The sequence below is a fragment of the Lepidochelys kempii genome, chromosome 6 (assembly GCF_965140285.1).
Source record: "Lepidochelys kempii isolate rLepKem1 chromosome 6, rLepKem1.hap1, whole genome shotgun sequence".
Taxonomy (NCBI): domain Eukaryota; kingdom Metazoa; phylum Chordata; order Testudines; family Cheloniidae; genus Lepidochelys; species Lepidochelys kempii.
In genome coordinates this window covers 5,097,953-5,239,390 of record NC_136385.1, presented here as the reverse complement: position 1 = coordinate 5,239,390, position 141,438 = coordinate 5,097,953, and the positions used below count along the sequence as shown (strand labels likewise).

The window sequence follows — 141,438 nt, the reverse complement described above, 5'->3', positions numbered from 1 at the left end:
TTCCCCGGTTCGCCACGAGTTTTCAAAGATAATGGCCAGTGGCTCTGCAATCACAGCCGCCAATTCCTTCAGCACTCTCGGATGCAACTCGTCCGGCCCCATGGACTTGTGCATGTCCAGCTTTTCTAAATAGTCCCTAACCGCCTCTATCTCCACAGAGGGCTGGCCATCTCTTCCGCATTTTGTGATGCCCAGCGCAGCAGTCTGGGAGCTGACCTTGTTAGTGAAAACAGAGGCAAAAAAAGCATTGAGTACATTAGCTTTTTCCACATCCTCTGTCACTAGGTTGCCTCCCTCATTCAGTAAGGGGCCCACACATTCCTTGGCTTTCTTCTTGTTGCCAACATACCTGAAGAAACCCTTCTTGTTACTCTTGACATCTCTGGCTAGCTGCAGCTCCAGGTGCGATTTGGCCCTCCTGATAACATTCCTACATGCCCGAGCAATATTTTTATACTCTTCCCTGGTCATATGTCCAACCTTCCACTTCTTGTAAGCTTCTTTTTTATGTTTAAGATCCGCTAGGATTACATGGGGTGGATAGAAAGCTGGCTAGATCGCCGGTCTTAATGGGTAGTGATCAATGGCTCCATGTCTAGTTTGCAGCCAGTATCAAGCGAAGTGCCCGAAGGGTCAGTCCTGGGGTCGGTTTTGTTCAATATCTTCATTAATGATCTGGAGGATGGCGTGGACTGCACCCTCAGCAAGTTTGCAGATGACAGTAAACTGAGAGGAGTGGTAGATATGCTGGAGGGTAGGCATAGGATACAGAGGGACCTAGACAAATTAGAGGATTGAGCCAAAAGAAATCTGATGAGGTTCAACAAGGACAAGTGCAGAGTCCTGCACTTAGGACGGAAGAATCCCATGCACTGCTACAGACTAGGAACCGAGTGACTAGGCAGCAGTTCTGCAGAAAGGGACCTAGGGGTTACAGTGGACGAGAAGCTGGATATGAGTCAAGAGTGTGCCCTTGTTGCCAAGAAGGCCAATGACATTTTGGGATGTATAAGTAGGGGCATTGCCAGCAGATCAAGGGACGTTATCGTTCCGCTCTATTAGGCATAGGCATCTGGAGTACTGTGTCCAGTTTTGGGCCCCACACTACAAGAAGGATGTGGAAAAATTGGAAAACGTCCAGCGGAGGGCAACAAAAATGATTAGGGGGCTGGAGCACATGACATATGAGGAGAGGCTGAGGGAACTGGGATTGTTTAGTTTGCAGAAGAGAAGAATGAGGGGGGATTTGATAGCTGCTTTCAACTACCTGAGAGGTGGTTCCAGAGAGGATGGTTCTAGACTATTCTCAGTGGTAGAAGAGGACAGGACAAGGAGTAATGGTCTCAAGTTGCAGTGGGGGAGGTTTAGGTCGGATATTAGGAAAAACTTTTTCACTAGGAGGGTGGTGAAGCACTGGATTGCGTTACCTAGGGAGGTGGTGGAATCTCCTTCATCTAGCATTGGGGTGACGGTCTTATTGTATTGTTGGCATGTCTGAGCGGAAGTGTCTGAATCAGCCAGTGTGGCGACTTTAGGACTGGGCCTACATTGCATTAATTCTGATTGACATTAGGATGTTGTATCATGAAACTGCTGTACCATGGAAAGCCTCTGTGTGTGCATCCACCATGAGCTAGGAAGGTTGTGTCATGTCTTCCCCAGACCAGACACAATGGGCAATACTTAACAGTAGCAATGGTGATTTGTATGAAACATAGCTAAACACATGAGAGTGGCCATCCTGGGTCAGACCATCTTCATCTTGCCCAGTATCCTGTCTTCCTCCCTCTGGCCAGGAGGGATTTTAAAGGGGTTTACCCTTCCCTTTATATTTATGACACACCCGCTTGATGATGATTCCCCATTTACAATTACAGCTTGACACCTGTCAGTTAGCCCAACTTTTATCCATGTGCTGTGTGCTGTGTTAATGTTACCCCCTTGGGGTTTAGAGAGCATGGCCTCTTTAAATCCTTGTCCTGAGCCACAGGCAGTGTTGGTTGTTCCAGGGGCATGGAGCGAGGGAGGGCAACAGGGGTCATGTGTCTGGAGCTCCAGACAAGAGGCCCCCACAGCTGAGAATCTGCCTGAAGCTTGGAAGGGACAGAGCAGCTGACTGGGGATGCCCCAGAATGGGAGCCAGGAGCACTGTGCCAGAGGAAATCATCTGAGGACAAACCAGAGTTGGACCCAGTATCACCGCTGCCCAGAGCTCTATGGGGCCATGAGTACTGAGGCTTGTGATTTTGCATTGGGAATAAGGAGGGAGGCTGTAGCTAGCTAAGTGGGGAGGTTGTTGCTCTGTGTGGGTTTGCAGAAAGCGGTAGAAAGGGCACAGGAGGCGTTTGTTGTGGGAAGATTGCTGGCACCGAAGATGACCAGGAGCACCCAAGACTCATTGCCGGACTGGAACGCTGCCCAGGACTTCTGAGCTCTGAGCGCAGATGTATTGCTCAGTGTCTGTCCTTTCAGACTGTGGAACCGCTGGGCCTGGGGGGCCTTGAGTTGAATGCAACCCTATTTTACCATTTCCCCATCTTCCCCCCCTGTTGTTTTTCTCAATTCATCCCTGTCCTATATTCATTGTACTAGGCTGGGTGAATGTGTATGTGAGAGAGAGAGAGAGAGATCACTCCGGATTGGAACAGATGCCCCTGGCGTGGAAGGGACTTTCTCTGCTGCATTCCTGCACGTGCCTTTTCTTGGCTGCCTGCAGAGCAGACTCCATCTTCACCATGTGGGCACTATAGTTACAGTAATTTTATACCATTACATATTCTTTAATCAAAAGGTTGTGCAGTACCAGTCAAATGCCTTACAGAAGTCTATCGCAACAACACTATTACCTTTATGAACCAGACCTGTAATCTCATCAAAACAAAGACATTAAGCTAATTTGACAGTCTTTGGTTTCCATAAACCCATTTTATTTGCATTAATCACGTTACCCTCCTTTAATTCTTTATTAATCGAGTCCTGTATCAGCTGCTCCATTATCTTGCCCAGGATCGAAGTCTGGCTGATCAGCCTATATTTACTTGGTCATCCCATTTACCCTTTTAAAATACTGGCACAACATTCTCTTTCTTCAAGTCTTCTGGAACATCCCAAGAGTTCCTTAGCCAGCTCTTTTAAAATTCTTGGATGCAAGTTATCTGGACCTGCTGATTTAAAAATGTCTGACTTTAATAGTTGCTATTTAATTCTCTGTTCCCCCTTCCCCCAAACTCTTTTCAGCCCCCACTCCCATCTACAACCTGCAGTTTAATCAGTCATTGATTTTATTATCCCTCTCCCTACCTGAATACATTTTATCTCTATTTATCATTCCACTAGTAGCTCTGCAGGGTGTTAAAGTGAAACCTGAGCCTGAAGGGTCAGAAAAATGTGAACTCAGAAAGGAATTGGGTTTGTAGCCAGTTCCCAGGGGCTCCAATTTATGAAGAGAGAGGAATTTATCCTCTGATCCTGGCTGGGATTGTGTTTAGAATGGGGAGAGCAGGAATGTCAGGGTTCCCCCCCACACTCTGAACTCTGGGGTACAGATGTGGGGACCCACATGAAAGACACCCTAAGCTTATATTCTACCAGCTTAGGTTAAAACTTCTCCAAGGCACAAATTCCTTTCCTTGTCCTTGGACAGTATTGCTGCCACCACCAAGTGATTTACATAAAAATTCAGGGAATGGTCACTTGGAATCCCTATCCCCCCAACGCTCCTTCACCCCCTTTCCTGTGGAGGCTTGAGAATAATATACCAACCAATTGCCTTAACAATGTGAGCCCAGACCAGACCCTTTGTCTTCAGGACACTGAAATCAATCAGGTTTTTAAAAGAAGAACTTTATTTATAAAGAAAAAAATAAAAGAATCACACCTGCAAAATCAGGATGGAAGGTAACTTTACAGGGTAATAAAAAAATTTTAAACACAGAGGATTCCCCTCTAGGCTCAGCTTCACAGTTACAAAAACAGGAATAAAACTACCTCTTAGCATAGGAAAATTCACAAGCCAAAATAAAAGATAATCTAATGCATTTCCTTGCCCTACTTACAATTTCTGTGGTTTTAGATGGATTATTACAGGTATATTTTCAAGAGATGTTGTACTTGCTTGGCTTCTCCCTCCGTCCGGAGAGCGAACAACAAAAGAGACCAACAAACAAATCCTTTCCCCCCGGATTTGAAAGTATCTTCTTTCCTCACTGGTCCTTCTTGTCAGGTGCCAACTCGGTTATTTGAACTGTTTAACCCCTTACAGGTAAGGCAATTCAGTATAGCTGACAAGGAGGGATTTTATGCTTGTGCATACATAAAGGTTGCTACCCTTCCCCTATATTTATGACAAGGGAGGATGCAGAGATGGAGACACAGTGGGATCCCCTGTAGAGAGGAGGCTGATCTCCCCCCACTGGCTCATTCCTGACCAGCCCTTGTTGCCTTGTGAAGTCTCTCTGCCAGGTCTCTCTGGTTGATGGCGTTCAGCACCATCATGGTCACCTTCACCCCATAGTGCTCTTTATAGTGACTGATCAGTAGGTCGGTGATCTCCACAGGGTCTGCTTTCTCTAGGTCACATTGATGTATATGGTTGTATCCCTCCTCCAGCTCAATGTCAGTCAGTTTGCTCTTGAACTCCTTCAGCTCTCCCTTTCGGAGGTTTTTCAGGATGTCCAGGAGGTGATCTCTCATTGTCTTCCCTGTGCCACCTCCTAGAACATGGGCCAGCAAAGTATGGTCCAGCCACTCCCCACCCAGGTACCATTCCCCGCTCTCTTTCCTCCCCGGCTCTCTCCCTCCCATCCTGCATCTCCCTCTTCTACCAGTAATCCTTGGTATCTCCCCTCAATCCCAGTGCTTTCTGCTCTGCACTCGGTGTCTCACTGCCACCGGTCAAGTCTGTGTGGCTCCCCTTTGCTCACCCCTCCCCACGCCGCTGCTGTCCCCTCCCACAGATACCTCCCTAACTCAGTTACCTTGACCGTCTTCCCCTCCTCGCTGGAATACCTTCCAATGTCCAAGCCTCTCTTCTTTCCTGTCAGAATCCCCCCTCCCCACAACTGGATATCCACCCACTCCCTGCATCTGCTCTGAATTAGAATCCTGGATCAGAGCAGAACTACTGCCTAGTGGTTACAGTATGGGGGGCGGGTATGTCTTTTTTCTTCTGTAATTTCTGTCCTACTAAAATAAGGTCTCTGTATATCAGGGGAGATGAACTGACCTGTGTGGTGTTCTGTTAATGGTGAACGGTGCTCAATGTCACCTGGAAGGGAGGAGGGAAGAAGAGAGAAACAAACTTTTTATCATAATTTTCTGTTTACTCTGCTCGCCTCACACCACACAGGCCACTTGCAGATCTGATTGGCTAAGCCATGGCAGTGTGATTATCTTTAGAGTTGACAGAATGATATACCAGTTAATGAGTTATTCAGATTCCCCTGAAGGATCTGTTACCGGCCACTGTCAGAGACTGCACCCAGATATCAGACTCAATGGGCGTGGCAATGCCTGTGTTCTTAGACCGCTGCTCTGTGTCCCCCCCCCCCACAGAACATCAAATAGCAGAAATTTACACACTTAACACACACTCTCACACACACTGATCTGGCATCTGGTGAGTGCAAGTTGCCGTGTGCACCCAGTGACATGTCTCTGTACAACAGCACTTATGTCACCACTAACTGTGCCCAAGGTGTCTGCTAGGCTCGGGTTTTAAAAATCTTTTTCCTTACTACTTTTTCAAGAAATCTACGAACAAACCCACTGTAACAACGAATGTATTGTAATTAAAACAGCAATAAGTTATCTCAAGATGACAAGCACACACAGCTATTGCTTCAGGCGTTTAGCGTCTGGTTATTATTATTGATACGTCAAATGCCCAGTCCAGGATGATAAGCTCAGTGCATTGTAAATGTATGTAATACTGTTGCTCCTTTGGCTGAGCAGAAAGCTGTAATTTTGGGCCCTGCAGGGTAGTTTCAGTTTGGTTGAGTGATCAGTGATAGAAGTCCGGTTTATTTTTCCTGTCATCTCTTTATTCCCAGAAACAGACACCGCGTCCTGCTTCCCTGACCAGTAGGAGGAACGTACAATTCATGGGCTTTAGCAGACATCCCCAGCCAGACACTCAGCCTGGTGCCCAATAAGCAGCTGGCTCGTCTGCCTCTGCTTCTGTACAGGGTCACCCAGCAACTGCCTCTCCAATGGCTAACTCACTGCGACCCCTGAACATCCAGCACCAGGTCGGCTTCCAGCTCAGAGGGTCAGCACTTTGGGACAGGGACAACACCTAGCACAGTGCAGTCCTGGTCCCTGAATAGGGCTCCTCGGCACTTCCTTAATACACCTATAAATTAATGTACTGCACCTAGCACAATTGGGTTCTGGACCATGACTGTGGGTCTCAGGCAACACAACGAATAATAATGGGTTTGCCCTGCAAGCTCCTGTCTGCACTACAAAACATTCTCAATTGCTCCTGCTGTTAGGTAAGAAGGCAAATGCTTAGCTGCCCCCAGTGGTCTCTGGTGGTCCTGCACCCCTGATGGCAGCCATTAGCATCACTCAGCACCACAGTATGTTTTAGTAATGATGTGTGAAATCCATTGTACCACAAACATAGTAATGCCTTGCGGGGACACCCAATTTCAGTGTATTTCCCCCATTTTAGTATTTGTATGGTGTTAGCACGTAGGAGTCAGATGGATGAATATCTTCAATACCAAGCAAATTGGTTGAAACTACAGTAAAGAACAGAATTATCAGACACACAGATGAACACGATTTGTTGAGGAACAGTCAACATGGTTTTTGTAAAGAGATATCATGCCTCACCACTCTACTAAAATTCTTTGAGGGGGCAAAAAGCAAGTGGACAAGGGGGATCCAGTGGATATAGTGTACTTAGATTTTCAGAAAGCCTTTGACAAGTTCCCTCACCAAAGGCTCTTAAGCAGAGTAAGCTGTCATGGGATAACATGGATCAGTAAACTGGTTAAAGGATAGGAAACAAAGTGTAGGTATAAATGGTCAGTTTTCAGAATGGAGAGAGGTAAATAGTGGTGTCCCCCTGGGATCTGTACTGGGACCAATGCTATTCAACATATTCATAAATGATCTGGAAAAAGGGGTAAACAGTGAGGTGGCAAAGTTTGCAAATGATCCAAAATTATTCCTGGAGTCCAAAGGTCGCTGCAAAAAATTACAAAGGGATCTCATCAAACTGTGTGGAAGGCAGATGAAAACAACAAAATGGCAGATGAAATTCAGTGTTGATAAAAGCAAAGTAATGCACATTGGAAAACATAATTCCAATTACACAAACAAAGTGATGGGCTCTCAATTACTTCTTTTCACCCAAGAAAGAGATCAGGGATTCCTTGTGGAGAGTTCTCTGAAAACATCTGCTCAATGTGCAGAGGCAGTCAAAAAAGCAAACAGAATGTTAGGAACCATTAGAAGAGGGAGAGAAAAGAAGACAGAAAATATCATAATGCCACTATATAAATCCACATTATGCCAACACCTGGAACACTGCATGCAGTTCTGGTCACCCCATCTCAAAAAAGACATATTAGAATTGGAAAAAGTACAGAGAAGGGCAACAAAAATGATTAGGGGTATGGAACAGCTTCCATCTGAGGGGAGATTAAAAAGACTGGAATTACTCATCTTAGAAAAGAGACGACTAAGGGGGAATATGATAGAGGTCTATAAAATTATAAATATTGTGGAGAAAGTGAATAAGGAAGGTTTTTTTTACCCCTTCACATAACACAAGAACCAGGAGTCACCCAATGAAATTAATAGCAGGTTTAAAACAAACAAAAGGAAGTACTTCTTCATACAACGCACAGTCAACTCGTGGAACTTGTTTCCCTGTGATGTTGTGAAGGCCAAAACTATAACTGGGTTCAAAAAAGAATTTGATAAGTTCATAGAGGATAGGTTTATCAATGGTTATTAGCCAAGATGGTCAAGGATGTGACTGGGTGTCCCTAAGCCTCTGACTGCCAGATGCTGGGACTGGACAACAGGGGATGGATCACCTGATAATTGCTGTTCTGTTTATTCCCTCTGAAACATCTGGCACTAGCCATGGTCTGAAGACAGAATATTGGGCTAGATGGACCATTCTTAAGTTCTTACAAATTGAATTTGAGTCAACAATGTGGTGCAGTTGCAAAAAAGCATGCCGGGGCATATTAACCGGAATGCCATCTGTAAGATACAGGAGGTAATTGTCCCACTCTACTTGGCCTTGTGAGGCCTCCGCTGGAGCCCTGTGTCCAATTCTGGGTGCTGCACTTTAGAAAACATGTGAACAAATTGAAAAGAGTCCAAAGGAGAGCAACAAAAATGAGAAAAGGTTTAGAAAACCTGAGCTGTTAGGAAAGGTTAAAAAAAACTGGGCACGTCTAGTCTTGAGAAAAGGAGGTGAGGGGACTGATAGTCTTGAAATATGTTAGAGGCTGTTATTAAGCGGTCAGGGATCAATTGTTCTCCATGTCCACTGAAGGTAGGACAAGAAGTAATGGGCTTAATCTGCAGTAAGGCAGATTTAGGTTAGATATGAGGAAACAAATTCTAACTCTAAGGGTAGTTAAGCTCTAGGATAGGCTTCCGAGGGAGGTTGTGGAATCCCCGTCATTGGACGTTTTTAAGAACAGGTTGGATGAACCTGTCAGGGATGGTCTAGGATTCCTGGGCCCTGTTTCAGTGCAGGGGGGCTGGACGTTATCACTTCTCAAGGTTCCTTCCAGCCCTGCATTTTTATGATCATCCCCAGAAGCGGCAGTTGTCTTGTCAGTAGCAACGACTGGATGATTTTAAAGCTTTTCCAGAGCTTTTCAACAGGATGCCTGAGCTTCTCAAGATTTCTCTGGAAATGGTCCAGGACAAAATTTATAAACTTTGATATTGTGCAACTGGCTGCTCAAAACAGAGCACCTCTCTCACCTAAACGCTAGCTCCTGTTCCTTTAGGTTTGTAGAAGTCACAGTTTCAGGGCTAGCTGCACCTCTGTCCCCTTTCTGGCTGCTCAGTGCATCCTTCTTAGGGCTCGTGCCTTCACCTTTCTTGGGATGGAATCATGTGATCCTTCCACACTTAGGCCAGGCCCTGGGCTACAGCACCCTATGTCTCCACCATTATTGCCCTGTTGGGCTTCCCTTCAGGAGCCTATGACTCATGGTTTACAGCGACCAGAGAGTCTTCTTAAAACAAGTATTAGAGGGGTAGCTGTGTTCATCTGTATCCACAAAAACAATGCAGAGTCCGGTGGCACCTTAAAGACTAACAGATTTATTTGGGCATAAGCTTTCGTGAGTAAAAAAGTGTTTTTTTACCCACGAAAGCTTATGCCCAAATAAATCTGTTAGTCTTTAAGATGCTACCAGACTCCTTGTTGTTTTCTTAAAACAAAAGTACTGTTTGTTTATTTAGTAGGAACGAAAGCTTCACTGAAAAGGATTTTAAAACTACATGTAGCCTACCGGCATGTCTATTTTACCTCAGAAGCATGTCTCTTTCAACAAGACAAGTTGGTCCAACAGTAGATATTACCTCACCCACATTGTCTCTGTCTTTTACCTAGAGTCCTACTTACCCATAATGGTTACCTAGGCAGGCCTAACTTCTCCAGACAACCCCAGCAGACCCTGGGGTCTCTGTTTACCTCTCACTCTCCGCCTGAGAGAATGTCTCTCTTTGAACCTTCCAGGGTCTGTGTTCTCCTCTCTTTGCAGGGCAAAGGCTATTCTGTGTAATCTGGTCTGATAGGCTCAGCTCTTGACATAGCCAGTATTATCGAAGCTAACAGTTGTGCCTTTGAAGTCGTTAAGTGTTTGCTGAGAAGTAGTTTTCAGGAGCCATCCTCCTCTACCTGAGTGCCTTTCCTGGATAAACTAAGTCAATATATAAAAACAATGAGGAGGAGTCCGGTGGCACCTTAAAGACTAACAGATTTATTCGTGGTTAAAAAACCCACTTCTTCAGAAGCATGTGGGTTTTTAAAATAAATTTGTTAGTCTTAAAGGTGCCACCAGACTCCTCGTTGTTTTTATGGATACAGACTAACACGGCTACCCCTCTGATACTTTAAGTCAATATATGGTTTCAGCAAACACCACAATAACCAAGCCACCATACTGTATCAATACAATATTACAAGGCAGCTCCAAGTCCATCACAATAGGACACGGCTGGGATGCACCTCCCCTCCCCGCCCCCCGCCTTGGTCTGCACCTGAGTTTTGCACTGACCATCATCAGAAAGTGCCAAGAAGGGTTGTCTTATACAAACCTCTCACCCCTGCCAAGATCTTCTGCTGAGCTGAACCTACCTGGTCTCAAAAAGGCATTCCAGATCAGTTGCCTATCACTTTGCTTCACCAAGCTGAGGTCCAGTCTGTCCACAAAGCCCTGGGTGTAAATCTCCATGTATGGATGTTCATCCTGGGGATCTACATAACAGAACTCCAGCTCCTGCAGTGAAGACAAGGTGCTCCATTAGGGGTGACCCTGCCAGAGCCAGCAGAGCTGGGAATCAACAGTGCAAAGGATATCCCAGTTACCAGTAGAACCTAGCTCCAAGCTTCAGTCATCTCTTGCCTTGATTATCGAAACTTCCTCACCTCTCTCCTCCAGCGTGTCCAAATGTTGCTGCAAAATTCCTTGAGCACCATATCCAGCAGCCCTATACAGGGGCACTGGGGCCAGCACGGACTGTGAGGGGAGCGCGCCCCCTACTATACCTCCCACCCTGCTCCCTGCAGCACAGCACCCCCTAGTGCCATGACTAAGGTGCAATGATGACTTTAGGAGGGGGCCCTGATATTTTTAGGCCTTCATTGAAGCACAGAAGATAATTTTCCACTCACCTCAGGTGTTATCTCTACCCTTGATGTGCTGGATACAGTATAATAGGAGCCATAGGTCAATGGCTTGGTTTTAGGAGGTTTGCGCACACGTATTGATTTGTACCTCCTTTCATTATCATCAATTACCTGTAAAGAACAAGCAGGGTCATTTCTGAGATACAGGCAGACAGGGCCACAGAAGACACATTGTGTAGGGACTACCACAGAGGCAGGAGAGTGCAGGGTCCTGATTCCCATTTTCCTCTACACAGCAGTCCTCGGAAAGAGGAGCCTATTGTTATGACGACAAGGGAAAACAGTGCCATGAGAATGGCCACTGAGGAGCAATCTTGGTACAATGTTAATTGTTTATAATTAAGGCTAGAATTTTGGCACAGGTATTTTTATTAAAAGTCTCAGACAGGACGTGGGCAATAAACAATAAATCACGGAAATGGAGCTGATGCCCAATACCAAGGCCCAGCCCTGCTGCCTGGGGTTGAACCAAAGCAGACATCTCTTAAAATCATGACCAATTCATAGCCTTATTTCTAATTAGGCTTGGCAAAATTCATTTTTTAATTTTGACAAATAATATCAATATTTATTTTTAAGCATTTTTTTTCTATTTTTATCTACTTAAAGTTTCACGGTTGTGGGACATTATGGGGACATTGGGCAATGACGGGGCTGGCCAGACAATAATTATTTAATGACAGTAGAGGCTGATTTTCAAAAATGTAAAGCTTTGTAAGTGGTAAAACACAAAGTGTTCACCTCACATGTCCAAATATACGAAGTCAATAGCCTCAAATCAAACTCTGAAAAATTCAGAATCAGTATTTCTCTTACTTTGCCTATCTGTAATTTTTGATTATCCTCAATGGAAGCATTTTTGTCAGTTTGTGTTTATATGGTGAAATCAACGTTTACTGACATATATACTGATAAAAATCTAATCCTCCCAAGCCTAGTTATGTTTGCTCTCCCTGATACAAAGAGATGGATCTGTTCCCATCTGCCCAACTGCTTCTTTGTTCAGTTAATGTCTGCATCCATAGAAAATTTAAATGAGGGCAAACTTTTGACAAGCACCTAGGTGACCGAGGAGTCATTTTCAAGAGTGAGTTGGGCAGTTAGGGCCAAATTTACACAGGTGTTTAGGTGCCTAGACAAAAGTGCCAGGTGGGACTTTCAAAAGGGTCAAAGCAGGTTAGGCTCTTTACTGCTATGGAGTTAATCTTCAGTCTAGCAGACAAAGGTCTGATATGATCCACTGGCTGGAAGTTGAAACTAGACAAATTCAGACTGGAAATAAGGTGTACATTTTTACCAGTGAGAGATATTTAACCACTGGAACAATTTAGCAAGGGTTGTGATAGATTCTCCATCACAGGGCATTTTTCGTTCAAGATTGGGTGTTTGTTTGTTTGTTTGTTTGTTTGTTTTTTTAAAGATGTGCTCTGGTTCAACCAGGAATTATTCTGGGGAAGTTCTCTGGCCTGTGTTGTACTGGTGGTCAGACTAGATTATCACAATGGTACCTTCTGGCCTTGGAATCTATGAAAGTCAATGGGAGTTAGGCACTTTGATAAATCCCACAAGGCACCTAAGTGAGTTAGGCACCTATCTGCATCTTTAGGTGACTTTTGTAAATCTGGCCGTAAGCCTGGTCTTTTTGCAAGTGGGACGCAGGTTCCTGTCACAGGGGGACAAAGCTCCATTAAGGAGAGTCTCAGTTCTCCCATGACTGAACAGGAACGCCCTGGCTAGGCCTGATTAGTGGTTGGTAAGCACCTGGGGTCAGGTGATAGAGCAGGAGGCTTGGGAGCCAGGAAGGAGGGAGGCCGACCAGAAGTAGTGAGCTCTGAGTGGTGGAGACTCAAGCCAGAGGAAGGCCCAGGGTAGCTCCCACTTTTGCCACCATTCTGCATAAGGAGAAGTGACCTGGGAGAGAACCCAGGAGGAATGGGTACTTTCTATAGGCCCAGGGTGGGCAGGCATTGTTTGTGTTAGCCCTTTGTTTGGGCCCTTCAGACTCTAGCATGGGATTCCTGGGGTAAGAGTGAGAGCCCTCCAGTCTGAAGGAAGGTGTAGATTCATAAAGAGCCTGGAGTCGCAGAAGGTGGTAGAGCTGGAACCAATGGCATTGAACTTTATTTTGTGATTTGAGGCATCCATATTAATAAGTTGCCCCGTGCCGTGGGTGTTACTAGCCTCAGAGAATGCTTGAGAAGTATTCTGAGAAGGGGAAACTGAGGTGGGGTGCCTGCAGGACCAACCTATGCCATGAGGGGGTGCTCTGAGATGGGGACCCTACCACAATTCCTAAGCCTCTTGGGTGCTTCTGAAAACTTTACCCCCAGTCCTTACTCCTTTGGGGTTTACATCATCTTAATTTTTTCCCCTTTCCAGCTAAAATTCTGGTTAGAGAATGAACCCGCAAATCTCCAACAGATATGACGTCATCTGATTTTTCCCTAATTATTTTACAGCTGGATGTTACATTAAAGGTGTAAGACAGGTCTCAAGTTCCAGGAAAGAGTTGTCTCTGTCTGTTCTTCAGTTATGAACAGCACAATACCAGCTATAGGCTCCTGTCTTTCAATTTGTTATCCTCAACTTTCATTCCTTTGATTATGCTGTCTGGTCTTAATCTGAGGTGCCCTTAATATGCCCTCCTGAAGTAAGAAGACAGAAAAATTCTAAAGCATATGTGAATGTGTCAGATTGAAACATTACAGCTCTAAACGAGTGAAAAAAATTATTTCAAAATGGGACTGATGTTTAAGAATCAATATGTACAAAACAAGCCATTTTTGAAGTTCTAACTTTAAACATTTTAGTGTTATTGGAATACAAGGTCTGCAGGGATAATTCATTCATTCCATTTTTTTATTCAAGGTGACCTGCAAATGGAGGGGGGGGAAATAGCTCTATTTTTTGCCTTCCCCCCCTCCTTTATGATTGCTAACAAAGGCCTGAAGTGGTTTATTTAAAATTCTATTTGTTTGGGTTTTTTATTCTGTGATGACTGGACAGCAAGTGTAGGTGATGACATCAGCGTGAAAGTTGAGCTGTTGACAAAAAATTTACCCAGATACATTTTAAAAAAAAATAAATAAATAAAAAGGTTTACTTTGAACGACTAATTTTTTGAGTAACCCTGTGTTAACGGTTTCAGAGTAGCAGCCGTGTTAGTCTGTATCCGCAAAAAGAAAAGGAGTACTTGTGGCACCTTAGAGACTAACCAATTTATTTGAGCATAAGCTTTCGTGAGCTACAGCTCACTTCATCGGATGCATCCACTGAATGCATCCGATGAAGTGAGCTGTAGCTCACGAAAGCGTATGCTGAAATAAAATTGGTTAGTCTCTAAGGTGCCACAAGTCCTCCTTTTTTTCCTGTGTTAAAGATTCAACACACTCCTCTTTTCACTTAAGATCGTAGCAGCTAACCACAAGCACAGCTTAAACCTCCCAGTGATCCTCCAGCAAAACCAGTGAAGACCAGACTTGACATTTCTGAAATTTGTAAGTTTTAAAACAAACAGGAAAAAAATTGATAGTAAATGGTCTTATAAGAATTCTTTATATGTCATTAAACACCTCCCCCTGCCCCCCTAAATTTAAAAAAAAATCCCTCACAGGTCACCTTTAACAGTCCACCCATATCACTTCTTAGGTAGAATATCATATTTCAGAGAGTAAAAAGCGAATAGAATCACATGGAATTTAGAAACAACCTTGGCTACCCTTCTCTTTGTGCAGCTATCTCACAACCGTGCATGTTACAGGACGTTCTGAGTTATTCCAGGTTATGTGCTGTATGGTAAATGGTGAATCTGACTCACTCTTGTTGAGTCTCAGTTACCTTTTTCAATGCAAGGATGTCAGGTATCAAGTAGAGGTGGAGAGTTATATTTTCAGCCCTGAGTGCCCGGTAGAGCAGTGTGACACTGTGGATTGGACTAGATAACAGAGATATTCCTTTTTTGAAAATAGCTCCCCACCAGGAGAAGCTGGGGTTCTCCAGCACGGCGTGGGAAGGCATCACTCGCGTTGGCTCCTCCAGTATCATCCTCCCATCAACTAAATGGGCGATTCGCATCTGGGAGACGTCAGCCTCTCCTCCTGCAAATGGATGTCAAATTGAATGAGGTTCTGTTTGACCTGTTACATGACAGCACTGCCCAAGGCTTAGAGCAAGGGACGAAATCCTAGGCTCTCTTCTCAGTTATGTGGGGGAAGGGAGCCGGAGACTAGGAGTCAAGACTCTTGTCTGTTGTATAACTACTCATTGGTGCATAGTTACTACAATCAAACATATTGTAAAGGGCCTCCACTGCCTTTCCAGGAGGGGACTGAGCTGCTGATGGCCGGGTCAGCTGGCTTAAAGGAGTACACCAAGTACAGTACTTCCCCCCTTCTGCCCACCATGGAGCAAGGGGGGAGGAGAGGGACTGAACAGTGACTGAGACCCAGGCTGGTTCCTGATCTTGCCCTGGGGCAGCACAATGACACACTGCCCTTTTATTCAGGGCTGGTAACTCCATGATCTGGCCCTCAATAAGTCCATGCCCTGCATTTTTTTTTTAACAGGGGTAGTGAATAAGAATTGGGTAACATCTCTTTAAACCAGAGGTGGGCAAAGTACGGCCCTTGAGCTCCTGGCCGGGGAGGCTAGCCCCCAGCCCCTCCCCTGCTGTTTCCCCTGCCCTGCAGCCAGGCTGCCACGTGGGCGGCAGGGCTGCGAGCTCCTGCCGCTCTGAGCAGCATGGTAAGGGGGAGGGGGAACAGCAGGGGAGGGGCTGGAGGCTAGCCTCCCCGGCCAGGAGCTCAAGGGCCAGGCAGGATGGTCCCATGGGCCAGATGTGGTCCGTGGGCCATAGTTTGCCCACCTCTGGTTTAAAGAGATGCTACCCAATTCCTATTGGCGCAGCGGTGCAGGGGTTGGGTAGGGAGCCCTCCGGGGGGCAGTCAGGGAACAGGGAGCGGTTGGATAGGGCGGAGGTTCTGGGGCGGGGCGATCAGGAGTTGGGGAACTGGGGCGGTTGGATAGGGCATGGGAGTCCTGGGGGGCCTGTTGGGGGTGCGGGAGTCGATAGGGGCTGGGGGACAGTCAGGGGACAGGGAGAAGAAAGGACTGGATAGGGGATGGGGTCCCATGGGGCGGTTAGGGGTGGGGGTCCCAGGAGGGGGCAATCCGGGGACAAGGAGCAGGGGAGCAGGGTTGGATGGGTCGGGGGTTCTGAGAGGGGCAGTCAGGGGACCAGAAGAGGGAGGGGGCGGATGGGAGTGGGGGCCAGGCTCTTTCGGGGGCACAGATTTCCCTACCCGGCTCTCCATACAGTTTTGCAACCCCGATGTGGCCCTCGGGCCAAAAAGTTTGCCCACCCCTGCTTTAAACCATCCGCGAGCCGCACAGTTTGCCTCCTCTCTTCTTTTGCCGAAGCAACCAGAACCGGACACAGTAACAATGTGTGCAGTGCATACACACAGCTGGGCTTTGTATAGTTATTTATATAAACAGACAGAGCCTAGCTGCATACGCTCACTGGACACTCTGTTGCTGTGTTAGGTTCTGGTGACTTCTGCATTAGAAGAGTGGAGGCCAGGGGGTTGGCTCTCCAACTATTTAAAGGGATAAAACCCAGTTATAGCCAAGCTGTATCCAAACAAACCCAGCTGTGCCCATGTGGTTTCCTTATATTCTTAATGTTGTGTAAAGAGCAAAGACACAAACAGGAAATAAATGCCATTCGGGGATTCTGACTCCCACTTTTAAGAGAGAGATCAATGACTTTGAGAGCAGAAGATACAGCCTTTGGAACCCACGCGTTCACCTCCCTTAATTAACTATCCCCCTCCAACCCCAGCAGTCTAGCCCTCCGCACATCAGTTAGTTGGTTGCCCCCCTTAAATTTAAACATTTCCATTGTGCTCTCTAACTCTCAAGTTCTTAAAAGCAGAGGAGAGAGAACTGCTCCCACCAGACACCCAGCTGGCTACAGTTCTCTGAAGGATAATACAGTGAGGCTCTGCCTCTGCAAAGGTAGCCCCAGGCTTTTACACTGCAGATTGGGGGTGGGGGCGGGTGAAGTCCACAAACATGGGGAGCAGGAAGTAATTTGTGGGGCTTATCTGCATCTCTGCACACGTGCAGGTAGCAGGGCACAGGGTGCAGTGCAGTGTCTGGAAACACCCAGAAGAGGGGTGTGGTGGTTACCGAGCAGCCTCAGGACCTCTTCTTGGGGGTGGTACAGAAAGCCACCATTTATGGGGAGGCAGTTATGCATGTCTCACACACCCTCACTCTGAGAGCTGAGCCCATCAGAGTGATGGGGAACATCATCACCTCAGCTCCCCATGGCTGCAGTTCACCAATCCCGGCCAATCGGAGCGCGGGAAGCGGTTCCTGCAGGTGAAGGGGCCGCAGGGACCTGCTGGCTGCTGCTTCCCACAGCTCCCATTGGCCGGGATTGGTGAACCGCAGCCACTGGGAGCTGCGGGGGGTGGGGCCGTGCCTGTGGACGGTCAACGCCAGCAAAATGTCTCGCGGCCCACAATCAGATTACCCTGATGGGCCAAATGCGGCCCGCGGACCGCAGGTTGTCCACCACTGCCCTAGAGGCTCGGAATTGTGGCCATCGAGGGCGACGGTGCTGTGAAGAAAGCGGTATGTCTGATTATGAAGTGAAAATGTGAACCCTGAGTCGCACCCTGTGCACGGCAGCAGTGGGAGGCGAGAGTAGCTCTGGCTGCTCCATTGCCTGCTTCCCTGCCGGGCTGTGGCAGCCTCAGGCAGAGCCAGAGAAGAGCCAGGCTGGCACACTCTAAGCCGAGGGGAATGGCCCTTTGACAGTCTTCAGATAACGGATGCAGCCCTCAGGCTGAGTATGTTGGACACTGTGGTGCGATGTCCACCCCACACAAGGCCCACACAGGTCAAACAGGGCAATTAACCTTACAGGCTGCACCAGAAGGAGAGCCAGGGACTCTGAAGAGGCCTCATGGTTGATGAAGCCAAGCTGGGGAGGAACTGGGAGAGGCCTATGAAGACAGAGGAGGGCTGTAGGGAGGAGCTCTGCAGTCAGTCTGTAGGCAGGAGCAGATCTGGCCAGGTATGAGGAGTTCTCGGGGGAGAGTAGACCTGGGACTACAGACTCTGGCAATAAGCTGAGAGGGGAGACATGGGGAGCAGAGAAAGTTCCAGGGGAACACAGAGGACGGCCAGCACAGAAAGGTAGGAAACAGCCTAGGGAAACAGCAACAGGGTCAGAGCTTGGGCAGACCATGCCTGCTGAGCAATGGGGCAGATGTTGAGAGTTCAAGTCTTCTCAAGCCATGGTTTCTAGCAGCACTTAGTGCAGAGAAGTCTGGAGTAATCTGAAAACTCCCTGCTAGTTGGCATTATCCAGCTTTTTCTTTTTTTCAGTAGTGCTTTCTCACATCCAAGCAGCCACTTACTTACGCAGTATGGTCCATGTGATGTGAGTGGGAATTGCCTTTAATATTTTTATGAATGACATAGTGTGATAATCAAACTATTTGGCGTGGCATTGCTACCCAGTGGGTGCAGAGTGTTAAAACGTTCCTCTTGGGGCAGAGCAGGAGACATGAGGTGTTTGTGTCATGTAGCTGTCTGGGGTGGTATGAATGAGCCATCAGGACTGGCTGGAACAGTCACATATCAGGCAAGGATCTGGAAAGCCAAGGGGAACCACAGTGACTGAACGATTAACACTTAGGTTCAAGCAGGTGGAAGATGTGAACTTGGGGTTTTGTTGCAGCTGAGGACAGTGGACAGAGGAGTCACGTACCTGTGCAAGGAGCAGGGCTCAGGGACCCAGCAGCACTCACCTGGGCTGAGACAAAGGAACATAGACGGGGAAAGGAAGTGAAGATGGTTCCTGCAGCACCACAGCTCAAAGGGCAGCCCTGGCTTTGGCCAGTTTGGACTATGTCTTCACTTTTGCAACTCTGTACCCAAGGACTTCCCCATGCTGTGTTCCACTGGACTATTTCAACCTACTCTGTTGTGAACAGGCTGCCTAGTGTCACTGCAGATACTTGCTGACATGCACTGGTCCCTGAAGAGGGTAAAGGTCCCTGAACAGGTGTCTACCTCAGTGGGACTCGCCAGGCAGAGCTCACAGTGAGGAACAGGAGGGCTGGAGCCCAGAGGCCCAGTTTTGGAGGCACTGGGGCCCCATGGCCTACTCTTTTGGAAAAGTATGAGCCCTGGGGGTCTGGCACACTGACGGGGTTCCTCTAAGGGACAGTTTACAGGCCAAGGCATAGCACAGACCATATTGGTGACAGTCCATATACACTAACTCCTGGTAAATGGGAGCACAGTACAGTCCATAACAACAGAGCTAAATCGAACCACCTCATCCAATTCTTTGTGAAGTGTCAGACACGGCTTTAGTGCATGTGATCATGACTCCATGATCATGTTGGACCCAGCAACTACAGTAGCTTGTTATTTACCAAGAACCAAAGGACTCAGTCCTTCAGCTCTTTGACTCTTGCCCTAGGTTCTTTTTCCCTCAGGTGCTGGAAATCTTGGATTCAGTCTCTGCTGATACTTATGGTGTTTGTGAGCGTTTGCAGCCATGGTTTGTTACAAGATCACAGAGATCGATGGGTTTATAGAGCTTTTATAGTCATCATTTGTCTGCCATACCTGCGAGGCACATGAAGTGGGGGAGGTGCACAGCTGCCACAGCCCCGGCCGGTTCCGCCCGGATGTTGAACAAAGGGCCGGCGATCATCCACTGCTGCATTTCCAGTTCAGTCTGATGACAATGCCAGGATTCATATTTGTATTGGACAGTCACGGCTGCCCTCACCTCGAACCCCAGTTCAGTTTCAGAGCATCTGAAGGAGCCTGCCTGGAGGAAGTGAACCCTGCACATCAAAGGGAGAGGGAAGAAGAGGGTTAAACAACACTAAATGCAAAGTGCCCATCAGTTTTATCATTCCCATGGTGTGATGGGCTGGGAAACAGAGGCACAGAGACTACAGGCCCCGCAGAGTGAGTGGTTGTGAGGGGACAGGATAAAAGGGGCTATTTGCCCTATTTTTTTTTTAAAGAAATATTTATTTTGCTATCCAACTGAGGTGCCCCCAGTATGGGTACAGGGCTTATGCACTGTAATGCTCCACACACACTGAATTTTTATTTGAGAGAAAGGTGACTTACCAAAAAGTCACATTGCTGGGTATAGAACGCAGGAGTCCCAACTCCCAGCCCCCTGCTATAACCACTAGACCCTAAACCCCAGAGCCAGGGACAGAGCATAGGACTCCCCCTCCAGTCCTACCCACTAGACCCTCCTACACTGATTGTCTAAAACTTAACTTAGAAAAGACACTGATTTTAGCGTCTAACAAGTCCAATGGCAGAATCAGATCTAGACAATGTACAGCTAAACATAGTAATGCTTCCATGACCAATTTGACAGTCTTTAGTGTGTTATGGGTTTGAAACATCTCCTAAAGTTTCTATAAATCTAAACAGACCCTCCCCGCAGAGAGCATGTGCTTGTAACTTGGGCCAAATTTAGGTGGGTTTTCAAAGGAACAGCAAAAACCCCTTTCCAAATTTCAAGTCCCTGCTCTAAAGCATGGAGGTGCTAGAGCTTCTCAAGGAAACAGTTGTAAGAATTTTTCAGCATGGGCTAAACAACATTTCCCCCTACTTTTATTTTCAGAAACAACTGAACCATTTAGCTGAAATTTTCCCCCAAAATGTATCCTTCAGTTTAAACTTTGGCAAAATTCTAAGCAACTGAAAACAGGGTCTCATAATGGAGAGTGTCAGGCAACCTTAATTCTAGGTGTCACGATCAGCTCCACTTAAATAATGTCCCCAAGCTCTGACCTGTACGTTTTCTGATTCTCCTCTGGGCCTGGCAAAATCTCTGGTTGTACTTCTGCAAAACCCTAAAACAAAGACATTTGTATTAACTTGACTCCAATAAGGATTTTCAGCTGGATAGTTCTTGTGACAGGAAGAACTTGTTAGCTAGACATGGAGTCCTGTACAAAACCTTCAGCATGCGACCTGCCCATGCTACCAAAACTCTCTTCTAAGCTTGGATCATCTTGCATCTTGATTGCTGTAAGGTCATTCCCTCCAGTCCATTCAAAGTGCTGCTACCAAGTACTGCACCTTCCTGTCTATCAGGGTCAGCATTTGCTATGGAGCACTGGAGGCAGTTGGCCCCCTGACTTTTCATCGGACTATAGGCTTCATTCTTGTTTCCTCCCCTCCTCCCCCTGTTCTCAATGAGAGGCTGCCATAAATATAAAGGGAAGGGTACACACATTTAAAATCCCTCCTGGCCAGAGGAAAAATCCTTTCACCTGTAAAGGGTTAAGAAGCTAAAGGTAACCTCGCTGGCACCTGACCAAAATAACCAATGAGGAGACAAGATACTTTCAAAAGCTGGGAGGAGGGAGAACATCAAAGGGTCTGTGTCTGTCTGGGTGAGGCTTTTGCCAGGGACAGAACAGGAAGGGAGTCTTAGAACTTAGTAAGTAATCTAGCTAGGTATGTGTTAGATTCTGATTTCTTGAAATGGCTAAGATAATAAGTTGTGCTGAATAGAATGAATATTCCTGTCTGTGTGTCTTTTTGTAACCGAAGGTTTTGCCTAGAGGGATTCTCTATGTTTTGAATCTAATTACCCTGTAAGGTATTTACCATCCTGATCTTACAGGGGTGGTCCTGTTCTTTTTACTGTTTCTTCTATTAAAATGTTTCTTTTCAAGAACTGAATGCTTTTTTCATTGTTCTAAGATCCAAGGGTTTGGGTCTGTGGTCACCTATGCAAATTGGTGAGGATTTTTACCAAACCTTCCCCAGAAGTGGGGTGCAAGGGTTGGGAGGATTTTTGGGGGGAAAGATGTTTCCAAACAACATTTTCTCAGGAACCCAGAGAAATGTTTGGTGGTGGTACTGGAAAACCAAGGGCAAGGGGTAAAATAGTTTGTACCTTGGGGAAGTTTTAACCTAAGCTGGTAAAAGTAAGCTTAGGAGGTTTTCATGCAGGTCCCCACATTTGTATCCTAGAGTTCAAAGTGGGGAAGGAACCTTGACAGAGGCTATGGATTGTCCTTGAGCAAAGACACCCTCTTTTAAGATAGCCACCACCTTCCATTGTTCCCAGTGGGAATGGAGACAAGCTGTCCTTATAGAAGATGGTGGCAGCGATCTGCAGTAAGAAAATGTGTCTTTAAAATCAATTAGATTTAATCTAGAAATATAAACTCTGCTTAACTAATCTCAATTGTATTGGTATTGTGTGGCATCACTCCAGGGCACAGTTAAAATTATTTGGGTGCCTTAACTGTGCATTTCCAAATCTTAATATATTTGGCTTTCTTGTAGATATAACCTTAACTCTGAATGCCCTGGGTTTGCAGTGCTTGGCTTTGGAATAGTTACATGTCTGTTTGGGTTTTTTTACCCTTAAATTACTGACACATACTTAACATTAATTCCATCCTAATGCAGTTTTTGTCTGGGGAATTTTCTGTGGGGTTTCACTGATTGGCGATTTAATAACAATTTCATGTCAGTTCTCTTGAGGATAGACTCCTTCTTGCTCTCTTTTCACTGTATTGACTTTACAGGTTAACAAGAGCAAAAACTCGTTGCTACACGAGTCGGCAGTTCTGGTTTTGAGACACATGGGGACCTGCCCTTTCAAGGAAGAAAGGGCCATTTTTACATAGTCTTGAGGAGAAGCGCAGCTAAATCATTTGTAACCTCTCAGATTATTCTTCTATTTCCTCATCCCTTGTCCCCAGCATATAAACACAGGCAACGTAGTTTCCTCTGAGTTAAACAATGTCCCATCTGGGGGCATCCACATAGCATAGACACACTGAGAGTGTGAGATAGTGCCCACCACAATGATGGGGACAGAACACACAGAGAACAAACACAATCCCCTACCTTCTCTCTGCGACAGAAGTCACATTTGTCCTTTCCCCAGCAGTCTGAAGTGGCATCTTCACTCCTGCTTCTCACTCCTGCAGAAGGGAATGTATTAGGTCAAGGCAATACACCCTGAAGGCAAGACTGTCCCTAGCTCTGGAGAGATGTGTGGGGGCAGGCCAGGCACAACAGAATCCTTACACTCTTAGATGCCTAAAAACCGAGGTTAGCACCACAACAATGTTACCCATCACTCCATAGTTACCCCTCCTCTGGTCCTTCCCATTCCACAACTGATCCCTCGCCCTTCTACTTCCCCCTGTCTCCAATGCCAGTTTCTGCTCAGCAAGCTTGTCTCACGCTGTCTGATCCTGGGGAACATACACAGAGCATGGGGGATGCGCCGACATCACCAACTATAATAATGGTCCTGGGTCACTGGAATTGACTTCTGCAATTCAGTTCCCAATCTCCATGTCTGGAAGTCTTATGAGGCCATGAAAAGTATTTAAGAGGTGAGTTAAAGCCCATTTCACCAGCCCAGTCCGTGTAGTAGCATATTATACACACACACACATAGACAGACAGATGGGCAAGGGTGACTAGTGTTAAAATAATGGCTAAATCTGTGATGGCATGAGACACTTGAGACCTTTTTTATTTCAGCTCAGATGGAAGCTAATCCCATATTGATCACAACTATAATATTACTCGTGGAGGAATTCTGTGCCACTGTGCATGCACGGAATTCATGACTGCTGCAGAAGTTTTATCCACAGAAAATACATTCTGCTCAAGAAGTTCTGCCTTTTGCCCACCAGAGGTCGCTGTGCTGCCAGATCAGCTGGCTGCATTCCTTAGAGCAGCCTGCCCCTGCAGCCAGGTTGGGAAGCAAAGTGTGTGTGGGAGGGTGTCACATACTGGGGTTCAGAAGGGTTAGTGGGGGGAACAGACTGGGGCATGGACTCAGGAGCTAGGGGGGTGACAGCACCGAGACAGGGGCTGAATGGCAGGGGGTCTCCAGGCCACATGGGAACAGGAGGTAGAGAATCATAGAATAGAATCATAGAATATCAGGGTTGGAAGGGACCTCAGGAGGTCATCTAGTCCAACCCCCTGCTCAAAGCAGGGCCAATCCCCATTTTTTGCCCCAAATGGCCCTCTCAAGGATTGAACTCACAACCCTGGGTTTAGCAGGCCAATGCTCAAACCACTGAGCTATCCCTCCCCCCGCCAGGGCCCCAAGGGAATGGGGGGTGCAGGGATACAAAGGGACAATGGCAGATGTGCCTGACTGAATGGGAGAGGCTCGGGGTCAGCCAGGGTCTGCATGAGGGAGGCTCCCCAACTCCTTAACAGTCTCCCCCACCCCAAAATGAAACTGTTCCATACTTCTCCCATCCACACCCAACAACCCTCCAGATTCACTCCCAGGCTCCCTCCCTCTCCCTCAGCTCCTCCTTTACCCCTGACTCTCCCAAGCCTTTGCACTGCTTCTGAGGGGTGTGGGAAATATGTTTCTGTATTGTAGTTTAAATGAATTACTCAAAGTTCTGTATTAATATGCCTAGTAAGGAATCTATTTGTCAAAAAAAATTCTGAAAATTTTGATTCAGAACAGGTGAAATGTTTTATTTTGGAATTTTCAACTGAAACTAAACATTTGAATGTTCTCGAATCAAAATGTTTGATATTGTTTTGTTGAATTGACCCAAAACACTTTGTTTGGAGTCAGTTCAATGTCAAACTGCATTTCCCTGGAGTGGTGCACCGCTTCATTAAAGCTAGTTATCTAATGTCCTCATTTTCCCCTTTGGGTTGGGATCCCTAAGCAGGCTACATCTGGAATGATGCAGCAGCCATGTGACTCCCATAATGCAGCAAGCTGCAGGATAAGCAGGAAGATGGTGTGGCATCATGGTAGATGTAGTCTGGCCAGGGAGCCCAAACCATAGTATGAATGGGGGCCCGAGCTACCACTAAGGTAATGTGCTACAACCAGGAAATACAGCTTCATGTTGAACTGACTCAAAACATTTTGGGTCATTTCTACAAACCAAAATATATTGATTCAGGTCCAGCCAAACCAAAATATTTTGTTTCAATTTTCCCAATGGAAAAATCAAAACATATCAGGAAATTCAAAATGTTTCCCATGGAAACTTTTCAACAGAAAATGAAGTTTCTGCAAAATCATAAATAATTCTGATGGAAAATTTCCAGTCGGGTCCCATATATAAAGGTTTCTTACTCTTGTGGATTCTCTCATGTTTTGCAAGATTAGAGCTGTCGCTGAAGCTTTTCCCACATTTGGGGCAATCATAGGGCTTCTCTCCTGTGTGGATTCTTTGATGGCGGTTGAGGTTTGATTTCACACTGAAGCTCTTCCCACACTCAGGACACTTGTAAGGCTTCAGTCCCAGGTGGAATCCCTCATGTCGAGTGAGGTTGGAGCTGTCATTGAAGCTCTTCCCACATTTGGAGCATATATAGGGCTTTTCTCCTGTGTGGATTCTCTGATGGCGAGCAAGGTTGGATCTGTCACTGAAGCTCTTCTCACATTCACCACATTTGTAGGGTTTCTCTCTAGTGTGGATTCTCTGATGGCGAGTGAGGTTGGAGCTGACACTGAAGCTTTTCCCACATTTGGGGCAATTATAGGGCTTTTCTCCCGTGTGGATTCTCTGATGGCGAGCGAGGTTGGAGCTGTCATTGAAACTTTTCCCACATTTGGGGCAATCATAGGGCTTCTCTCCTGTGTGGATTCTTTGATGGCGGTTGAGGTTTGATTTCACACTGAAGCTCTTCCCACACTCAGGACAGTTGTAAGGCTTCAGTCCCAGGTGGAGTCCCTCATGTCGAGCGAGGTTGGAGCTGTCATTGAAGCTCTTCCCACATTCACCACATTTGTAGGGTTTCTCTCCTGTGTGGATTCTCTGATGCCGAATAAGGTTTAATTTCCGATTGAATCCTTTCCCACAGATGGGACATTTGTGAGGTCTCTCCTCGTAGGTAGAATTTTCCACTTTCCGTTCTCTGGAATGCCTTTTGTAGGGAGTGACTTCCCCATGTCTCTCACTCACCGTGTGGGCACCTGCTGGAATAAGAAGACAACAATCTGCAACTCATGCATTTCCTTCTCTCAACTCCCACCATAAAACACACTCTTTCAGTAAAGCTTATGAACTCTAGTCAGCATCTGCCCATTGCCTGTTTAGATGTAAAGTCTTTGGAGCAGGGGGCTTGTGTGTAAAACTTCACACACACCTATGGCAGAATCGAAATAACAGCAGGCCTGATTCTCCACTGCCCTGCATTTTGTGTTGTCATTTACACCTTTGCAATATGGCAGTAATGTACTGCCAAGCCAGAATTCCCCACTCACGGCTATGTTCTATGTCCAAATGATATCAAAGGCATCACAAGCCCCTGTCTTACAGGGAAGGTGTTTTTCTTTTCTTTTTTGGGGTGGGGGTGTTGCTTGGGGAAACACTGTATTTCCAGGGTCAGGATTAACTTCTGCTTTTGATCAGGTGATATCCAGCATCTGGGAAGTGGAGCCTGAAGGGTTAATGTCTAGCTATTCCACCTGGAAGCAGGCGGGGCACACCCTGACTGTTTCCTAGGAGCAATGCACACATTGCTCTATCCAAGGACAAGGGCTAGATATGAACCCTGAGAACTTGATTGTTTGGACAGCAACTGTGGGAGGTTTCTTTAGCCTGGGCTCAAGGCCTGAGAACCAGGATTGTAGTAGATAGAGGATGGTAACTAAGCATATGAATTAACGTCATACATTCCTTTGTGTAGCAGTGTGTAATGCTTAGGGGGAGAAATATAATAAAAGGAGAAGGTGGAAGGCGGGGGGGCAGAACAGCCCATCTCCGCTGACCAGCCTGTTTGCTTGCATAAAGCTGTGTTCTGTCTCATCACTGAACCGCAACAACTGGCGCCCAACGTGGGGCCCTCAGCACTCACCTCACCCGGCAAGGGTTTCAGACGCGTCACTCATCCGCTTCGTGGATCCCGGTGAGTATTTTTCATTGTGGTAAGTATGGGAAGCTCCCTCTCTGCTTTGCAAGTGCAACACCGCAATGAGCTGCAGTATTTGCTGCGTAAGGCTCAGCATGACTGCCCGGCTTGAGAACTCACTCTCCTGCTACAGGAGGTGCGTGCCAAGTGCCCGTGGTATCCTGAAGCTGGAAGCTTTAAGCTAGCGGACTGGGAGCGATTGGGCCAGACATTGCACAAAGAGCCTCGGGCACCCGTGCAGGCTTTACATGCCTGGCACCTCTGCCGCGACGTGGTACAGCGTGTCGCCTCGGACAGACCCTCCCTCGCGAGGCTGGTGCTCTCACCGCCCCCGTCCGCCCCTGCAGCCATCCCCCCTCCTGGCGATGCGACACAGCGTGTCGCCTCGGAAAGGCCCTCTCCAGCCCCAACAGAGGAGCTGCCGATCCTGCCACCCCCGTCCGCTCCTGCAGCCATCCCTCCCCCTGCTTCGCCCCCAGTGCCTCTATTACCACCGCCTCCCTGGCCTTCCCCACCGGAGCCGGTGTGTGATCACCCTCCCCCCATGGGGCCCCCCGGAGAGTCATCTGCATCTGCTCAGAAGCTTTCGCTGGTGCAAGAAATGGTTCACGCAGCGAAAGCTCGATCAGATCTTACAGCAGAGGAGCTGGCTGATCTGGTCTCCGTTTGCCCGGTGACCTGGCAGAATGATGACCAGGGCAACCCCGTGGGCACCTGGACCACTCTGCCATACTCGGTGGTTAGAGAGGTAAAGAAAGCAATTCGTGAATTTGGCCTGACTAGCACCTTTGTGCGTGGTCTCATTGAAGGGATGGGTGCTGGGTACTCCCTAATCCCTGAGGATTGGAAAACGCTGCTGCGCATGATGTTGTCACCCAGTCAGTATGTTATTTGGCTTAGTGAGTATCGGCAGATGGCAGAACGCCAAGCCCAGGTATATAGAGAGCAAGGTATCATTTATGAGCATTTGGCAGGGGAGGGCCAGTTTGCTACTATTGGGATGCAGTCTCAACTCCCTCAGGCCGTCTTCCCCATTATCTCCACCTGTGCCCAGCATGCTTTCAAGAAGGTCCCGGATTCAGGCAAGCCTACCAAAAGCTTTGTCAGTATCCGTCAGGGTGCCTTAGAGTCCTTTTTGGATTTTACCAACAGATTGCAGGAGGCTATCCTCCGACAGGTGGATAACACTGAGGCAGCTCACGAGCTCCTGTTAAAATTGGCAGTTGAAAATGCAAATGAGGATTGCCGCCGTGCTCTCCAGGCAGCACAAGTCTCTGGTATTTTAGAGCTCTCAGACATGCTGCGGGCGTGCCAGAACATTGGCACACAAGCCCACAAGGCTGGAGTTCTGGCTGCCGCCCTCAGAAAAACTGGGAAGGAGGGGAAGCGCTGTTACCGCTGTGGAAAGGAGGGTCATTTTCAGCGGGAGTGCCGCTCATCTAAGGCACCAGCCCGACCCTCAAAGAAGTGCCCCAAGTGTGGGAAAGGTTATCACTGGGCTAATCAGTGTCGTAGCGGGTCGGAAAACCGCGCGACGGGTCCCCCCCGAACCCAGGGCCAAACGGGGGTGTTTCCTACTCAGGCAATCGCTCCTCTGCCTTGGAATCCGTAGACTCTATGAGGGCAGCGACTGCTGGAAGTGCAGGGCTTGATTTGATCATGCAGAAGGACACTGACTTTCAGCTGCCAGGGGAGGTCTGTGCCATACCTACACAGGTGATGGGACCTCTCCCTGCCGGCTTTGTAGGTCTTGTTCTCCCTCGCTCACATGCTGGGAAACAGGGCTTTTTTGTCATTCCAGGGGTCATTGATGCTGATTACACTGGCATTATTAAGGTTCAGGTGTGGACTCATCTTCCACAGTCGCTCCCGCGTGGACGGTCAATTGCACAATTGATTTTAGTCCCCTATCAGGTGCCAGCTGCCGAGGATCGAACTCGGGGCGGAGGAGGCTTTGGATCGACGTTGTCTCACTCGCCGTCTCACAGCGCGTCTTCTCCACTTGTTGCTCTGACAATGTCAGTCCGCCCCTCGTTGGCATTCTCGTTTTACACTGCCTCAGCGTTCTGCACAGCGTTCAGAATTAGCTGCTGTTATTTTGGCCTTTCAACTTTTTGCTGATTGTCCCTTTAATTTAATTGTGGATACCCATTATGTTTATCAGGTAATTGATCATTTACCCCTTGCCCTCATTACCCCTCAGGTTGATGCAGACCTCCTTCGCCTGTTTTTGTCTTTACAGCACCTTCTTGCCACTCGTCATTTCCCTTACTTTGTTGCTCATATTCGCAGTCATACCCCTCTGCCTGGGCCACTCACTGAGGGCAATGCACGCGCCGATTGCGCGTTGCGTGGTCAGGTAAATTCCCTTTTTTCTGACCCCATTGAAAGCCATGCCTTTTTTCATCAGTCTGCCTCTGTTTTGGCCCGGCAGTTTCACATTCCTGCTGATCATGCACGTTCCATTGTTCGTTCCTGCCCCCACTGTGCTGCTGCTGCTGCTCCTACTTTTTTTTATGCCGTTAACCCCCGAGGTACCGCAGCAAATCAGCTGTGGCAAATGGATGTTACTCATGTACCACAATTCCGCCCCTATTCATTTTTACATGTTTCCGTTGATACTTATTCAGGCTTCCTTTGGGCAACCCCACAACGTGGGGAAGCCACTAACAAAGTTATTCACCATTTGCTGGCCTGCTTTTCTGTTATGGGTCGCCCTTGCCAAATTAAAACAGATAATGCCCCAGCCTACTGCTCTGCAGCCCTCTCCACCTTTTGTGCCCGCTGGGACGTCCGTCTTAAACACGGAATCCCTTATAATTCCACGGGACAAGCCATTGTTGAACGTGCCAATCGCACACTCAAAACCTTGCTAGATAAACAATTAAAACAAGGGGAGCTGCGTCTCCGAACCTTAGGAGACATTCAACAACAGATGTATATTCTCTTGTTTACTTTAAATAATTTAACACTGAATGCAGATCAGCAGACCCCTGCGGATCGGCATTTTCACAAATCTGAGGTACTGGAAAGACCGCGTGTCTTTTACCGTCAGCTGCCCGATCCACAGTGGCTGGGCCCAGCACCTCTAATCACTTGGGGTCGGGGATATGCTGCTGTGTCTCTCCCTGCAGGACCGTTGTCGGTTCCAGCCCGGTGCGTGCGACCAGCACTTAAACAACATGGCATGGCACCAGGGGCTGTCGAATCCCATACCAGAGTTTCAGCTGACCTTGGAGGAGACCGCGTTGCCCCCCGAGTCGACAACGGCGGGACGGAAACGGAGGAGGCGTAGCGTCCCAAGCCAGCCCGTGACAGGGGGAGCAGTAAAAGCATTGGTCGCCACGGCTCAACGAAAACTGGCAGCAGATCAGCAGCCAGAAACTCCTAAGACTTTGTTTGTGGCGATTCTCGCCCAAATCACTGCTAAATTCTGTGATGATTGTGTGCCTTTTGTGCCTGCTATTTCCTGTAGGGGTTGGCTCGGAAGCGCCTCCCCCGTTACAAGCCTGAAGGAGAATAAGACACTGTTCTCTGCTTATGCTAATCTTTCCTCCCAGTACTCTAGCATGGCTAATTGGGGCCCGGCCAACTATACTCTGCCTCGCACGGCTATATCCCTCCACACACCGTACCCGGCCGGGGCTCACAATGTCACCTGTGCGCGTGTAGTTAACTGCACTAGTACAAAGGTGCCCTTGGGCTGTCAAAAAATTTCTCAATCCCTTTTAAATTGTTCCCATGCTGTTAATGTTTTATATAATTATGGCCATATCATCCTACCATCAGGATGGGTTTTTACTTGTGGTTCATGCACCTTTAATTATATTCCTGCAAATTTAAGTGATGGCACCCTTTGCTGTCTTAGTAGAATGACACTTATATTGCCTTTTGCTGGTTACAATTGTAGTAAAAGAAGTGTACCCCTTTTAGATGATTATATTGCAGATGTTAAGCTTTGGGTTATTTTGTGTTTGTAATCATTGGGCTTATTTTTTGTTGTTGCTGTGTACAATGTATTCTTTTCTTGTTAAGACTTTGTAAAATTTTGCCCTGGAAAGCTCCCCAGGTTATGTCCTTGTCTGTCTGGGAGTTAAATAGCATGACAAAACAAATTGGCGGCTACCATGAGATGGCCAACTTCAATAAACAAAAAAAGGGGAGATGAAGGGTTAATGTCTAGCTATTCCACCTGGAAGCAGGCGGGGCACACCCTGACTGTTTCCTAGAAGCAATGCACACATTGCTCTATCCAAGGACAAGGGCTAGATATGAACCCTGAGAACTTGATTGTTTGGACAGCAACTGTGGGAGGTTTCTTTAGCCTGGGCTCAAGGCCTGAGAACCAGGATTGTAGTAGATAGAGGATGGTAACTAAGCATATGAATTAACGTCATACATTCCTTTGTGTAGCAGTGTGTAATGCTTAGGGGGAGAAATATAATAAAAGGAGAAGGTGGAAGGCGGGGGGGCAGAACAGCCCATCTCCACTGACCAGCCTGTTTCATAGATTCATAGATTCATAGATATTTAGGTCAGAAGGGACCATTATGATCATCTAGTCTGACCTCCTGCACAATGCAGGCCACAGAACTTCACCCACCACTCCTAAAAAAGACCTCACACCTATATCTGTGCTATTGAAGTCCTCAAATTATAGTTTGAAGACCTCAAGGAGCAGAGAATCCTCCAGCAAGTGACCCATGCCCCATGCTACAGAGGAAGGCGAAAAACCTCCAGGGCCTTCCAATCTGCCCTGGAGGAAAATTCCTTCCCGACCCCAAATATGGCGATCAGCTAAACCCTGAGCATATGGGCAAGATTCATCAGCCAGATACTACAGAAAATTCTTTCCCGGGTAACTTGGATCTTACCCCATCTAAAAACCCATCACAGGCCATTGGGCCTATTTACCATGAATATTTAATTACCAAAACCATGTTATCCCATCATACCATCTCCTCCATAAACTTATCGAGTTTAATCTTAAAGCAAGATAGATCTTTTGCCCCCACTACTTCCCTCGGAAGGCTATTCCAAAACTTCACTCCTCTGATGGTTAGAAACCTTCGTCTAATTTCTAATCTAAATTTCCTAGTGGCCAGTTTATATCCATTTGTTCTTGTGTCCACATTGGTACTGAGTTTAAATAATTCCTCTCCCTCTCTGGTATTTATCCCTCTGATATATTTATAGAGAGCAATCATATCTCCCCTCAACCTTCTTTTAGTTAGGCTAAACAAGCCAAGCTCCCTGAGTCTCCTTTCATAAGACAAGTTTTCCATTCCTCGGATCATCCTAGTAGCCCTTCTCTGTACCTGTTCCAGTTTGAATTCATCCTTCTTAAACATGGGAGACCAGAACTGCACACAGTATTCCAGGTGAGGTCTCACCAGTGCCTTATATAACGGTACTAAAACCTCCTTATCCCTACTGGAAATACCTCTCCTGATGCATCCCAAGACGACATTAGCTTTTTTCACAGCCATATCACATTGGCAGCTCATAGTCAACCTATGATCAACCAATACTCCAAGGTCCTTTTCCTCCTCCGTTACTTCTAGTTGATGCGTCCCTAGCTTATAACTAAAATTCTTGTTATTAATCCCTAAATGCATGACCTTACACTTCTCACTATTAAATTTCATCCTATTCCTATTACTCCAGTTTACAAGGTCATCCAGATCCTCCTGTAGGGTATCCCTGTCCTTCTCTAAATTAGCAATACCTCCCAGCTTTGTATCATCTGCAAACTTTATTAGCACACTCCCACTTATGTTTGCTTGCATAAAGCTGTGTTCTGTCTCATCACTGAACCGCAACAGGAGCCCATTTGATTTTTGGATCAAGAGGGTAGTGACGGGCAGTTTACAGCAGCTGGGAGGCAAGGTGAGTCAGAAAGACAACTGCAAGCAGCAGTAGATCACAGTGGGATGATTGCAGGAAAGGGGTGTAGAGAGATCATGAGGGAAAGGTGAAGAATCAAATTACTTGTTGAAGTACACCAGGAAGCGTGAGATGCTGAGTCCTCTGCAGGCAGGTATGCTTAGGTTTACTTGTACCGTTGACTGTGAGTTAATACCTGTGGGTAACTTATAACTCACAGCAGCTCTTGCCTTAGCAAATGCCTCTAGCTCCTGTTCCCAGCTACTGCCCTCTGTGGCAGAGACCAAGGAGACAGTACATGTGAGAGAGAGAAAGGGGGAACTAGAGGTCAGGGCAGAGCTCATGTCAGGGGTGTTGAAGCAGGTCGGGACTCTGCCTCCTGCATGGAACTCTCTCTGTGTGTTTCTACAGGACGATGTCACCCCCCAGACCCCTGAGGTCCCCACGTTATCTCTCTCTCTGGGTTCCTGAGTCTCTTCTTCCCCTCTTCTGCTCAGGGCCAGCCTTAGGGGTGGGCGACTGCCCAAGGGTGCTGCGCCATAGTCACGGGGCCACCGTGCAACAGCACAGAGTTGCACGCTGCTGATGTCGTGTCAGAAACTGCTCCCAGCTTGAGGGGGGCACCCAGATTTCTCCCTGCTTCTTCCCGGTGGAGGAACATGGGGGGAGCAAGTGGTGACACAGATACCACTTGATTTCCCACCCCCCATGTGCCTCAGCACCCCCCTAGAGGGCTGTGAGGGGGGGAGCAAGGGGTGATGTCAGGGGTCCCTGCATCCAGGTCACTTTCCCCACCTGGGCTGTGCTCTCCTGCCCTCCCCTTACGCAGCACAGATGGGAAAAGTGACCTGGATGCAGGGAGCCCTGATGTCGCTCTTTGCTCCCCCCCAACCCCTAGGAGCCGAGGATCAGCGTTGGGGGGTGGGGAAGTGAACAGCAATGCCAGCTGCTCCATGCATCTAGGTCACTTTCCCCACGTAGGTGCAGGAGGGGGCGGGGGGCAGGAGGAGGTGCAGGGGTCAGGGGCGCAATAGGGGGCAGGGGCAAAGGGGACAGAGTGCAGCGGTTAGGAGTGAAGGGGAGTGGGGAGCCCACAAGGGCCAGGGACAATGGGGTCGTGCCGTGCCCATGGGGGCCAGGGGCGCCAAAATGCAAGTTGGCCCAGAGCACCATTTCCCCTAAGGCTGGGCCTGCTTCTGCTTTGCCACTGGGCTGAATCCTGACTCTGGATAGCTGAGCTGAGCAGAGAGCAGTGGAAGGGGCCGGGGGGTGGTTCCCTGACTGGGGGTTAGGGAGTCGGTCAGTGCTGGGATCCTTGTCCCGCTGCGCTGTGCCCTGGGCTGGTCTCTGCTGGTGAAGGGGACGTTGCACCAAAAACATCGAACAGTCAGTCCGAGCAAACCAGCGCCGCAGGTCGCCGCGGGGTGCGGGTAGCAAAGGAAACCGGCTGCGGACCAGGGGCAGATCGGGCAGAAACGAAAGCGAAAGCGGGACCCGGGGCAATGGCGGAGAAATGTGGTTTAAAACCTCTGGGCCTGATCCCGGAGGAATTTCCCAGCTGTTCCCCACTGACCTCCATGGGAGTTTTGCCTGAGCAAGGACCGAGGAAGAACAGCGGGGGGGGGGGGGGAGGGGGTCAGGATTTAGCCCAATGAGAACACAAAGCTCCCAGCTTGTGGCATTTGTTATCACCATGAGTTGCTTCTCTCCCCCCCCCCGCCCCCCTTTTGTAGCCTGGTTCCATCCTGCAAACTCGCAGCACGTCCCATTAGAGGAGGCAAGTTCTTACTCTGGCTGGGATCAGGCACCAGCACTGACTGGGGGAGGGGGGGTGTGCAGGGCAGGGCACCAAATCAGGCCCCCTTGGAGTCTGATCCCTCCCGGGCTTGTTCCTTACCCGCGCTTGGTCCCCTGATGTCTCTCAGCAGCCGCTTGGTCAACTTCTTCCCATAGGGCTTCCCATAGCATCTGACCACCAGGTCACTGAGCTCAATGGAATCCGCAGGTCTTAGCCAGCCCCGGCGGATGGGTTCATAGCCCTCCTTCAGGGGAGTTTCTTCCAGTACATTTTTGAATTTTGTCAACTCCCGCTCCCCCAGGCCGTCCAGCAGACAAACTGGCGTTCCCCACCCCATGCTGCTCCCTCTGACAGCTGCTGGCCAAGACAACCTGGACTGGAGCCGCAGCGGAAGCAGCAGGAAACGATTTCACCTAGAGAGCCAGAAGGGAGAAGATTTACCACACCCTGCCCCTGCCACGTTCCCATTAGGGCTGTGGGTGATCAGGCAGGATGTTTGTTTAAGCTTTGCCTATTTGCATGAGCTGGCCCCTTGAGGTCAGGGTGCACTGACTTTGTAGGCAGGATTTCTCAGCCTTTTTCTCAGAGCATTCACCCTCCAACATGCTATAAAAACTCCCCGGCCACAGCAACTCTTTTTCCACATATTTAAGTCAGGGCTGGCATTAGAGGGCAGCAAGCAGGGCGATTGCCTGGGGCCCCACACCACAGGCGGCCCCATGAAACTAAATTGGTCAGGCTTCGGCTTCCGCCCTGGGTGAGAAGGCTTCAGCTCCCTGCCCTAGGCCCCAGTGACTTTAATGCCAGCCCTGTTTGGCGGACCCCCTGAAACCTGCTCGCAGCCCCCCAGGGGGCTCAGATCCCTGGCTGAGAACTGATGCACTAAGGCAGGGGTCCCAAACTGTGCACCGCAGCCCAAAGATGTGCCACGACACCAGCCAGCGTGGTCTGACAGTGCAACTACATTCTCCAGTCAAGCTCTTAGTAAAGCTTGAACTCCACGAGACTTGTGTAATCTATGTAAAAGTTATGTAAATGTGATGTTTTGAGCTATATATGTTGAACAGAGTGTAGAAAAAAGGTTTATTTTTATGTATTTATTTATATAAACCAAGCTGCAATATGTCATGTTTAATTCTCATGAGTACAATGGTGCATTTTACTGCAACATATACATGGAGTCCACCATTTATAACTGTAGAAAACAGCAAGCAGTATTTCAATCTGACAGTGCTTCCTCAGCTCTCGTCCCCTAATGCCCCTACTCTACTTGCGCTCTATTGATGACATCTTCATCATCTGGACCCATGGAAAAGAAGCCCTGGAGGAATTCCACCATGATTTCAATTATTTCCATCCCACCATCAACCTCAGCCTGGACCAGTCCACACAAGAGATCCACTTCCTGGACACTATGGTACTAATAAGCAATGGTCACATAAACACCACACTATACCGGAAACCTACTGACCGCTATTCCTACCTACATGCCTCCAGCTTTCATCCAGACCACACCACACGATCTATTGTCGACAGCCAAGCTCTACGATACAACCGCATTTGCTCCAACCCCTCAGACAGAGACAAACACCTACAAGATCTCTATCCAGCAGGTGGGTATTGAAGTTGTAAGAACACTTAAGTGAAGAAACAGATTGACAGAGCCAGAAGAGTACCCAGAAATTACCTACTACAGGACAGGCCCAACAAAGAAAATAACAGAACGCCACTAGCCATCACCTTCAGCCCCCAATTAAAACCTCTCCAACGCATCATCAAGGATCTACAACCTATCCTGAAGGACGACCCATCACTCTCACAAATCCTGGGAGACAGGCTAGTCCTTGCTTACAGACAGCCCCCCAACCTGAAGCAAATACTCACCAGCAACCACACACCACACAACGAAAACACTAACCCAGGAATCTATCCTTGCCAACTGTGTCCGCATATCTATTCAGGGGACACCATCACAGGGCCTAATAACATCAGCCACACCATCAGAGGCTTGTTCACCTGCACATCTACCAATGTGATATCTGTCATCATGTGCCAGCAATGCCCCTCTGCCATGTACATTGGCCAAACTGGACAGCCTCTACGTAAAAAAATAAATGGACACAAATCAGACGTCAAGAATTATAACATTCAAAAAACAGTTGGAGAACACTTCAATCTCTCTGGTCACTCGATTACAGACCTAAAAGTGGCAATTGTTCAACAAGAAAACTTCAAAAACAGACTCCAATGAGAGACTGCTGAATTGGAATTCATTTTCAAACTGGACACCATTAGTTTAGGCTTGAATAAAGCCTGGGAGTGGATGTGTCATTACACAAAGTAAAACTATTTCCCCATGTTTATTCCTCCCCCCCCCCCCCCCCCACTGTTCCTCATATGTTCTTGTCAATTGCTGGAAATGGCCCACCTTGATTATCACTACAAAAGGTTTTTTGTTTTTTGTTTTTTTCCCCCTCTCCTGCTGGTAATAGCTCACCTTACCTGATCACGCTTGTTACAGTGTGTATGGTAACACCCATTGTTTCATGTTCTCTGTGTATATGAAATCTCCCCACTGTATTTTCCACTGCATGCATCCAATGAAGTGAGCTGTAGCTCACGAACGCTTATGCTCAAATAAATTTGTTAGTCTCTAAGGTGTCACAAGTCCTCCATATAAACTTGTATTACTGATGTAAACATACTAAGTGGAAACCATTAAGGGTGCTTCAGAATCAATGAATTGTGAATGGGTTTATTTACCTGCAAGCCTTCCTGTGTACATGTGGGCCAGCCTGTGGGTAAATCTGCAACTTTGTTTTGTGTCCAACACAATTCTCTACTCTTTCACACACCAGGTGAACTGCTATAAAATATATATAAGAATTGGAGGAAATGGCACGCCTTGGATCATGGCGGCCTTCCCAGAACTGTCTCTTTGGAACAGAGGATGGAGCTCTCAGGACACCAGAGACAAAAGACTAATGACATCACAAAGTGGAGTTTCGCATATTTGCAATTTGGAATCTTTCAATAATCCTGAGCCCTGTTTGGCTATGGTGTGGTATTCGTGGACTCCCCACACTTTGTGACTGGACTGAACCCCAACTGACCATCTGGACTTCTGACGGAAGTGGACTGTGGCATAGTATGTTTGGGGTATGAATGTGAAGTGAATGAGGTTCATTTTGTAAGCAATAAAGAGTATTCGGAGTATTATATACCAACTCCGTGTCCGGTATCTGCCTGCTCTCCCATCCCGTAGGGAGGCCCCTGCTGTGGACCTAACAACAAATATCTGTGTATGGGGTATCTCTGTGTCTGTGTGTAGTGTTTCAGAGTAACAGCCGTGTTAGTCTGTATTCGCAAAAAGAAAAGGAGTACTTGTGGCACCTTAGAGACTAACCAATTTATTAGAGCATGAGCTTTCGTGAGCTACAGCTCACTTCCTCAGATGCATTTAGAGCATAAGCTTTCGTGAGCTACAGCTCACTTTTGTTTGTCAGTGTGTGTGCATGGGTCTGGATGTGTGTGTGTATGGTATATCTGTGGTGTAACTGAATGTGTGTGTGTCTCTGTGTTGTTCTGTGTGTGCAACTGTCTCTGTGGGTATATGTCTGTGTGTCCCTGGATCCATGTGTGTGGTGTGTCTTTGTGTAACTGTTTCTGTGTGATGTGCGTAACTGTGTGTGTGCATAACTCTTGCCACCCCTCCTTGCAGCCTCCTCTCCCTCTGCTGCCCCATCTGCTCTCACCTTCCCAGCCAGGGCACAGATGCTCTTTGCCCTTGTTACGAATTACACCTGGTAGGACACGCACACAAATGCTACAAATTACACCTGGTAGGTCACGCACAGTTCGAATCTAGGCTGAGGCACATAAACAAAGTCCACAACTGCAGAGTTCCCAAAAGACACTAAGTTTATTACGCTCGAGCGTGGTGCCCCCCTGCTAGCCAGGAGGGGACCCCAAATACAGATTATACAGAGGTTATATACTTCTTAGCAAAGCATGTTGCCCTCGTGCATTGGAAACCTTAGCCAATAAACAAACCCTTTTCTTATCTACCACCTATCCCTGCTTGGTGCATTCCTCGTGCTAAACCAGTATGTTAATTACACAGCATGGTCCGAAAGCCATGCATCAGTAACTTTTATTATCAGGATGGGAGAACTCACATCAAAGGCCAGGAGATAGGGAGTTAGAGACAGACAAAGAACAGATACTGGGAGTCAAGGCAGGCTGGAGACAAGGAGGAGGATTTTCACAGGGATGCAGTGTCTAAGAAACACTCCTCCTGGTGCATGATGTGCTTGCTTTTAGACAATGGTGGGCCCCAAACCAAAATGGAGTCACATGTGCTAACTTTTCCTTAACACCCTCCCAATCTCCATGCCCATGAGTGTTTGAATAACACAGGGCAACAGGAGTGAATCTAAGCCCCCTGCTGCCCCCCATAGCAGCAAAACCCCTGACCCCACAAAAGGACCACAAGAATCAGGAGCCAGAGCCGGAGCAAAAATGTTTATTTTCTAACTGAGCCCAACCCAGTGTTGCAAAAAGGAAGAGGGCGGGACTCAGCTGTATAACAGGCGCCGGTGGCTAGAGTTTGTTTTATTTTCCCTTTTGACATGCTTTTCCTTCCTCCTCCATTGTCTCAGAGCAAAAAGAGGCAGCGAACAAAGACACAGAGAAATCACTCCATGGCTGATTGAGTACTACACAGAGAAAGAGGCGATGCAAGTGGCCATGAAGGTCCTGAGGGCCAGGGACAAGAAGGACCTGGCAGACAAACTACTCCAGGCGGCAAGGACAGGTAAGTGGGGAGCTCTCAAGAGGCGATTGTCCGCTCCCTAAGGGGGATCTTGTCTTTGGGTCTCCTTGTACAGGAACTGCCTGGTTACCAGCCTGTCGAGCAGAGAAATCATAGTGTGAAGGGCAGAATTATGCAGTTCCTTCCCAAGCAAGACTGTCTCTGGGTGTCATGTATCCACAGGGGTTTAGACACCTAGTTCCCCAGCTGAGCTCCTCAAAGGGAGTTAGGGTCTTCCATTGTACCACCAAGGACCAGTACTTGACAGTTTGCTTCTCCCAGCCCAACCCCCATCTCTTACTTCTTCTTTCTCTTACTTCTCCTTTCCCAAATGGGAAATTAACCCCTTCACACCCAGTGGGGAATCACTGCATCCTGAGTGAGGAAACAGAGTCACGCCTTTTTTTTTTAAATATTACAGCAATTTCCCACATGTGCTACACAGGCAAATTCTGTATCAGAGAGAGGCATGCACCAGAGACAGACCTAACATCTGGGGGGACGGGGCGGAGGAGAGAGACACAGGACAGATCTATTCATACTGAGAAAGAGGGAAAGAGAAAAGGGGTGTTGGAAAGGGAGGATGAGGGAGAGAAGAAGGCCTGTGTGTGGGGCGAGATAGATGTGGGGCTACTCACACTCTGAGGAAGGAGTCCGACATCCAAGGAACGTTATTTCTTGCTCCGCCAATCCAACAAGGAAGCACACATTCTCCCTCTTATGGGAGAGGGTTTGTTTCTGTCTCTCCCCCACTCACCAATTCCTCATTGCAACATCCACTGCCTCAGCTATGGCTCACCCCAAACCTTCTCCTGATACCTCCCAAAGCCTGTCCATGTGGGGGATCCCGTCGATGGGGGAGGCAGGAGGCGTGGGGAGCGCAGGCTGCTGGAGTGGGGGGATTTCAGGAGGTGTCATAAACATACAGCTAAGGGTAGCATAAAATCCCTCCTTTACATGTAAGGGGTTAAGAAGCTCAAATAACCTGGTTGGCATCTGACCAAAAGGACCAATAAGGGAAGAAGATCCTTTAAAATCTGTGGGGGGAGGTTTCTTGTTTGTGTTTTCTTTGTTGTTCTCTCTGAGACAAAGAGAGAGACCAAGCAAATAATCCAGCTCCTACTGAAATGATACCTCTAAAATTACAGAAAGAGTAAGTAATAGCAAGGAAATGTTTTAGAGTATCTTTTGTTTTAGCTTGTGAATTTTCCCTATGCTAAGAGGGAGGTTTATTCCTGTTTTTTTGTAACTTTAAAGTTTCACCTAGAGGGGAATCCTCTGTATTTTAAATCTTATTACTCTGTAAAATTACCTTCCATCCTGATTTTACAGAGGTGCTTCTTTTACTTTTTTCTTTATAATAAAGTTCTGTTTTTAAGAATCTAATTGGGTTTTTAGTGTCCTAAAAACCCAGAGATCTGGTTGTGCTCACCTTGTTTACCTATTTGGTTGGTATATTATTCTCAAGCATCCCCAAGAAAGGGGGTGAAGGGGCTTGGGGGATATTTTGGGGAAACAGGAACTCCAAGTGGTCCTTTTCCTGAATCTTTGTCTAACTCATTTGGTGATGGCAGCGATACCGTCCAAGGACAAGGAAGAATTTGTGCCTTGGGGAAGTTTTTAACCTAAGCTGGTGGAATATAAGCTTAGGTGGTCTTCCATGCGGGTCCCCACATCTCTACCCCAGAGTTCAGAGTGGGGAGGGAACCCTGACAGGAGGGATCCCAGAAGGGGCAGAGACTGCTCCGGTCCCTTTCTGAGTGAGCTCCCTGTTGTCTCCCAGCAGGTGCAGCAGCCCCCATGCCCAGGGAACACAGGGCAGGCTCAGCCAGGGATGAAGGCTCAAGTCAGTCCTGGGACCAGACACTAGGGTTGCCAACTTTCTAATTGCACAAAACCAAACATCCTCGCCCCTTCCCTGAGGCCCCACCCCCACTCACTCCATCCTCCCTCCCTCTGTCACTCACTCTCCCCCACCCTCACTTTCACCGTGGACCCGCCGCTGGACTCATGGGCTGTGGTGGCCTTGCCTCTTCCCCTCCCTGCTCCGCCCCTTCCCTGAGGCCCCCACCATTGCCACATGTACTGTACCAGGACAATACTGACCAGCAAATTATATGTTTGTATAAGGCATACTTTGTACCAAGATTATTACAGTAGTGTGTAGGTTGTGAATACAGGGCTGTATTCTGTCATGTACATCTTGAACATTTCCTTTATAACCATAACAGCTAGAGACTAGCTTTGAAAAAATGGAAGCTATGACTCTGAAAAACAATTTGGAGGTCAGTCTGCACCTTCACCTCCACCTGCCATCCTCAGCAGGACACGCCCCACACTCCGGGAAACACTGGGTTGATAGCACTATGGGAGCAGAGTTAAGGATGAGTGTGGGCTGGTCACCGAGAATGTTTCTGTCCCGCGCTCTTTGCCAGTGCAAGGGATGTTCAGGTTGGTTTCAGATTCTTCAATCACCTTAGCTTGTGGCTTCCATCATTTTCAGTGTTTGTTACTGCTGTGTTCAATGGTAGCACCTTCCTTTGAAATGCACTTGGCAACCTCAACTGTAACGTAACGTTTTTCTCCATTTTCAGAGGAAAAAGCTGGTGCCTCCCAGATGCAAACTGTCCACATTGTTGATGAGGGCATGACCCCGGAGAAGCCAATGCGGGTGAGGCCATTCCAAGCTGTACTGGAGAATCCCAGCTTCTCCCTGACTGGACTTATTTTGATCTCTTCTACATTTACGTTTATTCCAATGTACTCACTGGTGCTGCTGTATTGGGCATTCAGGGCCACAGTCAGACCCCTCCACCTCTACCGGATCCCCAAGAACCGTTCAGTAGAAAAGGTAAATAAGAGGCGATAGCAATATGCAATACAGGGAGTCAGAGTCAGCAGCCCCAGCAGGGCAAGACATAAGGGCTATCTCCATGCCGGGCAGGCAGCTGGTGTGTGATAACTGAGCCTCTTTGTGTAACAAAAACATTTACATGAATTCACGAAACATTTCAGTGTTGCTGCATCGGCATTTTTCACCGAAAAATGGTTCAGTCGAAATTCACCCTGTTCTAACTGGAATTCACAGCATTCCCTAAACCTGCTGAATAGAAGCAAGGAGGAAAGAAATAACGTGTGTGTGTGTGTGTTTTTTTCACTGGATCTCCCATAAGTGACTGTGCTAGACCTTTCACAGACAGTTGAAGAACACGAGATGTGCCAGTCAATTTCTTTGGACAAGCCTCCCCAGACCCATAGGTCCCTGCACTTTGGAACTCGTCCTGGTGTGCCCAGTGTATCGGATGCCGTGGTAAATCCATGGATGTAGTGTGGTCCTTGAGAGAAGCCCCATTAAGTTTAAGTCTATGGGCTGCCTGCACTAGCTGCCAGTTGCAAATGGCCTTCAAGGGTAGCCACAAGTTGAGCACCTGGCAGGAAGCCAGTCTGGGGGTGATTTGGGGGTGAGATCCTGAATGTTAGAGGGAAAGTTGCCAAAAACAAATAAAAAATGCTGCGAGAGCATTGCTGTGAATCTGTTAGGCAGCTGCTGTACGCCGACCCAGAGGTGGCTGCATTTCTGTGGTGAGTGAAGTGATCCCTGCCTTTAACTGGCATTATGCAATAGTTGCAGCTGTGTCAGTCCCAGGATAGTAGAGAGACAAGATGGGTCAGGTAATAGCCACCTCCCCCGAGTGTCTGTTTAATTTGCAAAGCAGTTTTGACTCCTCCTAGGGGGAGAAGCACCATAGACAGTACATGTAAGCCTGGTATGATTAATTCATTACAGCTTGATCAATAAAGCTGCTGCTCTGCTGATGAGTTTGAGCCCCCATCCCGGCATCTCTGTTTCTCCCTCCATCCTGCCCGTCATTCCTTCCACCAGCCCTTCTGCCTGTTCTCCCCATTCCCCCACCTATCACATCCCACTTCTGTCTGCACTTTTGCCTTCTTCCCCTTGAACCTCGTGACAGCTTCCCCAACGCTCGCTCTTCACTTCATCCCCTTGCCCCCACCCACCTGTCCCTCATGATCCAGATGCTCCAGCCTGGTCCCTGTACCCACCCTTCCTCCGTGTCTTTCCCTTTCCCCTGCTCTCTCTGGAACATCTGCTCCTTCTCTAAAAATATCACCCCCATCCACAGCCTCTTCATCGCCCACTCCCTTCATCTCCCAGCACTCCTAGAAACCTGGATCCTGCTGACTGACACCAGCTGTGTGGCTGGGCTCTCTTTCTCACACACTGCACCCTGGATCACCCCCAAAGGTCCGTGGCAGGAGTGTTGGACTCCTCCCATCCCCCATCATTCCGGCCCACAAGCTGCGGTTATTTTGGATTCCTCCCTCTCCCTCGCCTCACACACTTGGGCTATTTATAAATCTCACCGCTTCTTCCTCCTCAGTCTTCAGCAATTTTACCTCTAACGCATCATCTCGCCTTTGTATTAGGATCTGAACTTTACCTACATAGGGCCTGAGAACCGGCAGACCTACACCAGGGACATGGAAGAGGGAATGCGGATCAGATTAACAAAGCAAAAATACTTCACAGGTGAAAGAGAAAGTGAACCTCTCTGGACTGCCTTTCTGAGAGCAGGTAAGCTCAATGGGATGCTGCTTTGTTCCATGGTTCAATGCTCCTCAGTGCTCCTGGGTAATAGCCGTGTCCTGTGATGTGTGCACTCAACCAGCAGTCACAGGTTTGCTGTGGACAATAATGTAATGCAGTTGACCATACCCCCTGTGGTGTGGGAGACTCTCTATACATGTATTTCCTGGTTTTCAGAGGTTAAAGTTTAGCCAGTTTCTGGATGGGCAACAGACAGCACTGGACAACCCTAATCCTGCCTTAACATTTGCACTAATCTGGAGTGAGTGTAAAAAAAAAAAAAAAAGTACAAATTTCAGTGTCTTGATATTCTAGAGGGGGGCAGTTTAGCCACCTCTCTGTTCTCAAGAGTGTATAAGGCATTTCTTGCTTGGTCACTCAGATTTTGGCTATGAACAATTGGACCAGCCCCAGTAGCAACAGACACATGTGGTGTGGGAATGGGAGACTGAGGCTTTTCCTTCAATCCATATTAATAACTGTAAGAGATGTCCTGCTTGAGCCAGGCTTTGCTTCAGCAACACTTCCAGGAAGCGAGAATCAGTGGATGGATGTTTTGGTCTTATTAGAGCAAAGAGAACAATGGGGAAAATAATCCACACGTCCGTTTGTATTTGAAATGTGTTATCGATCCAGCCATGTTTGTGGCCCTGTCCTGTTAGCTTTCCATCGACTACTGAGCACAGAGCTTTACTAACAGGAATATTCATGACAAATGAATGTTTAGATGACTCTGAATTGTAGGTTTGATTGCAATGTTTGAAAGTCATGCTATATGTTGGCTAGTTTCATAAGCCATCCAATCAGAGAATAGAAACAAGGCCACATGGCTTCAGTATCTTTCCATGCTGGCATTCATTTCAGAGTCCAAATATTGAACACTCAGGAGGAACTCTCTGTGAGCTGCTGAGAGAGAGAGAACTTCACAAATAATTTTAATCAATAAATAAACTCAGGAACGATACAGTAGGCTCCAGTCCATCATTGTCCATAACTTTTCACGCCCCCAGCCCCTCTTTCCTCACTTTTATACTTTGTTGGTCACTCCTCTGACTCCACAATCTGCTCCACCTTTGACTCCCATGCCCCACTTTCCCCATTGTAAATTTCATCCCACCAACCCACAGCCCTGGTCTCATGTGGGTGGACATGAGAGAGAGTGCCATGAGCATGCCAACTTCCTCCACTACAGGGTTGATCTCTCCTCCTTTAGATCTGCCATCTCCTTGTTCAAAGAACGACACCTTCCTTCCTCATCTCCTACCAACAATCTCCATCATTTATTTGCAACATTTAACTCCCTCATTAAACTCACCCAGTGACCTCTCTTCCCTCTCTGCACAGGATCTTACCAGCGTCTCCACAGAGAAACAAACTTGGCCAAAATATACCTCTTCTTCTTCCCTCTCCCTGCCCAACCACCACCTCCTTCCCCTATCATTGACCTTGAAGTCTCCCACCTTCTCTCCATGACTAACTCTCCATCACTTGCTCCAATGACCCTGTCCCTTCCCACCTTCTTACCTCAACTGTCCCAATACTAAACCCCCTCCATTTCCCCTTTTCTCAACCTTTCACTGGCCTCTGGCTCCTTCCCCTCACAATACAAGCTTTTCACGGTCTCTCCTATCATCAAACACCAGCCCTCGACCCTACCTGCCTCTCCAACTACTGCCCCATCTCTCTCCTCTCCTCCATCTTTAAACTCACCAAATGGAGCTTGAAAAGAGGAATTCGATCCATTAGTTGTTGACAGTCCATCTTGGACTGTTATTCTCTGGCTCCTAATGTTTCCACTCCACTGAAATAGCTCTCATTAGGATCTTTCATAGCCCCTTTCTCCTCAGATCTTGGGGTCTCTCTGCTCCAGCCTCATCCTTCAACCTCCCTGCTATTCCTGAAATTGTCAATTCTCCTTTCCTCCTTGACAGCTTATCCTCACTGGGCTTTTGAGACAGAGTCCTCTCCTAGGGCAGGATGGATTCAGGGAGCTGAGGTAGCACAAGGCAGTGGAGATATCAGTGAGAGAGGAATGGTCAAAGAGATGGGGAAACGGGAGAAGCCACAAAGAGGAGGGGCAGCTGCAGAGCTATTCCCCAGCTGTCTCTGAAAAGAGCTGAAGCATTTTAATAGCAATCTCAGCCCTTTGTCCACCCAGGAAGGAGACACTGATTGCAGGGCTGGGCTGTCCCTCAACATGTGTAGCTACTTGGATTAGCTGCTTTCCCCAGGAGGTGGGGACTTGGGGAAGAGTAGCCAATCACATGGGGATTTTGGGGATTTTTTCCATAAATGGTTTCAGAGTAACAGCTGTGTCAGTCTGTATTCGCAAAACGAAAAGGAGGACTTGTGGCACCTTAGAGGCTGACCAATTTATCTGAGCATGAGCTTTCATGAGCTACAGCTCACTTCATTGGATGCATACTGTGGAAACTGTTTTTTCCTACCCCCACCCCCCCAGACGTTCTGGTTAAACTTGGATTTATGCTGGAAATGGCCCACCTTGATTTTCATACACATTGTAAGGAGAGTGGTCACTTTGGATAAGCTATTACCAGCAGGAGAGTGAGTTTGTGTGTGTGGTTTTTTGAAAAAAAGGTGTGGGGGGGGGGTAAGAAAACCTGGATTTATGCTGGAAATGGCCCAACTTGATTATCATACACATTGTAAGGAGAGTGATCACTTTAGATAAGCTATTACCAGCAGGAGAGTGGGGTGGGAGGAGGTATTGTTTCATGGTCTCTGTGTATATAATGTCTTCTGCAGTTTCCACAGTATGCATCCGATGAAGTGAGCTGTAGCTCACGAAAGCTTATGCTCAAATAAATTGGTTAGTCTCTAAGGTGCCACAAGTACTCCTTTTCTTTTTCCATAAATGGGTGAGGAAAACCTCTAGTCTCTGGGAAGCCCATAGAGATGCATCTCTGGAGATGATTTATTAGAACGTCATGTGTCTGGTTCAGATCTGATTGGCTATGAGTGCCCGTTGTGGTGTGAGAGGAGCAGCATAAGCAGACAATTATTCAGCTAGAGGTTTGATTCACTTATTCTTTTTCCTCTTCCAGGGGATGTGGAATATCCTGCATCAGTGTCTGATCCTCCCACCGGTTAGTCCATCCTTCAGGGTGTGGGAGCACAGAAAGTAGAAGGAAAAGACGCATTACTGAGACAGTGGCAGAGCTAGAAAGGGAACCTAAGAGTCTGTGTCCTCCCTGGGACTAATCCCTAGAACTACCCCCTTTCCCCACTCTGCCCCCAACCTGCTCAGACATTGAAACAAAATCCCAAGCTCCCCAGACTCCCCAGCCCTAGACAGCAGAACCTCCCCGACCATGGGTGGATTCTAATCCAAAACAGACGTGAGGGGAGCGCAGAGGCACAGAAGTTTGTTCTACATAAGGGTGGGGGTGGGGAAGGGAGGGTACCCAGGCTTGGGTGGGGGCATGGCTGGACTGTATGGTTTGTTTCTCTTGTTATAGGCACAAGCACAGGGAAAACAACAAGAGATCTTCTGGTAAACACCTTGGATGACTTGGGAGAGAGTGAGTTGAAGAACTTCAAGAGCAAACTGACCGACATTGATCTGAAGGAGGGATATGACCACATACCTAAAGGGAAACTGGAGAATGCAAAGTCTATAGAGGTCACTGACCTCTTGATTGGACACTACACAATGGATTATGTGATGGAGGTGACCACAATAGTGCTGGAAGCCATCAATCGGAAAGACCTGGCAAGGAGATTAAGAAGTGTAACAAGGACTGGTGAGGAATCAGCCTGGGCCTGGCCATGCCTCCCTGTACTTCAAGGTGTTACCCAAAAATACCCATATTCACCACTGTTATATAATTATGATAAGTTTTGTACAATGCATGCCTTGCGAGATATTTTAAAAGTCTTGATCTCTTGAACATTAATATCCTGTTGGATTGTATATGTTCTCATGGTATGTGAAGTTAGTGAAGTTTTGCCATGTGCCTGTCACTGAAATATATTGTGAGGTTGGGAACACCCCAACCAGCCTTTCAGGTACAACAATGGAGAAGCCAGTCAGTGGATAACGATTCATCAACACCCATCAAGGAAAGAATCCACTACCCCAGAAACTGTAAACAATGGAGACTTCTCAAAGGGATCATGCATACAATGGAGACTGCTTGATGAATGAAGACTGTCTGTTCCCAATGTCATAGCAAAAGATCTTTCCAGCAAGCTGGAAGAAACGATAAAAGAGGGGAAGTGACAAGATCACTTGGCCTTTCCCCCCTTCCTCCCAACTCAACACCTGGAGGAACATCTGGAGGACAAAGACGTTGAACTGGGGAAGGGTGGTCTCAGGCCAGAAAAGAGTCCCAGCCTGTGTATTGGGGATCTGTGACCTGTTTGTACCATCCGTCAGGGTGAGACACTGCTTGATTCAAATCCTATTTAGCTTGTAGAACTCAGAGTGCAAATTTATTTTTATTTCTTAAGTAACCAACTTTGATCTCTACACTTGCTACTTATAATCACTTAAAATCTTTTGTAGTCAATAAACCTTTTTTATATTTTACCTAAAGCAGTGTGTTTTGGTTGAAGTGCTTGGGAAATCTCATCTAAGTTTACAAAGGCTAGTGTGTCTCCTCTCCACATTGAGGGACACGCAGAGTGAGTAATGAACTTGCACCGAGCAGGCTTCTGACCAGTGCAAGACAGTACAGTTCTGGGGTGCATGACTAGGGAGCTGGGGGGAATTGGTTGGAGCCTCCCTATTGATGGTTCATGAGAAGCTAGGAGATCATTCATGTAACTCAGCTGGGTGTGTCCCTGCCTGTGGATGTCTGCGTAAGTGCAGTGCCTGTTAGAGGTTTGACACAGCATCACAGAGTGAGAGGGACACTCCAGAGTGGTGGGACAGAGGGCTCAGTTGTCCCACAGTCCAGGTTGCACCTCAGGGACCCATCACAGAGGAGCTCAGCCTTGTTTCTATACAGGAAGCCCACTGCATTGTCTTCTTAGCAGAGCAGACCCAGAGGCCCGTGGAGCTCGGTATCCGGTCTCTGTCAGGGGCCAACACCGGTGCTCATTATCCACATAAATGTCTAATCCCTCTCGAATGCTGCTAGGTTCTGGGCCTCATGTGTACCTTGCGGTCGGGACTTAAAATTAATATTATTATTTTACACAAAGCCCAATTAGCTTTGATCCATTTTTAAATTTGCTGCCTTTCAGTTCAAGTGTCCTGCTGTTCTTGTAGTGAAAAAGTTTTTCCTAATATCTAACCTAAACCTCCCCCACTGCAACTTGAGACCATTACTCCTTGTTCTGTCATCTGCTACCACTGAGAACAGTCTAGATCCATCCTCTTTGGAACCCCCTTTCAGGTAGTTGAAAGCAGCTATCAAATCCCCCCTCATTCTTCTCTTCTGCAGACTAAACATCCCCAGTTCCCTCAGCCTCTCCTCATAACTTATGTGTTCCAGACCCCTAATCATTTTTGTTGCCCTTCGCTGGACTCTTTCCAATTTCTCCACATCCTTCTTGTAGTGTGGAGCCCAAAACTGGACACAGTACTCCAGATGAGGCCTCACCAATGCCGAATAGAGGGGAATAATCATGTCCCTCGATCTGCTGGCAGTGCTCCTACTTATACAGCCCAAAATGCCGTTAGTCTTCTTGGCAACAAGGGCACACTGCTGACTCATATCCAGCTTTTTGTCCACTGTAACCCCTAGATCCTTTTCTGCAGAACTGCTGCCTAGCCACTCAGTCCCTAGTCTGTAGCAGTGCATGGGATTCTTCCGTCCTAAGTGCAGGACTCTGCACTTATCCTTGTTGAACCTCATCAGATTTCTTTTGGCCCAATCCTCTAATTTGTCTAGGTCCCTCTGTATCCTATCCCTACCCTCCAGCGTATCTACCACTCCTCCCAGTTTAGTGTCATCTGCCAACTTGCTGAGGGTGCAATCCACACCATCCTCCAGATCATTAATGAAGATATTGAACAAAACTGGTCCCAGGATCAACTCTTGGGGCACTCCACTTGATACCGGCTGCCAACTAGACATGGAGCCATTGATCACTACCCATTGAGCCCGACTATTTAGCCAGCTTTCTATCCACCTTATATCCCATTCATCCAGCCCATACTTCTTGAACTTGCTGGCAAGAATACTGTGGGAGACTGTATCAAAAGCTTTGCTAAAGTCAAGGAATAACACGTCCACCGCTTTTCCTCTCATCATAGAAGGCAATTAGGTTAGTCAGACATGACTTGCCCTTGGTGAATCCATGCTGATTGTTCCTAATCACTTTCCTCTCCTCTAAGTGTTTCAAAATTGATTCCTTGGGGACTTGCTCCATGATTTTTCCAGGGACTGTGGTGAGGCTGACTGGCCTGTAGTTCCCAGGATCCTCCTTCTTCCCTTTTTTAAAGATGGGCACTACATTAGCCTTTTTCCAGTCACCCGGGACCTCCCCCGATAGCCATGAGCTTTCAAAGATAATAGCCAATGGCTCTGCAATCACATCTGCCAACTCCTTTAGCACTCTCGAATGCAGCGCATCCAGCCCTGTGGACTTGTGCTCGTTCAGCTTTTCTAAATAGTCCTGAACCACTTCTTTCTCCACAGAGGGCTGGTCACCTCCTCCCCATATTGTGCTGCCCAGTGCAGTAGTCTGGGAGTTGACCTTGTTCGTGAAGACAGAGCTGAAAAAAGCATTGAGTATGTTAGCTTTTTCCACATCCTCTGTCACTAGGTTGCCTCCCCCATTCAGTAAGGGGCCCGCACTTTCCTTGACCACCTTCTTGTTGCTCACATACCTGTGGAAATCCTTCTTGTTACTCTTAACATCCCTTGCTAGCGGCAACTACAAGTGTCATTTGGCCTTCCTGATTTCATTCCTGCATGCCTGAGCAATATTTTTATACTCCTCCCTGGTCGTTTGTCCAATTTTCCACTTCTTGTAAGCTGCTTTTTTGTATTTAAGACCAGCAAGGAGTTCACTGTTAAGCCAAGCTGGTCGCCTGCCATATTTACTATTCTTTCGACACATCGGGATGGTTTGTTCCTGCAACCTCAATAAGGATTCTTTAAAATACAGCCAGCTCTCCTGGACTCCTTTCCCCCTCTGATTTCTGATCCACCCCCCAACGCTAAACCACTGATCCCACCCTCCTGCCGGTGATTATCCATCTGTCCATACCACTGACCCAACTTTGGCTGCCTCTTGGCCTGTTGCAGTGCAGGCAAGAGTTGGAGGGATAGCTCAGTGGTTTGCGCATTGGCCTGCTAAACCCAGTGTTGTGAGTTCAATCCTTGAGGGGGCCATTTAGGGATCTGGGGCAAAAATTGGGGATTGGTCCTGCTTTGAACAGGGGGTTGGACTAGATGACCTCCTGAGGTCCCTTCCAACCCTGATATTCTATGATTCTATGAAGCAAAGAGGCAACCAGGTGGCCAGCAGTGTCCTGGGAGGGTCAGTGTTACACCTAGCTGTCCTGGGCCCTGCAGCGTTAGCCCTCGCACTGCCGGTCAGCACAGCTTCTCTTCCGTAGCCTCAGACACGCAGCCAGCCTGGCCATAGACTGTAGTGGAGAACATGGTGTCACAGTTTTGGAGAAACTGTACCTTTGACTCCTCCCTTCATGGTCTGGTCTAGAAGAGCCCTCTCAGGTTTCTAGACATCACCTCTCTTTGGGCAAAGTCCAGCCTGCATGTGTTGCTTGTTTCCCCAAGGACACTGTTTTGCCAGTGACCAACCGGCTCGCTCAAACCACAGGACATTTATTTAAAGACACAAAGAAACCATATAGAACGACACCAAAAGCTAAACACATATTAAAAGTGCCAGACATCGCCCATCAGCCCTGAGGACCGTGGCAGGCCTCAGTCCTGCCATCCTTTCCACAGGCTTGGGTCCCCCTTGGGTAAAAGATTACGTACCTTTGTTGAATCAAACAGAAGGCCCCTCTCTCAGGGCTTGTCTACACTTGAAACGGTACGGCGGCGTGGCTGCAACACGGCTGTACCCCGTCAGCGTAGCCACTACCTACACTGATGGGAGACTCCCTCCCGCCAACATAGGTAGCCCACCTCGCTGAGAGGCGGGAGCTTGGTCGACAGCACGTCTGGGAAGACACTCTGTGCTGAAGGCGGAGAGCTCTCCCACCGGCATAATAAAACTACCTGTGCCAGCAGCAGAAGCTATGTCAGTGGGAGAAGCTCCCCCGCCGACATGGCGCTGTGCACTCGAGCACGTATGCCGGCGTAACTTACGTCACTCAGGGCGGGTGGTTTATTCCCACCCCTGAACGACGTAAGTTTTGCCGACATAAGATGTAGTGTAGACATGGCCTACACCGGGGTTTAGGTCGGCTTAACGACATCACTCGCGGGGGGTGAATTTTTCACATCCCTGAGTGAGGTTGTTAACTGACCTGTTTTCTCATGTAGACCAGGGTTCAATTCAAGCTGGACTTTTTACACCAAAAGCCCTTCCTTTGTCTCTCTGGTACCTGTTTGAACAAGTCTGAGCAAACCACCCCGGGGCTGGTACTTCCGTGAGGCTGTTTACAATCCCCAGGATTGCAGAGATCACCCCTCACCCACATCAGTCGTTCCTGGTGGAGTTGCAGTAACCCTCCCCAAGGAGCAGACACAAGCCCTAGCCCAGGATGGTAGTTAGAACATTCATTCATTTAATACAAGATAGTCCCCAAAGATACAGCAGGCGGTTGCAATATCGGTCACTCATGGGAGATAACGACTTCTGAGCTTCCTGAGGAGGTGACTCTGGCTCCTACTCAGCTGAATCTTTAATCAACTGTCCGGCTCCCTAATCTGGATTGTTTACTTCTTCTCTTTGACTCCAGAGGTCCTGGCTGCATTGCCACAGCCCAGTCAGCACATCACTGGGGTCAGACGGGGAACTGGGGCAGCAGGGACCGAGGGTGGCTCCTGTCCCTGTGAGGGACCAGCTCTGCCCCTGGGCTGGTTCTGGTCTGTAGCCCATAGGGCTAGCTTGCCTTTATTATATTAATCAGTAATGCAAGGAGCCTACAGACCCGTATCCTGTGAGACATGAGCTTCAGCAACTTAGCATAAGGCTTGAGGCCTATGAACTTTGAACAGATAAACAGCCCAACGGAAACCCCAAGTATTGGGGAACTGAAAATAGAGGGCTTAAGGGGAATTTCTGACCACAGGAACATGAGTCTAACCACAAAAGTGTTATCGCAATGAATTGACATACATAATTGTTATGAATTGACGTAACATCTGCAGATACCTAACCACAAAAAGGCCATGGCAAAGAATTGACGTATATGATGATAAGTTGAGATCGTTAATATACTAACCTATAGGAGAATAATATTCCAACATTAGTAAGGTGAGGAAATAAAAATAAGAAATGGGGAAAACCCCCTACTGACTATGCATCAAACAATAATATGACACGCTGGTGCCACTATGTTTGATGCATTTTCAGTAGGGGTGCAGTTCATCCATCTTTCTGTTCTCAAGAATGTATAAGGCATTTCTCCCTTGATCACTCAGATTTTGGCTATGAATAATTGGACCAGCCCTAGTAGAGACAGACACGCATGGTCTGGGAATGGGAGACTGAGGCTTTTCCTTCAATCCATATTAATAACTGTAAGAGATGTCCTGCTTGAGCCAGGCTTTGCTTCAGCAACACTTCCAGGGAGCGAGAATCAGTGGATGGGTGTTTTGGTCTTATTAGAGTAAAGAGGATGGGGAATGGGGAAAATAATCCACACCTCCATTTGTATTTGAAATGTATTATCGATCCAGCCATGTTTGTGGCCCTATCCTTGTAAATTCTATCCCTCTTTCTCAACAGGTCTTGGGAATGAGGAATAAAAGACAGATATCAGTGGATTCCTGAAAGCAAAACTGCTTTCTTTTGGTTGTAGCCATGTAGATATCAAGAGACTTAAGCATCACTCTCAAATCCTTAAGGCTATGGAGCCTACTGTCCATTTTCTCTGAAGAGAGCAAAGGACCTTCAAAAGGGAGGTCTTGAATAGTTTGCTCCAACACTGGATGAAGACTGGAGGCCTGCAGCCAAAAACACCACAGCATGGTGATGGCAAAAGAAATGGCCCGAACTGCAAAGTCAGGCACATCTAGATTGATTGCTGAGCCTTTCTGGCAACTAATTTGCCCTCATCCACCACTGTAGTGAATTTTTGTTTCACCTTGTCAAGTAAAAAGAAAAGGAGTACTTGTGGCACCTTAGAGACTAACCAATTTATTTGAGCATGAGCTTTCGTGAGCTACAACTCACTTCATCGGATGCATAAAAGTGGAAAATGCAGTGAGGATGTATTCACCATGGTCTGTGTGTATAAAAACATCCTCACTGCATTTTCCACTTTTATGCATCCGATAAAGTGAGCTGTAGCTCACGAAAGCTTATGCTCAAATAAATTGGTTAGTCTCTAAGGTGCCACAAGTACTCCTTTTCTTTTTGTGAATACAGACTAACACGGCTGCTACTCTGAAACCTTGTCAAGTAGTCTCTCTTTGAAATATTATCGACCAGGCTAAAATCCTAATGACCCAGCAGAGCCGGCTGGTTCACAATTCTGAGCTGCAAACCTCCTGTGGAATAAAGCTTCCTTCCAAATAGGCCCAGCTTATTTGCCTCTTTTCCTTTTGACATTGACACCTAGTGTCTCTGTCTCTCTCTCTCTCCCTCTCTCTCATTAGCAGCTATGACTATCAAGGAGCCTGGAGGGAGATGGTTATCAAAATGGTCAAAACCATGCAAGGGTATATAGTATCTCCTCTCCACCTTTTTCACTGTATGAGGAAGGGAAGAGGGGGTCTACCAAAGCACGCTAATAGGTAGAGCCTCCTCTGTTTCCAGCTGGGGCAGATCCTGAGAGGGAATTTCCTCTTGTACAATACCAGGCTGGTACTGAGGATGGGCAGAGTGTCCTTAGTGCAGATGCCCCCAAAACCTAGTCAAAGGCACGGTATGAAGGGTGTAGGAATGATCTAGATTGCAGAAGGAAACCCAAAGGGCTCCAGAAAGGCCACTAGGACCCAATTATGCCTGAGCCATTGGTGCTTGTGAATCAGGCAATGTTGAGGCTCCATCCAGGACCATGGTGGGTAGGCAGCCACCGTGGGCTGCTATACATGCCTCAGCTGGACAAAGCCAACCTGAGATGCTGATAAAGGACCAGCTTCCTCTGTCCAAGGAGGGGCAGATCCCGTCTGAGGAGCTACAGTCAGAGCTTTGAGATGGAGGTACAGGTGATATCCTGGTTGGTTTCCCTCTACCGTTCTGAGAGGCACATTAGCTGAAGACTCCGATGGTATTGCATGGCGAGTCGGAGCGGGAGCAATCAACATTGACACCTTACACACAGGAAATGGATGGGAGACCAGGACAGCCGGGGAAAGGGCACTGACAGGTTTAACAACTCCCAAGCTACAACAGGCACCTTGGGAGTTGACTGCACCAGGAAAAAAACTCTTGCTCCTGCAGTACCGGAAGTTGGGCTGATGAGGATGAGGAAAACACTTCAGACGACAGTCTTGACAGGCCCATCTTAGGCTCTGGAGACAATGACACCCCTTCAATCAAGGATTGTCCCAAGGAGTGCCTCTTCTTCAAGCAAAAAACCATGCCCTTGTTTCGGCCGAGGATCTTGACCTCTGGGCCGAGGATCTTGAGCTCTCCGGTACTGAGTCCTTAGTAATCCTTAGTCCCACCCACATGCAACCTGCAGGGACAGGACACAATCTAATTCTTTATAACAAAACATCCCCCTGGTGCCTTTTATCCAGATCAATGCCCAAGTGCTTTACCAGCTGTAGAGATGAGGATCACGTGGCCTGCATCCAGGTAAGGCACAGCTCTTGTATAAGTAGGGGCATAGCGAGCAGATCGAGGGACGTGATCGTTCCCCTCTATTCGACATTGGTGAGGCCTCATCTGGAGTACTGTGTCCAGTTTTGGGCCCCACACTTCAAGAAGGATGTGGATAAATTGGAGAGAGTCCAGCGAAGGGCAACAAAAATGATTAGGGGACTGGAACACATGAGTTATGAGGAGAGGCTGAGGGAGCTGGGATTGTTTAGCCTGCAGAAGAGAAGAATGAGGGGGGATTTTATAGCTGCTTTCAACTACCTGAAAGGGGGTTCCAAAGAGGATGGCTCTAGACTGTTCTCAATGGTAGCAGATGACAGAACGAGGAGTAATGGTCTCAAGTTGCAGTGGGGGAGGTTTAGATTGGATATTAGGAAAAACTTTTTCACTAAGAGGGTGGTGAAACACTGGAATGCGTTACCTAGGGAGGTGGTAGAATCTCCTTCCTTAGAGGTTTTTAAGGTCAGGCTTGACAAAGCCCTGGCTGGGATGATTTAACTGGGAATTGGTCCTGCTTTGAGCAGGGGGTTGGACTAGATGACCTTCTGGGGTCCCTTCCAACCCTGATATTCTATGATTCTATGATTCTCTCAGGGTGGGAGGGGGAATTTGTGCCCTACATGGGGATCCCCAGAGCCCACATGCCTTGTGGGATCAGATGTTCTAGGAGTGAGGCTGCCCATGGGGAAGCATCGTCTGTCCCAGGACCTCCTGCTGGCTCTCCCCAGGCCCACATTGCTGCTGTTGGTTAAACTCAGACAAAGCCTCTGGCATTTCCCAAGGCCTGGCTAGAGACATGGGAGCTCAGCACCATGGGGCCATGATGCTGTTGCCCCCACATAGCTCCCCAATACAGAGGACAATGTGGAGGAAGAGAGAGGAGGGGATAAGACAGTGGCATCTGTGATGTGGTGTCCTGTCCTCCAGTTCGCCCAGTGCCTTGGCTGCCCTTCCTCAGGAATGTAACTTGGGCCTTGGAAGGATGAAACACGGGGTCCTGGTGCTTCATGGGGCCTAGCTAGAGCAAGCGAAAGAGAGCACAACCCTGAGGGCCTAGATCCCCCAATTCTATAGGCCAGTGCGAGTGACTCCTGCTAGGCTCTGTGCGGGACAGTGGGGAACAAGACCTTGCTGTGGAAGGGGGGACACTAGAGGGCACTGTCCCATGGGCCCTACCCTCGGATCCCGACACCTTTGTCATGGATTAACTCAGAGACACTGTTACAAGATACTCTTCCCTGGGGAACTGGGACCAGAACTGGGTAAGACCAACTAGCCTGGGATACCACCCGCTGCCTGCCACCCCAGATTGGACTCATGGGCCCAACTAGCCCAGTATCTGCTCTCCCCACACAACAACCCAGACCAGAACAATCGGCCACTGGTCAATCAGCGAAAAGGAATGCTATGCCATTGTGTACGCTCTGGAAAAGCTACGCCCATATGTTTGGGGACAACGTTTCCACCTGCAAACCGACCATGCTGCGCTGAGGTGGCTTCATGCCATCAAGGACAATAACAAAAAACTTCTTCAGTGGAGTTTAGCTCTCCAAGATTTTGATTTTGAAATACAACACATTTCAGGAGCTTCTAACAAAGTGGCTGATGCACTCTCCCGTGAAAGTTTCCCAGAATCAACTGGTTAAAATCGTCCTTGAAATGTGGAAAATATTGTTAGTCTTTATACGGTTAGTAGTATATTTAGAGGTGCATGTGTCCTATTAACTCTGTTTTCTCCTAGAGCTCCAGGATGAAATCACAGCCAGTGTGGAGCAGGCTGTCCAGCGCCGTCTGTGATTTGGGGGGGCGTGTCATAAACATACAGCTAAGGGTAGCATAAAATCCCTCCTTTACGTGTAACGGGTTAAGAAGCTCAAATAATCTGGTTGGCACCTGATCAAAAGGACCAATAAGGAAAGAAGATAGTTTCAACTCTGTGGGGGAAGGTTTTTGTTTGTGCTCTCTTTGTTGTTCTCTCCGGGACTGTCAAGCTTCCTTCCCCACTCTGAACTCTAGGGTACAGATGTGGGGACCTGCACCGAAACCTCCTAAGCTTTACTTTACTTTTTAGGTTAAAACTTCCCCAAGGTACAAATTAATTTTATCCTTTGTCCTTGGAATATCCACTGCCACCACCAAACTCTAACTGGGTTTACTGGGAAACGTAGTTTGGACACATCCTTCCCCCCAAAATCCTCCCAACCCTTGCACCCCACTTCCTGGGAAAGGTTTGGTAAAAATCCTCACCAATTTGCATAGGTGACCACAGACCCAAACCCTTGGATCTGAGAACAATGAAAAAGCATTCAGTTTTCTTACAAGAAGACTTTTAATAGAAGTAAAAAGGAATCACCTCTGTAAAATCAGGATGGTAGATACTTTACAGTGTAATTAGATTCAAACATAGAGAATCCCTCTAGGCAAAACCTTAAGTTACAAAAAAGACACACAGACAGGAATAGTCATTCTATTCAGCACAGCTATTTTCTCAGCCGTTTAAAGAAATCATAATCTAACACATACCTAGCTAGATTACTTACTAAATTCTAAGACTCCATTCCTGCCTGTTCTGTCTCCGGCAAAAGCATCACGCAGACCCTTTGTTTTTCTCCCTCCTCCCAGCTTTTGAAAGTATCTTGTCTCCTCATTGGTCATTTTGGTCAGGTGCCAGCGAGGTTACCTTTAGCTTCTTAACCCTTTACAGGTGAGAGGATTTTTCCTCTGGCTAGGAGGGATTTTAAAGGGGTTTACCCTTCCCTTTATATTTATGACAGGGACAGAGAGGGACCAGGGCAGGAAAAATACATCTCCTAAAGCCATATCTGAAATAAGCAGCTAAGATTACAAATTGTAAGTAATAGCAAGGAAATGCGTTGTTATCTTTTATTTTAGCTTGTGAGTTTTCCCTATGCTAAGAGGGAGGTTTATTCCTGTTTTTTGTAACTTTAAAGTTTTGCCGAGAGGGGAATCCTCTGTGTTTTAAATCTTATTAGCCTGTAAAATTACCTTCCATCCTGATTTTACAGAGGAGCTGCTTATACTTTTTCTTTATAATAAAGTTCTGTTTTTAAGAACCTGACTGGTTTTTAGTGTCCTACAAACCCCAAGGTCTGGTCTGTGCTCACCTTGTTTACCTATTTGGTTGGTATATTATTCTCAAGCCTCCCCAGGAAAGGGGGTGAAGGGGCTTGGGGGGATATTTTGGGGAAACAGGAACTCCAAGGGGTCCTTTTCCTGAATCTTTGTCTAACTCACTTGGTTGTGGCAGCGATACCGTCCAAGGACAAGGAAGAATTTGTGCCTTGGGGAAGTTTTTAACCTAAGCTGGTAGAAATAAGCTCAGGGAGTCTTTCATGTGGGACCCCACATCTGTACCCTAGAGTTCAGAGTGGGGAGGGAACCCTGACACATGCACTTGCTTTAAACCTAGTGCTGAAATGCAGCCACTTCTGGGATGGGACGTGGCAGCTGGCAAACAGCCTCACCGAGACACTGCAGAACAAGGAATTGGGGACAGAGAGTGAAAGCCAATCATGAAGTGACTGGACTTTCAGGCCGAGCTCAACCCTCATTAATTCTGTGGAACTGCGGTTTCGAATAAAGAGCAAATACAGTGGCCCCATCGGTATAGTGAGGACAGAAGCTGCTGAACAGAGTTCCCTGCTGTCCCTGGACCTTGAGCGCAGCCCCATCTGCTTGCCCTGCGCAGGCTCTTTCCAGCAGAGGACAGGGCTCTGTGCCCTGGAGCTGTGGTGAAGGGCTTGATGGAGTCTCGGGCTCTTTTCAGAGTCACTATGGCCAGTGAAGAGTTAAAGCTACTGGGCGATTTATAGCCCACCTGCAGCTACCCAGCTGCTTTAAAAGCTGTGTGCAGGCCCCTGTACCGCAGTGATGGCTGAGGTATAAAAACCCAGAGAGCAGACCTAGTGATCCTGTCGGGAGGGGCTTGGGGTGCAGCCCCCTGGAAGTGCAGGAGGACGTTATGGCCCGTATTTGATTTTACCCTCTAACTCTTCGCTGAGGCTTTTGTTTGCTGCCTTCAGCACCGGGTAGGGTCGGTTCTGGTGCCACGTACCACAGCTCCTCATCAGCTCACCTTGCTTCTGCATTTCATGTTGCAGCTTGACCCCCTGAAGCACGTCTAGGACTGCGTCAACGGAGGAGGCGCGTTGAATCAGCTGCTCCCGGTGCCGATCCACAAAACGTTCCCCTGAGCAGAGGGACATAAAAACACCCCACTGAAACCCGGGGTTTGGGTGCCAGGCTCTTTCAGCTTGTTCCCAGTGTTGTTGAGACAGAGCCCTGAGCTGGGGTTGGGGCAAAGCTGCCCTGCCCCAGGGGGAGCTCCTGGACAGTCTGTGCCTCGAGGTGGAGGGGGGGCTGAATTCCTGCTCAGCCGGGGGCCAGGCTGCACTTCCCCAGTCCAACCTCTGCAGGGAAATAAATGGGGGGTGGGGCGGAAGGGAGGGATCATGGAATATCAGGCTACGTGACTGTCTAGCATTCATAGAATCATAGAATATCAGGGTTGGAAGGGACCCCAGAAGGTCATCTAGTCCAACCCCCTGCTCGAAGCAGGACCAATTCCCAGTTAAATCACCCCCTACCCATCCCTTCCCACACTACACGCCCCCTGCACCACCCACCTACACACACATGCAGAATACCCCTGCACAACCCCCTCACACAGACTGTACCTTCCCAATTTTCCCCTGCCTTAAGGGTGAGCAATGAGGGGAGGAGAGAGCAGACAGGAGCAAGCAGGGGCACAGCTTGGGGGAAGAGGCAGAGGAGGGGCAGGAAGAGGCAAAGTGGGAGCAGGGCCTTGCAGCAGAGCAAGGGCCAGGGTCAGGAGGGGAGCAGACAGCTGCCCCCACTGAGTACTGACCCCTTGTGGAACAGAGTTCCCTTCTGTCCCCGGCCCTTGAGCGCAGCCCCATCTGCTTGCCCTGCGCAGGCTCTTTCCAGCAGAGGACAGGGCTCTGTGCTCTGGATCTCCAGTGAAGGGCCGGGGTCGGCAAGGGGCTCTGGTGGTAGGACAGTGGTGGTCTGCTGAGGTGAGTCAATGTGGGGCTGGCATCAGCCACCTGGTGTGGCCACTCACCCCCTGAATGTTCCTTCACGCCCTCCCAAGGCGGGGGGGGGAATGTGCCCTACAGTTTGAAAACTCTGCCCTGAGGAAAGAGATTATAGTTATCTACCTTCAAGCTCAGCAACAAGAGCTCTGTTTGTTATCCACAGCACCAGGTGGAGCTGGTCCTTGTGCTCCCTCCCCCAGCTCGGCACCAGCTCGTACAGCTTCTGCATTTTCTCCACATTGGATCTCCCGGTGCTGATGCTCTGGTATTGCTCAGGGGTTAGCGCGTGCCCCCGAAGTAGCTTCAGGACTGTGTCTACTTCTGGGACTCGCTGGATCAGCTGCTCTCGGTGCCAGTCAATAAAGTGTCCCCCTGGAGAGAGATATTTTGTTAAAATAAATGACAATTGCTGATTTTAGTGCTCCACAGAGAAGTGGGGGGCATGCAGGGCCATGGCTCCACCTCCTCCCTGCCCCTGAAAACCTCTCCCAGGGTAAATTGTCCCCCAGAGTCACACAGAGAGTGATTCTGTGATTCCCTATCCCTGGGCATCAGGGTTCATGATGGGGAGCATGGGAAGCGGATTTCCCTGGTGTCATTTATTTACCTTCCAGCTGTTCAACCAGGTCTCTGTTTGTTTCCTTCAGTGCCTGGTAGAGCTTGTCCTTCTGCCATTTGCGCCAACTCGGCACCAGCTCGTACAGCTTCTGCATCTTCTCCTGGCTGGTTTTCTCAGCTCTGATTGTCTGGTATTGCTGATCATACATGAAACCTTTTCTCACGTAAAGACGGTCCTTCAGCCACTTTTGGTGCCCCTCGAAAAAATGTTTCTCTGAGGAGTCATTAAAAATAAATCCTGAATTAATGATTTTAGGGAACATGTGTTACATGGCAGAGGGCAATGCGTGGGGTAGTCACATCCTCCCAACTTATCACCCCTTCCCCCCAACTCTGCCTCCTCTGTGGCTGGGGAGGAAACAATTAAAAGAATTTTTCCTCTAAAGCATCCTCCTCCTGTTGTGAATCCCACTTAATGCTCACCTGGACCAAACCATTGTCTGTTTCTTTCCCCCCACTGCATGTGCTGGCTCTTGGGATGCGGCAGGCATCAGATCCTGCAGGGGAGGAGGAAGACCAGAGGCTGCAGCCCTGCCTCCTCCTGGTGGGTAGGCACAAGGCAGAGAGGAGACACATATACACACACACAGAATTAGGCAGACATGCCCACTTTTAAGGGGGTCTTTCAGGAGTGAGGGAAGTCCCCTGTGGATCCTTGTTTCTCTTTGTGCCCCAATCTAGCTTCCAGTGCAAACATGACTCCTCTGGTTCCCGACCATCCCCACCCTCTCCGTTTTTTGGTTGATTTTGCTGCTGTTTAGCTAGAGACCTGAGCAGAGTTTGGGGATGGCTCATGCATTGAGGAGTCACCGTAACTCCCCCAGCTCCTGAGCACATAGAGGGACATGCTGGGAACACTGTGTTGAGGGTGAGATATGTGTGGCATTTGGTTGAGGAGGGCGGTAGGAATGTGGGGGGATTGAGGAAGTGGTGTGTAGGTATTTGGTAGGGTGAATAGATGGGGATAGACGGGTGAGTGGAGAGAGAGGGAAAGATCAAGGTTGGATGGGAACAAAGGGCTGGGAATGAGGGATTCATTACTGGGGATGGGGAGAGAGAATCTGATAGTGCCAAGATACTAAGTGATTTGTGCTCTGCCAACACCTAAAAGAGACAGAAAAGATGGGGCAGGAGGGAGAGAACATAGCACAGGGAAAGAGAATAAGGAGAATGAAGGGAGAGAGGCAGAAAGATGGAAGGTTACTAACCTTCTCATAACTGTTGTTCTTGGAGGTGTGTTGCACACGTCCATTCCACTGTAGGTTTATGTGCACCCAGCTGCCAAAGATTCTTTCCCTCAGCGGTACCTGTCAGGATAGCACGAGCACCCTCTGCGGCCTCACACCACTATGTGCAGGTACAAAGGGTGGAGCCACCCCTGACTCCCTCAGTTACTTCTTCCCAGAGAGATGAGTGTAGAGAGAGGAAGGAGAGCAGGTTGTGGAATGGCCATGGGCAACACACCTCAAAGAGCAACAGGTATGAGTAGGTTAGAAACCATTTCTTCTTCTTCTGCTCATGCCCATTCCACTACATGTGACTCACAAGCAGTTCAAACTGGAGGTGGGCTCGGACTCTACTTGAACAGGGATTGGAGAACCACACAACTAATTCTGGCATCGTCCCTGGACTGCTGAGAGATGGTATAATGAGAGAGAATGTATGGACGAATGACCAAGCTGCCACCTTACAGATGTCCAAGCATGAGCGAGAAAGACTGCAGAAGATGCATGAGTCCTGGTTGCCTGAGCTAATACCCTACTCAGGGGAGTCACATTAGCCACGTGATAGCATGAACAAATGCAAGCTGAAATCGAAAAAGAGATTCTTTGCGAGGACACTGGACTGCCCTTCATTTTATCTGCAACCACAGTGTACAGTTGCAAGGTAGATCTTAATGCCTTAGTTAGATCAAGATAAAACGAAAAAGCTCTTCCAATATCCAAATGTGGAAGTTTTCCTCATTTTTATGTTTATGAGCTTTAGAAAGGAAGTAGGTAAGTAAATTGCTTGATGAAAATTGGAACCACCTTAGTAAGGAATTTTGGGTGAGGGTGAAGGTAAACTTTGTCTTTATGGAAAACCATGTAGACAGCACTCTGTGTAGGTCTTTTCAGGAGACAATCGTTGAAAAGTTTCCCTGACCAAACTCCCTCCTCTTCTAACTCTCTCCAGGCAGAACTCCACCAGCCACAATCAAAACTTACTTTACGAGGGATCTGTCAATACTTTAATTCAACCTGTTAAGATTGCAAATGTTCACAAAAAGGAGAAATTTGCATTTGGCACTTCACCCACCAGTTTTTGAGAGGGTGGTAGGTAAACCAGGAAGGTTTGGGAGCCGTTACTCTAGCTCAGTGGTGCACAAACTTTTCCAGTCACACTCCCCCCCTTAACATTCACAGAATTTGCCATACCCCCACCCCGCATTACTTGTAAACTGAAATAATCCCTTATTCTGTGTCGCTGCTGGCAGCCCCACCTAGGTCTGAAGGCAGTTCCCAGACAGCAGCAGCTGCTGGTTGGGGCGTCCATCTCGTTTGCAGCCCTATTGGGATATTCTTTTAGTCCCGCCCCACAATACCCACTCCAGTTTTATCCCACTCCCGCTATTATGGCAGTAGGTCCTGTGGGACCCATGGGATCCCAGTTTCTTTGTGCCCTCCCTCCCACAGAACCTCCTTTGCTGAGAGGGCATCCCCCCCACACTCACAGTTTGTGCACCATTGCTCTAGCTAATGAGAGAGACAAGGTGGGTGAGTTAATATCTTTTATTGGACCAAATTCTGCTGCCAACTAAGTGAGACAAGCTTTCAAGCTCCGCAGAGCTGTGGGCTGAAGAAGAGCTCCAGGTAGCTCAAAAGCTGGTCTCTGTCATCAAAAGAAGTTGGTCCAGTAAAAGATATTACCTCACCCCCACCCTTGTGTCTCTAATACCCTGGCACCAACAGCGTGATAATAGCACTGCAAACCGCTCTAGCTAATATCCCACCTGTGACAGGGAGGCTGCAGGGAAAGAGACAGATGGGGGGGCCAGTCTCCCTGGCTCATTCCTTACCATGTCTCATTTCATCAATGAGTCTCTCGATTCTCTTTGCTAGGGTGTTAGGATATAGATATTCAGGCCTGTCGGTAAAGGCCTGTACTCTAAGAATTTAGGTGTATTCTTATCACTTGGCTAGTGATAGAGGTATAAAAGAAAGAATCAAAACCACTGTCTGCCAGTGTAAGGGCCTTCTCTTACTGCGACAGTCTGAGGCCCTGTTCTTAGGCTCAGGCCTTTGGCTAAGCAGCAGAGGCAGCCATAAGCTGGGAAGCGAACGGTCACCTCCTCACATTCCAAACTAGTCACATTGAAATAAGGTGCTATTGGGCTGTTAGGCACTATCAGGACAGGATTGTATTCCTATCACCTCCAGAGAAAGGGAAGTGCCTAGAAAATGTAAAAGGAAACTTAGTTTGATAGCATCCTGTCTGGCAAGAACTCACTTATCAATAGCTGGGATGTGAAATCCTCACTTCTGCATTGTTTTGTCATTATAGTTCCCACTTTGCTGTTGTTTGTCTGTATAATCTCTGTCTGGTTCTGTGATTGTTCCTGTCTGCTGTATAATTAATTTTGCTGGGTGTAAACTAATTGAGGTGGTGGGATATAATTGGTTACATAATCATGTTACAATATGTTAGGATTGGTTAGTTAAATTTCAGGAGAATGATTGGTTAAGGTATAGCTAAGCAGAACTCAAGTTTTACTATATAATCTGTAGTCAATGAGGAAGTGACGGGGTGTGGGTGTGGGTGTGGGTGGGCATGGGCATGGGCATGTGGGTGTGTGAGATGGGAACAGGGAATGGGGGTAAGAAAATTGGAATCATGTTTTGCTAAAGGGGGAGATGGGAACAGGAAATGGGGATAAGAAAATTGGAATCATGTTTTGCTAAAGGGGGAAATGGGAACAGGGAATGGGAGTAAGGAAGTTGGAATCATGTTTGGCTAAGGGTAGGAATGGGAACAGGGACACAGGTGTAAGGCTTTGTGGTGTCAGAGCTGGGAAGGAGGATACTAAGGAAGAAAACTGGAATCATGCTTGCTGGAAGTTCACCCCAATAAACATCGAATTGTTTGCACCTTTGGACTTCGGGTATTGTTGCTCTCTGTTCATGCGAGAAGGACCAGGGAAGTAAGTGGGTGAAGGAATAAGCCCCCTAACATAGGGCTCCTTGGTCAATGGCTCTCACCGCCTCTGCAGCCACCTCCGCCCCATAGTCCGTCCCATAGAAGAGGAGGAGCAGGTCCGTGAGGGCTGGGGGATCCGCATTTCGTAGGCTCCCAGAGGAGAGATGTTGGTATCCCTCCTTTGGCTGGATTTCACTCAGTTTGTCCTTGAATCTCTGCAGCTCCCCCTCTCCCAGCTTTTCCAGGGTCTCCAGCAGTCCTCTCCCGGCACTCTCCATGCTGCCAGCGCCACTTGAGGTGGCTCATCAAAGAGACAGGAACTGCAGAGACAGAGAAGGGCTGTTTTCAGAGTAACAGCCGTGTTAGTCTGTATTCGCAAAAAGAAAAGGAGGACTCGTGGCACCTTAGAGACTAACCAATTTATTTGAGCAGAAGCTTTCGTGAGCTACAGCTCACTTCATCTGATGCATACTGTGTGTAAGCAGTGTCAGGATGAGCTCCACCCTGACATCTGGTGGTGAGGTGTGGCAAGTTGTGGAAAAGAACTTCAGGGGCCGATCTCATTTTCATAGGCACACCCACCACGCCTAGAATGAGACCATAGCTGCCCAAATGGTCACTTTGGCTGCTGTGGGATCCCCAGTGTCTCTGTCATTGGGGCGGGAAGAATAAATTGTTATTACCCTGATTATGGGAACTGTGCTTGGAACTGTACGTGGCCTTTTGTTATGATGGAGGGACTCACCATCAACTAAGTGGCACTCGCTAGGCAAGGGTCATGGGTTCCAAAACTGTGTGAATGGAGAGAGGCTGGGGACAAGTAGTAGTACTTGGTGGCATGGGCCCCTTGGTGAGGACCTTACAGGCTGATTGCACTTCCTCCTCTCTCCACTGTGGAATATCAGAGCTAATTTTGATTTCATTAGAAGTCTAGTTATAGGCTGCTGAGCTCACTTTGGGCTGACAGTGCACCAGCACTGGGGCTCCCCTACTATAAGCTGAATTCACCTAAGAGCTGAAATCACTGAGTGTTGTGTTAAGTAGTGGGGGAGCCTGAAGATATATTGTGGAGCAGTTTGCGGGACGGCTGGGGAAGCAGTTCGACGCGGAGCAGTGTGTGGATGGCAGGAGCTGCTTGTGGGCCGTGGAGCTGAGTGAAGGAGTTCGTGGGGCAGCTGGCGGAGCGGAGCGCAGCTGAGTGAAGGAGTTCGTGGGGCAGCTGGCGGAGCGGAGCTGAGCGAAGGAGTTTGTGGGGCGGCTGGCGGAGCGGAACGCCGCTATGGAGCTATGGGGCGGTCAGCTTCAGATCACGTAAGGTGCCTCTTACCCCCGTCCCATTTCCACCCAGGTTGGGAGGTAAAGCTCCGCCGATAAACTTTCGAACTCTGGGGCTGCCCTGACCAGGGACAGAGACTTTTGGGGCATTGGACTTTTGGGACTTTGGGTGATTTGGGGTTGCTGGACTCAAGAACCAAAGGGAAAAGGGCATGCCCCAATTTGCCTGGGGTGGGGTTGTTTTTGCTCATGGGTTGTGTTATGAATCCTGTTGGTGGTGTTTCCCCAACATAATGCCACATTGTTTCTCTCTGTTATTAAAAGGCTTTTGCTACACTCAGACTCTGTGCTTGCGAGAGGGGAAGTATTGCCTCTTGGAGGCGCCCAGCGGGGGTGGTATAGATTTGTCCCAGGTCACTGGGTGGGGGCTCGAGCCGGTTTGCATTGTGTTATTGGAATGGATCCCCTAGATATTGAACCCGGCCCTTGTTGCTGCCAACTCTGACGGGCAGAAGGGTTACATTTTTGGGGGCTCGTCCGGGATCGCCTGGGTCAGTACCCCTCGCAAGCACCTGTTGAGTGATCCACTATATTGGGAAACAATTTATATTTTTTTTTGTTTGTGCTTATATTTTGAGGAAATTACTGTTTGTATAATGGCTAATATGTCAGGTTTGTTGGGCCCTGGGTCAGCAGCTTCTAGCTCGGAGGCTGCAGCCTCGGCTGATGATTGGACAAAAGCTCTGGGGCAAATATTGGAAAAGGTTGTGCTGCCCCATGCTGAGTCAGACTCTTGTCGTAAGTTAAGATTATTTGCTGGGGAGGAGGAGTTTGAACCCTGGTTAGAGCATACCACTGAAATGCTGCAAGAGTGGGCCGTACCAGATGCAGAAAAGCGAAGATGCCTTATAGAGAGCCTTGGCGGCCCAGCATTAGATGTGATTCGCACCCTGAAGCTCATTGACCCTGGGGTCAGTGTGAAGGACTGCCTAGAGGCCCTTGAACACAACTTTGGGAGCGTAGAGGGCCCTGAAGACAGCTACTGTAGGTTCCTTAATTCCCGACAACAAAAGGGCGAGAAGGCTTCAGCCTACATACAGAGACTGGAGAGACTGCTTCAGAGAGCTGTCATGAGGGGAGCAGTGACTGCTGAGCAGATGGATCAGACCAGACTGGCTCAAATTGTAAGAGGAACTCGGTATCAGAACCCGATTCTACTTCATCTCCGGCTAAGAGAACGACGGGAACATCCCCCAAGTTACTCCCAGCTGATAAAAGAGGTCCGAGAGGAGGAAGAAAGGCAGGCTGCCAGTGAGTTTTGGGAAGCCCAAACATCGGAGCCAGCCAGCACAACACCACTGCAAATGGCCAGTGTACTGATGGTGAGCACCAGAGAGGAACTTGCCCAACAAATGCAGGTCCTGACGGAACGGATAGCTGAGCTGCAAAGTACCGTTGACCGAGTTAAGACTTCTAGGAATAAGAAGCCTCAAACTGTGGCGATTGAGAAGCCCGCACTTAGAGCCACCATCCCCCCCAGGCGAAGGGGGAAAGGTCAATTCTTCTGCTACCGATGTGGTCAGGATGGACACAGTGCTGCCAAGTGCCGTAATGAAGAAAACCCCTCCTTAGTGTATGGAAAGCTGAGGATCAGTTGGGAGAGATCCGGTAGCTGCCAGAGGGTCTGGGGACGGGGACCCCCCAGGTCTGCAGGATTTGAAGATTCCCCCAGAAAAGACTGTCCAGCTGGGATCCCTGCAGGACTGATAGGGCCTCGAGCAGAGGTCATGGTGAGGATCGAAGGGGTGGAGTGTAAAGCAGTGCTTGACACTGGATCTCAAGTGACTATTATATTTCAGTCATTCTACCAACAGATGCTTAGGCACCTGCCTATACAGCCACTGACTGGCCTTGGCCTATGTGGCCTCAGCATGGATGAATACCCCTATCAAGGGTATGTCATAGTGCACCTGGAATTCCCAGAGGAGGTTGCTGGGGTAAGAGAAGAGGTAGACACAGCTGCCTTAATATGCCCTGACCCTAAAGGGACTTCTGATGTGTCTGTGCTGATAGGGACCAACTCCAGTCTCTTCAAGGTACTCGCGGATTACTGCAGAAGGCGGGCTGGGGACCAGTACCTGAATACCCTGATGATCCATACGCTTTGTGCTGAAGCCTATAGGAAAATTGAGAGCGCTAAAAGGGACACATCTGAGCTACCGCTTGGGGCACTGAAGTACGTGGGCACAACCCCCTTAGTAGTGCCTGCAAGGACGGAGCAAGAAGTGCTTGTCATGAGTACCTGTCTGAAAGGCAGTAAAGGGACGTTAGCAATGATAGAGCAGCCGATGGGAGGAGAGCTCCCTGAAGGAGTGCTGGTCCCCAGTGGAGTCATAACCCTACCTGCTGAAGCCCAGGAAAGGGTGACTATACTGATTGCTAATGAAACGAGTCGTGATATTTTTGTGAAGCAAGGACAAAAGATAGCAGACCTCTTTGAGCCTGAGTCGATTGTAAAACCCCAGTATGAAACTCCAGTTCCGGCAATAGACCCAGCAAAGTTTGACTTTGGAGATTCACCAGTGTCCGAGGACTGGAAAGATCGCCTGAGGAAGAAACTTTGTGAAAGATCCAAGGTGTTCTCACTGCATGAGTGGGATGTGGGATGTGCAAAAGGAGTAGAGCACAATATCAGACTACATGACTCTCGACCTTTCAGGGAGAGATCTAGGAAGATTGCTCTCTCTGAGATGGAAGATGTGCGACATCATCTTCAGGAGCTGGCTGCGAATGGCACCATTACAGAGTCCCGCAGCCCATACGCCTCACCCATTGTGGTAGTCCGCAAAAAGAATGGGAAAATCCGGATGTGTATTGACTACCGCACCCTAAACAGCCGTACTGTGGTCGACCAGTACACTATGCCTCGAGTGCAAGACGCCTTAGACTGTTTGCTGGGAAGCCAGTGGTTCTCTGTGTTGGATCTTCGAAGTGGATACTACCAGATCCCTCTGGGAGAAGAAGATAAGGAGAAGACAGCCTTCATCTGCCCATTAGGGTTTTATCAGTTCGAACGCATGCCCCAAGGGATTTCTGGAGCACCTGCCACCTTTCAATGTCTCATGGAGAAAGTTGTGGGAGACATGAATTTACTGCAAGTGTTAGTTTATTTGGATGACCTGATTGTGTTTGGAAGAACCTTAGAGGAGCATGAAGAAAGACTTCTTAAAGTGCTTGATAGGTTGGAGGATTATGGTCTGAAGCTTTCAATTGACAAATGCCAGTTCTGCAGAACCTCAGTGAAGTATGTGGGTCACATTGTGTCCCAAGAAGGTGTGAGTACTGATCCTGATAAAATAGAAGCACTCACTACATGGCCACGTCCAAGTAACTACAGAGAACTCAAGACCTTCCTTGGATTTAGTGGCTACTACCGCAGATTTGTGAAAAACTATGCTACGATTGTAAAGCCTCTGAATGATCTTACCAGGGGACATCAGTCCAGCAAGAACAAATCTAAGTCCAAGAATAAGGGGAGGTCCCCAAAGCCTCCTGTGCAGAGACACAATGGCCCCTTTGCACCATTTGGGCCACGGTGGGATGAGAGATGTGAAAGGGCTTTTCGAGAAATCATTACTTGCCTAACTCATGCTCCAGTCCTAGTTTTTGCTGACCCAAGCAAACCATTTATCCTGCATACTGATGCCAGTTTGGAGGGTCTGGGAGCAGTCCTGTACCAGGAAGTGGAAGGCAAATGTAAACCGGTAGCCTTTGCCAGCCGAGGATTGTCTGATAGTGAAACTCGCTATCCCACCCACAAGCTGGAGTTTTTGGCCTTGAAATGGGCCATCACTGAGAAATTTCGAGACTACTTGTATGGTGCTCAGTTCCAGGTGTGGACAGACGACAATCCACTGACTTATGTGTTAACAAGTGCTAAGCTGGATGCTACAGGGCAGAGATGGGTGGCCGCCTTGGCTAGCTATGAGTTCAGCATTCAGTACCGATCAGGGAGAAGCAATGTAGATGCAGATGCATTGTCCAGGCGTCCGCAGGCTCCAGAAGTTGCTGTGATACCCACAGATGGAGTGAGAGCTATTTGCAGTGTGAGTCGCCGAGAGCCAGAGGCCCGTGAAGACTTTCAGGGATGTGTTGCAGAAGCTTTGGGCCTGCCCCCTGAATGCATGCCTTCTGCTTCGGTGAACTATATTGCATTAGACCAATCTCCTTTGCCCATGCTCAATGCGGCTGACTGGCAAGAAGCCCAGCGGCAAGATATTGACATTCGTGATACACTACTTGCCAAAAGGGAGGGGCGAAGCCCAGCTGCGGTTGTCCCACCTAACCCGGAGGGTAAACTACTATTGAGAGAATGGACCAAACTAAAACTGATTCAGGGAGTGCTACACCGAATGACCACTGACCCTTTACAAAAACAACGAGCACAACTAGTACTGCCAAAAAAGTACAGAGCCCTGGCCATGAGGGCCCTGCATGATGACTTTGGGCATTTAGGGATGGAGAGGACCCTGGAACTTATTCGTAGTAGGTTCTATTGGCCCCGAATGGCTGAAGATGTTCGCAGGAAATGTGAGACTTGCGCTCGATGTGTTCAAAGGAAAACTCTGCCCACGAGGGCTGCATATCTCAAGAACATCACCAGCAACAAACCTTTGGAGTTGGTATGCATTGATTTCTTGTCTTGTAGACAAGAGGAATGTTGGAAACATTCTAGTAGTGACTGACCATTTTACACGGTATGCACAAGCATATCCCACACGTGATCAGAGGGCCACCACCGTTGCTCGAGTATTGTGGGACAAATATTTCTCAGTCTATGGATTCCCGGCTCGGATACACTCTGATCAGGGGCGGGATTTTGAGAGTCACCTTCTGAAGGAGGTGCTGAAGATAGCAGGAATTAAAAAGTCTAGGACAACGCCTTATCACCCCCAAGGTGATCCTCAGCCCGAGAGGTTCAATCGAACCCTATTAGATATGTTGGGAACTTTGCGACCAGAGCAGAAGGCAACCTGGAGCCAGCATGTCGCATTTCTGGTGCATGCCTACAATGCCACAAAGAACGATGCTACGGGAGTCACCCCATATCTCTTGATGTTTGGGCGAGAACCAAGATTACCCATAGACTTGTGCTTTGGTGTATCAGAGGGTGGAGATAGCTATGAAACTCATCAGCAGTATGTATCCCGACTAAGAGAAAAGCTGCGGGATGCTTATCGCTTAGCTACCGCTGCGGCTCGGAAGAACGCAGACCGCAACAAACATCGATATGATGCTAGAGTGCGTTCGCAGGAGCTCCAGCCAGGGGACAGAGTCCTGCTGCGAAATTTGGGTATTGCTGGCAAACACAAAATAGCTGACAGATGGAAGGCAATACCTTACCTGGTGATGGAAAAGCTGGGAGATCTGCCGGTCTACAAGATCAAACCTGAAGACGGTCCAGGGCAAATAAAGACGGTGCATAGAAACCTTTTGCTCCCTGTGGGGGAATTGGTAAGCACCCCTTGTGAGATGGGCCACGGCAGGGCCGCCGGGCAGAACAGAGGTGCTAGACCAAAGCCGCCATCCAACACAGACAGTGGGCCCCCTGCAGCTAACTTACCCCTATTCTGCACATCTGAGAGTGAGTCTGATGAGGAAGACACAACCCTGGTGTATCCTGGGATGGAGACAAGATTTCAGTCTCGATCAGCTGAACCAAACGAGAGTTTTCCCTCTTCCGCCCTAAACCCAATGGCGGAACTATTTAGGCCCCTTTCTGATACCCCGGTGCTGCTGATGAGACCCCCCTGTGATGACAAACACAGGTTATTGGACAATGGGGAAAGACAGGTAGAGGATGTCCTGGGCACCTTGGACCCTCCAGCGTTAGAACTAGGAGTGCAGGGGCCTACACCAGTAGCCAAGGGACCCTCCAGGGAAGCCTCTCCATCCGTCACTCAAGAGGATGTTCCCCTTACTTCGGCAACAGAGATTCTCAATAGACGAGACAGGGTGATAAGACCAGTGAAACGGTTAACTTATGATGCACCTGGGGTGACTAGTGAGGAGCCAATACATTTAGCACACAGGCTTGTGGAAGCTAAAGTGGGCTTCCTGAGGCCCTTTGGAGGAAACCAATGAGTTGGTATAAAGGGAGTGTGATTTGTCGGGACGACAAAGTCTCGGCTGGGGGGAGGATGTAAGCAGTGTCAGGATGAGCTCCACCCTGACATCTGGTGGTGAGGTGTGGCAAGTTGTGGAAAAGAACTTCAGGGGCCGATCTCATTTGCATAGGCACACCCACCACGCCTAGAATGAGACCATAGCTGCCCAAATGGTCACTTTGGCTGCTGTGGGATCCCCAGTGTCTCTGTTATTGGGGCAGGAAGAATAAATTGTTTTTACCCTGATTATGGGAACTGTGCTTGGAACTGTACGTGGCCTTTTGTTATGATGGAGGGATTCACCATCAACTAAGTGGCACTCGCTAGGCAAGGGTCATGGGTTCCAAAACTGCGTGAATGGAGAGAGGCTGGGGACAAGTAGTAGTACTTGGTGGCATGGGCCCCTTGGTGAGGGCCTTACATGCTGATTGCACTTCCTCCTCTCTCCACTGTGGAATATCAGAGCTAATTTTGATTTCATTAGAAGTCTAGTTATAGGCTGCTGAGCTCACTTTGGGCTGACAGTGCACCAGCACTGGGGCTCCCCTACTATAAGCTGAATTCACCTAAGAGCTGAAATCACTGAGTGTTGTGTTAAGTAGTGGGGGAGCCTGAAGATATATTGTGGAGCAGTTTGCGGGACGGCTGGGGAAGCAGTTCGACGCGGAGCAGTGTGTGGATGGCAGGAGCTGCTTGTGGGCCGTGGAGCTGAGTGAAGGAGTTCGTGGGGCAGCTGGCGGAGCGGAGCGCAGCTGAGTGAAGGAGTTCGTGGGGCAGCTGGCGGAGCGGAGCTGAGCGAAGGAGTTTGTGGGGCGGCTGGCGGAGCGGAACGCCGCTATGGAGCTATGGGGCGGTCAGCTTCAGATCACGTAAGGTGCCTCTTACCCCCGTCCCATTTCCACCCAGGTTGGGAGGTAAAGCTCCGCCGATAAACTTTCGAACTCTGGGGCTGCCCTGACCAGGGACAGAGACTTTTGGGGCATTGGACTTTTGGGACTTTGGGTGATTTGGGGTTGCTGGACTCAAGAACCAAAGGGAAAAGGGCATGCCCCAATTTGCCTGGGGTGGGGTTGTTTTTGCTCATGGGTTGTGTTATGAATCCTGTTGGTGGTGTTTCCCCAACATAATGCCACATTGTTTCTCTCTGACAGGTTTCAGAGTAACAGCCGTGTTAGTCTGTATTCGCAAAAAGAAAAGGAGGACTTGTGGCACCTTAGAGACTGCTATTTAACTTTATGCTCTAATAAATTGGTTAGTCTCTAAGGTGCCACAAGTCCTCCTTTTCTTTTTGTTTCTCTCTGTTATTAAAAGACTTTTGCTACACTCAGACTATGTGCTTGCAAGAGGGGAAGTATTGCCTCTTGGAGGCGCCCAGCGGGGGTGGTATATATTTGTCCCAGGTCACTGGGTGGGGGCTCGAGCCGGTTTGCATTGTGTTATTGGAATGGATCCCCTAGATATTGAACCCGGCCCTTGTTGCTGCCAACTCTGACGGGCAGAAGGGTTACATTTGCAATATGTAAATATCCTGTTTCCTTGAACAGAAGAGCAAGCAGGTAACGACCTTTTGCAGATTGCCTTAACGAGGCCCCTCAGCTCTGTCCCAAAACCAAGCCCTCTGCCTTCTGGGCACATCTATGCTGCAAAGTGAACTCAGGTGACTGGCACCTGGGTCTGAACACCGGGTTAACCTAGCCCGGATGTGAGCAGCCACACTGCAATGCCCTGCCCAGCTCCGACTCCTGGCTTCTGACTCTGGCTCTGACCTTGGTCTATGATTTTTGGCCACCAACTCCTGCTCTGACCACTCAGCCTGACTCCTGCCCCAACCACTGGGCATGGCCACCCTCTGGCACCAAGTCATTGTGTCCTCTCTTGTGCTCACCTGTGTGTGGGTCTCAGAGAGCTGGTGGCATATCCCATGAACGGGCACTGGCTTCCTCCTTTCCCTGGGTTGCTCAACCTCCACTCAGCCCCAGGCCCTGCCTCCACTCCACCAGTACCCCCAGACCCCATCCCCACCCCCACCCCGCCTCTTCCCACCTCTGCTCTGCCCCAGCCTCCTTTTGGAAGTGCGGCTGCTAGATCTGGACACAGTCTCCAGGAATGGTCTCACTGACGCCGTATACTGAAACAATATCACCTCCCAACGCCCACTGGACGCGCCTTGCTCAGATCTCCAAGGGTCACGTTTGCCCTGTCGGCTACATCGTCGCACTGGGAACTCACATTCAACCGGTGAGCCCTATGGGTCGGTCTAGGCAGCAGTCACAGGGTGTGATCGCAGTGTGAGCAGGCCTACCCCACGCTAGCTTTCATCCGGCTCGCTTGCAGTCCAGAGCAGCGAAGCTGCAGCAGGTGGACAAGCCCTGCGAGTAACTACCCAGGGTTCAGGGCAGGTTTCTGCAGCCTGTCCTGAGCCGCATGCTGCTGCATCTTCACTGCTCCAGCCCCTGGGCTGGCTGGATTAAAGCTAGCTCGGGTGTGTCTGCACAAGCTGCAATCACGCCCCATGACTGCAGTGTAGACATAGCCAGAGGGCTTTTCAGTGCGGTTCAGACACGGCTGCATTACAGGCAGCCTCTCTCCTCTGAGCTGTTGTCCTGGAAAGGGCGCCCATGTGGGATGTAGCAGGCAGAGCTCTGCAGGAACCAGAATTTCCCTGTAGTTGGAAATGCTGCGATTTTGAAATGTGCTGAATCGGCAAGAAATGTTGACATTCAGATTTTCCCATGCAATGAAATGTTTAGAAAAAATTCATTCCAGGTCAGTTGAAAAGCTTCATTTTGGTTTTGACTTTTTAAACTATATTTTAATGTAATCTAGTTTAATATTACATCATTTGATTTAATTTCATTCATGATAATTAGTGGAGAAAGCAAAGTCTGGGTGGACTATATTTTGGTAAGTGAACATACGAAAATGGTGAAAGACATAAAGATTATACCGAGCACATATGTGGCAGAACAACATGAGGTATTAAGAGCTAAAATCCAACTGCACCCTGAGGAAACAGGAGAGAAGATGAAATTGAGGGAGAAATTAAGTTGGTGGTTATGTAAGGGGGCGAAGAAAGGAAGAGTTCTGCCAAAAAGTAAAGGAAGTTTTCATGCTTTGCCAGTGACAATAAAGAAGAATGGAGGAAGTTTAATAAATTACTCCTGGGGGAATTCTGCACCACTACGAGTGTGCAGAATTCATGTCCCCCACAGATTTCATTGCTTCTCTGCAAAAAAAAAAGACTTTTTGGCTAGGAAACAAAGGGAAGCCACAAGACCGGTCACGTGCCCCCTCTCTAGCAGTGTGGGCATGTCATTTCAGGTGCCCAGAGCAGCCGGCGGAGGTGGGGCGGGGCTGAGGATGCCCCAACTGGTAGTTCCACCCTGTGCTGGGCTCAACTGGTAGCTTCTTCTTCCCCTGTAAGGAATGGCTGGGGCTGGGGCTGGGTCAGATGCATCCCCAGAAACCTCCCCCGGCTACGGGAAGCTACACACTCACTCTTCCTGCCCCCATTGCTCCTCAGCGACAGGGGGAGGGGTCGGATGGGGAGCTACTCCTCCATCCATCCAACCCCCGTGCATCTGGACCCCTCATACTCAGACCCTCACGCCAAGCCTCCCTCTCATGCCCAGAACCTCCCCCCACCGAAACTCCTGTACCCAAACCCCGACCCCACTGAGTCCCAACCCCCCTGCAACCAGACTTGCACCAAGACCACCCTCTACTGAGCCTGCTGTACTCCAACCCCACCCCAACAACACCCCCATGCACCTGGACACCCCAACAAGCCTGTTGCACCCAGACCCCCATCCCAGTGAGCCCCAACCAGCTGCACCTGGACCCCCAACCCATGAAGCCCCACTCCCCCAGCACCTGGAGCCACCCACTGAGCCCCAACCACCTTCTCCTGGACCTCCCTGCAGAGTCCCATTCCTCCTGAACCCCCAGGCAAGCCCCTGTGCATCCAGATCTCCCACTGAGCCTGCACCTAGATTGCCCCTCACAGAACCCTCTCACCCCACACCTGGATCCCCCCACACTAAGCCCCTCCACACTTGGATCCTGCTGGGCTGAGTCTGCTTGCCCCATATCTGGATTGGGGCCAGGCCTGGGCATCCATGACTGTTCCTCTCACTTGCTATCTTGGTGCCCCTGGTGTGGAGTGGCAGGGCCCTGGGATTTTTCTGGGGCAGGCCCAGCCCTTGTGCTGTGTCAGGGTTGGGTGCAGCCTCACCGCTTAATCTGTATCCGGGGGGGGGGGGGGCAGAGGGAACTGCATGGTGATCTCCCACCTCTGTACAGTCAGTGGCCTGTGCTCCCCACTGCCAAGCTAGAGACTCCACATTTAATTATTGACAAATGAAATATGCAGAATTTTAAAATATTATGTGCAGAATTTTTATTTTTTTGGTGCAGGAGTTTTTCAATTTTTGGTGCAGAATTCCCTCACGACTAACAAATGTTTCATTCAGGTGGTAGAGGTAACAAAGCAGAACGAGTGGTTGAATGGGGTGTTTTTGGAGAACAAGCCAGTGGTGGAAATCTGATGTACAAGGGAAGTTAAAAAGAAATAATTGTTCCAAGAGTTTGAGGAAGCAGCTTGTGATAATGAGACAATCAAAACTGCAAACTCAAAAAAAGGAGGCTAAAAGGGCAGTTGCTAAATCAAGAATGGATGCTGAAGAAAAATTTTACAGAAAACTGGAGGAAGATGATGCCAGGAAATTGGGTTTGGGCTTGGTAAAAAAAGAGGAACAATGTAACACAAGATGTGAAGAAATCTTTCTGTGTGAAGGATGGGATCTGTGAGGTGATGACCCCTAAAGAAGTACTAGGGATATTTCCAAAGGCTGTTAAATGAGAAGAGGTTGCTGGGAGGGCAAGCACTGCCGGCAGCTATGGACAAGCCTCAGAGGGTATCAATCTCTGTAGAGGAGGTAGAAGCAGCACTGGATAAGATGGACAATGGTAAAGCAGCTGGTGAAGAGGAGAAACTGTTGATATGATCAAGGTAGCTGGAGGTACTGGAATAAAGTGGCTTCTGTGATTGCTGGGAACAAGCTAGGATACCAGATGACTAGAGAATGGGATTGATTGTGCCTCTGTGTAATGATCCAAGGGTGCGGGTCTAAAACCCAAGTGCTGCACAGACTCCCTGCTGCTGCCATGTTGAAACCAGCTCTTGTCTGTCTTCTACAATCAGCATACAGCCCTCTTCCTGACTCTTGCTCCGATCCTGCCTCACCCCTACCCTTGCTCCTAGCTACCATCTTGTTCCTGCTCCATAGAATCATAGAAGATCAGGGTTGGAACTCAGGAGGTCATCTCGTCCAACCTCCTGCTCAAAGCAGGACCAATACCAACTAAATCTTCCCAGCCAGGGCTTTGTCAAGCCTGGCCTTAAAGACAAATAAGGATGGCGATTCCACCACCTCCCTAGGTAACCCATTCCAGTGTTTCACCACCCTCCTAGTGAAATAGCGTTTCCTAATATCCAACCTAGACCTCCCCCACTGCAACTTGAGACCATTGCTTCTTGTTCCAGGCCTGACCCTTGCCTCTCCTTTGGTTCCTGCCCTTACACCTCGCTCCTGGCCATGACCTACCATTCCTGGCTCTGATCCCCAGTTCTGACTTCTGACTCCGACCCTAGATTGACCCTTGGCTCTGACCCCCACTTCTGTTCCCTCCTCTGGATGCCTCATCCGGCCACTAAACCTGACTTCTGTGCTGACCAGTAGGCCAGACTGCTGGTCCCAATTCCCAACACTTCGGAAGGGTAAGGGTGATATAAATAATCCAAAATCTACTAGAGCATCACCCTGCTAAGTCAACTTCTCAAAGTCCTTGAGAGAGATTTGGAGGCAAGATTGAAGTGGAAGGTGGAGGAAAATATAGAAGAGGAGCCGCGTGGCTTTAGAAGGGGAAGGAGATGCAATGTTTGCAATGAGACAGAAGTCTGAAAGAACAGTAACTAGAGGTCATAATTGCTATGTAAAATGGATTGGTCTTGACAAGCATGATGTAGTTCCATGGGAGATGACGTTTGGAGTATTGAGCTGGATGGGAGAGGGACCTCAAAAAGCAGAGATGTGAGAGGAGCTGTAGTGAAGGTCAGGAGCCAAGGTGGTAACTCTGAGAGTTTTGATGTGAGATTGAGACAAGGCAGGGCGCTTGGTCCACTTCTCTCCATCCTAGTTGTGGAGTTAATCAGTAGGAGAACCAAGCTTGTGTAGCCACAGAGAAAACAAATGTACGCTGACAACCTGGTCCTTCTGGCTGAAATCGGAATTGGTAAATATGGTATCAGGGTGGGCATTGGTGTTTGAAGACCTTAGTTTGAAGTTAAACGCAAAGAAAACTGAAATTATGCGGGGAAAGTGGAAGCAAGAGCTGGTGATTGAAGTTTCAGGAGAGAAGCTGAATCAGAAGAGTTTGTGTAGATGGGAAGTACACTTAGTGCCATCAGAGAGAGATCTCAAGAATTGAAAAACAGAAGCCAGCGTGCATGGGCAGCAGTGAAGAAAGTGGCAGGAACTCTGTGGGACCAGCAGAGATGTAACAAACGCAGAGGAAAAGTGTATTCTGTGTGTGTTTGTCCCTACCTGCTCTATGGTTTGGAAACGGTGGGTCTTATGGAGATGGAGGAAGAGAAGATAGAGGTAGGAGAAAATAATACACTGAGGACGATGGGAGACAAGTGGAGGGTAGACAGGGTGTGCATGTAAGAAATAAGGAGGAACATGAATTTGGGACTCTCAGTGATAGGCTGCAGAGTGCACGTTTCAGGTAGGTTGGAAATGTGATAAGAATGGGAGAAGAACAACTAGCAAAGAAAGCATGTTAGGAAGAGGACAGCAAGAAAGGACAAGGGAGGCTGAGGATAGGCTGGAAAAACTCTGTCTAGAGACATCTGAAGAGAAAAAGGAGTGGAACTCCATGACCTGCAGGCCCATGCCATGCAAGGAGTGCTGAAGAATTTCCCTGTGTAAACGGGAAAAGAAGTCAGGAAGGGAAGGGAAGTGTTAATTTACTATAAAAATATAATATAAATTGTTAAATGAAAAACATTTCAAAATGAAAAATCAAAATCAAATGTTCTGACCTTATAGAAAAGAATCATTTCAATGACATGTCATTGATATGGACATATTCCCAATTTTGTCCAGCCAGCATCCGCCGACGGAAAACTCAACCAGAACATTTTCAACCAGCTGTAGTAAGGAGGGATCTGGGGTGAGATCTAACAACATACTCTTGTTAAGTCTATTAATCCTGCAGCCGGTGGTTTTCATTCTTTAGACTTATAGCTAAATGTCACTCACCTCGAGGGTTACCTCTAAGTCCAACGAACTGGACACAGTGTAACAAGAGCCGAAGTAGAGGGGCTTCGTCTGAGGGGGCTTGAGCACCTGTATGGACTGGTGCTTTTTCTCCTCTTCATCCGCCGCCTATAAGAGTTCAAACACAGGTGTTTCCAGGAGATACTGGCCAACAGAAAAAATATAGGGAAAGGCCTAATTCTTTCCTCCATGCTCCCACTGGACTGGGAAGTCCTGGATCGCCTCACACAGCAGAAAGGTGCTTGTCACCAAGCCAGGGAAGATGGTATCCAGATGCCAGCACTCAAGGTCCCTGCATATGCTGGGCAAGGATTGTGGTTCTTTAGAGCAGGATTTCACGAACACAAAGGGATCTAACAGGACCCATGAGGCAACCAAGTCACAGACTCTCCTTCACCCTCAAAGATGGAAGGGTGAGAGAGAATCTCGTGATGGAATTGCAGCGGGTCCTGGAAATGGCTGTAGAGAACATCGAGCAAATTAGGAGTTGGGTATTGTTCACCCTCAAAGATCAGAGGGATCCTGGAGGACTGAATACAGGAAGGGGTTTTCCTGAGCTCCTAAGGGATTTAAGAGGCTACATCATATGGGAGTGAGACGCCTAACAGAGAAAGGCTAAAATGTTGGGGGATCCGTTTGCGAAAAGTTTCGGTATTTCGGAATTTGGTTTCATTCCAAATCAGATCAAAACCAAATTCACTGAAAAGCTTTGTGAAGGGACAACCCCCCCCCCCGAAACATTTCACCCGACTGAACTGGTATCTTCTGACAAAACTAAGCTGTGCTGGAAAATTTCCAACCAGTTCTAGTGCCTAATCCACTTACGCCGTTCTGAAAATCCCAGGTGCTGTTGAAAGTCAATGACGTGTGCTCCTAAGTCACTTGGGCACCTTGAAATCCCCACCCACAATGTTCAGGCTCACAGAGTCTCAGGAATTCTCACAGGCTCACAGAGTCTCAGCCTGCAGCAGATCCGGTCTGCAGGCAACCTAAGGAGCCCAGCTGGCCTGAGCAGGCTGCTGGATTGGCGACGCTCCCTGATTGGTGGGAAGAGTCCCCAAACCGGCACTTAAGCCCAGCAGCTGCAGCAGGTCAATGGCTGCTCAAAGCATTTGCTGAAGGCTGCCGTAGCTCCTGAGCCTGCTTGTTCCCAGCCCTGCTCTGGCAATGCCTCCAGCTTTACCTTATTCCAGGTAACTCAGTCCTGACCTTCAGCTGCGATTTCTGAATTCAGCTCTGGCCCAGGCTCTGGCATTGGCCTCTGGCTCCAGTTCGGACCTGGGCTCCGACTCCTGGTTTCTGACCCTTGGTTCTGATTCCTGGCTACCACTAACCACTAGGCCTGACTCCTGCTCTAACCACTAGGCATGACCGCTCACAACCCAGTCACTGACACGGTGAACAGCTAACAGGCAGGAAAAACATGTTCAGGAAGCTGGACTCCCTCTGGGTTTGAATCGCGGAGAGCTCCAGGTGTCGGTTTAGCTGTCCCACAAGAGCAGCCTGCCCCGCTGGGAGTTCTCGCTCCCTCTGTGCCCTGCCGTGGCTGGTGGCTCTGGCTCACCCCTGCCGTGTGGTCGGTTCCCAGTTACCTGTATGAGCGAGCGGTCGTTGGGGATCAGGTAGAGGTGGCTGCTGGCTATTTCCGGGGCACAGCGCGGTGTCGGAACACGTAGGGACTAGCCTGCCTCAGCCAGGCAGCACCGCTGACGGGATTTTTAATGGCCCGGTCAGCAGTGCTGACCAGAGCCGCCACGACCCAACGAGTTACCTTCCGCGACCCACTGCTGGGTCGCGACCTGCAGTTTGGAAACCACTGGTCTAGTGGGCTAGAGCAGGGAGGGCTGGGAGTCAGGACTCCTGGGTTCCACCCCTGGCTCTGGGAGGGTTATAACTGAACGTATTTAGATATACAAAGAGATCACAGTGTCCTGTGTCTGCACTGAGCTCTGTCCTCAGCCCCTTCGAGTCTGTGTCTGCCATGGGGATCACAGCCGTCAGTCAAAGCTTAGACCCCACTTATTGCTCTTGTCCGCTGTACCTCTGAGGCACAGGAAGTGAGGGAAAGTGAACGGCTGCCACGGCCCCAGCCGGTTCCACCCGGATGTTGAACAAAGGGCCGGACACCATCCATTGCTGCTTCTCAGATGCGCTCAGATGCCCATCCCAGGAGTTGTATCCGTACTGGATGGTCACGGCTGCCCTCACCTCAAACCCCAGTTCGGTTTCAGAGCAACAGAAGGAGCCTGCCCCGGGAGGTGAACCCTGCACGGCACAGGGAGAAAGGGAGAGGGGGAATTAATCAGTGCGAGAGGAACTAGCCAACCTCCTGCTCCCACTGACACCAGCTGGAGTCAGGTCTGTTAATCCCCATTGTTTGTGTGGGCATTACTGTAGTGCATATAGGCTCAGATCAGAACTGGGTCCCCATTGTGCCGGGCACCGCACAGACCCCAGCCGAGATCAGGGGCCCCTTGTGCCAGGCGCTGCACAGACCCCAGCGGAGATCAGGGGCCCCTTGTGCCAGGCGCTGTACAGACCCCAACCAAGATCTGGGCCCACCTTGTGCCGGGCACCACACAGACCCTGGCTGAGATCAGGACCCCCTTGTGCTGGGCACCACACAGACTCCGGCTGAGATCAGGGCTCCCTTGTGCCGGGCAGTCCTTGCCCCAGAGAGCAAATAGTTCTCCTCATTTTACAGATGGGGACCCGAGGCCCAGGGTGGATTAAATCAGTGGTTCTCAACCTGGGGCCCCCTGGGGGGCTGTGATCAGGTTCAGGAGCTCCGCCAAAATAAAGCAGAGAACAGGGCTGGCGTTAGACTCGCCGGGAACTGGGGCTGAAGCTGAAGTCTGAGCAACTTAGCTCTGCGGGCCGCCCTGTGGTGTGAGACCCCGGGGCGATTGCCCTGCTGGCTACCCCCTAACACCGGCCCTCGCTTTCAACGACTGGATATGCAGAAAAACAACTGTTGTGGTCCAGGGGGACCATGGAGTTTTTAAAGCACATTGTGGGGGGGCCTCAGAAAGAAAAAGGTGGAGAACCCCTGGATTCAATGATTGGCCTGAGGGGTCAGGGAATTGGTAACAGGGGCAAGAATTAAACTCCAGTCTCCTACATCCCAGTCTAGTGTCTTACCGAGAAGACACCAGGTTCACCCCTTCAGGCTCTCTCACGTGTAGGATCTGGGCTTCTCCTCGGACTCTAGCACGAGCTCTGGCTTCACTTCTGAGAGGTCCTAAGACACAGGAACAGGCGTTAAGGTGGCGCCATTGGGAGCAGAGCTCTTGGAGGAGGGAACCCGGGCGGCTGTGGGTAAGTGTTCAGCTGGGAGCTGTTTCCATGGCCTGAGACCCTGGCAGAGCAGACTCCTGACCAGCTGGATTCCAGCCCCACAATCAGTCATTGCCCTGGGGGGTGGGGCGGGGGGGTTCCCAGGTAACAGACACACACACACACCCCCGCCCGCCCTGGTCTCGGAGCCAGGAGCTTGTGGGGAGAGTTTTGCAAACCATTGCTCCTGTTCAGTTGGCTGAAGAAGCTACTTAATTTCAGCTGGGAATAGAACCCAGGAGTCCTGACTCCCAGATCCCACCCTCATTCCCTACACCCCACTCCCCTCCCAGAGCCAGAGTCCTGACTCCCAGTCCCCTGATCCCACTGATTGGTCTTGTTTCCTTTTCCAGACTGCACCGCACCAACCCAGCAGGGTAACTTCCTCTGAATGGCCAGCTGGAGGTGCTAGAATACCCCAGCAGGGAGTGTGAGGTCCCCATCCCTACCACCTCTGTCACACACCACATGCATTTCTCCTGCTTCCCGGAGGGTTCCATGGTGAGGTCCTCCCCGCTGGATCCATCCCCTGCAGAGAGGAAACACCATTCCAGCTCGGCATAGCCCCGGGCCCAGCTCAGTGGGATCATCGTCCGGGCTGCCGTGGGGCTGCTCTGCAAGCTGACGCCATAGGAAAGGATCAGCTATGGTACAGCTTGACGCACAGTGCCTCCATGGGGCAGGGTTTCCAGTTTATACAATGGGACAGGCTGGGACTGGAGTAGCCAGGAGCACAGCACTCCTGCCCTGGTCCCTACAGTGCCCCCTGCTGGCAGAGGCCGGACTTGGAGCCAACATAGCCAGGAGCTTCCCCCAAACCAGAGTGCTCCCTTAGCCAGAGCGCCTGTCCTGGTCCCTATAGTGCCCCCTGCTGGCAGAGGCCAGGGCTGGATTGGCCAGGAGCTATCCTCAGCCAGTGCTCCTGCCCTACTCCCGACTGTGCCCCTGCTGGGAGAGCCAGGAGTTAAAAACACAGGCAATCTCTCAGGGCCTGATCCAAAGTCAATGGCACAAATCCCCCATTAATCTGATTTCTAGCCAATTCGCCGTCTCCGTGACTGGGATTCTTCTGTGCTGCACAGGAAAGCCCCAGCAAACGACCATCTGCCTGGCAACAGAGACTTTGCAGGAAATATAAAAAGGGGAAGCAGACAGCAGTGAATCTGGCTCCGGACTACGGGGGAATTTCCACTTTCGGAGGGGAAGCAACAGCAAAATCTGCATCTCATGGGTCAGAAAAGCCAAGCGCAGGGAAAGGGGTTAAAGCAAAACAGGGTGGGATTGGCACCAGCCTCTCAGCTGCAAACAGATGGCATCTCCATCACTCCCAGTTAGCGAGGGGGAAAAGGACTTTCCAGAGCTGGGATGTGGGGGCAGATCTCCCTTACTGATCCTGGTGGCCTCAGCCAGTCGCTCGGCCAAAGGTCCCTGGCTCATGGCTCTGAGCATCTCCTGGGTCATCCACACAGTATGGCCTTCTCCGTAGGTGCTCACCAGCTCCTCAATCATCTCCATGACCTGTGCTCTCTCCTGCCCTCCCCAGGGTTCAGCCGTAGGGCCCCTGATGATGGGTCTTGGCCGCTCTCTCCCAGATCCTCCTGAGACCCTCCTCGCCCAAGCTGCCCAAGGTTCATGCCTGTGTCTCTCGCACTCTGCAGAGAGCCAGTCTCTGCTCACTGCATCGCTCTTCATAAGTCTCCAGTGCCTCGTAAAGTCCCCCTGCCGGCTCCCTCCCATCTGATGGCCCTGAGCACTTCCCCAGCAGTCTCCAAGCCACAGTCCACCCTGTAGTGGTTGATCAGCTCGGCGGTGACCTCTGCAGGCTTCGCTCTCCCCAGCCGGCACCAGGGGATGGGGTTGTAGCCCCCTTTCTGCCCCATGTCAGCCAGCTTGACCTTGAACCTCCAAAGCTCATCCTCCCCCAGCTCATTCAAGGTGCAGAGCAGGTGGCCCCTAGCTCTGGAGGTGGCTGATCGTTGCTCCCGGCGCTGCTCCTCATAAGCATCCAGCAACGCAGCCAATTCCTCAGCCAGATCTCCCCGGTTCACAGCTCTCAGCCCCTCCACAGTCACCTCCAGCTCGACATCCACCATCAGCCATAGAGAGGGGTGGAAGGGCTTTGCTCCCCTCAGCAGCCCCGAGCCCTCCAGCCCCCTCTTCAGCCAGACCTGACTGATCTTGGCCCTTAACTCCTTCAGGGCTCCCAGCAGGTGCTGCCTGCCTGTCTTCTCCATTGGATCTGGGACAGCAGAGAGACAAGAGCAGGAAGCTGAGTCACTGGTGCTCAGAAAGCAAGGGGAGGAGCTACAAGGCCAAACCCCCTCAACATGGTCCCTTAGCCCCGCCCTCTCTTGAAGAAAAAATAAAGTTGCTCTCATCTGTCAGTGGTGGCTTCCTGCCCTCCAAGCGGCACAGGGATGAGTCCCTGGGGCTGTTGTATTTATTCGTGAATGGGCAACGTGTACCAAATTCGCGGCCGTGAAAAACGCATCGTGGACCGTGAAATCTGGTCTCGCCACGAAAACTGGTCTCGTGTCTACTTTTACCCTCTACCATATCCAGCTTTCACAGGGGAGACCAGCATTTTCAAACGGGGGGGGGGTCACGACGCAATAAAGGGTCGCGGGAGGGGGGGTCACAAGGTTATTGCAGGGCAGTTGCAGTGTTGCCGTCTTTACTTCTGCGCTGCCTTCAGAGCTGGGCGGCCGGAGAGCGGCGACGGCTGGCGGGGCGCCCGGCTCCGAAGGCAGCAGCGCAGACGGAAGGGGGGCAAGACCAGACCGTGCCACGCTCACCTCGCCGCGGCTGCTGGCCGCGGTGCTGCCTTCGGAGCCGGGATCCCGGCCGGCAGCCGCCGCCGTCCCGCCGCCCAGCTCTGAAGGCAGCGCCGCCGCCAGCAGCCGCGCAGAAGTAAGGGTGGCGATACCATGACCCCCATTACAATAACCTTGCAACCCCCCCACCCCCCGACCACAACCTCCTCTTGGGTCAGGACCCCTGCAATTACAACACCGAGAAACCTCAGATTTAAAGAGCTGAAATAATGAATTTTACTATTTTTAAAATCCTATGAGTGTGAAACTGACCAAAATGGACCGGGAATTTGGTAGGGCCCTAATGATGTGAAATTGTCAGTGAAGACCGCAGGAGTTCGTTCCCTGCGCACTCGGGCTGTAGGGCAGGGAGGGGGAGAGGGGAGGTGCTAGCAATTCGTTCCAGGGGCAGTGAGTTCCACAGTCTGGGGCCTGAGAAGGCCCCTCCCCGGGCACAGACGATCTTCACCCTTGCAGTAGCTAAATCCAAGGATGGTGGAAATCCCAGAACTGGGGGTCATCTTGGTATCCCAGAACCAGCCCACTTAGCACCTGGGAATTTCCAGATGCCTCAGTTTCCCCATCTGTACACTGGAGACGATAATCCTTTGTCTATTGCTGTCCAGGGTAAGAATTTGTCCTTCTTCTGTAACTGTGCAGCCTCCAATGTAAATCTGGAGTGACCCCACTGATGTCAATGGAGTCACAGCAGGATTCGGAGCTTATTGAACCCGGCGTAACTGAATCCTGTCCGAAATCTGCTTTCCCTTTAGGCTCGGTTCCTCGTGCTGGTTCAAGCTGCTATCGCCGCTGGCAGGCAGCGTGGGCAAGGGAGAGCCCTAATTTCTGGACAGACCACATCAGGCGTGCGCACAGGGGGCTGCGGCCTCCCTCCCCGGCTGGCGGGAGCGGAGCGGAGCCGCCAGGCTGCGCTGTGGGGAAGCAGAGAGCGGAACAGGCCGGAGGAGGGAGGCGTGTGGCAACGGGGTTGGTTAAGGTGGAGCAATCACTTCCAGCCCTGCCTGATGCAGCTTCCTGATTCTTTCTCTGCTCGGGTCCGCTGCCCTCCGAGGGAGCATGGAGGGGACGGGGAGACAGCACCTGCTGCAGACCCTGGCAGGGCTGGGGAAGGACGAGCTCCGGAGATGGAAAGAGAAGCTGAGCAAAGTACCACTGAAGGAGGGATACCAGCGCATCCCCCAGGCCCTCCTGGAGGGAGCCGATCCGGGGGCCCTGGCCGAGCTGCTGATCAGCTACTATGGGGAGGAGTATGGGCTGCAGCTGGCTTTGCTTGCCCAGACTTTATGCAGTGCAGAACAAGCTGCAATGGAAGTCTCAAGGGCAGCTGGTGAGTTACCAGGCAGGAGGAGACCGGGCCCAGTGGATCCCCCAGTGCCTCTTGCGTCTTCCCCCAGCTATCCGCGCTAGCGACTGGGAACAGAGTCACGGGACAATCCCATCCCTGATCCAGTCCCCGCTCCCTGCCCGGCCTTCCCATTGCATCACCCCAAACTGGCACATCCTGCTGCCCAACTACCGTGCCCCGCCCTCCCCAATCCACTGTCCCAAGGATAGCTGGCAGCAGAGGCTAGGGCTGCCCCTGGAAATGAACCGCTGTCCCCAACAACCTTGTCTCTGTCCCATCCCCCATGCCATTGTCCTGGACCACGCCCCTCTCTGCCCCATACCTCCCATCACCACAGAGAATCACAGAAGTTTCAGGGTGGAAGGGACTATGAGAGGTCATCATGTCCAGCTCCCTGCACCGAGGTGGGACCAAGTAAACCTGGACCATCCCTGACAGGTGTTTGTCCAACCTGTTCTTAAAACCCTTCAGTGATGGGGACTCCACAACCCCCCTTGGAAGCCTGGTCCAAAGCTTAGCTACCTTGAGAGTTAGACAGATTTTCCTAATATCTAACCTACATCTCACTGGCAGCAGATTAAGCCAGTTACTTCTTGTCCTGCCTTTGGTGGACATGGAGAACCATTGATCCCTGTCCTCTTTATAAAAGCCCTGAACATCTTTTGAAGACTGTAATCTGGTCCCCCCTCTGCCTTCTTTTCTCAAGACTAAACATGCCTGGTTTTCTAAACTTTCTTTGTAGGTCAAGTTTCCTAAACCTTTGATCATTTTTGTTGCTCTCTCATGCACTCTCTCCAAATTATCTTAATCTTTCCTAAAGTATGGCATCCAGAATTGAACACAGTGCTCCAGCTGAGACCCCATCAGGGCTGAGTAGAGCAGGACAATTATCTTCCATGTTTTATATACAACACTCCAGTTAATACACCCCAGAATATTCGCCTTTTTCACAGCTGCATCACAGTGTTGACTCATATTCAATTTGTGACCCACTATAACTTGCCCGATCCTTTTCAGCAGTACGACACCTCAGCCAGTTATTCCCCATTTTGAAGTTGTGCATTTGGCTTTTCCCTCCAAAGTGTACTTCTTTGCACTTGTCTTCATTGAGTTTCATCTTATTGCTTTCAGACCAATTTGTCAAGACCCTTCTTAATTCTAATCCTGTGCTCCAAAGTGCTTGCAACCCCTCACAGCTTGAGGTCATCTGCAAATTTTATAAGCATCTCCCCACTCCATCATCCAAGTCATTAATGAAAATTGTGAACAGGACCCAGGACAGACCCCAGCAGGACCCCGCTAGATACATTCTCCCAGTTTGACAGTGAACCACTCATAGCTACTCTTTGAGTACGGGCTTTCAACCAGTTGTGCATTCACTTTATATTTGTTTCCTCTAGCCCTAGTTCGTTTATGAGGATGTCATGTGGACCTTATCAAAGGATGTACTAAAAACAAGATATATCATGGCTGCCTGTTTCCCCCACAGCCATTAGGCCAGTAATATTGTCAAAGAAGGAAGTTTGGCTGGTTTGGCATGATTTGTTTTTGAAAAATCCCTGCTGGCTAGTCCTTATAACCCTGTTGTCCTCCAGGGCTTATAAACCAACTGTTTAATCATTTGTTCCCGTCTCTTTCTAGGTAGCAGAGTTCTATAATTTCCCAGGTCCCCTTTGCTCCTCTTTTTAAAGGCAGGTATTACGTTTGGCCTTTTTCGGTCCTCTGGAACCTTACCTGTCATCTGCGTATCTCAAAGATAATTGCTGATGGTCCCAAGATTGCTTCAGCTGGTTCCTTAAGCACCCTAGGATGAATTTCATCAGGCCTTGCTGACTTGAAAACCTCTAACTTATCTAGCTATTCTTTAAGTGCTTCCTTCCCTATTTGGGCTTGTGGTCATTTCCCCTTGCTGTTAATATTAATTGCGTTAAGTATCTGGTCACCATTAACCTCTTTTAGTGAAAACTGAAGCAAAAGAGACATTAAACATCTCACTCTTTTTTATGCCATCCATTATTAGCTCTCCTTCCCCACTGATGGGAGGACCTACACTTTCCTTCGTCTTTCTTAAGAACCTCTTCTTTCTGCCTTTTATGTCCCTTGCCAGGTGTGACTTATTTTGTGCCTTAGCCTTTCTGATTGTTTCCCTGCATGCTTGTGCTCCTCTGTAGCAATTCGTCCACATGTCTCCTTTCTGTGGGATTCCTTTTTGATTTTCAGGTCATTCAAGTCCTCCTGCTGAAGCCATAATGGTCTGTTATTATTCTTCATCTCTCTTCTTTTCATTGTGATAGTTGTACCTTTAATACGTTCTCCTTGGGAAGCTGCCAGCTCTTCTGAACTCCTTTTTCTCTTAGATTCTCTTCCCAGGGGACCTCAACTACCAGTTCTCTGAGTTTGTTGGTCAGCTTTTTTGAAGTCCATTGCCCTCATTCTGCTGCTCTCGCTCCTTCCTTTCCTTAGGATCGTGACATCTATCCTTTCACGACTGCTTTTACCCAAATTGCCTTCCACCTTCAGATTCGCAACCAATTCCTCCTGGTTGGACAGAATCAAGTCTCAAACGGTTGTCCCCTTGGTTTCTTCCTCTACTTTCTGAATCAGAAAGTTTCCCCAATACATGCCAAGAATTTATTGGACAGCTTGTGTTTTGCCGCATTACTTTTCCAACAGCTGGCCGGGGAGTTCAAAGTCTCCCATTACTACCAGGTCCTGTATTTTGGGTATTTCTGTTATTTGTTCTGGAAATGCCTCATCCGCAAATTTGGGGGTCTATAGAAGACCCCCTACATCACCCCTACTCTATACCCCTTTTATCTTGACCAGAGACTTTCAGCTGCTCTGCCTCTCATTTCCTTCGGGACTTCAGAACAAGTGTATACACTCTTGATATACAATGGAACCCTGTCTTCCTGTTTTCTCTGCCTGGCCTTCCTGAACAAGCTAGACCCCACTATTACAGTATTCCAGTCATGACACGTATCCCACCAGAGCTGTGTAATGCCGTACAATGTCCACTCTGCCCCGCACCACCCATCACCCCATGTGACCTGCACTCTGCCCACCACAACCCACCCCATCACCTGCACTCTGCCCACCACAACCCACCCACCTGCCCAATGCAACCTCGTCCCTATCCCCACCATCACCCCCTGCAACCTCCACTCGGCACATTTACACAGTGGTGACTGAGATCAGAATCCAGGCCAGTCTTGTCTCCATTGGCATCAGGAGGCTCACTCCAGATTCACACCGGGGGTCACTGAGATCAGAAGTTGGCTCACATTTTTCAGAATGTCAGTCCCATTTTGTTTTTCTTTCCAGGATTAACCAGTGGAGAAGCTGAATCCACCCCTAGTTCTGCTGCACACACAGCGGCCGCAGGGGAGTGCTGCTTCTCTCTGTCTAACATACGCACTGGCCCACTGCAGCAAAAATGTGTCCCCCTTCCCAGTGCTATTCCTGGCCACCACAATCTGTACAAGTAACTAGGCCTGTGTACAGCCTGAAATCTACTTGATTGCAGATTCTCACTCACATCCTCTCCCAAACTCCAATCTGTGCATTGTCACCGTGCGGCTGTTAGCCAGCTGTTGTGCCCCACCCCAGAGGTGGCTGCATTTCAACAGCAGACGAGTGATTCATGTGCACCGTCGCTGTGTGGCTGTTAACCAGCAGCCTCGCCTCAGCGATAGCTAATTTCTAATGCTGTTTAGCATCGCTGTGTGTCTTCTAAGCAGCTGTCATATCCCACCAAAGCAAGACAGCAGGAAGTATGTGGGGGAGGGAGGGACGGGGTTGGATACTACACTAGATGGGCCTGTAGCTCTGACCTGGAGCAGCAGGGAGGGAGCAGAAACCCAGGCTAGATGGGCCCATTAGTTAAGGGGCCAGTAAGGCCTCAGGGTGCATAGGGGGACAAGTACTGGGCCTAGGGTGACCAGACAGCAAGTGTGAAAAATCAGGACGGGGGCGGGGGGTAATAGGAGCCTATATAAGGAAAAGACCCAAAAACCGGGACTGTCCCGATAAAAGCGGGACATCTGGTCACCCGAACTGGGCCCTGTGTATGACACGCATCCTCTTGGACTCTTTGTAGGCTCTGTGTCACACCTCTCCGAGGTCACGGATGAGCAGCTGGGGAGCAGTCTTTCAGTGCTTCAGAGGAAAAAACAAAAATCCTTGCCCAGCCGGCCTCTGCCTCGGGAGTGGCTCAGCAAGCTGACGGGCAAGAAGGGGAAGCAGCATCAAGCCTCCCCAGGCGGTGAGTGCAGCTGGCCAGTGCACGGTTTTCCCACCCCGTGGAAATTTTCAAGCCTTCAAGTAAGCTTTCCCATCCCTGATCGGGATGAGACAGCAAAATCTCAAATATTTCGGCAAAGTGAAAAACTAAACACTTTTCAGTTCAGGTCCCTCAGGACATTTCAGGTTGGTTTCGACTTCTCTTGCTGTTCGGGTGGGTGGTTCCCACCTCCTTTTTTCGAAAGTCTAATTAGCTAAGATTTGGAAATGGAACAATGGTTTGAACCGGAAAACCTGGCAGTTCTCATAACAAACAAGACTATATTGTCACTGGGAAAAAAGGGTCTCATGGAAAAATTCCTGACCAGCTGTAAAGTGATGTCTGTAGGCAACCGCATCAGCGCCTAGACGACCGAGCCGATGGTGCCAATCAGTTAGCTGCGGGGAACCAGGTGGAGGCGCTGGTGGGGGGGCGGGTGCGCCCCCATGGGCCAGGGAGAGAGACACAGACTGCCCTGCAGTAGCGACTGGGAAAGGGGGTGAGGACCCGGCAATGCCCACCTAGCCCTGCCTGCTTGGGACCAGATCCTTCCAGAGTTACCCGAGGCCATCAAGATCAGAATCTAACCCTGACTCAATTGCTGAAAGTGGAGTCACTCCAGATTCACATCAGGGTCACTGCTATCACAATTTGGCTCACATTTTTCAGTAGATGTTCAGTTACGTTTGGTTTTTCTTCTCAGGATCCTTTAGTGAAGAGACTCAATCCACCTCTGGGTCTAGTACAGGGACAGAGGCGGCAGGAGGTGGGTAGCACTGACAACAGCTCAGCTTCTGTCTGCCTAACATACACACTGACCCAAAAAGTGTGTTTGCCTTCAGGTACTATTGGGGCCACCTTACTCCTGGCAACCACAACTCTATACAAGTAACCAGGCCTATGTATGGCCTGAAATCTCCTTGATGCAGGATTCTCGTTCACATCCTGTCCCAAACTCCAAGCTGTGCCCTGTCACTGTGCAGCAGTTTGCCAGCTGCTGCGCCCCACCCCAGAGGTGGCTGCATTTCAGCAGCAGGTGAGCGATCCCTGCGCACCATGGCTGTGCGGCTGTTAACCAGCTGCCCCACCTTGGAGGCAGCTGCTTTTCAATGCTGGGTGGCTTTGCTGCGTGTCTTCTCAACAGCCATCACACCCCGCCGAATCGAGACAGCGGGGGGGGGGAGGAGATATGAGGCTAGATGGGCCAAGGGGTCTGATCCGGGGCAGCAGGGAGGGGGTGGGAACCCAGGCTAGGTGGGCCATTAGTCAGGGGTGGGGGGCAGGTATTGGGCTGTGTGTGTGACGCGCTCCCTCTATGTCTCCCTCCAGGCCCCATGAGGGAACAGGGCCCTGTCTCACAGCCCTCTGAGGACGTCAACGTGCTGCGGGATATGGGGTTGATGCCGCCTGAGGGGAGCAGGTTTTCAGGGAGAACAGTGATGATGAAGGTCGTCTTCCCTGGCCTGAGTTTACCTAAACCTTCGCGGTGGATAAGGAAGTTGCAGGGCAAGAAGGCGAAGCCGCATCAGGCCTTCACAGGCAGTGAGTGCAGCTGGCCAGGACACTGTTTTCCTGGCTCAGGATTCTCATTCACTTCCTGTCCCAAACTCCTATCGGTGCCCTGTCACTGGGCGGCTGTTAGCCAGCTGCTGTGCCGCACCCCAGAGAAGGCCGCTTTTCAGTACTGTGTGGCATCGCTGTGTGCCTTCTCAGCAGCCGTCATGCGCCCGCCCCCCCCCCCCCCCCAAGCCAGGACAGCAGGAAGTTTGCGGGGGCAGGAGATGGCATACTGAGCTAGATGGGCCCGCTGGTCTAATCCAGGAGGGCAGGGGGAGGGATAGCAGTCTAGAAGGGGTTATTTGCTTGAGGCTCTCATTCTCTCTCAGCCCAGCTACAGACCTGGACCCCTTGTACAACCAGAGAGGTGGGTCCAGTCCCCAGGCGGAGGAGAATGGGGAGCTGGGGGAGGAGACTGAGAGGGAGAATGAGGGGGAGGAGGGAATGACCCATTATAAAAGCTCATGGGGATGTCCCCGCCGGCTGCGGCTGGTGGCCTGGAAATCGACACGCAGGGCTGGACATCGTGGAAAGAGCTCTAGGGCTGGTTGGAGGCTGTGCTGGAAAAGCAGCATCTGGGCAGCGAGCATCCCAGGGTGGGACTCGCTGGATCTTGGCAGGGGTAACCAGGAGACATGGGCCCATTGCTCTGATGCAGAGGGCTGGATGGGCCCATGGGTCTGACCCAGGGCAGCAGGGAGGAGTCGGGATGCTGGGCTAGATGGGCCCATTCTTTGATGCTTTTCTAACTCTGAGAGGAAAGTGATCAGGAACAGTCAGCATGGATTCACCAAGGGAAGGTCATGCCTGACTAATCTAATCGCCTTCTATGATGAGATTACTGGTTCTGTGGATGAAGGGAAAGCAGTGGATGTATTGTATCTTGACTTTAGCAAAGTTTTTGACACGGTCTCCCACAGTATTCTTGTCAGCAAGTTAAAGAAGTATGGGCTGGATGAATGCACTATAAGGTGGGTAGAAAGTTGGCTAGATTGTCGGGCTCAACGGGTAGTGATCAATGGCTCCATGTCTAGTTGGCAGCCGGTGTCAGGTGGAGTGCCCCAGGGGTTGGTCCTGGGGCCGGTTTTGTTCAATATCTTCATAAATGATCTGGAGGATGGTGTGGATTGCACTCTCAGCAAATTTGCGGATGATACTAAACTGGGAGGAGTGGTAGACATGCTGGAGGGCACGGATAGAATACAGAGGGACCTAGACAAATTGGAGGATTGGGCCAAAAGAAATCTGATGAGGTTCAATAAGGATAAGTGCAGGGTCCTGCACTTAGGACAGAAGAACCCAATGCACAGCTACAGACTAGGGACCGAATGGCTAGGCAGCAGTTCTGCGGAAAAGGACCTAGGGGTGACAGTGGACGAGAAGCTGGATATGAGTCAGCAGTGTGCCCTTGTTGCCAAGAAGGCCAATGGCATTTTGGGATGTATAAGTAGGGGCATAGCGAGCAGATCGAGGGACATGATCGTCCCCCTCTATTCGACACTGGTGAGGCCTCATCTGGAGTACTGGGTCCAGTTTTGGGCCCCACACTACAAGAAGGATGTGGATAAATTGGAAAGAGTCCAGCGAAGGGCAACAAAAATGATTAGGGGTCTGGAACACATGATTTATGAGGAGAGGCTGAGGGAACTGGGATTGTTTAGTCTGCAGAAGAGAAGAATGAGGGGGGATTTGATAGCTGCTTTCAAGTACCTGAAAGGGGGTTCCAAAGAGGATGGATCTAGACTGTTCTCAGTGGTAGCTGATGACAGAACAAGGAGTAATGGTCTCAAGTTGCAGTGGGGGAGGGTTAGGTTGGTTATTAGGAAAAACTTTTTCACTAGGAGGGTGGTGAAACACTGGAATGCGTTACCTAGGGAGGTGGTGGAATCTCCTTCCTTAGAAGTTTTTAAGGTCAGGCTTGACAAAGCCCTGGCTGGGATGATTTAATTGGGGATGGGTCCTGCTTTTGAGCAGCGGGTTGGACTAGATGACCTCCTGAGGTCCCTTCCAACTCTGTTATTCTATGATTCTATGATTCTATGATTCTCTCTCTTTCTCTGCCTGGACCCTGCTATGGAAGCAGCCTTCCCACAACGCTCCCAGAGCACTGTGCATCATCCCCAGGAGGAGTCTGTTTATGGCAGTGTCCCTCAGGAACCTCCTGCCCTGCCGGCTGGGGCCATGGGAGAAGTCACACTGATGTCGGGGAAGAAAAAGACCGGGGGTCCCGTTCCCCCTGTGCTGGAGGCACTCGGTGGGGGGCCAGGTGTGTTGGGAAAGAAGTTACTGGGAGGGAGCTCCCCGGGGTGGGATACCAGACTAGCTGGGCCCCTGGGTCTGCTCCATTCTAGTCCCAGCTCCCTAGGGGCATGCGCTGGGTGTCTTGTGACTGCATCTGCAGGTGAAGCGGTGACAAAGGGGGTGGGATCCCCGAGGGCTGGACACCACCTCACAGACAGCTAAGCCAACTCCTCTTCTCCCTCTGCCTCCAGAGTGACCCAGCTGGGCACAGGGCCTCCAGATCAGTGAACTCCCCATCTCTCCAGCCACCACCCCATGACAAGCAGCGGGGATTTCCTCTGGTCCAGCTGATCAGCAGCGGACAGGAGGCGCTGGGAGGGAGAGGAAGAGCTGATTGGTGGGATAGTGGGCGCATTTTTTTCCATGGGGGCGCCAACCCCGGAGCACCCACGGAGTCAGCGCGTATGTCTGGGGCACAAGGTCCCTCCAGCCAAATGGGCTTTGGAGGGCTCCCCTTTAAAGGCATAGATTCCCCCTCCCATCCTGGGAGCAGATGAAGGGGCCGGGCTCAGCTCTGAAGACAGAAATGGCCCCCGGTAAACAGATGTGCTCTAGTGGGACATTACTGAGAGTATCCAATTCAGGACGAACTGCCAAGAAACAGGGCAGTCACAGCCCAAGCCTGGTGGTCCTCCACTTATAAGATACACCAGACCAGCCCACAAAAAGAACTTCTGTCTCACCACACTGGCTATCAAGAAGTTAGAGGAGCAATTCCCTCAGATACTCCAGTTCCCTGCGTCACCACCAGCCGCACTCCTTATAGGGATAAGTGTTCTTAAAACCAGTGTCCCCAGTTCGTACTTCAATCAGATAACATCATATCCCCTCACATGTAGCCACCGTTACTCCCAAGCCTGGTCACCACCAGTCCTGTTGTCAGTGGAATCTGACTGATACATGTTCGACCCTGGCTGGATTCCCCCAATTGATGTATTTTATAATCATATGGTAAAAATGAGAAAGTCCGTAATTTTTCAGTAACAGTGGCTGACACCTTTGTATTGTTATGTCTGATTTTGTAAGGAAGTCGTTTTTAAGTGAGGTGAGACTTGGGGGTACCCAAGACAAATCAGACGCCTGAAAGGGGTACCGTCGTCTGGAAATGTTGAGAGCCACTGCTTTAATCACCCAGCTAAAGCTTGATCGGAATTTTTCAGATTTCAGATTTAAAAATTGAGTTGGCATTTTGGCCAGAAAAATTTTTTTTAAGCCATCATGAGAACCGGCTGAAAATTTGGAATTTCCATTTTGTGAACTTCTGCATGAGGCTGACCCTTGATTTTCGTTCCAAATTGAAACCAAATCCAAAATCTTGTGCCAAACCTCCCTTGATGGAAATTTTGCTTGAAACTCAGACCTCAGCCTCTTCCTCTTCCTCCACGTCCTCCTTCTAAAAAGATGCCAAAATCTGCACAATTTCAGTTCCAATGAAAGGGCATCGCTCGACAGAAAAATGTTGCATCAGAAAAGCTCTTCTCATTATAGCTTTTTTCTGGTTTTCAACCAAACTGGGGTCAGGATCATCGTGAGTGCTAGAAGCCCTGCTGGATAAAACGTGTCAAAGTTCATAAGATGAACATAAGATCATAAGAACGGCCAGACTGGGTCAGACCAAAGGTCCATTTAGCCCAGTATCCTGTCTGCCGACATTGGCCAATGCCAGGTGCCCCAGAGGGAATGAACAGAACAGGGAATCATCAAGTGATCCATGCCGTCACCCATTCCCAGCCTCTGGCTAACAGGCTAGGGCCACGCTCCCTGCCCAATAGCCATTGATGGAGCTATCCTCCATGAACTTATCTAGTTCTTTTTTGAACCCTGTTATGGTCTTGGCCTTCACACCATCCTCTGGCAAGGAGTTCCACAGGTTGACTGTGCACTGTGTGAAAAAATACTTCCCTTTCTTTGTTTTAAACCTGCTGCCTATTAATTTCATGAAGAAAAGTGTGTGGGGCGGGGAATTGATCTATTTCTGTCATTCCCCCTCCCGAGCTCTACCGATGTTGTTTGTTATTGGTATTATCCTGGCTCCTTGGAGCCGTACTCCTGGCTCAGGATCCCATTGTGTATGGACACAGAACAAAAAGACAAGTCCCACACCCAGAGTGCTGGCAATCTAAGCAGTGAAATCATTGAGCTCTGCTGATGAACAGCTGGTACTAATCCTGGTCTCTCTCACCCATAGGACGTGCAAGTCACACGCCAGCTCTTCATGATTTAATTTCCTTTGGTGAAAACCCAGCAGTGGCATCAGCAGGTGAGCCCGGAATTGCCCAGAGGGATGGAATGGGCCCGATGGGAACTCGCTGCAGGGTGGACAGTGACAGCGCCGGGGCTGTGTCTCACTGCAGTCCTGCTGGATTTTTCCCTAAGGGAAGCTGGGGTCAGCGAGATCAGAATCTGGCCCAGACTCCATTGACACCAGTGGGGTCACTCCAGATTTACACCACGGTCACTGAGGTCAGAATGTGGCTTAATTTTTTCAGCGTTTTGGCCCTTTCCCTCTGTTTTGCCCTGCAGGATCTTTGGATAGCGAGACTGAGCCCAGCCCTAGTTCGGAGGCAGGGACAGCTGAGGTTGAAGGTGGGTGGCACCGATCACAGCTCTGCTCCTCCGCTTCTACCATACACACTGGCCCATCACTTCCAGAGGTTCTTCGGCCCTCCCAGTGCCAATGGGGCCACCTTATTCCTGGCAACCATAATTCTGTACAAGCAAGTAGGCCCTGTGCACAGCCTCCGAGTCCAGTAGGTTCAGGATTCTCCTTCACCACCTGTCCCTAACTCCCAGTGTCACTGTGTGGCTGCTAGCAAGCTGTTGCGCCCCACCCCAGAAGCAGCTGCATTTCACTGCTCAGTGAACGATCCCTGTGTGACGATGCTGTGCATCTCTCACCCAGCTGTCCCACCCCAGAGGTGGCTGTGTTTCAGCATTGGATATGCTATCGCTGTGCAGTGTTGCTGTGAGGCAGTTACACAGCTGCTGTGTCCCACCCCAGAGGTGGCTGCACTTGTATCCTGGAAAGCAGTTTGGGATGGAAGAGGCCTGGGAAATAGATGCTAATGACGTTATTGACATTATTAACAATTCATCCCTCCCCAGAGATCATCTGCCAACAGACTCTGCTTCTCTCCGCTGGGGCTGGGGCTGCCGGTGAGTGAGGTTGAAATGGACCCAGTGGCGGGTGGTCTGATGGGCCTCGCTCATGACTGAGCAGAGAGAAACCAAATGTCCACTTTTGGCTCTGACCGTCCCCTGATCAGACCTTGTCTCTGCCCCCAGCACCTGCATCAGGTTTAATCTCCACTGTCTGCAGGATCCCTCTGGGGTCTCCTCTCCCTCCATTCCACCCGCTCCACATCCTTCCCGGTCCTCTCCCCTTTACACCCTGATCCCCCTCCCTGACCCCGCCTTTCCCACCCCACCCTCTGACCCAGCATAGAGCCCTTCCCACAGGCCTTGCCAGCCCAGCACACTACACAGCGGCAGCGGCAGGGCTGGGCAGACACAAAGAACAGACCCATCTGCAGGGAAGTTTGCTGATGGAAATGCCCAGGTCCCATTGCTCTGCACAGGGGAAGGGGGCTCCTTATTCAACGTTGTGAGAATGTGAGATGTGAAAGGGTCTTTCCCCCTCGCAGCCACAGGAGAGACCAGCCTGAGTGAGGATCCCAGCAGGGACCCCTGGGGACAGGACAAATGTGACTTGTGTCCCAGAGAGGAGGTAAAGAATTGTGGGATCACTCGGATCCTTTTCTGTCTGTCCATCTATCACCACTTCCCTTCTCTCTTTCTCTCCCTCGCCTCAGCCATACCTCTGAGAATTTCACCAATGCTCAGGGCTGGGGCATTTTGGGCACTTGGGAAACACCCCTGGGGAATGACTGACTGTGGGGCTGGAATCCAGCTGATCACAGAGTCCCCCCCTGCCAGCCACTTTGCCAGGGTCCCAGGCCACAGAAACAGCCCCCAGCTGACCACTTGGCCACAGCTGTCCAGGTTCCCTCTGCAAAGAGCTCTGCAGTGGGAAATCCCAAATGGGGCTGAGTTAACGCCTGTTCCTGTGTTCTAGGATCCTCCAGAAGAAATACACCCTGAGACTGTTCGGGGCCCAGATAGGAAGCAGGAGACGTACAGGTGAGAGCTGGTCCTGGGAGTTCGGTGTCTGGGAGCGCAGGCCAGCTCCTATCACACTGAGTGTGCAGCATCCCATGGGGTGGGCTCCATGTAAAGAGACGCTTGCGTGGGTGGGTAGAGCAGAGCAGGGGGTGAATGAACCAGGAGTCTTGAGAGCTCTAGGAAGGGAGTGGGGTTTAGTGGGTCAGAGCAGCGGAGCTGGGACTGAGGACATCTGGGTTCTACTCTCAACTTTGCCACTTCCTCACTGAGTGACCTAGGACGAGTTATTTCTCCTCCCATGGCTCAGTTTCTCCAAATGGGGAGACAGTGTTCCCATATGTGATGCGGAGGAACATAATGAATCCACTCATTTAGCCTGACTCTCCTTTGCTCCTCGGAGGAGGACAGGTCTGAGAAGGGCCAACTGTTCTCATTGTCACCCAACTTCAGTTGTTGGTTACAGAGTAACCCTGATAGCGAAGCACAGGGCTGAGCTGAAGGCAGAGTTAAGGGGATAAATGTGAGGGCACCCGGGGTCAGTTGGAAAAGGACGTGAGATGGTTCCAGCCAGTGCTGTTTAACCCTTTTCTCCCCATGCTGTGCAGGGTTCACATCCCAGAGGCAGGCTCCTTCCGTTGCTCTGAAACCGAACTGGGGTTCGAGGTAAGAGCAGCCGTGACCATCCAGTACGGATACGACTCCTGGAATCAGCATCTGAGTGCATCTGAGAAGCAGCAATGGATGGTGTCCGGCCCTTTGTTCAACATCCAGGTGGAACCAGCTAGGGCCGTGGCAGCCGTTCACCTCCCGCACTTCCTGTGCCTTGCGGGTACGGCCGGAAATAATCAAAGTAGCAATAACTGTACATGGTAATGCCAAGCCCAGTCGCCAGTGTGCTTGCAATCACCATGGGAATGGTCACTCTAGAAACCCAGCCATGAGACCCAGACTCATATTGAGCCATAACCACCATCTCCTGAGTCAGACCCACGGTGACACTGTGAGTTGTAATCCTTAGACCAATCAGGGTTTTAGCTACATCACAGCCTGAAACAGAGCCCTAATCATAGAGCTTCTCCTCATCTTCATAATCCTGGCCTCCAGCCCCTGCTCTCACCCACCAGCCTGTGCTCCTCTCCCAGGGACAGAACCCAGGAGTCCTGGCTCCTAGCCCTCCCTTCTCTAACCCATCAGAGACCCCACTCCCCTCCCCTCCCCAGAGCCAGGGTAGAAACCAGGAGTCCTGGCTCCCACCTGGCCACTCTACTCACCTACCCACGCTTCCCCTTTGTTTGCTTTATAATCCACCCCCAGGGGGAGAGGTCGATGCCTCCCGGATGCGAATTGCCCATTTCGTTGACGGGCGGATGACCCTGGAAGAGCCAACAGGGGTGAGGCCGTTCCATGCCGTGCTGGAGAACCCCAGTTTCTCCCCTCTGGGCGTGCTCTGGAGGAAGATACAGTCTAAATGCCAGGCAAAAGTCCACACCCTGGCACTGCTCTACCGGGCACTCAGGTCTGCGAACACAACCCTGCACCTCTACCTGATCCCCAATGACCACTCCCTGAGACAGGTAACCGGGAACCGACCGCACACACCGGGGCCACCAGTCAGCCTAGAGTGTGGGATAGCAGATAGCAGGGCATGCGGGCACTGCCCACCGAGCGGCAGAGGAGATCCATTGTGCTGGACGCTGCCCAGAGCCCGGCTGAGATCGGGGCCTCCCTCGGGCCGGGCACTGCCCTGACACATCAAGTGAGACAGTTGCTGCCCCAAGCAGTTAAGAATCTAAATAGACCAATGGAGGATTATTCTTCCCATTTCACAGATGGGAAACTAAGGCCCAGGGAGATTCAGTGGCTAGCCCAAGGCCATACAGGGAGTCTGTGGAAGAGCCAAGGGCTGAACCTGGCTCCCCTGGGTCCCAGCCCAGGGCCTTAACACAAGCCAACCTTTCCCTCTCGTTGTGGGTGGCTGTGCGGGAAGGCCAGGGGGAAGCAGGACCCTGACAGCAGGAACCTGGGCATGGGGCTCTGTATTCCCCAGCCATGGCTCTGCTTGTGCCCTACAGGCTGTTAATGACCATGAGTCCAAATGCCCCTCGGTGCGTGTGCACAAGCCTTCCAGGACCAAGCCCTTGAAATTTGGCTCCTGTTGTGTGGTATCCAGCTCATCCCAGCTTGAGGTGATACCAGAGGTGAGTGACAGGCTTAAAATCACCAGCCCCTCAAGTCCTTACTCTGTTCTGTCCCAATGTGGCATTAGGGGGCGCTGTGCTGCAGGGAGCGGGGCAGGGACTCAGTAGGGGGCACTGTCCCCTCACAGCCATTTTTGACCCCAGTGCCTCGCAGTGGCACTAGGGGGCGCTGTGCTGCAGGGAGCAGAGCAGGGGATCAGTAGGAGGCGCTCTCCCCTCACAGCCAATGCTGACCCGGTGCCCCAGCATGGCGTGCCCCCGCTGCGCCGCAGGAAATGAAGTGGAGGGGGGAGCTCAGGAGGGTCTGCTGGCTCAGGCAGGGTCATTCCTAATGGACTGTCTTCCCTTCCCATCAGGAGCTGGAGTTCTGTTATCTGGACCCCAAGATGGAGCAGGCGTACCTGGAGATCTACATCCGGGACATGCAGGAGGGGCTGCAGCTCAGCCTGTTGGAAAAGATAGAAGGGGAACCGATCTGGAAGGCTTTGGTGAGACCAGGTAGGCTCAGCCCAGCCGAAGGCGGGGACAGAAGTGTGTGCATGGCGATGGGTGGAGAGATGGAATGGTGCATATATAGATGGAGGGATGAATGGGCGTGTCTGGGGATGGATGGGTAAGTGTATGTGGGTGGATGGATGGATGGGTGCATGCATGGAATGGTGTATATAGACATGGAGGGATGGAAAGTTGTGGATGGAGGGTATATGGGGATGGATAGACAGATGAATAGATAGACCAGCAGTCAATGAAATAGGATTAGCTAGATTAGCCAGATCAGCGTTTGAGGATCCAGGGATGTAGCTAGCTAAATAAACCAGCACTTTAGGGTCTAGTGATGGATGGATGTTTCTCTGCAACCTGGTGGCAATAAATACATAAATTACAATGTGACTAATTTAGCCAATCAGATTGAACAGTCCCCGCTAGGACATGACCAAAAGCAGCCACATTAATCAAAACCCTTTGGATCCAACCTCCTGACTCTCCTTCCCTTCTCTCTTCCAGAAGACGTGATGGTCTGTGTTTCATCTGCCCAAATGCAGACAGGTTAGTAGGGATTCACTGAGCCGCAAAACCTGTTCTCTGATCCCAGCACTTCTGGACACAAAATGCTTGTGAAAGCCCCTGCGATCCTTTGTGATCATTTGGTGTCCAGCATTGTTTATCCTCCCAGAGTGTCGACTCTTCTTGAAATCTCTGGAGCCTGGGGACTCTCCACATTGGAAAGTTGAAAGATTGTTTTGGATCATGAATAGAGCAGGGCAAATAATGGATTTGCTTGTTTGCTTTGGCAGCTCCAAAAACCTGGGCGGGTGGGGGTGGAATTCATATCGGGTCAAATTAAATGTTTCATTTGACCTGAAATTGAAATGGTTTGATTTCAGCTCTTTTTAATAAAAGCAAAGGAAATGCAGGGCTAGATTCAAAAACTAGGGGTGGGGGTGCTCCTCTTATACCTAGTGGTTAGAGCACTCACCTGGGAGGGGGAGACCTTGGTTCAAATCCATACTCTGGAGGAAGAATTTGAACCTGGATCTCCAACATCCCAGCAGAGTACCCTAACCACCAAGCTCTAGTCTATTTTGAGGAAGCCCTTAGTCTCTCCTGTTGGAGCTGTACCACTGGGTATAATTGAATAGTCATTGAGCCAAAGAGAGATCATGAGAAAAACTGTTTGGGGCACTTATCTGCGAGATCGATTCTAGTCCCTGTTCTCTGTCCTTCCCCGCTCCAGAGGCAGCTGCAATTCAGCATTTCACGAGTGATCCCTGTGCCCTACTGTTACTAAACAGCTGCCATGTCCTACCCCAGAGGCAGGTGCATTTCACAGCTCAGTGAGCAATCCCTTCGGAGCACTGCTGTTTTGCTCCACCCCAGAGGTGGCTGCATTTCAGTGCTGGGGGAGCAATCCGTGGCAATGAGTAATGTGATGCTTGCAGCGGATGCTTGTAAATCTTGTACAAACTTCGAATCCATTAGGAGCAAGGCCCTAGAGAAACAGAAGGTCTGACTGTTCCATGGCATGATGAGAAACAGCAATTCTCTTCTCTTTGTCTCTCCCCTCAGAAGAACATTTCATCGACCAGCACCGAGAACAGCTGATCCAACGGGTGCGCCAGGTGGACGGCGTGCTGGATAAACTGTACAACACCGTGCTGGACAATGAGCAGTACCAGAGCATCCGAGCCGAGAGAACGGACCCGGAGAAAATGAGGAAGCTCTTCGACCTGCTCCCGAGTTGGAACCAGGACTGCAAGGACCAGCTCTACCAGGTGCTGGAGGCCAAGCAGAAATTCCTCATCCGAGAGCTTAAGGGGACATAAGACTGGCTGCCCTGGATCAGACCAGGGGCCCATCTAGCTCAGTATCCTGTTTGTGACAGGGGCCAGTACCAGCTTCTTAAGGGGAAGGTGCAAGACCCTCCTCCTTGACAAATCTGGACTAATCTGCCCATGTTGGGTTAAACCCAGTGTCCCCAACTGGGTAATCCATTCTGCTTCCTTAAAATCTTTCCTGGCTGCGACACTCTGTACCTCAAAGCAGCACCCTGGAACCCCTGTATTCACCACGGTCATGTAATTATTATAAGTTTTGTACAAAGGATGTCTTTGTGAGGGATCATTTTAAAAGTCTTGATCTGTTGAACATTAACAGCCTGTTGGACTGTGTGTGCTAACACTGTGTGTGAAGTTATGAAGCGCTGTTGTATGTGTTAGTGTAATATGTGGTGAGGTTGGGCACACCCACAACCAGCCTTTCACTGAAAACAAAGGAGCAGCCATCCATAGCCAGAGGGACGATTATGGCTCGTCAACATCCAACCCACTATCCCACAGACTTCTCTGAGAAGGCAGGTACGGAATGGAAACTGCTTGACCCATGGGGACTGCCTGACCCCCACGTCACAGCACAGATCTTTCCATCAAGCTGGAAGAAAGTCTAAAAGTGGAGAAGTGACACCATCACTGGGACTCTCCCCACTCCCCATCTCAACACCTGGAAGCACATCTGGAAGACAATGACTTTGAACTGAGGGAAGTTTGGTCCCAGGGTGGAAGGTGTTAGAGGGCTTTCCCTCAACACTCCCACTCCACTGGTTCTTGTCACGCAGACAGCAAGCAGCAAACGATCAGAAGTCTGAGGTGTAGACAACGCGATGTTTAGTGGGGTTAGTTCCCAACAAGCATATCCAGAGCTCTACACACCAGCAAAATCTGCATCTGTTTCCTAGTGTTCAGTTCCCAGCTCTGATACCACGGAGCATTTACCCCGTGTCCCCCTTCCCAGCTCAAAACATAGAGAATCCCTCTAGGCAAAACCTTAAGTTACAAAAAAGACACACAGACAGGAATAGTCATTCTATTCAGCACAGCTATTTTCTCAGCCCTTTAAAGAAATCATAATCTAACACATACCTAGCTAGATTACTTACTAAATTCTAAGACTCCATTCCTGTTCTGTCCCCAGCAAAAGCAGCATACAGACAGACCCAGACCCTTTGTTTTTCTCCCTCCTCCCAGCTTTTGAAAGTATCTTGTCTCCTCATTGGTCATTTTTGTCAGGTGCCAGTGAGGTTACCTTTAGCTTCGTAACCCTTTACAGGTGAGAGGATTTTTCCTCTGGCCAGGAGGGATTTTAAAGGTGATTACCCTTCCCTTTATATTTATGACACACCCCCTTTGTACCCCATGGGAGAGGTAAGGTGGGAGGTTGTGTTGCGGTCAGGGCTGGGCATTTTTTGGTCTTTTAGTGTTTTATACCTCTCCACCCTCAAGCTCCTTTGCCCCTCCCAACTGGTTGCTTGAATTTGCCTTGAGATTGGGGTTGAGGCAGTCTTCCAGTGTGCTCTCAACTCTTTAACTGCTCTTATCTGTTCCCATTGTACTAACAAATCCAGCTGACTCAGTAGAATCAACATCACAAAGTCTTTGTCCCTTGTTTACACATTTTAGTATGTGAATATCAAAAAGTCAAACCCAAATTCTATCCCAGGCTAACAAACAGACCGATAAACTAACCCTCCGCCCCTTTGTTTTATTTTCTTCTGGGACCCTCCTGCTCAGGTACCCTGGGAAAAGCATAGGACATATGGTGGCACATTTCCCGATAGGGCCAGGTATCAAGATGGAATGTGCCGGTGCTCCATTTGCCCCACTGCTCCCTATGCAGTATGTTGCCCTGCACTTCCCTCGTACAGACATACTGCACGTATATTCCAATGAGTGTGTCAGACTCCCCATAGTAATGGGCTCGAGAAGGTTGGGTCCAGGTTATCTGTTACACTTTGGTGGAGGGCAATTTACATTACTTATATGTGACAATTAGTGGCTGTATCTTGTGAGTCTGTGCCCCCCTTAACCATGGCACTATACATTGCAAAATTAGCATACTTAACAATAGGCCAATAGCCACAATAATCCACAGTAATATTGTCAGCCCTGACCATCGTGACATAGGCAGAGTCTGAATGAGCTCTCCCCTGACATCTAGTGGTGAGCTGTGGAAAAAGACTTCAGAAGCTGATCTCATTTGCATGGACATGCCCACCCTGCATAGGTGCTCCGCATGATGGGATTGCTTGCCCAAATGAACACTTGTAGCTGGTGTTGGATCCCCAGTCTCCTTGTTATTGGGGCAGGAGTAATAAAGAGTTGTTATCCTTGTTGTGTGAACTGAGGGCAGCAGAACTGTACCTGGAATACCCCAATGGAGGGACTCACCCTCAACTGAATGGCACTTGCTAGGCAGGGGACATGGATTCCAAAGCCCAATGAAAGGGGGGAGTGGGAGCATTTTTATGTGGTTGTGTAGGCCCTGCTTAAGGATCCCAGACACCATTTACTGCTTCCTTTCCCCATGGTATAATAAAAGAGCTAATTTAGATTCAATTGGGAGTTTTGTTACGTGCTGAAATCACTGATACCTAGGTCTAAGTATTAAATCTACTTTGTGATAGTGTCTCTATTGCAAGAGATTGCCCAGTGTGTACCAGCAGTAAGGCTCCCCACACTAACAGCTGAAATCATTGAGAGCAGTGTTGGGGGGGACCTGAAGACATCGTGGCCAACAAAGCAGCTGGTGGAGAGGGCCAGAGCAGAGCTCTGCAGAGGCATGGCAATCGGCTGTTGGGGTGACAATCGAGTGCCTGAGCAGTGGAGCATGTAAGATGCCTCCTTATTGCGCCCCCTGCCTTCCACACAGGAACTCTGTGACTGAACCTCTGAACTCTGGGGCTGCACTGGCCAAGGACAGCAACTGTGAGTGGGATACAGAGAAGGGATGGGCACATTAAAGGGACTTTGGAGTTGCTGGACTTAAGACCATGAGGGGAAAAGGATGCTGCCCAACTTACTTGGGGGTGGGTCTTTTGCTCACGGTTTGTGTTTATGAACCCTAGTCGTGGTGTTTTCCCAAATTAATGCTGAGTTACTTCCCTCCTTTTATTAAAAGGCTTTTGCTACACTCGGACTCTGTGCTTGCAAGAGGGGAAATATTGCCTCTTAGAGGTGTCCAGGGTGGTGTGTAATTGTCCCAGGTCACTGGGTGGGGGCTCAAGCTGGTTTTGTGTAGTACGGTTGAAAAGGAGCCCCTAGATACTGAACCCGGCCCCTGTTGCTCCTGGGTCCACCTGACAGAAGGGTTACACTAATGTCCAACCTAAACCTCCCTTTAAACAAATTGCTCCTTGTCCTAACCTCAGAGGTTAAGAACAACAATTTTCTCACTCCTCCTTGTAACAACCTTTTATGTACTTGAAAATTGTTATCATACCCCCTCTCAGTCTTCTCTTCTCCAGACTAAACAAACCCAATTTTTTCAATCTTCCCTCATAGGTCATGTTTTCTAGACCTTTTAATCATTTTTGTTGCTCTTCTCTGGACTTTCTCCAATTTGTCCACATCTTTCCTGAAATATGGCACCCAGAACTGGACACAATACTCCAGCTGAGACCTAATCAGCGCAGAGCAGAGTGGAAGAATTACTTCTCATGTCTTGCTTACAACACTCCTGCTAATACATCCCAGAATGATGTTTGCTTTTTTTGCAACAGTGTTACACTGTTGACTCTTATTTAGCTTGTGGTCTACTATGACCCCCAGACCCCTTTCCACAATTCTCCTTCCTAGGCAGTCATTTCCCATTTTGTATGTGTATAACTGATTGTTCCATCCTAAATGGAGTACTTTCCATTTGTCCTTATTGAATTTCATCCTATTTACTTCAGACCATTTCTCCAGTTTGTCCAGATCATTTTGAATTTTAATCCTATCGTCCAAAGCACTTGCAACCCCTCCCAGTTTGGTATCATGCACAAAATTTATAAGTGTCCTCTCTATGCCATTATCTAAGGCCTTGTCTACACTTACCGGGGGTTTGACGTGAGGCAATCGATGCATCAGCGGTCACTTTAGCGGGTCTAGTGAAGACCTGCTAAATCAACTGCAGATCACTCTCCCGTCCACTCCTGTACTCCACCTGAATGAGAAGAGCCAGGAGAGTCAAAGGGAGGGCATCTCCAGTCGATATCACGGAGTGTGGACCCCGTGGTAAGTAAATCTAAGCACGTCGACTTCAGCTACAATATTCAGGTAATGAAGTAAATATCTGAAAACATGAAATTGACTAATCTAAAAATCCTACGGCCATGAAATTGACCGTGAATTTGGTAGGGCCTAAATATAGGCATCTAAACCTTGATGGCAGGGAGGACACACCACTCTAAAACAAGGACATGGGCTTGGCTGAAGACCACCTGGGAGGGTTTGGCCCCATAAGGAAATGGCCTTACCTGTAGGGCAATCCCTCAGGCCCGGACATGCCTGACCTCTTGTCTCACACCCTCTCTGGTTGCCACATTCTTGATCGTGATGACCAGTTCCAGCTGGTGTCTTCCCCGCAATGCCCTCACTGGGGTCTTCTGTGGCTCAGCCCTCCGGTCAAGTCATGTATCGTTTCAGTTCACTGCCAAGGTAACAAAATCCCGATTGGTATAAACAAAAAGATCTCTTGCCCCTCTTGGGTTTGACTTCAGTTCCTCCCTCTTGTCAGGGTGTTGCCCCCCTCCCCCGGTTTTCCTCTGCTGGGAGTCCAAGTACCACTAAAACTTGCCTTCCACCCCATCACGGCCCTCTGTCTGATTCCCTGATCCTCACAGCCTCTAGTTCTGGACTCCCCTCCACTCTAGAGCCCCACCACAGACTCCTAACCTTACTTCTGTAACTCTACTCTCCGGCCACAGCCAACCCCAAGTTACTAGCCCATCCTCCAGGGAGAGAGAACTCACTTTAGCTCCGCTCTCCTGGGTCTCTCCTCCGCAATGGACTTCCCCCAGCCCCTCACAAAGCCTAGTTGTGCCTTCTCCAGCCAGGAGGCAATTCATTAATCACCTTCCAGGTGTGGAGCATGCCTAATTGGGGTTCTTCCCCTTGCCTTGCAGGTGATGGGGGTCACTCCACCACAGGGCCAATGAGTAAACAGGGTGTGGGGTTGGAAAGCTGGAGCAGCAGCAAACTACAACAACTAGAAGCTGCTGTTTACAACCAGCAAGATGAACCAGCCACAGAGCGACCCACCACAACCCAGGACCTTTTCTCCCCAACCCTCTACATGCATGCTGCACCCCAGCTACAGCCTTGGATGGAGAGGAGGGGTTTCCACTGCCTACAGCAGCTGGTTGGGCAGGTAGGTTGATCATGTCTATCCAGACATGGTGTCATAAACATACAGCTAAGGGTAGCCTAGGATTCCTCCTTACCTGTAGGGGGTTAAGAAGCTCAAATAGCCTGGTTGGCACCTGAAAGAAGATACTTTCAAATCTTGGGATGGGGGAAGGTTTTGTTTGTGCTCTTGTTTTTGTGTGGTTGTTCTCTCTTGAGACTGAGATGGGCCAGACAGAAATCCATCTTCTCCAACCCCTCCCAATCCAAGTGTCCAATATTGCAACCAGTATAGGTGAGCCAGGCAAGGCGGATTAGTTTATCTTTTGTTTTTCTTGTGAATTTTTCCTGTGCTAAGAGAGAGGTTTATTCCTCTTTTCTGTACCTTTAACGTTTTTCCCACAGGGGAATCCTCTGTGTTTTGAATCTGAATACCCTGTAAAGTATTTTCCATCCTGATTTTACAGAGATGATTTTTACCTTTTTTTTTTTAATAAAATCCTTCTTTTAAGAACCTGACTGATTTTTCCATTGTTCAAAGACCCAGGGGTTTGGGTCTTTGATCATTTTGTAACCAATTGAATAGGATATTATTCTCAAGCCGCCCCAGGAAAGGGGGTGTAAGGGCTTGGGGTGATTGCTGGGGGAAGAGGAACTCCAAGTAGTCCTTTCCCCTGGTTCTTTGTTAAATCACTTGGTGGTGGCAGCGTTACTTAAACCCAAGGTACAAGGGAGAATTTGTGCCTGGGGAGTTTTTAACCTAAGCTGGTAGAAATAAGCTTGGGGGTCTTTCATGCGGGTCCCCATGTCTGTACCCTAAAGTTCAGAGTTGGGAGGGAACCCTAACATGGTGGCAGAGCAGTGGGATAATTTTGAACCAGAAGCACAGAGGGTTTAAACTAAACTTTTCTCTCTCTCTCAGTCTCCTTTTGGCTGCTTGGAAGCAGGGAGAGGTTTTGAGCTGAGAGCAGCTGGAGTTCTTCTCTGCCTAAAGGCAGGGTAGTTAACCTCCTGCAGGGAAATTCACAAGTTATTTTTCCCCCTAACTCTCAGGTATAGCTAGAGTTAAGCACAAGAAAGCAGAAAAATGATTACCAGTAAAGAAGCTAATAAACCAGAGCTGGCTAGACTGGAAGCATAAGAGAAAGAAAATGAACATGAGAGACTAATGGAATTAAAACAACTAGAAATAAATGCACAGGAGGCTGCCCTCAAGAGAGCTATGGAGGACCAGAAACATGAACAGGCTGTTATGGAGTTGAAGAGACAAAATCCTTCAGCTGCTGGCTCCACTTCCCCAAAAATCCACAAATGGGAGTGACTATGTCCACAGTATGATGAATCCAATGAAATTGCTGAATATTTTCTCACCTTTGAGAGATTCTGCACACTCCATGCAATTCCTGATGAGCACAAGATGACCACATTGGTAGCAAAATTGACTGGCAGAGCTCTGGACATATTCAATAAGATGCCCATTGATGATGCTTCAAACTATGATAAATTTAAGGACTTGGTTTTGAAACAGTTTCAGGTTACACCTGAAACCTACAGAGTAAAATTTAGAGCCCTTAAGAGAGGGGCTGGACTAAGTAATGTGTCTTATGTAAGCCAGATGAAGGATCTGTTCGATAAATGGGTCAAAGGAAGGGGTATAACTAGCTTTGAAGGAATGGGTGATTTGATGATACAGGAGCAGTTCCTGACTATGACTGATGTAAAACAGTGTTTATGGGATAAGAAAATGGACTCAGCAGAAAGTCTTGCTTCTTATGCTGATCAATACGAGCAGTCCCAGACCACCAGAGAGGCGAGGAAAATTGGAACCGAATGGGTGGAGGTAACAGAGAGGAACAACCCTGGTCTCAGTTTGGGGGGATACCAGAAGTGACACCCTCAGACCACAACCTACCACCGAGGGCAGCCCAAGGCCCCAACTACACTCCAAGGAAAACCCCAGACCCCTTATCATTCCACCACACCATTCTCCAGCAACCCACCTTGCCCCAGTGACCAGTCATCTGGGCGATGTTTTAAATGTAAGGTTTTTTTTCTCCTGCTGATAATAGCTCATTTTAATTAATTAGCCTCTTACAGTTGGTATGGCTACTTCCACCTTTTCATGTTCTCTATATATGTGTGTGTGTATATATATAGATCTTCTTACTATATGTTCCATTCTATGCATTCGATGAAGTGAGCTGTAACTCGTGAAAGCTTATGCTCAAATAAATTTGTTAGTTTCTAAGGTGCCACAGGTACTCTATTCTTTTTGCAGATACAGACTAACATGGCTGCTACTCTGAAACCTGTCATTATGCAAGGCACTAAAATCTTGATGGTTCCCATTAACTAGGAAAACTGGTTACAAATGGTTTATTTACCTAAAAGCCTTCCTGTGTACTGTGGGCCAACCCAGGAAGAAAGGAGACTAGGGGTCTTAGAGTGACATGTGACCATGTCACATGATACTGGAATCCATCTTAAATCTGGTACTTTTCCATTTAGAAGGAGGGGTGGGAACCCAGAGAGACAAAAGATTCCCGCCTTGTGCCAAAGCTATAAAAGGGGGTGGAGCAGGACAAAGGCGGCTGCCAGTCATGAGAAGACCCCTACTTACCACCTAAGATGTCTGCTGGAACCAACAAGGACTGTACCAGGGGAAAGGATTGGGCCCAGACTAGGAAGGAGCCTAGTCTGTGAAAGAAACTTATTGGAACATCTCTGAGGGTGAGATATTACCTGTAATCAGTTTCTTAATGTATTATGCTTAGACTTGCATGTTTTTGCTTTATTTTGATTGGTGACTTACTTTGTTCTGTCTGTTATTACTTGAAACCACTTAAATCCTACTTTTTATCCTTAATAAAATCACTTTTGTTTATTATTAAACCCAGACTAGGTGATTAATACCTGGGGGAGCAAACAGCTGTGCATATCTCTCTATCAGTGATATAGAGGGCAAACAATTTATGAATTTACCCTGTATAAAATGGATTTATTTGGGGTTTGGATCCAATTGGGAGCTGAGTGTCTGGGTGCTGGAGACGGGTAACCTGCTAAATTGTTTTAGTTAAAATCTGCAGCTTTGGGGGTATGGCCCAGACCCTGAGTCTGTGTTGCAGCAAGCTAGCGTGTCTGGCTCAACAAGGCAGGGTTCTGGAGGCCCAGGCTGGCAGGGAAAACGGGCTCAGAGGTAATTTCAGAACATCAGGTGAAAGTCCCAAGGGGATCTCTGTGACCGAACCCATCACAATGGTCATGGCTGTAAAATGGCTTAAACAACATGCCACACTACTGGCCAGGCAAGTAATGGGAAAAAACAGGGAAATAGAAGAGGTAACCCAGGCTTTGGAAGAAGCATCCCAGTCTATTGAGCACTGGAAAGCTCAAGGTCTTTTAGCAGGGCAGCAGGCAGTCCATGATATGCTCGAACAGATAAAACAGGAGAATAAAAAATTGGAAATAGCTGTAAAAAACCTGCAAAAAAAGATAAAAGGGTGGTTTCCCCTGTTACCCAACACCAGACTTCAAGTGCTTTTATAGTGCCTGAAGAATGGGGACAAAAATAAAAACAGGTGGCCCACACCAAATTAAAAGATGGAACTTGGAATGGATGCGGCATTGGGAACACATAAGATAACCCAGGTCGGCCACCATCCAATGGCCCATAGGCAGGGGCTACTGCTTTGCAACCACCACCTTATAATAAGAACTAGGTTTTGAAAAAACCTTCACCAAAACCTAAATCAATTCCTGTTAAAGCGGGAACACCGGGTAAAGGAGAGGGGGGAAGCCCAACACTGAAAATGAAGCACGGCACCTCACCAATACCTCAATTCACCCTTGATGTCACTCCACAAATAACTCAAAGTGGATTAAAACTATTAAAAAACACCTTAAAAGGGCCATAGCTCTGTAGTAATCTTGAAAAAAGGGAAACTATTGTGCCTTAAACCACTAGCTTGAGGTGGGTAACAGCCAGACTCAGTGCCTTAAAAATCAATAAATTAACTGCCCTAGTAAAAGCGGTCAGTCAACCTCCTGCCCCACCCCATCTGAAAATTTTAATAAGTGTTTGGCATGGTTACACAAATGTTCACAATTGTTAAACGCAGTGGCAATTAACATTGTACAAAAGCCAATGCTAGTGCAAACTTTGCTAGGACCATTAAATAGTCACACTATTGGCTTTAATAATAATGTGACTCGAATGGTTAAACGTGTGGCTCAAAAGCATTTCAAGCTATCTTGTGCGTTAGCCACGTTAAAAAAAACCCCACAAAAATGCCAAAAAAAAGCTCCTGGCGAACAAAATTCAAACATATATTATGTTAACAGCAGGAAAAATGGATCTTAAGAAGCTAAAGCAAATAGTGTTACAAGCACGGCCTCCGAATTTGCAAAATACAAAAATGCCTGGTATAAAAATAAAGGTAGAAATATGCCTTGATATAACTGAATTAAAAAAATAAATACTGCTCTCAAACAACAGAAAGGGCCCCCCGTAAATAAGTTGCAAACACAGTTAAGGAAGTAAAAAAACAAAGGAACTAAAATACTCTCCCCGTGGCCAAGGCCCAGGTTGGAGAGGTTGTAAAATAAAACCAAAAAAACAAACAAAAGAAGAAAATGGGTGTTGCCTAAAGTGCTCAAGCAAAAAAATCAAAATCTTTTTTAAAAAGTTATGAGCGCAGGTGCAGGAATGCATAATTAGCAAAAAATCAAAATACATACAAGGCTATAACAAAGGTTACTAAAGTAACTGTTTTGGCTTCTGAATTAAATAATCCTGTGGTTAGCAATCAGGTGGCATAGAACAGCCCGCCCCGAGACTCAGAATGCATTTTTCAGCAACCCATGACAATAGATGTCTGCCCCCCCACCCCCACTTAAGCATCCGAGTCGGGGACGGGCTTGTAACTTTTCCATGAAACACGGGAGCAAAAATCCACATAGTAAAAAACATATTGAGTGCATACCCAATTACAAAGACAAAGAATATCACAAAACAAGCAAACATATAACGTAAAAACACCACCTCTCCAGTTTAGTGCACATGCCATTCACAAAAAGTGTGCTATCTCACACACACACCCCAAAATTAAAACTAAAACAATAAACAACTGAAAATAATCATAAATTTCCCAAACACACACATGCAGCCAAACAGCTAACAACAGTGGGAAAGGGAGACTATCATGTCTGTGATATTACTCTACACATAAGACTATTTCTCCACTGAGTGATGTTGAATGCACCATGGGGGCACAGAACAACTAATAAAATCAGCCTTATAATGGGAACCCTGATTGTCACCTTGATTATGGAGAGGAAGCGGTGCTGGACAGACACTCCATGCCTGGGGACCTGGCACAAAGCAGCTGGCTGTTTTGTTCTCTCCCAAAATGGCCACCGGGGTGTCTTCACAGTCCCAGGGTAGGGCCCTAATGAAATTGATGCTAGCATCCATCTCAGCAGGGGGTCACTAAAAGGGGCTGATTCTCTCCCCAGGCTCTGCTATTCAACCAGCTATGGGGCAAGTTACATTTCAAACCTCTTGTGGGATGTAGAAAGTTGGTTAATTTAGGAGCCCTGGGCTCAATTCCCAGCTCTCCCATAGATTTGAGGAAAATCTCCTCACCTCGCTGTGTCTGTAAAAGGGAGAGGACGATCCTTCACTCCACAAAGGTCTGTGTGGCCTGTTTACACTGTAAACTCTTCAGGGCAGGAACTGGTCTACACTTAAAAATTAGATCAACCTAACTTATGTCACTCAGGGCTATGAAAAATGCCATGTCCTGAGTATCAGAGTTAGGAAAACCTAACCCCAGTGGAGTCGCAGCTAGGTCAATGGGACAATTCTTCCCTCAAACTAGCTACCGCCTCTCAGAGATGGAGTAACCATAGCGACGGGAAAACCCCTTCTGTCCATGCAGTTAGTAGCTACACTACAGTGTAGCCATGGCCTTACTCTGTGTACGGCCAGTGCCTAACACAGTGGAGCCCGCCCGCTTGCTGCGGTCTCTAGGCAATGAGCCCTATGTGTACAATAGCCCCTAGGGAAGCAGCGTCCATGGGGCTCTGGTGTCTGCATTTGCCTAGGATATAGACACTGCCTAGGTTCCCTTGTGCGGGCGGTGCAATATCACTCGCTTACTAATTCCAGCATCTTGGACTTTGGTGACTGGTTTCGATGCCTCTTTTTCTTGCCGAACTCTACTAACACGATTTCTAGCACGTGTCCTCTTTGGTCAGCATTTACACTCCAGTAACACCGCGAGACCTCACTAAGATCAGTGCAGCGCCAGGCCCTTGGGGCCCAGACATCTAGGCAGGGCCCTACAAAACTCATGGTCCCTTCCGGTCAGTTTCACAGTCATGGGATTTTCTAAATAGTCAATTTCACGGTTTTGGGGATTTACACTTGAAATTTCACAGTGTTGTAACCATGGGGATCGCCACCCTTACTTCTGAGCTCCTGCTGGCGGGGGCGCCGCCTTCAGCAGTGGGAGGCCGGAGAGCAGAGGCTGCTGGCCGAGAGCCCAGCTCTGAAGGCATTGCAGAAGTGAGGGTGGCATACCCTTATTTCTGTACTACCTTCAGATCTGGGTTCTGAAGGCAGCGCAGCCCGGGCGCTTCCTGCAGCCAAGGCAGATTCCCACAGGTGGGTCTGACCCAGCCCCACAAGCAGCCCATGCAAAAGAGGATGTCCCCATCCCTTCTCACCCTGGCCAGGTCTAGCAGCCGGAGCCCAGCACACAGTAGGAGCCCCCACACACACGCAATAGCCAGATTTTATGCAGGAGATAAGATTTCATGACGCGTTTTCCACGGCCGTGAATTTGGTAGGGCCCTACACATAAGCTATGTATTCACTGCAAAGTCAAGGCAGGATTGTAGCATGGGTAGGCATACCCGCCTAGCTAGCATGGGTTACCACAGCAGTGAAGATGCGTCAGCATGGGCTCGCCACCAATTCTGGACTCCAATACCATCTGGGATCTTGGGCCACAGGCACCCTGAGCCAGGCCTCAGTTTCTCCAATTTTGGTGCCCCAAAAAAGCATAAATTTCCCAAATAAATCATGAGATCTTAGGCACAGGTGCCCTGAGCTGTTCCTCAGTACTCAGAGTGCCATTTCACACTGAAATCCTTGCCACCATATCTTCATGACTAGAGTTACCCATGACAGCAAGATGAAAGCTAGCCTGGGTATGCTACCTACACTTAAGATGTACCTGTAGTGAGAAAGAACCCCTCTCCCGCATTTACAGGCTGACTAGACAAGACCAACACAGGGTGGGAAGCGGACACAAAGAAACAGAAGTAACTTGCCCAAGGTCACCCAGTAAGTCAGTGGCAGAGCTGAGATTTGACCAGAGGTTTCCTGAGTTCCAGGCCTGGGGCCTTAGCCATTGAATCATACTGACACCAGGAAACACATGACCATTTTATTGTGTAACCCTACTGTGACTTTTCAGCACCAGGTCAGGAATGGAGCTGGAAGATGAAGGAACCACTCATGTTTAAGGCACTGGTGTGCCAGCTCTTCCAGGCTTCCCTGGGGGGCACTTGGGCATTGTGACAGAGATTGCAATGTCCTGCCCCATCCTGAACAAACCTTACTGAATTAAGTGCAAGCCACTTTGGAGTCTCTTGTAATAAATGCAAAGTTTATGCGTCATTGTGGGATTTTATGGAACATCTCTAAGAGGGAGACAGGCCCAGCGTAAACTCTGGGAAGTGTTATGATTGTCAGAAGACTCTTTTACACAATGGGCCAGACAATAATAATTTTTTTAGTTGAGTGAGTTGTCTAGGAGATGCTTGGGAGGAAGGGAATGCAAATGCCCACCTCTGGATCCATCCTTCTGAAGCTGTGCCCTGAGGGGAAACCCATTGCCTGCTGATTACCTGTTCCCAGAGCCCCAGGATCTGAGGCCCAAACTGCATAAGGGAGTGACTCTCACATTCATGTGGGTGCTTGTTTTAAGCAAAAAGGGTTATGAACTTGTAAAGAGAGAAAATCCCCTCATGGGGGGGGTAGGGGGGGGCTGAAGGACTGACTCCTACCAGAGCTCTTGTTGGAGCCAGGGGATGGTCTTTGGGAAGTTTCCCCCCCCATAATGTGTTCACCTTGAAAATAAATGGACTTGCTTAGAAAGAGCTGTGTGGTAACTTAACTGTGGGCAGTCACGCTGCTCAAGGCCTCTGAGGAGAAAGCAAAGCAGGCCTGCTTAGGCAGCCGGGCTTACTGGGGAACTCACAATGTAGGCAGGGAGGTGGGCAGCCTGGAAATACCTTGGCTGGAGGGAAAGAGAGACGTGTTTCTCCTTCCAAGAGAGGTGATGGCTGGGGAATTGGAAGCCTGGGAGCTGGCATCCTTGGAGGACCTTGGCGGGGGAGTACAAGTGCAATTGCCATGAATTGTGACAGGCACATCACTTGATCTCAGGTTGAGATTTTCCATGTGCCTAGGACATTTAAACCGTGTTAAAAGGGGCGGGAACTGGCTGCCTTTATCCCTGAGGTGGCTTTAAAAATCCCAGCTTCAGTGCCTCGTTTTCGCATCTGGGATAATCCTCTTTCCTTTGCCTGCCTGGTCCATTTACTCTGTGAGCTCGTCAGGGCAGGAACGGTCTTATTATATGCCCCTGTGCAATGGCCAGCACCGTGGGACTGTGATCTCAGCCAGCCGCAGAGAAGCATGGATTTGCAGTCTCAGTCTCCTTCTCACTATTAGACAAAAGTCCTGGACCACTGAAAACTCCCTGCTCTTTGGATATGTGTTATAAGCCTGGGAAATAATCATGTACACTTTCCCCCCGAATGTTTAGACAGAGAGACATATTGATGGGAAAAGACAGACAGACAGACATCGACCTCGACAGCAAATTCCTGGAATTTCTAATGCTTCTGATCAGGACGGTCCCATCTCTAGTTCATTCCCAGCACAGCAAAATGAAAGAGAAACAACAGAGGCACTGGGATTCCCTTGAGATCTAATCTCCCCTCCCCAGCTCATTCCTTACCAGCTCTCGGCGGGACAATGAGTCTCTCTGCCAGGTCTCCCTGGCTGACAGCTCTCAGAGCCCCTGCAGCCACCTCCATGCCATAGTCCTCCCCGTAGGAGCTGAGCAGCAGGTCGGCAGGGGCTGGGGGATCCACATGTGTCAGTCTCGCTAAGGGGATGCGTCCATATCCTTCCTTCAGTTCGATTTCACCCAGTTTGTCCTCGAATCTCTGGAGCGTCTCCTCCTCCAGCTGCTCCAGCGTCTCCAGCAGGAGATCTCTCCTCAACCTCTCCATGCTGGCTCCTCGGACAATAGCTGATCACACGGCCCTGGGTATCAGAGGCAGGAATCTGCACCTGTGGCTGAAGCGAGTAGCAAGAATTGTGCCCAGAGGAATCAGGAAGTTCTGGGATGGGAAACCTCTGACAAATAGCCTGACAAACGAGATTCCTTCTGCAGAACGGCCAAAGTCCATATCTGATCATGGGTTGTTGGCCAGGATATAGATTAGGACTGCACACAGCTCTCTGCTCACAGCAGAGCTCCTCCTGGAGTCAGGTGCAGGTGTGCACAGAGACCACAAGGAGACTCTGGCCTGCATGTAGCCTCTAATGTTTTGGTGAGTATCACTGATTGTTTTCAAGGTGACTTATCACATTCAGTGTCGCTCAGTGGGGAAATCGACTCTGCCTCTTGTTTCTCTTCCTTCCCCATCCTCCTCTCTCTGTTTTCTCCATCTTCACTTGTTCTGAATCTCTGTCTCTGTCTCACCGGCAGCCACTCCTGAGTCCCATCAGCCAAGGGCTCTGCTCCTGGCCTCTTTGAAGGGTCATCAGTAAACGTCCAAACCCGCACTCCAATGAGGCACAGGGATAAATGTTCTGCTCTACTTGGGGCTGGTGAGGCCTCAGCTGGAGTATTGTGTCCAGTTCTGGGTGCCGCACTTCAAGAAAGATGTGGACAGATTGGAGAGATAGTCCAGAGGAGAGCAACTGAAATAAGAGTTTCAGGCCATGTCTACTGTATTGGCATAGCTATGCAAGCATAACTCCCTAGTGTAGATGCAGCCAACAGCGATGGAAGGCATTTTTCCCTGGGTGTAGGAACACCCTCTCCCTGATCAATGGTAGCTAAGTTGACGGATACATTTTTCTGTACACCTAGTTGCGACCACACCTAGGGGTTAAGTTGGCATAGATACAGAGCTCAGGGGTATAGATTTTTCACACCCTGAGTGCCGTGGCTACATCAACCTAAATTTGAAATGTAGACCAGGCCCTAGAAAACCTGATCTGTGGGGAAAGGTTGAAAGAATTGGGCCCGTTTAGTCTAGAGAAGAGAAGGCAGGGGGCATGATAACAGTTTTTAAAAGGTTGTTAAAGAGGACGATGATCAGTCGTTCTCCAGGTCAGCTGAGTGTAGGACAAGAAGTAATTGACTTAATCTGCAGCAAGAGAGACTTAGGTTAGATGTTAGGAAAAACTTTCTTACACTAAAAGAAAAGGAGGACTTGTGGCACCTTAGAGACTAACCAATTTATTTGAGCATAAGCTTTCGTGAGCTACAGCTCACTGCATCAGATGCATCCGATGAAGTGAGCTGTAGCTCATGAAAGCTTATGCTCATATAAATTGGTTAGTCTCTAAGGTGCCACAAGTCCTCCTTTTCTTTTTGCGAATACAGACTAACACGGCTGCTCCTCTGAAACCTTTCTTACACGGAGGATAGGTAAGCACTGGCCCAGGTTACATCGGGAGGTTGTGGAATCCCCATCACTGGAGCTTTTTAAGAACAGGTTGGACAAACACCTGTCAGGGATGTGCTAGGTTTACTTGGTCCTGCTGCAGTACAGGAGGCTGGACTGGACTAGAAGACCTCTCAGGGTCCTTTCCAGCCCTGCATTTCTATGATTGATGGGGGCAAAGCAGCTGACACATCTCAGTCACTGTTCCACTCAGTCTGCAAACATAAAATGCAAGTTTTTAGGGTCCATACAGAAGTAACTGGCTGAAATGATCTGCCCTGTGTTATACAGGAAATCAGACTGCATGATTTAATAGTCCCTTCTGGCCCTAAACATCTATGACTCAGGTAGCCATCAGTGTATCAGCCACACTCGAGTCAGACTGGGAGGAGTTGCTTCATGATCAGGAAGGCTGGACATGTATTTTTTTATTAAAGGAAATCTTTGATTGTGTACAGTCAGTAAAATTATACCAGGAGCAGCTTACACACATACAAGTGGACTGGATCTGGTTGACTGGGTGGATGTTTAACAAACTGGATGAGTGGTGTTAAAACCCTTTCAGTCATTCCTACCCCCATCCTTATTTTGAAAAGGAAATACTTAAAAAGAGAAGGGGGAGCTTAAAATCAAAATGAAAGATTTTGTTTTGAATTAAATGTTTCATTCAACCCCCAAAAATGTTTTAACTTTTTGATTTGCCAAAATTTTCAAAAAATAGTGTTTTTAGATCAACCCAGAATGAGTCTCCAGGAACTTTTCTACTCGAGTAGGAGCAGAGAGGTTACTTTACCTCTGTATTTGGCACTGATGTGACTGCCACTGGAATCCTGTGTCCACTTCTGGTGTTCACAGTTCAAAAAGAATATTGAAAAATTGGGGGGATCAGAGAAGAGCCACAAGAATGATTAACAAATTAGAAAACCTGTCTTATACTGTGACACTCAAGCAGCTCAATCTATTTAGCTTAACAAACAGAAGGTTAAGGCTGACTTGATTACCGTCTATAAGTACTTACTGTGATGTTGAATTCCATATGTTTTATGGAAATATGCTAATGAGCGTGAATATAATGTAACTGGAATATGCTTCATGCAAAAGGTGTCTTGTAAGGTATCATTACAAAGCTTATAATCTACTGAGTGTGTTTATCCTATTTGTATGTATGTATCATTCTTTTATCTAAAGCTAGAAATATGAAGTATTACTCTGAAGTCCTATGAAATTATGCAAAGTTTAGATCATTAATGGTGGTTTAGAATCTTGATGGCTCCCATTGACTAGGACAATTGGTTGTAGATGATTTATTTACCTGCAAGCCTTCTTGTGGACCTCGGGGCCAGCCTGTGGGTAATGAAAAATGAGGTCTTACAGTGACATGTGACCATGTCACCTGATACTGAAATCCATCTTAAACCTGGTGCTTTTCCATTTAGGAGGAGGGGTGGAAACCCAGAGAGACAAAGGATTCCCGCCTTTGGTCAAAGCTATAAAAGGGGTGGAGCAGAACGGGGAGGGGGGGCTGCCAGTCATGAGAAACCCCTAGTTACCACCTGAGCTGGAACTGACAAGAACTGTACCAAGGGAAAGGACTGGGCCCAGACTAAGAAGGAGTCTAGTCTGTGAAAGAAGCTTATTGGAACAACTCTGAGGGTGAGATTTACCTGTATTCAGTTTCTTAAATGTATTAGGCTTAGACTTGCGTGTTTTGTTTTATTTTGTTTGGTAACTTACTTTGTTCCGTCTGTTATTACTTGGAACCACTTAAATCCTACTTTTTATGCTTAATAAAATCACTTTTGTTTATTAATTAACCCAGAGTAAGTGATTAATCCCTGAGGGAGCAAACAGCTGTGCATCTCTCTCTATCAGTGTTATAGAGGGCAGACAATTTATGAGCTTACCCTGTATAAGCTTTATACAGAGTAAAACAGATTTATTTGGGGTTTGGATCCCATTGGGAGCTGGGTGTCTGAGTGCTGGAGACAGGAGTACCTGCTGAGTGGTTTTCAGTAAAAGCCTGAAGCTTTGGAGATGTGGTTCAGACCCTGGGTCTGTGTTGCAGCAGGCTTGCATGTCTGGCTCCACAAGACAGGGTCCTGGAGTCCCAAGCTGACAGGGAAAATGGACTCAGAGGTAGTTTCAGCACATCAGCTGACAGTCCCAAGGGGGTCTCTGTGACCGAACCCGTCACACCCACATGGGTAACAAATATTTAATAACGGGCTCTTCAATCTAGCAGAGAAAAGTCTAACATGATCCAGTGGCTGGAAGCTGAAACTAGACGAATTCAGAAGGAAATAAGGTGTACATTTTAAACATTGAGAGTAATTAGCCATTGGAACAATTTACCAACTATCATAGTGGATTCTCCACTCTTAAAACAAGATTGGATGTTTGTTCTAAAAAAATCTGACTATATGATCCCATGGTCTCTTCTGACCTAGCTTAAACTACTGGGGGACTTGGGGGGTCAGCACTGCTCTGGGGGCCTAGAGTATCTGGGCCCACCATCCCAAGAAAAGGGGGACTAGACAGGGAGTCAACATTCTGGGAGTACGTCTGAGAAGCCAGACTGAGAGGCAAAGTGTGGACATTCGGATCATAATTTACTGTTTGTATCACCACACTGTCTGATAGCCCCAGTCATGGCCCATTGCTGTACAAACAGAACAGAAAGATAGTCCCTGCCCCCAAAGAGCTTGTGATCTAAAGTACAAGACAAGAGACAACAGGTGGATACCGACAGACAGATGGGGAAGTACAAGGAAACAATCCTGGAGAAATACTGGAAAGTGTTATGGGGAGCGACTTGAGCACAGCAGCCTAGCTGCTGTCAAGTTTTATGTAAGCATCATGACAAAGGAGAGTTTTAAGGAGGGTTTTGAAGGAGGATAATGAGGTAAGTTTGTGAGTGTCTATGGGGAGCTCCTCCCGTGCACAAGGGAGACAACATGAAGGGAAAGGAATATTCCTCATGAAACGGTGGAGCTGTCCCTGTAGGAGAACGTGGAGCCTGAATGGAGTGAGTTCTTCGCAATGCTGGCAGAGAAGAAGGTATTCGGGTCAGTACCGATGGGAGCACTTTAGTAGAAGTGAATAGAGGGGGCCTCCAGCACTGAAGAGAGAGATCCCAGTGGCAAGGTCCTCTCCTGGAGCATTAACAAGATTGGCCCTGTTGTTTATCAGTATGGGATTGGGTGGTACCAAGATCGCGGGCACCATGATGATCTGCACCAGTGCCATCTGTACTGTGGAAGCCAGAATCACTGAGATGGTACCAAGTGGTACCTGAGATAATCCTAAATCCCCTGTTACAGTTCAGGGCACCTGCACCTCTGCTACCCCCTCATGGTCCACCAAGGGCATCCACTCTAGGCCCCCACCATCATCTCTTTTGGGCAGAGACCCATGTCTCCCTCCCCCCGCCCACCATCACCCCACCCTGGTCAGGGTGTTCAGGCTATTCCCAGCAAGCACACTGCTTAAAAGGCCAGTGTCCACGCTTTGCTATCTCTCCAGAGGCTACGCCCATGCATTGCCCGCAGTTATGTTATCACACCGCTCTTTCTGAGCGAGCACATTTATTCTTAAGGTGAAAACATTACAGAGAAAACATATCAAAACAATACAAGAACCTACACGCACACTAAAAGCTTACCAGAGGCCACTCATCTGTTTTATGGGGCCCTAGCAGATCAAGCCCTTCCAACCCTTCTGCAAGGACTGGAGTCTGGCTTGGACAGAAGGTCCTGTCTGTTTGCTGGATCAGGAAGAAGGCCCTGAGTCTGTTTAAACTCAGGCTATTTATCCAAAAGCCCTTTCTTTGTCTGTTGGTCTCCGGAGAACCTATTTGAACCAGTACTTGTGAGCCTCCCCTGCGAGGTGGAACCTTGTGGGTGGGGTTACAACCTGGCTGGCTTGCCTTAATCAACAACCACTGATTTTAGTTCCTGGAGGAGCTGGGATAGCACTTTTCCCTGGAGTAGAACACAATCATACATAAGCCATTCATTGAAAACAATGGACCTTATACTTCTTGTCACCAGAGGCAAACCACCAGCCTGTGAACACAAAAGTCAGACTACATGATCACAATGGTCTCTCCTGGCCTTAACATTGATGATCCATGAAATTCCCATCTCATTCACTACATGCCATCCAGCCCAGGCATCGATTTCACCAGACAAATATATACTGCTAAGGATGGTGTTGAGATTGTTGATGCTCCAGGGTGCCCAACTTTTGCCTTCCAAGAATGTGGAAGTTGGAAAAAACGAGCGGTTGATGTCAGTGTGATTGCTCAGGTGAGAAAGATTATTGGCCATGTGAAGAAAAGCCCTATACCCCCGTCAAATTCGATGAATAGTTTCGGTTGGAAAAAAAATTGATTAGACTTTTTGAATCAGAAACAGGTGTTCTGATTTCAAATTTGACCAATTCAAAACCAACATGGAAAACACCTGAAATAGCCGAATAGACTAAAACAAACAAAAATGGCCATGAAATTGACCGTGAATTTGGTAGGGCCTAAATATAGGCATCTAAACCTTGATGGCAGGGAGGACACACCACTCTAAAACAAGGACATGGGCTTGGCTGAAGACCACCTGGGAGGGTTTGGCCCCATAAGGAAATGGCCTTACCTGTAGGGCAATCCCTCAGGCCCGGACATGCCTGACCTCTTGTCTCACACCCTCTCTGGTTGCCACATTCTTGATCGTGATGACCAGTTCCAGCTGGTGTCTTCCCCGCAATGCCCTCACTGGGGTCTTCTGTGGCTCAGCCCTCCGGTCAAGTCATGTATCGTTTCAGTTCACTGCCAAGGTAACAAAATCCCGATTGGTATAAACAAAAAGATCTCTTGCCCCTCTTGGGTTTGACTTCAGTTCCTCCCTCTTGTCAGGGTGTTGCCCCCCTCCCCCGGTTTTCCTCTGCTGGGAGTCCAAGTACCACTAAAACTTGCCTTCCACCCCATCACGGCCCTCTGTCTGATTCCCTGATCCTCACAGCCTCTAGTTCTGGACTCCCCTCCACTCTAGAGCCCCACCACAGACTCCTAACCTTACTTCTGTAACTCTACTCTCCGGCCACAGCCAACCCCAAGTTACTAGCCCATCCTCCAGGGAGAGAGAACTCACTTTAGCTCCGCTCTCCTGGGTCTCTCCTCCGCAATGGACTTCCCCCAGCCCCTCACAAAGCCTAGTTGTGCCTTCTCCAGCCAGGAGGCAATTCATTAATCACCTTCCAGGTGTGGAGCATGCCTAATTGGGGTTCTTCCCCTTGCCTTGCAGGTGATGGGGGTCACTCCACCACAGGGCCAATGAGTAAACAGGGTGTGGGGTTGGAAAGCTGGAGCAGCAGCAAACTACAACAACTAGAAGCTGCTGTTTACAACCAGCAAGATGAACCAGCCACAGAGCGACCCACCACAACCCAGGACCTTTTCTCCCCAACCCTCTACATGCATGCTGCACCCCAGCTACAGCCTTGGATGGAGAGGAGGGGTTTCCACTGCCTACAGCAGCTGGTTGGGCAGGTAGGTTGATCATGTCTATCCAGACATGGTGTCATAAACATACAGCTAAGGGTAGCCTAGGATTCCTCCTTACCTGTAGGGGGTTAAGAAGCTCAAATAGCCTGGTTGGCACCTGAAAGAAGATACTTTCAAATCTTGGGATGGGGGAAGGTTTTGTTTGTGCTCTTGTTTTTGTGTGGTTGTTCTCTCTTGAGACTGAGATGGGCCAGACAGAAATCCATCTTCTCCAACCCCTCCCAATCCAAGTGTCCAATATTGCAACCAGTATAGGTGAGCCAGGCAAGGCGGATTAGTTTATCTTTTGTTTTTCTTGTGAATTTTTCCTGTGCTAAGAGAGAGGTTTATTCCTCTTTTCTGTACCTTTAACGTTTTTCCCACAGGGGAATCCTCTGTGTTTTGAATCTGAATACCCTGTAAAGTATTTTCCATCCTGATTTTACAGAGATGATTTTTACCTTTTTTTTTTTAATAAAATCCTTCTTTTAAGAACCTGACTGATTTTTCCATTGTTCAAAGACCCAGGGGTTTGGGTCTTTGATCATTTTGTAACCAATTGAATAGGATATTATTCTCAAGCCGCCCCAGGAAAGGGGGTGTAAGGGCTTGGGGTGATTGCTGGGGGAAGAGGAACTCCAAGTAGTCCTTTCCCCTGGTTCTTTGTTAAATCACTTGGTGGTGGCAGCGTTACTTAAACCCAAGGTACAAGGGAGAATTTGTGCCTGGGGAGTTTTTAACCTAAGCTGGTAGAAATAAGCTTGGGGGTCTTTCATGCGGGTCCCCATGTCTGTACCCTAAAGTTCAGAGTTGGGAGGGAACCCTAACATGGTGGCAGAGCAGTGGGATAATTTTGAACCAGAAGCACAGAGGGTTTAAACTAAACTTTTCTCTCTCTCTCAGTCTCCTTTTGGCTGCTTGGAAGCAGGGAGAGGTTTTGAGCTGAGAGCAGCTGGAGTTCTTCTCTGCCTAAAGGCAGGGTAGTTAACCTCCTGCAGGGAAATTCACAAGTTATTTTTCCCCCTAACTCTCAGGTATAGCTAGAGTTAAGCACAAGAAAGCAGAAAAATGATTACCAGTAAAGAAGCTAATAAACCAGAGCTGGCTAGACTGGAAGCATAAGAGAAAGAAAATGAACATGAGAGACTAATGGAATTAAAACAACTAGAAATAAATGCACAGGAGGCTGCCCTCAAGAGAGCTATGGAGGACCAGAAACATGAACAGGCTGTTATGGAGTTGAAGAGACAAAATCCTTCAGCTGCTGGCTCCACTTCCCCAAAAATCCACAAATGGGAGTGACTATGTCCACAGTATGATGAATCCAATGAAATTGCTGAATATTTTCTCACCTTTGAGAGATTCTGCACACTCCATGCAATTCCTGATGAGCACAAGATGACCACATTGGTAGCAAAATTGACTGGCAGAGCTCTGGACATATTCAATAAGATGCCCATTGATGATGCTTCAAACTATGATAAATTTAAGGACTTGGTTTTGAAACAGTTTCAGGTTACACCTGAAACCTACAGAGTAAAATTTAGAGCCCTTAAGAGAGGGGCTGGACTAAGTAATGTGTCTTATGTAAGCCAGATGAAGGATCTGTTCGATAAATGGGTCAAAGGAAGGGGTATAACTAGCTTTGAAGGAATGGGTGATTTGATGATACAGGAGCAGTTCCTGACTATGACTGATGTAAAACAGTGTTTATGGGATAAGAAAATGGACTCAGCAGAAAGTCTTGCTTCTTATGCTGATCAATACGAGCAGTCCCAGACCACCAGAGAGGCGAGGAAAATTGGAACCGAATGGGTGGAGGTAACAGAGAGGAACAACCCTGGTCTCAGTTTGGGGGGATACCAGAAGTGACACCCTCAGACCACAACCTACCACCGAGGGCAGCCCAAGGCCCCAACTACACTCCAAGGAAAACCCCAGACCCCTTATCATTCCACCACACCATTCTCCAGCAACCCACCTTGCCCCAGTGACCAGTCATCTGGGCGATGTTTTAAATGTAAGGGTTTTTTTCTCCTGCTGATAATAGCTCATTTTAATTAATTAGCCTCTTACAGTTGGTATGGCTACTTCCACCTTTTCATGTTCTCTATATATGTGTGTGTGTATATATATAGATCTTCTTACTATATGTTCCATTCTATGCATTCGATGAAGTGAGCTGTAACTCGTGAAAGCTTATGCTCAAATAAATTTGTTAGTTTCTAAGGTGCCACAGGTACTCTATTCTTTTTGCAGATACAGACTAACATGGCTGCTACTCTGAAACCTGTCATTATGCAAGGCACTAAAATCTTGATGGTTCCCATTAACTAGGAAAACTGGTTACAAATGGTTTATTTACCTAAAAGCCTTCCTGTGTACTGTGGGCCAACCCAGGAAGAAAGGAGACTAGGGGTCTTAGAGTGACATGTGACCATGTCACATGATACTGGAATCCATCTTAAATCTGGTACTTTTCCATTTAGAAGGAGGGGTGGGAACCCAGAGAGACAAAAGATTCCCGCCTTGTGCCAAAGCTATAAAAGGGGGTGGAGCAGGACAAAGGCGGCTGCCAGTCATGAGAAGACCCCTACTTACCACCTAAGATGTCTGCTGGAACCAACAAGGACTGTACCAGGGGAAAGGATTGGGCCCAGACTAGGAAGGAGCCTAGTCTGTGAAAGAAACTTATTGGAACATCTCTGAGGGTGAGATATTACCTGTAATCAGTTTCTTAATGTATTATGCTTAGACTTGCATGTTTTTGCTTTATTTTGATTGGTGACTTACTTTGTTCTGTCTGTTATTACTTGAAACCACTTAAATCCTACTTTTTATCCTTAATAAAATCACTTTTGTTTATTATTAAACCCAGACTAGGTGATTAATACCTGGGGGAGCAAACAGCTGTGCATATCTCTCTATCAGTGATATAGAGGGCAAACAATTTATGAATTTACCCTGTATAAAATGGATTTATTTGGGGTTTGGATCCAATTGGGAGCTGAGTGTCTGGGTGCTGGAGACGGGTAACCTGCTAAATTGTTTTAGTTAAAATCTGCAGCTTTGGGGGTATGGCCCAGACCCTGAGTCTGTGTTGCAGCAAGCTAGCGTGTCTGGCTCAACAAGGCAGGGTTCTGGAGGCCCAGGCTGGCAGGGAAAACGGGCTCAGAGGTAATTTCAGAACATCAGGTGAAAGTCCCAAGGGGATCTCTGTGACCGAACCCATCACAATGGTCATGGCTGTAAAATGGCTTAAACAACATGCCACACTACTGGCCAGGCAAGTAATGGGAAAAAACAGGGAAATAGAAGAGGTAACCCAGGCTTTGGAAGAAGCATCCCAGTCTATTGAGCACTGGAAAGCTCAAGGTCTTTTAGCAGGGCAGCAGGCAGTCCATGATATGCTCGAACAGATAAAACAGGAGAATAAAAAATTGGAAATAGCTGTAAAAAACCTGCAAAAAAAGATAAAAGGGTGGTTTCCCCTGTTACCCAACACCAGACTTCAAGTGCTTTTATAGTGCCTGAAGAATGGGGACAAAAATAAAAACAGGTGGCCCACACCAAATTAAAAGATGGAACTTGGAATGGATGCGGCATTGGGAACACATAAGATAACCCAGGTCGGCCACCATCCAATGGCCCATAGGCAGGGGCTACTGCTTTGCAACCACCACCTTATAATAAGAACCAGGTTTTGAAAAAACCTTCACCAAAACCTAAATCAATTCCTGTTAAAGCGGGAACACCGGGTAAAGGAGAGGGGGGAAGCCCAACACTGAAAATGAAGCACGGCACCTCACCAATACCTCAATTCACCCTTGATGTCACTCCACAAATAACTCAAAGTGGATTAAAACTATTAAAAAACACCTTAAAAGGGCCATAGCTCTGTAGTAATCTTGAAAAAAGGGAAACTATTGTGCCTTAAACCACTAGCTTGAGGTGGGTAACAGCCAGACTCAGTGCCTTAAAAATCAATAAATTAACTGCCCTAGTAAAAGCGGTCAGTCAACCTCCTGCCCCACCCCATCTGAAAATTTTAATAAGTGTTTGGCATGGTTACACAAATGTTCACAATTGTTAAACGCAGTGGCAATTAACATTGTACAAAAGCCAATGCTAGTGCAAACTTTGCTAGGACCATTAAATAGTCACACTATTGGCTTTAATAATAATGTGACTCGAATGGTTAAACGTGTGGCTCAAAAGCATTTCAAGCTATCTTGTGCGTTAGCCACGTTAAAAAAAACCCCACAAAAATGCCAAAAAAAAGCTCCTGGCGAACAAAATTCAAACATATATTATGTTAACAGCAGGAAAAATGGATCTTAAGAAGCTAAAGCAAATAGTGTTACAAGCACGGCCTCCGAATTTGCAAAATACAAAAATGCCTGGTATAAAAATAAAGGTAGAAATATGCCTTGATATAACTGAATTAAAAAAATAAATACTGCTCTCAAACAACAGAAAGGGACCCCCGTAAATAAGTTGCAAACACAGTTAAGGAAGTAAAAAAACAAAGGAACTAAAATACTCTCCCCGTGGCCAAGGCCCAGGTTGGAGAGGTTGTAAAATAAAAGCAAAAAAACAAACAAAAGAAGAAAATGGGTGTTGCCTAAAGTGCTCAAGCAAAAAAATCAAAATCTTTTTTAAAAAGTTATGAGCGCAGGTGCAGGAATGCATAATTAGCAAAAAATCAAAATACATACAAGGCTATAACAAAGGTTACTAAAGTAACTGTTTTGGCTTCTGAATTAAATAATCCTGTGGTTAGCAATCAGGTGGCATAGAACAGCCCGCCCCGAGACTCAGAATGCATTTTTCAGCAACCCATGACAATAGATGTCTGCCCCCCCACCCCCACTTAAGCATCCGAGTCGGGGACGGGCTTGTAACTTTTCCATGAAACACGGGAGCAAAAATCCACATAGTAAAAAACATATTGAGTGCATACCCAATTACAAAGACAAAGAATATCACAAAACAAGCAAACATATAACGTAAAAACACCACCTCTCCAGTTTAGTGCACATGCCATTCACAAAAAGTGTGCTATCTCACACACACACCCCAAAATTAAAACTAAAACAATAAACAACTGAAAATAATCATAAATTTCCCAAACACACACATGCAGCCAAACAGCTAACAACAGTGGGAAAGGGAGACTATCATGTCTGTGATATTACTCTACACATAAGACTATTTCTCCACTGAGTGATGTTGAATGCACCATGGGGGCACAGAACAACTAATAAAATCAGCCTTATAATGGGAACCCTGGTTGTCACCTTGATTATGGAGAGGAAGCGGTGCTGGACAGACACTCCATGCCTGGGGACCTGGCACAAAGCAGCTGGCTGTTTTGTTCTCTCCCAAAATGGCCACCGGGGTGTCTTCACAGTCCCAGGGTAGGGCCCTAATGAAATTGATGCTAGCATCCATCTCAGCAGGGGGTCACTAAAAGGGGCTGATTCTCTCCCCAGGCTCTGCTATTCAACCAGCTATGGGGCAAGTTACATTTCAAACCTCTTGTGGGATGTAGAAAGTTGGTTAATTTAGGAGCCCTGGGCTCAATTCCCAGCTCTCCCATAGATTTGAGGAAAATCTCCTCACCTCGCTGTGTCTGTAAAAGGGAGAGGACGATCCTTCACTCCACAAAGGTCTGTGTGGCCTGTTTACACTGTAAACTCTTCAGGGCAGGAACTGGTCTACACTTAAAAATTAGATCAACCTAACTTATGTCACTCAGGGCTATGAAAAATGCCATGTCCTGAGTATCAGAGTTAGGAAAACCTAACCCCAGTGGAGTCGCAGCTAGGTCAATGGGACAATTCTTCCCTCAAACTAGCTACCGCCTCTCAGAGATGGAGTAACCATAGCGACGGGAAAACCCCTTCTGTCCATGCAGTTAGTAGCTACACTACAGTGTAGCCATGGCCTTACTCTGTGTACGGCCAGTGCCTAACACAGTGGAGCCCGCCCGCTTGCTGCGGTCTCTAGGCAATGAGCCCTATGTGTACAATAGCCCCTAGGGAAGCAGCGTCCATGGGGCTCTGGTGTCTGCATTTGCCTAGGATATAGACACTGCCTAGGTTCCCTTGTGCGGGCGGTGCAATATCACTCGCTTACTAATTCCAGCATCTTGGACTTTGGTGACTGGTTTCGATGCCTCTTTTTCTTGCCGAACTCTACTAACACGATTTCTAGCACGTGTCCTCTTTGGTCAGCATTTACACTCCAGTAACACCGCGAGACCTCACTAAGATCAGTGCAGCGCCAGGCCCTTGGGGCCCAGACATCTAGGCAGGGCCCTACAAAACTCATGGTCCCTTCCGGTCAGTTTCACAGTCATGGGATTTTCTAAATAGTCAATTTCACGGTTTTGGGGATTTACACTTGAAATTTCACAGTGTTGTAACCATGGGGATCGCCACTCTTACTTCTGAGCTCCTGCTGGCGGGGGCGCCGCCTTCAGCAGTGGGAGGCCGGAGAGCAGAGGCTGCTGGCCGAGAGCCCAGCTCTGAAGGCATTGCAGAAGTGAGGGTGGCATACCCTTATTTCTGTACTACCTTCAGATCTGGGTTCTGAAGGCAGCGCAGCCCGGGCGCTTCCTGCAGCCAAGGCAGATTCCCACAGGTGGGTCTGACCCAGCCCCACAAGCAGCCCATGCAAAAGAGGATGTCCCCATCCCTTCTCACCCTGGCCAGGTCTAGCAGCCGGAGCCCAGCACACAGTAGGAGCCCCCACACACACGCAATAGCCAGATTTTATGCAGGAGATAAGATTTCATGACGCGTTTTCCACGGCCGTGAATTTGGTAGGGCCCTACACATAAGCTATGTATTCACTGCAAAGTCAAGGCAGGATTGTAGCATGGGTAGGCATACCCGCCTAGCTAGCATGGGTTACCACAGCAGTGAAGATGCGTCAGCATGGGCTCGCCACCAATTCTGGACTCCAATACCATCTGGGATCTTGGGCCACAGGCACCCTGAGCCAGGCCTCAGTTTCTCCAATTTTGGTGCCCCAAAAAAGCATAAATTTCCCAAATAAATCATGAGATCTTAGGCACAGGTGCCCTGAGCTGTTCCTCAGTACTCAGAGTGCCATTTCACACTGAAATCCTTGCCACCATATCTTCATGACTAGAGTTACCCATGACAGCAAGATGAAAGCTAGCCTGGGTATGCTACCTACACTTAAGATGTACCTGTAGTGAGAAAGAACCCCTCTCCCGCATTTACAGGCTGACTAGACAAGACCAACACAGGGTGGGAAGCGGACACAAAGAAACAGAAGTAACTTGCCCAAGGTCACCCAGTAAGTCAGTGGCAGAGCTGAGATTTGACCAGAGGTTTCCTGAGTTCCAGGCCTGGGGCCTTAGCCATTGAATCATACTGACACCAGGAAACACATGACCATTTTATTGTGTAACCCTACTGTGACTTTTCAGCACCAGGTCAGGAATGGAGCTGGAAGATGAAGGAACCACTCATGTTTAAGGCACTGGTGTGCCAGCTCTTCCAGGCTTCCCTGGGGGGCACTTGGGCATTGTGACAGAGATTGCAATGTCCTGCCCCATCCTGAACAAACCTTACTGAATTAAGTGCAAGCCACTTTGGAGTCTCTTGTAATAAATGCAAAGTTTATGCGTCATTGTGGGATTTTATGGAACATCTCTAAGAGGGAGACAGGCCCAGCGTAAACTCTGGGAAGTGTTATGATTGTCAGAAGACTCTTTTACACAATGGGTCAGACAATAATAATTTTTTTAGTTGAGTGAGTTGTCTAGGAGATGCTTGGGAGGAAGGGAATGCAAATGCCCACCTCTGGATCCATCCTTCTGAAGCTGTGCCCTGAGGGGAAACCCATTGCCTGCTGATTACCTGTTCCCAGAGCCCCAGGATCTGAGGCCCAAACTGCATAAGGGAGTGACTCTCACATTCATGTGGGTGCTTGTTTTAAGCAAAAAGGGTTATGAACTTGTAAAGAGAGAAAATCCCCTCATGGGGGGGTAGGGGGGGGCTGAAGGACTGACTCCTACCAGAGCTCTTGTTGGAGCCAGGGGATGGTCTTTGGGAAGTTTCCCCCCCCATAATGTGTTCACCTTGAAAATAAATGGACTTGCTTAGAAAGAGCTGTGTGGTAACTTAACTGTGGGCAGTCACGCTGCTCAAGGCCTCTGAGGAGAAAGCAAAGCAGGCCTGCTTAGGCAGCCGGGCTTACTGGGGAACTCACAATGTAGGCAGGGAGGTGGGCAGCCTGGAAATACCTTGGCTGGAGGGAAAGAGAGATGTGTTTCTCCTTCCAAGAGAGGTGATGGCTGGGGAATTGGAAGCCTGGGAGCTGGCATCCTTGGAGGACCTTGGCGGGGGAGTACAAGTGCAATTGCCATGAATTGTGACAGGCACATCACTTGATCTCAGGTTGAGATTTTCCATGTGCCTAGGACATTTAAACCGTGTTAAAAGGGGCGGGAACTGGCTGCCTTTATCCCTGAGGTGGCTTTAAAAATCCCAGCTTCAGTGCCTCGTTTTCGCATCTGGGATAATCCTCTTTCCTTTGCCTGCCTGGTCCATTTACTCTGTGAGCTCGTCAGGGCAGGAACGGTCTTATTATATGCCCCTGTGCAATGGCCAGCACCGTGGGACTGTGATCTCAGCCAGCCGCAGAGAAGCATGGATTTGCAGTCTCAGCCTCCTTCTCACTATTAGACAAAAGTCCTGGACCACTGAAAACTCCCTGCTCTTTGGATATGTGTTATAAGCCTGGGAAATAATCATGTACACTTTCCCCCCGAATGTTTAGACAGAGAGACATATTGATGGGAAAAGACAGACAGACAGACATCGACCTCGACAGCAAATTCCTGGAATTTCTAATGCTTCTGATCAGGACGGTCCCATCTCTAGTTCATTCCCAGCACAGCAAAATGAAAGAGAAACAACAGAGGCACTGGGATTCCCTTGAGATCTAATCTCCCCTCCCCAGCTCATTCCTTACCAGCTCTCGGCGGGACAATGAGTCTCTCTGCCAGGTCTCCCTGGCTGACAGCTCTCAGAGCCCCTGCAGCCACCTCCATGCCATAGTCCTCCCCGTAGGAGCTGAGCAGCAGGTCGGCAGGGGCTGGGGGATCCACATGTGTCAGTCTCGCTAAGGGGATGCGTCCATATCCTTCCTTCAGTTCGATTTCACCCAGTTTGTCCTCGAATCTCTGGAGCGTCTCCTCCTCCAGCTGCTCCAGTGTCTCCAGCAGGAGATCTCTCCTCAACCTCTCCATGCTGGCTCCTCGGACAATAGCTGATCACACGGCCCTGGGTATCAGAGGCAGGAATCTGCACCTGTGGCTGAAGCGAGTAGCAAGAATTGTGCCCAGAGGAATCAGGAAGTTCTGGGATGGGAAACCTCTGACAAATAGCCTGACAAACGAGATTCCTTCTGCAGAACGGCCAAAGTCCATATCTGATCATGGGTTGTTGGCCAGGATATAGATTAGGACTGCACACAGCTCTCTGCTCACAGCAGAGCTCCTCCTGGAGTCAGGTGCAGGTGTGCACAGAGACCACAAGGAGACTCTGGCCTGCATGTAGCCTCTAATGTTTTGGTGAGTATCACTGATTGTTTTCAAGGTGACTTATCACATTCAGTGTCGCTCAGTGGGGAAATCGACTCTGCCTCTTGTTTTCTCTTCCTTCCCCATCCTCCTCTCTCTGTTTTCTCCATCTTCACTTGTTCTGAATCTCTGTCTCTGTCTCACCGGCAGCCACTCCTGAGTCCCATCAGCCAAGGGCTCTGCTCCTGGCCTCTTTGAAGGGTCATCAGTAAACGTCCAAACCCGCACTCCAATGAGGCACAGGGATAAATGTTCTGCTCTACTTGGGGCTGGTGAGGCCTCAGCTGGAGTATTGTGTCCAGTTCTGGGTGCCGCACTTCAAGAAAGATGTGGACAGATTGGAGAGATAGTCCAGAGGAGAGCAACTGAAATAAGAGTTTCAGGCCATGTCTACTGTATTGGCATAGCTATGCAAGCATAACTCCCTAGTGTAGATGCAGCCAACAGCGATGGAAGGCATTTTTCCCTGGGTGTAGGAACACCCTCTCCCTGATCAATGGTAGCTAAGTTGACGGATACATTTTTCTGTACACCTAGTTGCGACCACACCTGGGGGTTAAGTTGGCATAGATACAGAGCTCAGGGGTATAGATTTTTCACACCCTGAGTGCCGTGGCTACATCAACCTAAATTTGAAATGTAGACCAGGCCCTAGAAAACCTGATCTGTGGGGAAAGGTTGAAAGAATTGGGCCCGTTTAGTCTAGAGAAGAGAAGGCAGGGGGCATGATAACAGTTTTTAAAAGGTTGTTAAAGAGGACGATGATCAGTCGTTCTCCAGGTCAGCTGAGTGTAGGACAAGAAGTAATTGACTTAATCTGCAGCAAGAGAGACTTAGGTTAGATGTTAGGAAAAACTTTCTTACACTAAAAGAAAAGGAGGACTTGTGGCACCTTAGAGACTAACCAATTTATTTGAGCATAAGCTTTCGTGAGCTACAGCTCACTGCATCAGATGCATCCGATGAAGTGAGCTGTAGCTCATGAAAGCTTATGCTCATATAAATTGGTTAGTCTCTAAGGTGCCACAAGTCCTCCTTTTCTTTTTGCGAATACAGACTAACACGGCTGCTCCTCTGAAACCTTTCTTACACAGAGGATAGGTAAGCACTGGCCCAGGTTACATCGGGAGGTTGTGGAATCCCCATCACTGGAGCTTTTTAAGAACAGGTTGGACAAACACCTGTCAGGGATGTGCTAGGTTTACTTGGTCCTGCTGCAGTACAGGAGGCTGGGCTGGACTAGAAGACCTCTCAGGGTCCTTTCCAGCCCTGCATTTCTATGATTGATGGGGGCAAAGCAGCTGACACATCTCAGTCACTGTTCCACTCAGTCTGCAAACATAAAATGCAAGTTTTTAGGGTCCATACAGAAGTAACTGGCTGAAATGATCTGCCCTGTGTTATACAGGAAATCAGACTGCATGATTTAATAGTCCCTTCTGGCCCTAAACATCTATGACTCAGGTAGCCATCAGTGTATCAGCCACACTCGAGTCAGACTGGGAGGAGTTGCTTCATGATCAGGAAGGCTGGACATGTATTTTTTTATTAAAGGAAATCTTTGATTGTGTACAGTCAGTAAAATTATACCAGGAGCAGCTTACACACATACAAGTGGACTGGATCTGGTTGACTGGGTGGATGTTTAACAAACTGGATGAGTGGTGTTAAAACCCTTTCAGTCATTCCTACCCCCATCCTTATTTTGAAAAGGAAATACTTAAAAAGAGAAGGGGGAGCTTAAAATCAAAATGAAAGATTTTGTTTTGAATTAAATGTTTCATTCAACTCCCAAAAATGTTTTAACTTTTTGATTTGCCAAAATTTTCAAAAAATAGTGTTTTTAGATCAACCCAGAATGAGTCTCCAGGAACTTTTCTACTCGAGTAGGAGCAGAGAGGTTACTTTACCTCTGTATTTGGCACTGATGTGACTGCCACTGGAATCCTGTGTCCACTTCTGGTGTTCACAGTTCAAAAAGAATATTGAAAAATTGGGGGGATCAGAGAAGAGCCACAAGAATGATTAACAAATTAGAAAACCTGTCTTATACTGTGACACTCAAGCAGCTCAATCTATTTAGCTTAACAAACAGAAGGTTAAGGCTGACTTGATTACCGTCTATAAGTACTTACTGTGATGTTGAATTCCATATGTTTTATGGAAATATGCTAATGAGCGTGAATATAATGTAACTGGAATATGCTTCATGCAAAAGGTGTCTTGTAAGGTATCATTACAAAGCTTATAATCTACTGAGTGTGTTTATCCTATTTGTATGTATGTATCATTCTTTTATCTAAAGCTAGAAATATGAAGTATTACTCTGAAGTCCTATGAAATTATGCAAAGTTTAGATCATTAATGGTGGTTTAGAATCTTGATGGCTCCCATTGACTAGGACAATTGGTTGTAGATGATTTATTTACCTGCAAGCCTTCTTGTGGACCTCGGGGCCAGCCTGTGGGTAATGAAAAATGAGGTCTTACAGTGACATGTGACCATGTCACCTGATACTGAAATCCATCTTAAACCTGGTGCTTTTCCATTTAGGAGGAGGGGTGGAAACCCAGAGAGACAAAGGATTCCCGCCTTTGGTCAAAGCTATAAAAGGGGTGGAGCAGAACGGGGAGTGGGGGCTGCCAGTCATGAGAAACCCCTAGTTACCACCTGAGCTGGAACTGACAAGAACTGTACCAAGGGAAAGGACTGGGCCCAGACTAAGAAGGAGTCTAGTCTGTGAAAGAAGCTTATTGGAACAACTCTGAGGGTGAGATTTACCTGTATTCAGTTTCTTAAATGTATTAGGCTTAGACTTGCGTGTTTTGTTTTATTTTGTTTGGTAACTTACTTTGTTCCGTCTGTTATTACTTGGAACCACTTAAATCCTACTTTTTATGCTTAATAAAATCACTTTTGTTTATTAATTAACCCAGAGTAAGTGATTAATCCCTGAGGGAGCAAACAGCTGTGCATCTCTCTCTATCAGTGTTATAGAGGGCAGACAATTTATGAGCTTACCCTGTATAAGCTTTATACAGAGTAAAACAGATTTATTTGGGGTTTGGATCCCATTGGGAGCTGGGTGTCTGAGTGCTGGAGACAGGAGTACCTGCTGAGTGGTTTTCAGTAAAAGCCTGAAGCTTTGGAGATGTGGTTCAGACCCTGGGTCTGTGTTGCAGCAGGCTTGCATGTCTGGCTCCACAAGACAGGGTCCTGGAGTCCCAAGCTGACAGGGAAAATGGACTCAGAGGTAGTTTCAGCACATCAGCTGACAGTCCCAAGGGGGTCTCTGTGACCGAACCCGTCACACCCACATGGGTAACAAATATTTAATAACGGGCTCTTCAATCTAGCAGAGAAAAGTCTAACATGATCCAGTGGCTGGAAGCTGAAACTAGACGAATTCAGAAGGAAATAAGGTGTACATTTTAAACATTGAGAGTAATTAGCCATTGGAACAATTTACCAACTATCATAGTGGATTCTCCACTCTTAAAACAAGATTGGATGTTTGTTCTAAAAAAATCTGACTATATGATCCCATGGTCTCTTCTGACCTAGCTTAAACTACTGGGGGACTTGGGGGGTCAGCACTGCTCTGGGGGCCTAGAGTATCTGGGCCCACCATCCCAAGAAAAGGGGGACTAGACAGGGAGTCAACATTCTGGGAGTACGTCTGAGAAGCCAGACTGAGAGGCAAAGTGTGGACATTCGGATCATAATTTACTGTTTGTATCACCACACTGTCTGATAGCCCCAGTCATGGCCCATTGCTGTACAAACAGAACAGAAAGATAGTCCCTGCCCCCAAAGAGCTTGTGATCTAAAGTACAAGACAAGAGACAACAGGTGGATACCGACAGACAGATGGGGAAGTACAAGGAAACAATCCTGGAGAAATACTGGAAAGTGTTATGGGGAGCGACTTGAGCACAGCAGCCTAGCTGCTGTCAAGTTTTATGTAAGCATCATGACAAAGGAGAGTTTTAAGGAGGGTTTTGAAGGAGGATAATGAGGTAAGTTTGTGAGTGTCTATGGGGAGCTCCTCCCGTGCACAAGGGAGACAACATGAAGGGAAAGGAATATTCCTCATGAAACGGTGGAGCTGTCCCTGTAGGAGAACGTGGAGCCTGAATGGAGTGAGTTCTTCGCAATGCTGGCAGAGAAGAAGGTATTCGGGTCAGTACCGATGGGAGCACTTTAGTAGAAGTGAATAGAGGGGGCCTCCAGCACTGAAGAGAGAGATCCCAGTGGCAAGGTCCTCTCCTGGAGCATTAACAAGATTGGCCCTGTTGTTTATCAGTATGGGATTGGGTGGTACCAAGATCGCGGGCACCATGATGATCTGCACCAGTGCCATCTGTACTGTGGAAGCCAGAATCACTGAGATGGTACCAAGTGGTACCTGAGATAATCCTAAATCCCCTGTTACAGTTCAGGGCACCTGCACCTCTGCTACCCCCTCATGGTCCACCAAGGGCATCCACTCTAGGCCCCCACCATCATCTCTTTTGGGCAGAGACCCATGTCTCCCTCCCCCCGCCCACCATCACCCCACCCTGGTCAGGGTGTTCAGGCTATTCCCAGCAAGCACACTGCTTAAAAGGCCAGTGTCCACGCTTTGCTATCTCTCCAGAGGCTACGCCCATGCATTGCCCGCAGTTATGTTATCACACCGCTCTTTCTGAGCGAGCACATTTATTCTTAAGGTGAAAACATTACAGAGAAAACATATCAAAACAATACAAGAACCTACACGCACACTAAAAGCTTACCAGAGGCCACTCATCTGTTTTATGGGGCCCTAGCAGATCAAGCCCTTCCAACCCTTCTGCAAGGACTGGAGTCTGGCTTGGACAGAAGGTCCTGTCTGTTTGCTGGATCAGGAAGAAGGCCCTGAGTCTGTTTAAACTCAGGCTATTTATCCAAAAGCCCTTTCTTTGTCTGTTGGTCTCCGGAGAACCTATTTGAACCAGTACTTGTGAGCCTCCCCTGCGAGGTGGAACCTTGTGGGTGGGGTTACAACCTGGCTGGCTTGCCTTAATCAACAACCACTGATTTTAGTTCCTGGAGGAGCTGGGATAGCACTTTTCCCTGGAGTAGAACACAATCATACATAAGCCATTCATTGAAAACAATGGACCTTATACTTCTTGTCACCAGAGGCAAACCACCAGCCTGTGAACACAAAAGTCAGACTACATGATCACAATGGTCTCTCCTGGCCTTAACATTGATGATCCATGAAATTCCCATCTCATTCACTACATGCCATCCAGCCCAGGCATCGATTTCACCAGACAAATATATACTGCTAAGGATGGTGTTGAGATTGTTGATGCTCCAGGGTGCCCAACTTTTGCCTTCCAAGAATGTGGAAGTT

The 141,438-nt window shown here is 48.7% G+C and overlaps 5 protein-coding genes across 10 annotated transcripts; 2 read left to right on the top strand and 3 right to left on the bottom strand.

The window, feature by feature from the left end:
* Window positions 1-8,256: 8,256 nt before the first annotated feature.
* LOC144930608 (caspase recruitment domain-containing protein 8-like) lies at window positions 8,257-14,944 on the bottom strand. Its single transcript, XM_078853043.1, has 4 exons — window positions 14,738-14,944; window positions 10,886-11,011; window positions 10,349-10,490; window positions 8,257-8,312 (listed from the first exon to the last, which is right to left on the bottom strand). The coding sequence occupies exons 1-4, from the start codon at window positions 14,942-14,944 to the stop codon at window positions 8,257-8,259; spliced, it is 531 nt and encodes a 176-aa protein (XP_078709169.1).
* Window positions 14,945-19,440: 4,496 nt separating this feature from the next.
* LOC140912694 (uncharacterized) lies at window positions 19,441-34,872 on the bottom strand. Its single transcript, XM_073347562.2, has 5 exons — window positions 34,635-34,872; window positions 25,071-25,913; window positions 22,838-22,914; window positions 20,756-20,817; window positions 19,441-19,779 (listed from the first exon to the last, which is right to left on the bottom strand). The coding sequence occupies exons 1-5, from the start codon at window positions 34,870-34,872 to the stop codon at window positions 19,539-19,541; spliced, it is 1,461 nt and encodes a 486-aa protein (XP_073203663.2). The 3' UTR covers window positions 19,441-19,538.
* A 4,237-nt stretch (window positions 34,873-39,109) lies between these two features.
* On the top strand, window positions 39,110-48,486 carry LOC140912349 (uncharacterized). 2 transcript variants are annotated; one of them, XM_073346600.2, is made up of 5 exons: window positions 39,110-39,351; window positions 41,943-42,199; window positions 43,795-43,942; window positions 47,020-47,061; window positions 47,434-48,486. In XM_073346600.2, the coding sequence occupies exons 1-5, from the start codon at window positions 39,273-39,275 to the stop codon at window positions 47,862-47,864; spliced, it is 957 nt and encodes a 318-aa protein (XP_073202701.1). In that variant the 5' UTR covers window positions 39,110-39,272; the 3' UTR covers window positions 47,865-48,486. The 2 variants fall into 2 exon arrangements, with proteins under 2 accessions (XP_073202701.1, XP_073202702.1); XM_073346601.2 differs by lacking the exon at window positions 47,020-47,061.
* Window positions 48,487-55,207: 6,721 nt separating this feature from the next.
* LOC144930635 (uncharacterized) lies at window positions 55,208-109,880 on the bottom strand. 5 transcript variants are annotated; one of them, XM_078853108.1, is made up of 8 exons: window positions 109,266-109,880; window positions 83,642-83,741; window positions 82,542-82,765; window positions 80,483-80,608; window positions 65,778-66,054; window positions 61,529-61,753; window positions 61,045-61,293; window positions 57,437-60,053 (listed from the first exon to the last, which is right to left on the bottom strand). In XM_078853108.1, exons 6-8 carry the CDS (start codon window positions 61,686-61,688, stop codon window positions 59,824-59,826), a joined length of 639 nt encoding a protein of 212 aa, XP_078709234.1. In that variant the 5' UTR covers window positions 61,689-61,753; window positions 65,778-66,054; window positions 80,483-80,608; window positions 82,542-82,765; window positions 83,642-83,741; window positions 109,266-109,880; the 3' UTR covers window positions 57,437-59,823. The 5 variants fall into 5 exon arrangements, with proteins under 5 accessions (XP_078709233.1, XP_078709234.1, XP_078709236.1 ...); XM_078853110.1 differs by having other exon boundaries at window positions 65,778-66,035; XM_078853109.1 differs by lacking the exon at window positions 82,542-82,765.
* Window positions 87,727-105,174, top strand: LOC140912670 (caspase recruitment domain-containing protein 8). The gene is made up of 14 exons (XM_078853042.1): window positions 87,727-87,997; window positions 93,627-93,839; window positions 95,938-96,120; window positions 98,344-98,415; window positions 98,679-98,741; window positions 99,261-99,311; window positions 99,800-99,882; window positions 100,231-100,295; window positions 100,883-101,106; window positions 101,592-101,851; window positions 102,350-102,475; window positions 102,832-102,973; window positions 103,481-103,522; window positions 104,543-105,174. The coding sequence occupies exons 1-14, from the start codon at window positions 87,727-87,729 to the stop codon at window positions 104,797-104,799; spliced, it is 2,052 nt and encodes a 683-aa protein (XP_078709168.1). The 3' UTR covers window positions 104,800-105,174.
* Window positions 109,881-141,438: the final 31,558 nt, after the last annotated feature.

Bases quoted from the DNA above. Each gene is read 5' to 3' on its own strand.
- LOC144930608 (XM_078853043.1), bottom strand. From the start codon at position 14,944: ATGATACTGGAGGAGCCAACGCGAGTGATGCCTTCCCACGCCGTGCTG. The intron at 11,012-14,737 runs GTAACTGAGACT...TGTTCTTTACAG, and splicing joins ACATCCTTGCATTGAAAAAG to GTAATTGATGATAATGAAAG. The intron at 10,491-10,885 runs GTGAGTGGAAAA...TCTTCACTGCAG, and splicing joins GGGTAGAGATAACACCTGAG to GAGCTGGAGTTCTGTTATGT.
- LOC140912670 (XM_078853042.1), top strand. From the start codon at position 87,727: ATGGAGGGGACGGGGAGACAGCACCTGCTGCAGACCCTGGCAGGGCTG. The intron at 93,840-95,937 runs GTGAGTGCAGCT...CTATGGAAGCAG, and splicing joins GCATCAGGCCTTCACAGGCA to CCTTCCCACAACGCTCCCAG. The intron at 102,476-102,831 runs GTGAGTGACAGG...CCTTCCCATCAG, and splicing joins AGCTTGAGGTGATACCAGAG to GAGCTGGAGTTCTGTTATCT.
- LOC140912694 (XM_073347562.2), bottom strand. From the start codon at position 34,872: ATGGGGTGGGGAACGCCAGTTTGTCTGCTGGACGGCCTGGGGGAGCGG. The intron at 25,914-34,634 runs GTAAGGAACAAG...TTATTCCAGCAG, and splicing joins CATCAGGGGACCAAGCGCGG to GTGCCCACACGGTGAGTGAG. The intron at 19,780-20,755 runs GTCAGAGCTTGG...TTTGATGTGCAG, and splicing joins GAGAATCAGAAAACGTACAG to GGTTCACTTCCTCCAGGCAG.
- LOC144930635 (XM_078853106.1), bottom strand. From the start codon at position 62,002: ATGCAGTGGGGGGAAAGAAACAGACAATGGTTTGGTCCAG. The intron at 61,754-61,962 runs GTGAGCATTAAG...ATGACTCCTCAG, and splicing joins CAGACAATGGTTTGGTCCAG to AGAAACATTTTTTCGAGGGG. The intron at 60,054-61,044 runs GTAGATAACTAT...CCCTCTGCTCAG, and splicing joins TCTTGTTGCTGAGCTTGAAG to GGGAACGTTTTGTGGATCGG.
- LOC140912349 (XM_073346600.2), top strand. From the start codon at position 39,273: ATGCAAGTGGCCATGAAGGTCCTGAGGGCCAGGGACAAGAAGGACCTG. The intron at 42,200-43,794 runs GTAAATAAGAGG...CCTTTGTATTAG, and splicing joins AGAACCGTTCAGTAGAAAAG to GATCTGAACTTTACCTACAT. The intron at 43,943-47,019 runs GTAAGCTCAATG...TTCCTCTTCCAG, and splicing joins GACTGCCTTTCTGAGAGCAG to GGGATGTGGAATATCCTGCA.